The 144,179-nt window shown below is 46.5% G+C and overlaps 2 protein-coding genes across 3 annotated transcripts; one reads left to right on the top strand and one right to left on the bottom strand.

Annotated features, from left to right (window-relative positions):
* The first annotated feature begins 46,164 nt into the window (after positions 1 to 46,164).
* LOC134986561 (uncharacterized) lies at positions 46,165 to 47,949 on the top strand. Its single transcript, XM_063950457.1, has 3 exons — positions 46,165 to 46,319; positions 46,395 to 46,607; positions 47,222 to 47,949. The coding sequence occupies exon 3, from the start codon at positions 47,233 to 47,235 to the stop codon at positions 47,899 to 47,901; it is 669 nt and encodes a 222-aa protein (XP_063806527.1). The 5' UTR covers positions 46,165 to 46,319; positions 46,395 to 46,607; positions 47,222 to 47,232; the 3' UTR covers positions 47,902 to 47,949.
* Positions 47,950 to 60,629: 12,680 nt separating this feature from the next.
* NAGPA (N-acetylglucosamine-1-phosphodiester alpha-N-acetylglucosaminidase) lies at positions 60,630 to 136,409 on the bottom strand. Of its 2 annotated transcripts, none has more exons than XM_063956071.1 (11): positions 136,175 to 136,409; positions 131,933 to 132,421; positions 129,764 to 129,903; positions 126,974 to 127,040; positions 84,299 to 84,427; positions 81,679 to 81,884; positions 80,907 to 80,954; positions 70,266 to 70,394; positions 69,123 to 69,254; positions 66,776 to 66,857; positions 60,630 to 63,291 (listed from the first exon to the last, which is right to left on the bottom strand). In XM_063956071.1, exons 1-11 carry the CDS (start codon positions 136,336 to 136,338, stop codon positions 63,057 to 63,059), a joined length of 1,821 nt encoding a protein of 606 aa, XP_063812141.1. In that variant the 5' UTR covers positions 136,339 to 136,409; the 3' UTR covers positions 60,630 to 63,056. The 2 variants fall into 2 exon arrangements, with proteins under 2 accessions (XP_063812141.1, XP_063812140.1); XM_063956070.1 differs by having other exon boundaries at positions 126,974 to 127,082; positions 136,175 to 136,408.
* Positions 136,410 to 144,179: the final 7,770 nt, after the last annotated feature.

Raw genomic sequence — 144,179 nt, 5'->3', positions numbered from 1 at the left:
TGGGAGTCGTCATAATTATTGGTTCGATATTTAGGTGTGTTCAAATTCTAATGCGGTGCAAGCATGGCACAAATTTGAAGAGTCTAAGGAGCGAGGGCGCTGCTATAGCAGCAGATTTAATTTACGACCCATCCATAGAGACAGTGTTATGATAAGGATTGCAAATTAATTTCATGGCCTGTTTCTTTCACCCGTTTTTCTTTTGTCTCCCCCTCTGCCCAGATACATCCATCCGGAAAAGACATCAGCCCTACCCAAAATGTTTATGTGAATGTATTTTATATATGTGTCTTATCTTCATCTCTGCAACCTCCAGCTAATGGCACACATAGTCGACAGGTGATATCCACATATACTAGCACTCATATATGTTTCCCCATCCATGTATCATCAACTAAATGTGCACCCCATTTGTTGGAACAAGAAGCCGAAAAGAGCTCGGTAGTGTTTGTTGGCCCATTTACAGACCCTTAATACGGGATGAGAAGGATTTAATGTATACTTCGCAATACCTCGAAGCTTATGTAGAACATATACGGCACGATGATACATGCCCCTCAGACATGGATTCATACATACATGCTTTTACTATTCCACTAGGTCATACATTTCCCACCTACAACTCTCCCTCGACCATCCAAGCTTCTGTAGATATTGTATAGATATTTTTCTGTTTATTGATTAGGTAGTGGCAGTTATTGGTGACTGCCAAAGGGTGGACTGTCGAAGCCGAAAAATATTGCAGTACACACATCACGTACAAACTACACACAGATGGCCTCCGTGCGTGTACTTGTTCTGCCGTGCGTGCGCATATTCGCAGTTTGCGTATGGTCGCTCCCGCGGTCCTGCGCATTAGCGCGTGGTATGAGTATTTACGGTAGGGTTTGTGGACGCATGGAAAAGCTATCAAAACACATTACATATTTAATCCAAATAGTGCACAATGTACACATAGTCTCCCTGCATCACACCAGCAAGTTACAATAGTTTAAATGGTATCAGAACAAAGGGATTCACCTTTACAGGATAGGAGGGGACAGAACAAGGTTATAAGGTGGTGTTTGGTATCCAGCTGTAGGGTATTTTAAGGGTAATATTCCGGTGTTGGTTTGCAGAAGATCGCACGTTCCTGCGAATAGTTATGCGCAGGAGCAGAATATAGATATAAACTGTATTTACTGTACATTAGGTATGCGGCGGGAACCCAGAGGAGACCACCCACAAGTGCATCTTGAACAGACATCGCCCACCTATTCAAACCAACCTATGACCTCTCCTGTACTGTAAATGACAATCCCTGTGTCCAATGGACAAAGAGATTACAGTATCCATTGTGTTAAGTTTTGGAAGATTATATAAAAGGAGCCAGCTGCAGGCCTGCTCTCTCTCTCTCAAGACTCACAAAGTTATCTATCTAGATGACCGAGGACCAGACTGGGTAGCGCGGCGAAATTCAAACAAGTATGTACCATTGACTGTAGCCATTATTCTATTGTATTGTATTGCTTTGTGATTGTAACCCCCTTTCAGTAATAATATGCTGTGGTGTCGGAACCCAGCAGTTTAAATACAAATCTGGTGTTGTGTTTTGCTTTCCCTGCTAAGGTTTAAAGTGTATTACTATCGCATGCATATCTGTTAAGGGTTCACTGTGTAACTTTGGGTGTGCACGCGCTGTGTGTACTTTGTACAGCCAGCGCGGCGTTTGTACACAAAGTCCGTACTCGGTACGGGACTCTGTACGCTAATGGTGTAATAAGTACGTAGATTGTGGATTAAGTATAGCGGCCGCAGCGGCTTCATTTAAAGTGTATGAAATGTCTTTTTAAAGTGTTGCTTTTAGTCCTGTATGGAAATCAGCATTTACAAAGGGGCACTTCTGTGGTGTAACGTGTATAAGGGTCTCTTCTGTGGTGTAACATATATAAGGGTACTTCTGTGCGGTGTAATGTGAATCTGTACTATTATGTGGCCACGCCCCTTCCCCATGAAGCTACGCCCCTTTTTTTGTGGAGCGCCTGCGGCGCACTATCACAGCTACCCTATGCCGCCCCCAGCTGTCAGCCAGCAACTCTATGCCTCCCACAGCTGTTACACACAGTGTACTGTGCTGGGAATAAGATTGCCTGCCTCCTTGCCAGGGTTTGCTGTTAGTGACAATTCACCCCCGCCGCCAGCTCTTATCTGCACATGTGCAAAAACACCTATGGTAATTACCTACTATCATTGATCTGTGTCACCATCGCTATTGATGGAAACCATCGATGGATGCCACACTAATGGCCATCCCTAGATTGAAGGCCACTCTTGAGTCCATCCCATGGCTGTAATGTGTTAAGCCCAATGTTCAGAGGGTGAGATTGATAATGCACTGTGTGAATGTTTAGCCTGATCGCCATTCCTGGTCTCACTGCTGAGGAAAAGTGATGTGTCCCCTGCATCTAGTCTCTGATGCGCAGTGTAGAAGAAAAAATGATGAGTGGCCAAGTCAGTTGTGTTGTGTGGTAATATGCTGCACTTGGGGACTATGGCCCTCATTCCGAGTAGTTCGCTCGCTAGCTGCTTTTAACAGCATTGCATACGCTAGGCCTCCGCCCTCTGGGAGTGTATCTTAGCTTAGCAAAATAACGAACGAAAGATTAGCAGAATTGCGATTAAATAATTCTTAGCAGTTTCTGAGTAGCTCGAGACTTACTCCTACACTGCGATCAGCTCAGCCTGTTTCGTTCCTGGTTTGACGTCACAAACACGCCCTGCGTTCGGCCAGCCACTCCCCCGTTTCTCCAGACACTCCCGCGTTTTATCCTGGCACGCCTGCGTTTTTCCGCACACTCCCAGAAAACGGTCAGTTTCCGCCCAGAAACACCCACTTCCTGTCAATCACACTCCGATCACTTCAACGATGAAAATTCTTCGTTCGGACGTGAGTAAATCCACTAAGTTTTGTGCTAAAATACTTAACGCATGCACGCTGCGTACCATGCACATGCGCATTTTTGCCTTAATTGCTCCGTTGCGAAAATCGGCAACGAGCGAACAACTCGGAATGACCCCCTATGTTGTAGTTGGATTCTGATATAGAAGTTATTTTTAGTCTATTGGTGAGAAATGTATTTGCTTACTATAACATGTATTACTCTGTTTTCCATGTAAATTATTTACTGGTGACTTTAGTGCTGGCAGGAGCTGTTCCTCATTTGTATAGCTGAGCCACCTGAAATGCGGGCACATAACCAGCAGATGTGTTGGTCCTTTGACTCCTTTCCCCCCCAATATCTCTAGCTTGAACCAGTAGATGCACGACATCTAGTGGACAGAGGTAGTAGCTACAGTCCATAAAGTTATTTACTTATGCTGAAGTGGGAAAAAAGGGATGCTTCTTTTTCTTATTATCACTGGCGTATCTATAATGACTGCAGTGTGTACGGTGCACACGAGCCTCCGGGGTCCATGGGGGCCTACATTGCACACCTGCACCCATTTTTTTAATACATACCCTCCGGAGTCCTACGTTGGCAGCAGCAGTGCTGCAGAAACCAGTGGGAAAATGGCACAGTGGGCATTTTCCCTGCATTTCACGCATGCACAGTAGGAAACTCTAGAGATGAGCGCCGGAAATTTTTCGGGTTTTGTGTTTTGGTTTTGGGTTCGGTTCCGCGGCCGTGTTTTGGGTTCGACCGCGTTTTGGCAAAACCTCACCGAATTTTTTTTGTCGGATTTGGGTGTGTTTTGGATTCGGGTGTTTTTTTCAAAAAACACTAAAAAACAGCTTAAATCATAGAATTTGGGGGTCATTTTGATCCCAAAGTATTATTAACCTCAAAAACCATAATTTACACTCATTTTCAGTCTATTCTGAATACCGCACACCTCACAATATTATTTTTAGTCCTAAAATTTGCACCTAGGTCGCTGGATGACTAAGCTAAGCGACCCTAGTGGCCGACACAAACACCGGGCCCATCTAGGAGTGTCACTGCAGTGTCACGCAGGATGTCCCTTCCAAAAAACCCTCCCCAAACAGCACATGACGCAAAGAAAAAAAGAGGCGCAATGAGGTAGCTGTGTGAGTAAGATAAGCGACCCTAGTGGCCGACACAAACACCGGGCCCATCTAGGAGTGTCACTGCAGTGTCACGCAGGATGTCCCTTCCAAAAAACCCTCCCCAAACAGCACATGACGCAAAGAAAAAAAGAGGCGCAATGAGGTAGCTGTGTGAGTAAGATAAGCGACCCTAGTGGCCGACACAAACACCGGGCCCATCTAGGAGTGTCACTGCAGTGTCACGCAGGATGTCCCTTCCAAAAAACCCTCCCCAAACAGCACATGACGCAAAGAAAAAAAGAGGCGCAATGAGGTAGCTGTGTGAGTAAGATAAGCGACCCTAGTGGCCGACACAAACACCGGGCCCATCTAGGAGTGTCACTGCACTGTCACGCAGGATGTCCCTTCCAAAAAACCCTCCCCAAACAGCACATGACGCAAAGAAAAAAAGAGGCGCAATGAGGTAGCTGTGTGAGTAAGATAAGCGACCCTAGTGGCCGACACAAACACCGGGCCCATCTAGGAGTGGCACTGCAGTGTCACGCAGGATGGCCCTTCCAAAAAACACTCCCCAAACAGCACATGACGCAAAGAAAAAAAGAGGCGCAATGAGGTAGCTGTGTGAGTAAGATAAGCGACCCTAGTGGCCGACACAAACACCGGGCCCATCTAGGAGTGGCACTGCAGTGTCACGCAGGATGTCCCTTCCAAAAAACCCTCCCCAAACAGCACATGACGCAAAGAAAAATTAAAGAAAAAAGAGGTGCAAGATGAAATTGTCCTTGGGCCCTCCCACCCACCCTTATGTTGTATAAACAGGACATGCACACTTTAACCAACCCATCATTTCAGTGACAGGGTCTGCCACACGACTGTGACTGAAATGACGGGTTGGTTTGGACCCCCACCAAAAAAGAAGCAATTAATCTCTCCTTGCACAAACTGGCTCTACAGAGGCAAGATGTCCACCTCATCATCATCCTCCGATATATCACCGTGTACATCCCCCTCTTCACAGATTATCAATTCGTCCCCACTGGAATCCACCATCTCAGCTCCCTGTGTACTTTGTGGAGGCAATTGCTGCTGGTCAATGTCTCCACGGAGGAATTGATTATAATTCATTTTAATGAACATCATCTTCTCCACATTTTCTGGATGTAACCTCGTACGCCGATTGCTGACAAGGTGAGCGGCGGCACTAAACACTCTTTCGGAGTACACACTTGTGGGAGGGCAACTTGGGTAGAATAAAGCCAGTTTGTGCAAGGGCCTCCAAATTGCCTCTTTTTCCTGCCAGTATAAGTACGGACTGTGTGACGTGCCTACTTGGATGCGGTCACTCATATAATCCTCCACCATTCTTTCAATGGTGAGAGAATCATATGCAGTGACAGTAGACGACATGTCCGTAATCGTTGTCAGGTCCTTCAGTCCGGACCAGATGTCAGCATCAGCAGTCGCTCCAGACTGCCCTGCATCACCGCCAGCGGGTGGGCTCGGAATTCTGAGCCTTTTCCTCGCACCCCCAGTTGCGGGAGAATGTGAAGGAGGAGATGTTGACAGGTCGCGTTCCGCTTGACTTGACAATTTTCTCACCAGCAGGTCTTTCAACCCCAGCAGACTTGTGTCTGCCGGAAAGAGAGATCCAAGGTAGGCTTTAAATCTAGGATCGAGCACGGTGGCCAAAATGTAGTGCTCTGATTTCAACAGATTGACCACCCGTGAATCCTTGTTAAGCGAATTAAGGGCTCCATCCACAAGTCCCACATGCCTAGCGGAATCGCTCCGTGTTAGCTCCTCCTTCAATGTCTCCAGCTTCTTCTGCAAAAGCCTGATGAGGGGAATGACCTGACTCAGGCTGGCAGTGTCTGAACTGACTTCACGTGTGGCAAGTTCAAAGGGCATCAGAACCTTGCACAACGTTGAAATCATTCTCCACTGCGCTTGAGACAGGTGCATTCCACCTCCTATATCGTGCTCAATTGTATAGGCTTGAATGGCCTTTTGCTGCTCCTCCAACCTCTGAAGCATATAGAGGGTTGAATTCCACCTCGTTACCACTTCTTGCTTCAGATGATGGCAGGGCAGGTTCAGTAGTTTTTGGTGGTGCTCCAGTCTTCTGTACGTGGTGCCTGTACGCCGAAAGTGTCCTGCAATTCTTCTGGCCACCGACAGCATCTCTTGCACGCCCCTGTCGTTTTTTTTAAAATTCTGCACCACCAAATTCAAGGTATGTGCAAAACATGGGACGTGCTGGAATTTGCCCATATTTAATGCACACACAATATTGCTGGCGTTGTCCGATGCCACAAATCCACAGGAGAGTCCAATTGGGGTAAGCCATTCCGCGATGATCTTCCTCAGTTGCCGTAAGAGGTTTTCAGCTGTGTGCGTATTCTGGAAAGCGGTGATACAAAGCGTAGCCTGCCTAGGAAAGAGTTGGCGTTTGCGAGATGCTGCTACTGGTGCCGCCGCTGCTGTTCTTGCGGCGGGAGTCCATACATCTACCCAGTGGGCTGTCACAGTCATATAGTCCTGACCCTGCCCTGCTCCACTTGTCCACATGTCCGTGGTTAAGTGGACATTGGGTACAACTGCATTTTTTAGGACACTGGTGAGTCTTTTTCTGACGTCCGTGTACATTCTTGGTATCGCCTGCCTAGAGAAGTGGAACCTAGATGGTATTTGGTAACGGGGGCACACTGCCTCAATAAATTGTCTAGTTCCCTGTGAACTAACGGCGGATACCGGACGCACGTCTAACACCAACATAGTTGTCAAGGCCTCAGTTATCCGCTTTGCAGCAGGATGACTGCTGTGATATTTCATCTTCCTCGCAAAGGACTGTTGGACAGTCAATTGCTTACTGGAAGTAGTACAAGTGGGCTTACGACTTCCCCTCTGGGATGACCATCGACTCCCAGCAGCAACAACAGCAGCGCCAGCAGCAGTAGGCGTTACACGCAAGGATGCATCGGAGGAATCCCAGGCAGGAGAGGACTCGTCAGAATTGCCAGTGACATGGCCTGCAGGACTATTGGCATTCCTGGGGAAGGAGGAAATTGACACTGAGGGAGTTGGTGGGGTGGTTTGCGTGAGCTTGGTTACAAGAGGAAGGGATTTACTGGTCAGTGGACTGCTTCCGCTGTCGCCCAAAGTTTTTGAACTTGTCACTGACTTATTATGAATGCGCTGCAGGTGACGTATAAGGGAGGATGTTCCGAGGTGGTTAACGTCCTTACCCCTACTTATTACAGCTTGACAAAGGCAACACACGGCTTGACACCTGTTGTCCGCTTTTCTGTTGAAATACCTCCACACTGAAGAGCTGATTTTTTTGGTATTTTCACCAGGCATGTCAACGGCCATATTCCTCCCACGAACAACAGGTGTCTCCCCGGGTGCCTGACTTAAACAAACCACCTCACCATCAGAATCCTCCTGGTCAATTTCCTCCCCAGCGCCAGCAACACCCATATCCTCCTCATCCTGGTGTACTTCAACACTGACATCTTCAATCTGACTATCAGGAACTGGACTGCGGGTGCTCCTTCCAGCACTTGCAGGGGGCGTGCAAATGGTGGAAGGCGCATGCTCTTCACGTCCAGTTTTGGGAAGGTCAGGCATCGCAACCGACACAATTGGACTCTCCTTGTGGATTTGGGATTTCGAAGAACGCACAGTTCTTTGCGGTGCTTTTGCCAGCTTGAGTCTTTTCAGTTTTCTAGCGAGAGGCTGAGTGCTTCCATCCTCATGTGAAGCTGAACCACTAGCCATGAACATAGGCCAGGGCCTCAGCCGTTCCTTGCCACTCCGTGTGGTAAATGGCATATTGGCAAGTTTACGCTTCTCCTCCGACAATTTTATTTTAGGTTTTGGAGTCCTTTTTTTACTGATATTTGGTGTTTTGGATTTGACATGCTCTGTACTATGACATTGGGCATCGGCCTTGGCAGACGACGTTGCTGGCATTTCATCGTCTCGGCCATGACTAGTGGCAGCAGCTTCAGCACGAGGTGGAAGTGGATCTTGATCTTTCCCTAATTTTGGAACCTCAACATTTTTGTTCTCCATATTTTAATAGGCACAACTAAAAGGCACCTCAGGTAAACAATGGAGATGGATGGATACTAGTATACTTATGGATGGACTGCCGAGTGCCGACACAGAGGTAGCTACAGCCGTGGACTAACGTACTGTGTCTGCTGCTAATATAGACTGGATGATTGATAATGAGATGAAATCAATATATATATGTATGTATATATAATATCACTAGTACTGCAGCCGGACAGGTAGATAATATATTTATTAGGTAATGATGACTGATGACGGACCTGCTGGACACTGTCAGCTCAGCAGCACCGCAGACTGCTACAGTAAGCTACTATACTATAGTAGTATGTACAAAGAATAAAGAAAAAAAAAAACCACGGGTAGGTGGTATACAATTATGGATGGACTGCCGAGTGCCGACACAGAGGTAGCTACAGCCGTGGACTAACGTACTGTGTCTGCTGCTAATATAGACTGGATGATTGATAATGAGATGAAATCAATATATATATGTATGTATATATAATATCACTAGTACTGCAGCCGGACAGGTAGATAATATATTTATTAGGTAATGATGACTGATGACGGACCTGCTGGACACTGTCAGCTCAGCAGCACCGCAGACTGCTACAGTAAGCTACTATACTATAGTAGTATGTACAAAGAAGAAAGAAAGAAAAAAAACCACGGGTAGGTGGTATACAATTATGGATGGACTGCCGAGTGCCGACACAGAGGTAGCTACAGCCGTGGACTAACGTACTGTGTCTGCTGCTAATATAGACTGGATGATTGATAATGAGATGAAATCAATATATATATGTATGTATATATAATATCACTAGTACTGCAGCCGGACAGGTAGATAATATATTTATTAGGTAATGATGACTGATGACGGACCTGCTGGACACTGTCAGCTCAGCAGCACCGCAGACTGCTACAGTAAGCTACTATACTATAGTAGTATGTACAAAGAAGAAAGAAAAAAAAAAACCACGGGTAGGTGGTATACAATTATGGATGGACTGCCGAGTGCCGACACAGAGGTAGCTACAGCCGTGGACTAACGTACTGTGTCTGCTGCTAATATAGACTGGATGATTGATAATGAGATGAAATCAATATATATATGTATGTATATATAATATCACTAGTACTGCAGCCGGACAGGTAGATAATATATTTATTAGGTAATGATGACTGATGACGGACCTGCTGGACACTGTCAGCTCAGCAGCACCGCAGACTGCTACAGTAAGCTACTATACTCTATAGTAGTATGTACAAAGAAGAAAGAAAAAAAAAACCACGGGTAGGTGGTATACAATTATGGATGGACTGCCGAGTGCCGACACAGAGGTAGCTACAGCCGTGGACTAACGTACTGTGTCTGCTGCTAATATAGACTGGATGATTGATAATGAGATGAAATCAATATATATATGTATGTATATATAATATCACTAGTACTGCAGCCGGACAGGTAGATAATATATTTATTAGGTAATGATGACTGATGACGGACCTGCTGGACACTGTCAGCTCAGCAGCACCGCAGACTGCTACAGTAAGCTACTATACTATAGTAGTATGTACAAAGAAGAAAGAAAAAAAAAAAAACACGGGTAGGTGGTATACAATTATGGATGGACTGCTGAGTGCCGACACAGAGGTAGCTACAGCCGTGGACTAACGTACTGTGTCTGCTGCTAATATAGACTGGATGATTGATAATGAGATGAAATCAATATATATATGTATGTATATATAATATCACTAGTACTGCAGCCGGACAGGTAGATAATATATTTATTAGGTAATGATGACTGATGACGGACCTGCTGGACACTGTCAGCTCAGCAGCACCGCAGACTGCTACAGTAAGCTACTATACTCTATAGTAGTATGTACAAAGAAGAAAGAAAAAAAAAACCACCGGTAGGTGGTATACAATTATGGATGGACTGCCGAGTGCCGACACAGAGGTAGCTACAGCCGTGGACTAACGTACTGTGTCTGCTGCTAATATAGAGTCTAGACTGGATGATAAATTATTGATAATGAGATGAAATCAATATAATATCACTAGTACTGCAGCCGGACAGGTACTATATATATTTATTATGTAATGACTGATGACAGACCTGCTGGACACTGTCAGGTCAGCACAGCACCGCAGACTGCTACAGTAAGCTACTATAGTAGTATGTATAAAGAAGAATGAAAAAAAAAAAAACCACGGGTAGGTGGTATACAATATGATATATATATATATATTATATACAATTATATATATATATATATATATATATATATATTAAACTGGTGGTGATTGATTATTAAACTGGTGGTCACTTCAGGACAGGTCACGTTGCAACTTGCAACTAGTACTCCGAGGCCTAAGCAGACAATCACAAAATATATTATTATACTGGTGGTCAGTGTGGTCACAACAATGGCAGTGTGGCACTGACTCTGGCAGCAAAAGTGTGCACTGTACGTTATATGTACTCCTGAGTCCTGCTCTCAGACTCTAACTGCTCCCCACTGTCAGTGTCTCCCCCACAAGTCAGATAATACACTTACAGTCACACTATCTAATCTATAAATATCACTTCAGCAAGTAGTATAGTAGTATACAGTAGTACTCCTCCTAATAATGCTCCCCGAAAATACTGTGTCTCTCTCTTCTCTAAACGGAGAGGACGCCAGCCACGTCCTCTCCCTATGACTCTCAATGCACGTGTGAAAATGGCGGCGACGCGCGGCTCCTTATATAGAATCCGAGTCTCGCGATAGAATCCGAGCCTCGCGAGAATCCGACAGCGTGATGATGACGTTCGGGCGCGCTCGGGTTAGCCGAGCAAGGCGGGAAGATCCGAGCCTGCTCGGACCCGTGTAAAAAACCTGAAGTTCGGGCGGGTTCGGATTCAGAGGAACCGAACCCGCTCATCTCTAGGAAACTCACTGGGTAAATGGTCGCTGCGCCAATTTCCCATAGACCTGCTCATGCGCAATGTACTCTATGACAGTGCCAGGGTCCCCCCTATGCATATGAGTCTAGTGTCCTGCCCAGGGCCATCTTAACAGCAGTGTAGTCCTCTGGGCACAGCAATGCACTGGGCCCCCTTCCCATCCTCCAGTGGTAAGGGTTGGGGGTGCTATCAGTGGCAAGTTTGATGTCCCATGGGCGGTAGGGTGTGTTCAATCTTCCGCTCAGCATGTAGGACCTGGAGCAGTAATTTCTGCTAATTACTCCTTTACTGCACAGATGGGGCGAATCTGTAGAAAAGGGCATTGGGCTGAATGAAGAGGCTCTGGTACATGACTTCCAGTGTGGTAGGGGGTGTTTAATACGTAGGGGAGGGGTGGATAGTGGAGTGGGCTTAATATTTATAATTTTCCGGTGGTAGGTCAGCTTGCTTGACTGCAGATATCTCAAGTTCCTGAAAATATATTTCTTAGCTTTGAATGGGATAAAATACTAGAGAGTCCAACCTTTCAAGAGGTTCTGGAGACTTGTGGATCAGAGTTCAGGAGCCAGAGCAATTCACCAATGAAAAGCTAAAACTGCATATTAGGCGTGTGGAGCTGGAGCAGGGACCAGCTGCTTGAAGGCTGATATCTCTGGTTCTGGGCATGTTAGCGACAAGCTGCCAGTCTCCACCAAAAGGAGAGAGTCACAGCTTTAGGACTATACCCTCATAAAAACTCCTTAGACAGAACCCGAGATATCTGGCTGGGAAGAGCAATTAACAGGCTTGGATGGGAACCACTGCTTTCAAGTCGGATATCTCCGGTTCCCCTGGGCCGATTTTCAAAAATCTGGTACCCCTGGTAAGAGGGGACCCCCAGCTATCAGTCTAGGGCCCTTATACTCCTGGGGCCCTTGGGCAAGAGCACATTGAGCCCATACGAAAAGACGGCCCTGGTCCTGCTGGCTAGAGAGGAGGGGGCCTGGATGTAGAATGCACACAGGCCTCCTCCTTTCTTGATGCACCCCAGATTCTTTTTATCATTTATTTACAAAATACCCAACATATAGGAAAAATACATTTGTCACAAATTTGCAATGGTATGAATTTAGCTTACAACTTTTACTCATTTGCATATTTACTGTCTTGTTTTCAAGTAATCTTTTATATACAGGGTGAGGCAAACCCCCCTTGATTTTAAAGGTTAACAAAAAGGCATTATAAATGCTATTCTAACTTCTAAATACAGTCTACTTGCTTTTGAATATGATGTAGTAATTTCTTGGCATATAGCAGCCTTCAGTTCATGAATGGTTCTTGGTCAATGATTGTAGACCTCAGCTGTCAGATGGCCCCGTTGGCTGTGTAGCGGCCTTTCATGTAGCTGATGAGGATTGTTTCCCACCCAGTAACCCAATTTGTGCTTGTTAACGTAGCCAGACAAATGAAAGTGAGCTTCGTCAAGAAATTGCAGCGATAACACTGGAAATTACCCACCAAGTGATGCTAATCTTCAGATATTGATTACAAATGTCTATCATGAATGAAGGCCACCATACGGGTGATATCATATTCAAAACCAATTGGAAAAAAATTGTACTAAAATTTGGAATAGAAGTTACCATGCCTTCATTGTTTACCTTTGAAATCTGGGAGTTTGTTTGTTTTTTGCCTCGCCCTGTACAAGTGTTTACTATACCTTAATCAGTAGTTAATATCGGATAAAAAGATATCCAATAAATAACTACACTAATTGCGTCTTATTTTTTTAAAACTAAACTATCCACATGGCTATATTCATCCTGCTTTCAGCTTTAGGTGGCTGGCCCCGTATAAGAATTATCTGTATGGCATCCAGCCCACTGCTGTATCATCAGTTAGACATTGAGTGCAAGCCCCTAAACTGCAAGTAAGAGGATTTTTGGCCAGATCTCTAATAGTGGTTAGATACAATCTAGTAGTAGTTCTAAAAATCAATAGCCTATAGGATTTAATATGAGTACAAAGGTCCACAGAGGTGTCTTGATTCTTCATGATAGTACCAATTTGCCAGTGTTCACATTTAGGTGATATGCCAGTTTCACCAGGAGTAACTTTTATTTCCTAGCCCAGTGGGTGCCTCAGGGTACTTACAGGGATGACCCGGGTTGGTGGCCCAGGGCTAATTCAAATTATTTACGGTCAGTGTAATAGACAATACTAGTGATTGTGGCTTCCAATCATAAAAGATTTGGACAAACAGAAGTGACCCCTGTCCCTCACCACATAACTAAACACAATTTACTTAATTTAAATTTCTCTGACGTCCTAAGTGGATGCTGGGGACTCCGTCAGGACCATGGGGAATAGCGGCTCCGCAGGAGACAGGGCACAAAAGTAAAAGCTTTAGGATCAGGTGGTGTGCACTGGCTCCTCCCCCTATGACCCTCCTCCAAGCCTCAGTTAGGTTTTTGTGCCCGGCCGAGAAGGGTGCAATCTAGGTGGCTCTCCTAAAGAGCTGCTTAGAGTAAAAGTTTTATTAGGTTTTTTATTTTCAGTGAGTCCTGCTGGCAACAGGCTCACTGCAACGAGGGACTTAGGGGAGAAGAAGTGAACTCACCTGCGTGCAGGATGGATTGGCTTCTTAGGCTACTGGACACTAGCTCCAGAGGGACGATCACAGGTACAGCCTGGATGGGTCACCGGAGCCGCGCCGCCGACCCCCTTGCAGATGCTGAAGAGAGAAGAGGTCCAGAAATCGGCGGCTGAAGACTTCTCAGTCTTCATGAGGTAGCGCACAGCACTGCAGCTGTGCGCCATTGCTCTCAGCACACTTCACACCAACGGTCACTGAGGGTGCAGGGCGCTGGGGGGGGCGCCCTGGGCAGCAATGAAAGTACCTATACTGGCTAAAAATACATCACATATAGCCTCTGGGGCTATATGGATGTATTTAACCCCTGCCAGGTTGTCAGAAAAACGGGAGAAGAAGCCCGCCGAAAAGGGGGCGGGGCCTATTCTCCTCAGCACACAGCGCCATTTTCTCTCACAGAACTGCTGGAGGGAAGGCTCCCAGGCTCTCCCCTGCACTGCACTACAGAAACAGGGTTAAAACAGAGAGGGGGGGCACTTATTTGGCGATATGATTATATATTAAGATGCTATAAGGGAAAACACTTATATAAAGGTTGTCCCTGTATAATTATAGCGTTTTGGTGTGTGCTGGCAAACTCTCCCTCTGTCTCCCCAAAGGGCTAGTGGGGTCCTGTCCTCTATCGGAGCATTCCCTGTGTGTGTGCTGTGTGTCGGTACTTGTGTGTCGACATGTATGAGGACGATGTTGGTGAGGAGGCGGAGCAATTGCCTGTAATGGTGATGTCACTCTCTAGGGAGTCGACACCGGAATGGATGGCTTATTTAGGGAATTACGTGATAATGTCAACACGCTGCAAGGTCGGTTGACGACATGAGACGGCCGGCAAACAAATTAGTACCTGTCCAGGCGTCTCAAACACCGTCAGGGGCTTTAAAACGCCCATTTACCTCAGTCGGTCGACACAGACACAGACACGGACACTGACTCCAGTGTCGACGGTGAAGAAACAAACGTATTTTCCTTTAGGGCCACACGTTACATGTTAAGGGCAATGAAGGAGGTGTTACATATTTCTGATACTACAAGTACCACAAAAAAGGGTATTATGTGGGGTGTGAAAAAACTACCTGTAGTTTTTCCTGAATCAGATAAATTAAATGAAGGCGCTCACACGCTTATCACAAGTGGCGTTACCGTCTCCAGATACGGCCGCCATCAAGGAGCCAGCTGATAGGAGGCTGGAAAATATCCTAAAAAGTATATACACACATACTGGTGTTATACTGCGACCAGCGATCGCCTCAGCCTGGATGTGCAGCGCTGGGGTGGCTTGGTCGGATTCCCTGACTGAAAATATTGATACCCTTGACAGGGACAGTATTTTATTGACTATAGAGCATTTAAAGGATGCATTTCTATATATGCGAGATGCACAGAGGGATATTTGCACTCTGGCATCAAGAGTAAGTGCGATGTTCATATCTGCCAGAAGATGTTTATGGACACGACAGTGGTCAGGTGATGCAAATTCCAAACGGCACATGGAAGTATTGCCGTATAAAGGGGAGGAGTTATTTGGGGTCGGTCCATCGGACCTGGTGGCCACGGCAACAGCTGGAAAATCCACCTTTTTTACCCCAAGTCACATCTCAGCAGAAAAAGACACCGTCTTTTCAGCCTCAGTCCTTTCGTCCCCATAAGGGCAAGTGGGCAAAAGGCCAGTCATATCTGCCCAGGGATAGAGGAAAGGGAAGAAGACTGCAGCAGGCAGCCCATTCCCAGGAACAGAAGCCCTCCACCGCTTCTACCAAGTCCTCAGCATGACGCTGGGGCCGTACAAGCGGACTCAGGTGCGGTGGGGGGTCGTCTCAAGAGTTTCAGCACGCAGTGGGCTCACTCGCAAGTGGACCCCTGGAGCCTACAAGTAGTATCCCAGGGGTACAGATTGGAAATTCGAGACGTCTCCCCCTCACAGGTTCCTGAAGTCTGCTTTACCAACGTCTCCCTCCGACAGGGAGGCAGTATTGGAAACAATTCACAAGCTGTATTCCCAGCAGGTGATAATCAAAGTACCCCTCCTACAACAAGGAAAGGGGTATTATTCCACACTATATTGTGGTACTGAAGCCAGACGGCTCGGTGAGACCTATTCTAAATCTGAAATATTTGAACACTTACATACAAAGGTTCAAATCAAGATGGAGTCACTCAGAGCAGTGATAGCGAACCAGGAAGAAGGGGACTATATGGTGTCCCTGGACATCAGGGATGCTTACCTCCATGTCCCAATTTGCCCTTCTCACCATGGGTACCTCAGGTTCGTGGTACAGAACTGTCACTATCAGTTTAAGACGCTGCCGTTTGGATTGTCCACGGCACCCCGGGTCTTTACCAAGGTAATGACCGAAATGATGATTCTTCTTCAAAGAAAATGGACGATCTCCTGATAAGGGCAAGGTCCAGAGAACAGTTGGAGGTCGGAGTAGCACTATCTCAAGTAGTTCTACGACAGCACGGGTGGATTCTAAATATTCCAAAATCGCAGCTGTTTCCGACGACACGTCTGCTGTTCCTAGGGATGATTCTGGACACAGTCCAGAAAAGGGTGTTTCTCCCGGAGAAGAAAGCCAGGGAGTTATCCGAGCTAGTCAGGAACCTCCTAAAACCAGGAAAAGTGTCAGTGCATCATTGCACAAGGGTCCTGGGAAAAATGGTGGCTTCTTACGAAGCGATTCCATTCGGCAGATTTCACGCAAGAACTTTTCAGTGGGATCTGCTGGAAAAATGGTCCGGATCGCATCTTCAGATGCATCAGCGGATAACCCTGTCTCCAAGGACAAGGGTGTTTCTTCTGCGGTGGCTGCAGAGTGCTCATCTATTAAAGGGCCGCAGATTCGGCATTCAGGACTGGGTCCTGGTGACCACGGATGCCAGCCTGAGAGGCTGGGGAGCAGTCACACAGGGAAAAAATTTCCAGGGAGTGTGATATAGTCTGGAGACTTCTCTCCACATAAATATACTGGAGCTAAGGGCAATTTACAATGCTCTAAGCTTAGCAAGACCTCTGCTTCAAGGTCAGCCGGTATTGATCCAGTGGGACAACATCACGGCAGTCGCCCACGTAAACAGACAGGGCGGCACAAGAAGCAGGAGGGCAATGGCAGAAACTGCAAGGATTCTTCGCTGGGCGGAAAATCATGTGATAACACTGTCAGCAGTGTTCATTCCGGGAGTGGACAACTGGGAAGCAGACTTCCTCAGCAGGCACGACCTCCACCCGGGAGAGTGGGGACTTCATCGGGAAGTCTTCCACATGATTGTGAACCGTTGGGAAAGACCAAAGGTGGACATGATGGCGTCCCGCCTGAACAAAAAACTGGACAGGTATTGCGCCAGGTCAAGAGACCCTCAGGCAATAGCTGTGGACGTTCTGGTAACACCGTGGGTGTACCAGTCGGTGTATGCGTTCCCTCCTCTGCTTCTCATACCCAAGGTACTGAGAATTATAAGACGTAGAGGAGTAAGAACTATACTCGTGGCTCCGGATTGGCCAAGAAGGACTTGGTACCCGGAACTTCAAGAAATGCTCACAGAGGACTCATGGCCTCTGCCGCTAAGAAGGGACTTGCTTCAGCAAGTACCATGTCTGTTCCAAGACTTACCGCGGCTGCGTTTGACGGCATGGCGGTGGAACGCCGGATCCTAAGGGAAAAAGGCATTCCGGAAGAGGTCATTCCTACCCTGGTCAAAGCCAGGAAGGAGGTGAAGGGAGTACTGCATATACAACCCCCTTTTGTGCCTCCAGTGGCACTGTGGGATCTCAACGTAGTTCTGGGATTCCTCAAATCACATTGGTTTAAACCGCTCAAATCTGTGGATTTGAAATATCTCACATGGAAAGTGACCATGCTGTTGGCCCTGGCCTCGGCCAGGCGAGTGTCAGAATTGGCGGCTTTGTCTCACAAACCCCATATCTGATTGTCCATTCGGACAGGGCAGAGCTGCGGACTCGTCCCCAGTTTCTCCCTAAGGTGGTGTCAGCGTTTCACCTGCACCAGCTTATTGTGGTACCTGCGGCTACTAGGGACTTGGAGGACTCCAAGTTGCTGGATGTTGTCAGGGCCCTGAAAATATAGGTTCCAGGACGGCTGGAGTCAGGAAAACTGACTTGCTGTTATCCTGTAGGCACCCAAAAAACTGGGTGCTCTTGCTTCTAAGCAGACAATTGCTAGTTGGATGTGTAGTACAATTCAGCTTGCACATTCTGTGGCAGGCCTGCCACAGCCAAAATATGTAAATGCCCATTCCACAAGGAAGGTGGGCTCATCTTGGGCGGCTGCCCGAGGGGTCTCGGCTTTACAACTTTGCCGAGCTGCTACTTGGTCAGGGGCAAACCCTGGCTGAGGAGGACCTGGAGTTCTCTCTTTCGGTGCTGCAGAGTCATCCGCACTCTCCCGCCCGTTTGGGAGCTTTGGTATAATCCCCATGGTCCTGACGGAGTCCCCAGCATCCACTTAGGACGTCAGAGAAAATAAGAATTTACTTACCGATAATTCTATTTCTCGTAGTCCGTAGTGGATGCTGGGCGCCCATCCCAAGTGCGGATTGTCTGCAATACTTGTACATAGTTATTGTTACAAAAATCGGGTTATTATTGTTGTGAGCCATCTTTTCAGAGGCTCCGCTGTTATCATGCTGTTAACTGGGTTCAGATCACAGGTTGTACAGTGTGATTGGTGTGGCTGGTATGAGTCTTACCCGGGATTCAAAATCCTTCCTTATTGTGTACGCTCGTCCGGGCACAGTATCCTAACTGAGGCTTGGAGGAGGGTCATAGGGGGAGGAGCCAGTGCACACCACCTGATCCTAAAGCTTTTACTTTTGTGCCCTGTCTCCTGCGGAGCCGCTATTCCCCATGGTCCTGACGGAGTCCCCAGCATCCACTACGGACTACGAGAAATAGAATTATCGGTAAGTAAATTCTTATTTATTTTTTTTAAATTCTCAATAAGAAACTTTTTGCTTAGAGTGCGGTGACTCAATAAAGTTTGGAAATCACTGTCTTAGCCTATTCATATGAATAAAACAGCTGTGAATGTCTTGTTGGAGAGATGTAGTGGAAGGGCGGGAAGCGATGTAGGGCATGGCAGCTGGACTGGAGCCTTTTACCTGCAGAGTTTGGCAGCAGACGGCGTGCACAATGGCACCAGTTTCCCTTTATTTTACAAATGGGACCACAGAGCCATTTCTAAAAATCAAGATGGCAGTGACGAGCCAATCGCGGCTCGCCTTGTCATCACCCTGCCCCCTTGTCCCAACTAATAATAGCCAGTGTGAGGCAAAAGAGAGAAGATACTGGAGGAGGTCCTGGTGGGTGGCGGACATGCAAAAGAGCTTGAAGGCTGCCCCCCTTCAGGTGAAGACGCCAGACGTTCTGGGTGGAACGGCGACCGTGCAATAGAGCTTACAGGCTGCTCTCCCACAGATGAAGATTAAGAAAGAGGATACCGCCGTTGCTGCAAGTCCTGGGGAGCAGCTGCCCTGCAGCTGAAGATTAAAGAAGACGGCGCAAATCCTGGGGAGGACCATGTAAAAAAGCTTAAAGCCCGCTACCGCCCCCAGGGGAAATTGCTACTCAATAAATTATTACATTATTCAGTGTTTTGTTTTTATTTTAATATTTCTTTACATTCAGACTACAGGTGCCAGCGGGCCCTTGTGGTTTTCAAAGTGCCAACATACTGGGGCAGGCTTGCTGGTATCTGTAGCCCATCTGTTAACATACTGTGAACTCCGCACCCACGGCCACCAGGGGCTGGTTAATGCGATGGCAAGGGGACCCCAAGCTGAGTGTTCCCCTGCTATGGTATTATCCCCCTGGTGGGTCGAGCCTGGTGCTGGTTGTTGGAAAATAAGGGGAACCCCTCATTGGTTTCCCCCCCTAATTTCCATTACCAAATCAGGCTGAGGGGGTCCAGGGCTGGTTATTGAGTTCTTGGGGAGACTCCACAAGCGTTTTTTTTTTTTTTAATATAAGAAACATCATTCACATCAGGTCTCCTAAAAAAATTGGACAAGTGTGTAGCCATGGATTGGATATAGAATCTGCGAGCAGGTCTGCAGTAGTATTGTATAAACAATCTGATCTGGAATGTGATATCCCGAGGATGGGAGAAGTGCACACCCAGTTTAAGACTGAGAAAGATTTTTACAGTAAATGATCCCCTCTATCAATAACAATAACCATTAAAGAGATGAATATAACACAAGATGATCAAAATATTTGATTTGTTTTGTTATCACCCGTGGCCGTGTGTGAGTAAAACAACTGTCTGCCAGAATTTGATAAAATTCAATTATTCTGTGTGTTCATTTTAGTCCCCAGAACCTTTAAGCATTGGTTTGGAATCCTAACCATTAGGATCCCCCTCAGAGTTTTCCAGAATATATACACCATACTTTCTCACACTTTTTATAGACTAGGAAAAGGCCCATGGCTAAATCGTTGGCCCTTCAAATGTACAAATGTATGTTAGCCCCAGAGGATTATGGGGTAGATGTATTTACCTGTAGAAGGCATAAGGAAGTGATAAACCAGTGATAAAGGCACCAGCCAATCAGCTCCTAACTGTTAATTTACATATTGGAGCTGATTGGCTGGTGTGTTTATCACCTTGCATTTATCACTGGTTTATCACTTCCTTATGCCCTCTCCAGGTTAATACATCTGCCCCCCTGTGTGCTGAATTTTAAAAAGAAAGATGGTTTTACCATCAGCTAAGGAAGAGGTTCTTAGGGGTATATTTACTAAGGTGTGGGTTTATAGAAGTGAAGATGTTGCCCATAGCAACCATTGAGATTCTACTTATCATTTATCTAGAGCCTTTTAGAAAATAATAGCTGGAATCTGATTGGTTGCTATGGGTAACATATTCACTTCATTAAACCCGTGACTTAGTAAATATTCCTCAATACAAATACATCAGTCAGGCTTTCATTCCCAACACTCCACAGAGACAGCACTGACTAAAGTAGTAAATGATCTGGTCACTGCTAAATCTAAATGCCATTACTCACTTCTCATTCTTCTAGATCTCTCTGCTGCTTTTGACACTGTTGACCACTCTCTTCTCATAAAACACTGCAATCCCCAGGTCTTCAGGACACGGCCCTCTCTTGGGGGGTAATTCCAAGTTGATCGCAGCAGGATTTTTTTTAGCAGTTGGGCAAAACCACGGGAGTCATTCCGAGTTGTTAGCTCGTTATTTTTTTCTCGCAACGGAGCGATTAGTCGCTAATGCGCATGCGCAATGTCTGCACTGCGACTGCGCCAAGTAAATTTGCTATGCAGTTAGGAATTTTACTCACGGCATTACGAGGTTTTTTCTTCGTTCTGGTGATCGTAATGTGATTGACAGGAAGTGGGTGTTTCTGGGCGGAAACTGGCCGTTTTATGGGAGTGTGTGAAAAAACGCTACCGTTTCTGGGAAAAACGCGGGAGTGGCTGGAGAAACGGAGGAGTGTCTGGGCGAACGCTGGGTGTGTTTGTGACGTCAAACCAGGAACGAAACTGACTGAACTGATCGCAGATGCCGAGTAAGTCTGGAGTTACTCAGAAAGTGCTAAGAAGTATCTATTCGCAATTCTGCTAATCTTTCGTTCGCAATTTTAAGAAGCTAAGATTCACTCCCAGTAGGCGGCGGCTTAGCGTGTGCAAAGCTGCTAAAAGCAGCTTGCGAGCGAACAACTCGGAATGACCCCCCATGTGCACTGCAGGAGAGGCAGATATAACATGTGCAGATAGAGTAAGATTTGGGTGGGTTATACTGTTTCTGTGCAGGGTAAATACTGGCTGCTTTATTTTTACACTGCAAATTAGATTGCAGATTGAACACACCCCACCCAAATCTAACTCTCTCTGCACATGTTATATCTGCCACACCTGCAGTGTACCTGGGGGGTCATTCCGAGTTGATCGCACGTAGCAAAATTTTGCTGCCTGTGTGATCAACTAGACGCCGCCTAGGGGGGAGGTTTTTTTTGCATAGCTTGTGCAGCCGAGCTATGCAAAAACATTTTGTGCAGTTTCTGAGTAGCTCTGGAGTTACTTACCCGCTGCGATATCTTCAGCCTATCAGGTCCCGGAATTGACGTCAGACACCCGCCCTGCACGCAGGGCCGGCAACAGAAATCTTGGGGCCCGTTACACTGATATCTCTGGGGCCCCCCTCCCCTCCGTCCCACTCCCTAAATATCCCTAACCTGCATGTGCCAATACAGGCATCACCAAATACAAGGCACTAGATTTGTGCATATACTGAAACACTACAATACATAGATGGAAAACACACAACAGAAGTGCACTGTGGCCCTCATTCCGAGTTGTTCGCTCGCAAGCTGCTTTTAGCAGCATTGCACACGCTAAGCCGCCGCCTACTGGGAGTGAATCTTAGCTTCTTAAAATTGCGAACGAAAGATTCGCAATATTGCGAAAAGACATCTCTGTGCAGTTTCTGAGTAGCTCGAGACTTACTCTGCCAGTGCGATCAGTTCAGTGCTTGTCGTTCCTGGTTTGACGTCACAAACACACCCAGCGTTCACCCAGCCACTCCTCCGTTTCTCCAGCCACGCCCGCGTTTTTCCCAGAAACTGTAGCGTTTTTTCCCACACGCCCATAAAACGGGCTGTTTCCGCCCAGAAACACCCACTTCCTGTCAATCACATTACGAACACCAGAACGATGAAAAAACCGTGAGTAAAATACCTAACTGCTTAGAAAATTTACTTGGCGCAGTCGCAGTGCGGACATTGCGCATGCGCACTAAGCGGAAAATCGCTGCGATGCGAAAAAATTTACCGAGCGAACAACTCGGAATGACCACCAGTGTCCGTTACTGGAGCACAAACACACTCATACACATACCTACATACATACACATCACATATACTGTATACACACACACACATACTGTGAAGCAGACATAGACTGTCCAGGAAGGACTCACTGTCACCACAGCTAGGGTGTCTCTCTCGTGTGTAGCACTGCGGGGAAGCTGCTGCAATCTTCTCCCTCCGAGTGTCACACACCAGTGGACAGGCCGGCAGCGGGAGGTTGTGCACAGCTTCTGGACTGCTCCTCAGCGGAGGCAGGAGACAGGGAAGTGCCAGCGGGCCAGCGTCATGACGTCACGACGTTGGTGCCACGGTATGGGACCATACCAAGTGACAGGGTAAGGAGGGGGAGGCGCGGAAGGCGGTATTGCGGCTTCTGACTGGACACTTAATAAATTTTTTAGGTGACTGGCAGCTGGGCAGGCATTCACTTCAAATAGGCAGTGCGTCCTATATTTTATTTCCCTGATTCATGGGGCCCCTCCAACCCTCGGGGCCCGGTACAGGTGTCCCCTTTGACCCCCCCTGTTGCCGGGCCTGCCTGCACACGCCTGGATACGCCTGCATTCGCCGCACCACTCCCAGAAAACGGTCAGTTGATGCCCCGGAACGCCTTCCTCCTGTCAATCTTCATGCGCAGAAACGACCTGTTCGTACCGCTGCGAAAAACAGCAGCGTGCAAACGGGTTGGAATGACCCCCATGGTTTTGCCCAACTGCTAACAAATTTGCTGCTGTGATCAACCCTGAATTACCCCCATTGTGTCCAGTTGTAAAGCATAACGAAATTTGCTGCGCTATATAAGAAACTGTTAATAAATAAATAAATAATAATACAGCCTAATGTACAGGTGGTGTAGCTGTGGAATTACTAACCAGATGAGGTGTGATGGCAAATGTATTAACAGAATTGAGAAATAGATGTGATGCATTTTTCTTAGAAGAATCATCAGTAATGACAAATATTAGGGAACAGTATAATGGTGACTGATTCAGCTCATTTAGCCAATTACCTTTTTTTTAATGTCAGGGATGAATTTTATTTTAGCATACTCTGAATCCACACAATCAGAGTTCAATGTTGTTTTTTTTCTATATTCACTGCTGCTGCTGCACAGAGCTGCTAGGACGTCAGTCAGCCAGTAGCCCTGCGCCACCCTCGGCTCTTACACGCAGTGTATTGTTCTGGGAATGAGATTGCCTGCCTCCTCACAAAGACTTAGCTGTCAGTCACAGTTCAGCTCCGCCCCTGGCTCTGTGCATGCGCGAAAACACCAATGGTAATTACCTACTAACGATGCCTCATGTTTACATCTGAGAGATCTGAGTGCTGTGTCTTGAGGACACAGTATCCGATTCCCGCCATGACCATCGGTCGCGATTCACAATGTTTCCAGGCAGCGGTCAGCTGATAACGCAGACCCTGGACCTGTCACGTCTTCAAAATGGGGGCTACACAACCCCTTTTTGAAGAACGGCGCTGCCCACACTCCACCCCCTAACGATGCAGCATGTCAATCATGCTGCGGCTGACGGGGCTGCCAGAGATATTGCAGGACCTGTTGTGCATATGTGTGAGGGGACGCCAGGCTGGGGGAATGAGGGAGGTCTCTCACCTCCGTCTTCCCCGGACGGGCAGCGGCGGGACACGACAGGAGATGGCGTCGCGGCGGGTATCCGGCACGGAGGGGCTTGCATCTGCTGAGATTCAAGCCCCTCCAATCGGATCGCGGCAATTTGAATTTGACGCCGGACGGGAGCCAATCGGGGCTCACGCCCGGTCAGCCAATGGGAACGCGCCGCGACGAGCCTTGTCTTGTCATAGCGCCGCCCCCTCCCAGCGTCATATAACAGACGCTGCGGAGCGGGAGCGGCCAGTCGGCGCCGGACACGGAGCGGTGAAGAGCTCCAGAAGAAAAAAAGGAGAAGAAGAAGCTGCAGCCGGATAGAAGAAGAGGCGGCGGCGGAGAAGAAGCGGCGGCCAGAAGGAAGAAGAGGAAGCAGCGGCGGCCGGAGAAGAGAAGGGGCCCGGGACCCGACGCGGAGGTCCGGCGGAGAGTGCTGCAGTGTGTGGGTAGCAAAAGAGCTAACGAAGCTCCCCACTGCAGCCTCTCCCAACGTTCTGGTAAGCGGCCTCGGGCCGAGAGTGTTCCCCCTAGACCACCAGGGTGTCAGGCATTAGGCCTGTGGGCACGGACGGGCAATAGGCCCGAGCAACAGATAGGAGAAAAAGGCCTGCATGCATCGAGCAACCCTGGCGTTAGGCCAGGATTGCTAAGGTACCCGGGAGAGGCAGGCGCTAGGCCTGAGGCTGCAATCAGGCACTAGGCCTGCGCCACAGTAGGTAGGATAAAGGGGCTATCTCTGGAATAAGTGGTCTTGGCATTAGGCCAAGACCGCCCACCACTTGATAGGCAGGCACTAGGCCTGAGGGTGAATATCGGCTGTAGGCCGTGGGAGAGCTAGGATTAGAATCGTGACCTTTGCTGTGGGGAGTTCTACTTCGGGGAGGGCGCACTGAGGGAGGAGTCCCTGGTACGGACTGATTCCCTCTCTTTAGTTGGGTACCCCGGCGGGTGGGCTGGGCGGCAGCTCGCTTGGGGCCCGTGGTAGGTCGGGTACGGAGGGTCGGCCGACCCTCGTATCCCGGACGGCCCTTTAGGGTTCGGAGGGGCTGTGAAGAGACTGCCCGGTTTCACACGGTCTGTCCCCGGACGCCAAAGTGGGCGGCGGTCCTCGAAGGGGAGTTAGGTTGTATCAGTGGTTTTCCTCCAGGTGCGAAGCCTCCATCAGACCGGACTTGAGAGGTAACTTCCATTATGTTATATTGTCATTCTGTTATGTTGCACTTGCTTGTACTGTCCGCTGGAGCTAGATGAAGTAGCCAACCAAGTTACACTGTTTGAAGTTCATAGTAAGTAGGCTCAGTTCTGTTGTTTGCCATTTATTAGTTCGTAGGGAGGCTGCTGTCATTCTCTTTCCAGGTGCAGGGACGCGCGGCAAGCAAGCTGACAAGAGTACCAGTGTGAGTATACTCTGTGGGTGTGTGTCCTTGTCCGTGTTGAGCGCCGGTCGCGGGACCCCGCTAGGCCTAGCGGGCTCGCTCTCACCCAGGCGCGCGAGTGCTGAGTGGGTGACATTTTGGGTGGCTGAGGCCCACGGGCCAATGATGACATTCACCTAACCGGTGAACGTCGCGACCACCCCGGTGTGCCACTCTTACCCCATCGGGGAAAGGGGTGAGCACACGGTGATAGTGTCTCTTTTTCCCCTAGTTGGTCAAATAATGTGGCACTGCAGGTGGGGTAGAGTTATAATGTGCAGAGAGAGTAATGCTGGGTACACACAGAGCAATTTTTGCCTGTGTGCTAAGCTATGTAGGTTAGCACAGATCGCTCAGGACACATCGCTATACACTGCTATACACACAGCGATGTGTGCTGAGAGACCTGTGCTAACCTGTGCTCTGTATACGCATGCTAGGCGATCTGACTAGATCTTGCCTGCATGTTTGAATGATTTGAGCTGGCGATAGTGACGCGCGAGACCGGGCATCGCTATTGCTATGGGGCATATACACTGAGCGATATGTGCTTAATTTCTAAGCGATCTAGTCAGATCACTTAGAAAATAGTCAAAAATCGCCCCTTGTGTATGGGGGGTTAGATTTGGGTGGGGTGTGTCCAAAGTGAAATCTAAATTGCAGTGTTATAATAAAGCTTTACAGCATTTGTGGGCTGCATGCAAAAGCAGCTGGTATTTACCCTGTATGCAAAAAAATATAATCTATGCGAGCAGGGCCGGTTCGAATGCCCTCGGCGCCCCGGGCAGGGAACGGGGGCGTGGCTTACTACAGGGGGCGTGGTCAGTCACGCCCCCTGTACAGCAGAAGCGCCGCTTAAATGCTGAGCGGTGCGCGATGACGTCATCGCGCACCGCACAGCAAAAGGTCCTCTCCGCGAAGGGAAACTAGACGCGTAGTGTCTAGTTCCCTTCGCGGAGAGGACCTTTGCTGTGCGGTGCGTGATGACGTCATCGCGCACCGCTCAGTAACGGTCCTCTTTGCGAAGGGAAACTAGACGCTACGCGTCTAGTTCCCTTCACGGGACCAGAGCCGCAGGAGCCGGGGGGACACAGCGGGCAGCGGAGGGCACAGCAGTGGCGGATCTTGCCATGGTGCGGCGCCCTCCGGATGGCGCCAGCGCCCTCCGGAAGGCGGAGCCCCGGGCAAAAGTACTGCTTGCCCGTGGCAAGATCCGCTACTGTATGCGAGATATATGCAGGGTATACATTTATGCATGTTTCACTCCTTACAGTGCAACATGGTTTGTACAGGTACACACAGTAACAGTTACTTGCTCTTTCTTACTAAATCAGAATCAGGCCCTATGACTGATGAACTTGCTAATGTTTCACAACCAACATAGGGGGTCATTCTGACCCGTTCGTTCGCTGCTGTTTATCGCAGCCGAGCGAATGGGTCTCTACTGCGTTTGGTCGCCGTTTCGAAGGCGCTGTCCGGCCAGCGGCAAACAACTCCCGGCCAGCGAGTTACTCCTGAAATACAAAAGCATCGCCGTTGTGCGATGCTTTTGTATTTGTGCAGGGGAGGAGGGTGGGGCGGCACTGACATGCGGGGCGGACTAGCCCTGTGCTGGGCATCCCCCCGCATGTCAGGGAAGATGACTGTGGCTGTGCTAAATTTATCACAGCTACGATCAACTCGGAATGACCCCCATAATGTCAGCTTGGAGTTCTGTAAGCAAAAGGCAACAGTGGGCGATGCACATACTCCACAATTGTGCTATCCCTGCATTTTTCCACGATTTGATGAGCACGATTCTGTTGTTTATAGGTCATGTACTTCTCTGTCACCAGTTCTGAGCCCAATTGAGCATTTATGTTTGATGCCTTTCACAGAGTTCTATTCTATTCTAGAACAATGCCTGACACAGTGTCCCCCACCCCCACCAGATGTCAGCTGAGTGACTTTCTAGAGAGGAGAAAATTGCTGCATCCATCCTGCACAATTCCAGACATTGGTAACCGCAGTGCCATGGCACCCTAGGGTCTGTGCAGGCTTGCATGGTAACATTTTATGAAGAATCACTAAATGCAAAAAAAGACATGGAAAAATTGGAAGGACAAAGATTGTGGTGTTCCCCTGATTTTCCACCTACCAGCAAAATGCTAGACCAGCCAGGTTTGGTAGAACCATAAGGATGCTGTACTAGTCATCATTCCATAAACCCCTGGCCAGTTCAGACAAGGGCTGGGTTCCCTAGGAAAATTGAGCTAGCAAAATGCGCCTGGGCCATTTTTCTAGCATACCGATGCCGGGATCCCGCAGACTGACAATACCGCCAGCCACAATACCAGATAACAGGGGCTATTCCCACTTGTGCGTGTACACGACACCCACAGAGTGGGAATAGAACCTGTGGTGAGCGCAGCCCCCTCCCCCCCCTCTTACCCGCCGGCATTCTGCTGCCGGGACCCCGGCGTCGTTATGCTGAACTCCGGGACCCCGTGCACTGGCTACATAACCCCAACCCCCTCACACACCTCATTCAATAATTTGTTACTTACAAACCCCATGGCAAATGTCTTCTTCAGTTACAGAAGGCATCCTGGTACTGAGCAAAATAAAAAAAAACCCTGACAGACATCGCACTGCTTGACAAGTCCATATATATGTGTATATATATATACATATATATATATATATATATATATATACCCATATATATATATATATATATTATATACACACACATACACACATATATACATGAACCAAATCAAACAAGCAGCGGCACTCTGAGATTCAATATATCAGCAGAAGGCAAGCAAACGTGTTATTTATGCCATCTTGTGCGCCGTTTCGGGGCCAACATGCCCCTTTGTCAAGGTGATAACAAATGATACAAACATACCTTATATGTGATACAGTGAAGGGAAGACCTGCGAACAGGAAGGGTTGTGTCTATGTTACCTTCGTGATCAGGACCTCGAAGTAACATAACGAGAGGGCAGGAGAGAACTTACGCCCTTACAGCACCTAAATGCTTTGTCCGTTCTCTGTTCGTTTGAGGTTGATTTTTTTTCCTATGCACCAGTGGACCGTCACGGGCTTGCATCGCTTGCCACGCTTCGGGCTCGGTGTCTCGCTCCGCTCGTTTCTATTCCAAATAGTTTGTGACATGGACCCAGGGGCTTATGGGAAAGGTCCTCGCCACAAAGGGAAACAAGACGCTACCGAATGGGAAGGTGCACGGAGACCGGGGTTGGGAACTTCCTCCGTCCCGGCTCCCGCGTGTGTGCGATGGCGTAGCCGCCTGCGGCCACTCCTGCTGCCTCTGTTACCAGGCAATGGGACACTGGAAGCTTCTAGTCACATCGCTAAAGTGAGAACCATATACATCATAAGAAACTAGTGCTGAAATATAACATGTGTCATATATCTGGAAAGCGCTGCGGAATATGTGTACGCTATTTAAATAACTGGTAATAACTGGTAATATAAAACATTTGGGCACTATACTGAAACATATTAAAACACTTAAGTACCTCAGTGACCTATAAACATAGCAAATGATCAACTGTAATAAGGTGTTAATAAACAAATGGAGATCAAGATCGTAGGCAGGGGCGGATTGGCCCACCAGGACACCATGACAGATTCCAATAGGCTGGTCCCATATCCCCCTCAGCCAGGCCAATTCACACTCAGGCTGGGCTGGCTCACACTGCTTCCAGTACTTGCGGTTCATTGGAACGCATTTCGGAAGTTAGGCTGGAAAGGACTTCCGGGTGCCGCTAGCCGTGAAAAGTGGTGAATCTGTTCTACCAACGAGGGGACCTGGAGAAAGTTAACCAGCCCAGCAGCATCCTCTCCCTGGCCATGGCCAAAGGTCTCTTCAATGAGCCTGGCCCAGGAGCAGCAGCATAGCGATGGTCGGAGCCGGGTTTTCTATACCCGCCGCCACCTTAGCTCCCGCATGTTCACTGGACTGGCCAGAGCAGCGACTGAGCACTGAAGGGGACCCGGCAGAGAGGTGATTTTTTATTATATTATTTGCATTATCATGTTGGTGTTAGGGTTAGGGCGTCCCCGGTCACAGTGTATGGTTTGGGGACTGGAGCAGGATGTACCTTGTTCTCAGGATGCCAGCTGATCAGGCAGCACTCACAGCCAGCCCTGGGACACTCTCTAATGCAAAGTCCTTCAGCCCTATAGCTGTCCATGATGATGGGCCTATTTATGTAATGCGGTGGCTACGTATGTAATGTGGTGCTATTTGTATAATGCAGTGCTATACTGTACGTGTAATGTTGTGCTATTCGTGTTATGTGGTGTTATTTGTATAATGCGGTGCTATTCATGCTATGTGGTGTTATTTGTATAGTGTGGTGCTATACATGTAAAGATGTGCTATACATGTAATGAGGTGCTATTTGTATTATGTGGTGTTATTTGTATAATGCGATGCTATACGTGTAGTGCGGTGCTATACATGTAATGTGGTGTTATACATGTAATGTGGTGCTATATGTGTAATGTGGTGCAATTTGTATAATGCGGTGCTATTCGTGTTATGTGGTGGTATTTGTGTAGTGCTGTGCTATACGTGTAATGTGGTGCTATTTGTGTAGTAATGTGGTGGCTATGTATGTAATCAGGGGCGGATTGGTCACTGGGACAGATCCCACTGCGCTGGTCCCCTGTGTCTGTGTTTCACTACTTATGTGTGCTCCCTCCCTGTACTGTGCTGTATGTAGTATGTGCTCCCTCCCTGTACTGTGCTGTCTGTAGTGTGTGCTCCCCCTCCCTGTACTGTGCTGTATGTAGTGTGTGCTCCCCCTCCCTGTACTGTGCTGTATGTAGTGTGTGCTCCCTCCCTGTACTGTGCTGTATGTAGTGTGTGCTCCCTCCCTGTACTGTGCTGTATGTAGTGTGTGCTCCCTCCCTGTACTGTGCTGTATGTAGTGTGTGCTCCCTCCCTGTACTGTGCTGTATGTAGTGTGTGCTCCCTCCCTGTACTGTACTGTATGTAGTGTGTGCTCCCCCTCCCTGTACTGTGCTGTATGTAGTGTGTGCTCCCTCCCTGTACTGTGTTGTATTTAGTGTGTGCTCCCTCCCTGTACTGTGCTGTATGTAGTGTGTGCTCCCTCCCTGTACTGTGCTGTATGTAGTGTGTGCTCCCTACCTGTACTGTGCTGTATGTAGTGTGTGCTCCCTCTCCCTGTACTGTATGTAGTGTGTGCTTCCCCTCCCTGTACTGTGCTGTATGTAGTGTGTGCTCCCTCCCTATACTGTGCTGTATGTAGTGTGTGCTCCCTACCTGTACTGTGCTGTATGTAGTGTGTGCTCCCCCTCCCTGTACTGTATGTAGTGTGTGCTTCCCCTCCCTGTACTGTGCTGGGGTGGTCATTCCGAGTTGATTGCTAGCTGCATTCATTCACTGTGCAGCGATGAGGCAAAAAAACTGCACTTCTGCACATGCGGCGCACTGCGCACGCGTGAAGTAATATTACAACGAACGATGTAGTTTCACACAAGGTCTAGCAAAGCTCTTCAGTCACACTGCTGGCCGCAGAGTGAATGACATGAAGTGGGCGTTTCTGGGTGTCAACTGACCGTTTTCAAGGCGTGTTCGAAAAAACGCAGGCGTGGCTGGGCGAACGCGGGGCGTGTTTGTGACGTCAAAACAGGAACTGAGCAGTCTGCAGTCATCGCAAGCGCTGAGTATGTATTGAGCTACTCTAAAACTGCACAAAATAATTATGCCGCCGCTCTGCGATCCTTTTGTTCGCACTTCTGCTAAGCTAAAATACACTCCCAGTGGGTGGTGGCATAGCGTTTGCACGGCTGCTAAAAACTGCTAGCGAGCGATCAACTCGGAATGACCACCTGTATGATGTGCTCCCTCCCTGTAGTGTGCTGTATGTAGTGTGTGCTCCCTCCCTGTACTGTGCTGTATGTAGTGTGTGCTTCCCCTCCCTGTACTGTGCTGTATGTAGTGTGTGCTCCCTCCCTGTACTGTACTGTATGTAGTGTGTGCTCCCTCCCTGTACTGTACTGTATGTAGTGTGTGCTCCCTCCCTGTACTGTGCTGTATGTAGTGTGTGCTCTCTCCCTGTAGTGTGCTGTATGTAGTGTGTGCTCCCTCCCTGTACTGTACGTAGTGTGTGCTCCCTCCCTGTACTGTGCTGTATGTAGTGTGTGCTCCCTCCCTGTACTGTGCTGTATGTAGTGTGTGCTCCCTCCCTGTACTGTGCTGTATGTAGTGTGTGCTCCCTCCCTGTACTGTATGTAGTGTGTGCTCCCTCCCTGTAGTGTGCTGTATGTAGTGTGTGCTCCCTCCCTGTAGTGTGCTGTATGTAGTGTGTGCTCCCTCCCTGTACTGTACGTAGTGTGTGCTTCCCCCCTGTACTGTGCTGTATGTAGTGTGTGCTCCCTCCCTGTACTGTACTGTATGTAGTGTGTGCTCCCTCCCTGTACTGTGCTGTATGTAGTGTGTGCTTCCTCCCTGTAGTGTGCTGTATGTAGTGTGTGCTCCCTCCCTGTACTGTACGTAGTGTGTGCTCCCTCCCTGTACTGTGCTGTATGTAGTGTGTGCTCCCTCCCTGTACTTTGCTGTATGTAGTGTGTGCTCCCTCCCTGTACTGTGCTGTATGTAGTGTGTGCTCCCCCTCTTTTTACTTTGAAACATATAAGGTAAAAAAAAAAAGGGGTTTGTAGAATGAAAAATCATAAACTCAGAAGCAGATTAAAGGCATGACTTCAGTGTCAGTAGACACTGATAGTGGGCATATCAGTCCTTGTATATTCAGACGTACAGATGTACATCTGGGAAGGGCATTGTAGCAGCATATGCATAAAATCGTAAAGCAAAGGAGGCCCCAACTGTGTCTATCTCAGAATCAGGGGTTATTCTGCTATCGTGGTTAATATGTGACTTAAAAATAATGCCTCACCATTATAAGAACGGAAAACAACATACTCTATTATACAATCTATGGACCTCCGCATAACCGAATGCTATACCTTAGTTGGTCCTCATGCAATAATAAAAATTGTATAAATACAGACAGGAATGAATCTGAAGGTAGGTGGTCCATAAGATATTATACACTAACGGTAGATTATAATCATACTAAACAACTGAAGAACAATTGATAACAGTCAAAGCACAGTCCATGGAAATATCAAATGGAGTCCCTTCGGACTCATGCAGAGATATTCAATTGATTGAAAAGTTAGTTGGGTGTCTGTTTTTTCCTACCTAATAGACAGAAAAAACAGACACCCAACCGACTTATCAAACATTTGAATTCCCCCCATGGAATCCAAAAGAAAAATCCATCTCGCCTCAGACTGTAATAATTTTCCTGCACGATCACATCTTCTCAGTGTCTTGGGGACAAGATCAATCAGTTGGAAGTGTAAATCATTAATAGAGGGCTTCATCTTGGCATAGGGGGTGATTCTGAGTTGTTTGCTCGCTAGCTGCTTTTAGCAGCATTGCACGCGCTAAGCCGCCGCCTTCTGGGAGTGTATCTTAGCTTAGCAGAAGTGCGAACGAAAGATTAGCAGAATTGTGAACAGAAATTTCTTAGCAGTTTCTGAGTAGCTCCAGACTTACTCAGCCATTGCGACCAGCTCAGTCCTTTTCGTTCCTGGTTTGACGTCACAAACACACCCAGCGTTTGCCCAACCACTCCCCCGTTTCTCCAGCCACTCCTGCGTTTTGCAACTCGAACGCCTGCGTTTTTCCGCACACTCCCATAAAACGGCCAGTTTCCGCCCAGAAACACCCACTTCCTGTCAATCACACTACGATCAGCACAGCGATGAAAAAGCTTCGTTATGCCGTGAGTAAAATACCTAACTTTTGTGTAAAATAACTAAGCGCATGTGCTCTGCGAACCTTGCGCATGCGCAGTAAGCGACTAATCGCAGTATAGCGAAAATCGTCTACAAGCGAACAACTCGGAATGACCCCCATAGTGTCTAGCCACAGGTTGGTCTGAAAGTTTGCCCAATAGTGCCGCCTTGACCGCTGATCTGTGCACAGTTAGTCTCTCTCTGGCAGTGCGTATAGTCTTGCCAACATATTGGATATTGCAGGGGCAAGTGATCAGGTACACAATGAGTGTGGTTGTGCAGGTAAGGACATGTTTAATTTTGAATGATTTGCCCGTGGAGCTGGATGAGAAAGAAGAACCTGTACGCATACTGCTACAGGTTTTACACCAGAGGCGTCTATAGCACCCTGGGGATTTGCTTAAGAAAGATGACGAAGAAGAGGCATATGCTGTCGGGGGTGTCTGGTCATTAAACCATGTAATGTCCGTGTGGACAACCAAGTCCTTTATATTATATTTCTGCCCCTGGTATAGCACATCATAGGTCGTTTGTTTTTGAATACTGCCAGGTTCTTATCTGATGAAACAATAGGCCACGCTGCCTTCAGTGCCCTTGGTAACACTGGGCTGTCGGTGTTGTACTTACTGATGAAAGGAACCACAAACTTTTTGTCCCTGTTTGTCTTACTCAGTAAATTCTCTCTGGGGATAGTCAACACCTCTCTCTTGATATCTAGAAGTGTGTTTCGTTCATAGCCCCTGGCCGTGAATCGAGAAATGGTCTGAGATAGAGCCTCATCCAGCCTGTTGGTATCACTTGTAATTCTTGCTGTTCTCATCATTTGTGACCTGGGTAGGCCCCTCTTCAATGCTCTGGGATGATGACTATTAGATCGTAACAGGGTATTTTTATCAGTCGGTTTGTGGTACACCTCAGTGCTGATGATACCTTTGGAAACAATTACTTTTACATTGAGATAATTGAGTGACTCTTTGTTGCCTAATGCTGTAATCTCACATGATTTACCATGCTATCTCTCTATCCCGGGATACTCATGATCTACACAGGTTCTATGGCTGATTGATATGTATATATATATATATATACACACACACACAGAGATTAATTCAGCACTCTTTGTAGTAAAATGCTTTGTTGCCTTCCCCGGATTCATGCACAGAAGACCAAATTCTCAAAAGAAGCAGGCGGCACTCGAAGACTTTGAATAAGCAGTTTATATTCTCTACGTTTCAGGGGACGAACTCTTGAAACGTAGAGAATAAATTATTTATATTGGGTTCGGTACGAAATCTCGGCAGCCGTAATCCCGATGGTCAGCTGCATCCCGAAGATAAAAATCCCAACGGATCCCAGTAAGTACTTTAACCCTAACCCACCCCTGCAGTAAAATAACCCTAACCATCCCCTCCCACAGCCTATCCCTAACCATCCACCCCCACCCCCTAACCCTTCCTCTAGTGCACAACCCTGTACTTACCTTCAGGATACCACTGACAGTATTCTGTCAGGATCCCAACCGCATCCTTTTAACCCCTTCGGTAGTATGCCTGAAAATCTTCCGGGGGCCAGCTGCACTGCCAGTGCTGGCCTCCCCGGAAGAATTCCAGGCTATGTCATCAACTCCCAGGGGTCCACCAGGGACGGATCTAGGGGGGGGCGAAGGGGGCGACCGCCCCCCCTAACACAGTCATAGCCATGCCCACTTTTGAGCAGAAGAGAGCTCTTCGGAGAGAGCCTGAGGCAGAACGATGTGCTGCAGCTTATACCACAGCAGCACAGAGGAGCCAGGAGAGCAAGGGTTACAGAGCATTTGCCCCTCACTTGCTGGTGTGTGGGTACTATGGCTAATAAATACAATTACCCCATATCACAGTCACATGTACATAGAACAATCACAAAGCTCTATCTCAGTCTCATATGCAAGAAGAAAAATCACAAATCGGTACAGGAAGTTACCAATTGTGATAAACCGGCGCTATAGTTAATATAATATTTGTTAAAAAAGAGATTGCTTCAGCAGCTGAGTAAAGACAACTTGCCAGGTTGCAACAATTGGAAACTATAGGAAAAAAGAAAAATACTCTGCGCTTGAAACAATGTATCTAAAAGGTATATGTGCAGTCCGACACAGGAGAAAGATTGACTCAGTGAGGCTTGGATATATTATAAAACAATTTATATATTATCTCTTAAGAAAAACATTTATAACACACAATTCAACAGACAATTAATGACAATTAATACGTTCTCTCACACATACTGTAATGAATGAGAATTAAGATAGCATGCAACATGCAATAAAAATAATTAATATAAACTCTTTCAAGTGGTGATGATAAAAGTCAGAACACTGGCGTCCCAGTGTGTTATTATATACGTCTTGAGGAAGTCTCCGGTTGCTAGGAGACGAAACGCATTGACGCCCACTCTCTGCTACGCTCTCCATTTGGTGATACCCGCCGTACTGACACAGTCTACGGCTCAGCACAGCCGTGACAGCCTTAGCCGCAGCCCATTGCCGCACATCGGATCCAACATTGCCGCATGTCTCTTCAATACTGGTCGGGTGAGTTCCGTCTGACCCCCGCTGTGGGGCCTAACACCTGTTACCAGGAGCCACTCTTACTCTGGGAAAGGCGGCAGTCATCCGTTGTTACTAAAACAGTGACTGAATGATATATTTCTGCTCCACGTGTATTCTACCTTTATAAAGGACCCTGACTGCATACTAACACAGGAACCAGCACGGGAGCATTGATTACAGGTTGCATCCTTTCTTCAGTTATTCATATAAAAATTGAGACTGAAAATTTCATTGCGGGAGTTACAAATATATAATAACACACTGGGACGCCAGTGTTCTGACTTTTATCATCACCACTTGAAAGAGTTTATATTAATTATTTTTATTGCATGTTGCATGCTATCTTAATTCTCATTCATTACAGTATGTGTGAGAGAACGTATTAATTGTCATTAATTGTCTGTTGAATTGTGTGTTATAAATGTTTTTCTTAAGAGATACTATATAAATTGTTTTATAATATATCCAAGCCTCACTGAGTAAATCTTTCTCCTGTGTCGGACTGCACATATACCTTTTAGATACATTGTTTCAAGCGCAGAGTATTTTTCTTTTTTTCTATCTGTCTCACTCAAAAAGTTCAGTCAGAATTGAGAGAGGAAGAGTTAGGATTGCAGATGGGAGGGGTTGGGACTGTAGAGGGAGGAGTCAAGATTAAACAGTAAATCGCCCCCCCTAAAGAAAAGTCTAGATCTGTCTCTGGGGTCCACCAGAGCGGATTGCACGGCGCCTGGGAATCAGCATAAACTATTACAGTGTTAAGCCCGCCCACTGGACTCCTATTGGTCAGGGGGCATGCTTAACAGTGTAATGGCTTATACTGAGTCCCGGGTGCCGCTATGCGGCCGGGAATCAGCGCTGATGCTGGTGATACCCACGGGCGATTCCCGCCTACACTACTCCCTGCCTTGCGCTCACCCCTCTCTGACTAGCCGATATCCCTGCGAACTGGGCTGTTTGGCATGACAATGTATGAGGACACAGCTGTATATAAATAAAGAAACCATTATCTGCGTTATGCAAGTGTATACTAGAATTTTTTTTCCAAGTGATGTGTCATACTAGAAATGTACTTCAAATGCCCAGAAAAATCTTATATTGGAGTGTCAGTTATGTGCATAGGACAATCCACATATATGGGACGGCAAAACTCCTAATCAGAATTCACACCAAGAACTTTTACAATTTTGGGGAAAAAAAAGGTATGACAAGGGCGCCTCCTAGTGCCATAACAAGTGACAACACCAACTGTGCAAAATAGAGATAAAATGAAGCCTTACCAAAAACAGAAAAAAATGAAACTTATCTGATATCCAATAAGATTACACAAGTTGTCCCAACAACAGGAATTTCTGATTTTTTTTTCTTTATGGCTCCATAACATAAATTAAAAGAAATATACACAAGAACACATCGTGTAATCCTGTTTACAAATACATCACTAAAACCATACAATATTTAACGTATACAATAAAGACAACTAACTGGCAGACAACCCTGAGGATGTCTGAGTGACCGGATCGGATATAGGTCCATTGAGACGAAACGTGAGTGTTATCTGCTGGTTTAGGAATAAGGTGAGGTTTTTGGTAGATTCCCTTATAGCCTTCAGGGAGAACATCTGACTTTTTAATACTTTTATTTTATTTCCCCACACTAGGCTCCAGCTACCCCGAACACTCGATTGTTAATTTTCCCTAATTAACTGAGAAATTCAGAAATCTGCACTATTCAAGTGATCACCACTGGCCCTGCAATAATCTGTGTTGTTCCTCTTCCCTGTGAATCTCCATCTCAGTTTTTTCAATGACAATAGGAAAAATTGATTGCATTGTCAAAAAATGATCAGCAATATAAGATATTTATTTATTCTTTAGCAAATGACAGGCAGATATATTGACTTCATAATGTAGCATTTTTAGGCGGGTCTGACTAGCCAATATCCCTCAATCACATCAAAATATTACCTTGCACTGATGTACGTAACACTCTGCTATCACAGTTAGTTATTGTGCAAGTTTGTATAAACATGTTTTACACATTTAGGGGTATATTCAATTGAAGTTGGATCCATTCCGACATGCATTTGTCGGAATGGATGTGACAACCTCTATTCAATGTCATCTCAATTCGACTTTTAAAAAGTCGAATTGACATATACGTTACTGGGCTGCAGAAGGAGACAGAGGTGCATCACAGGAGCTCCTGCAAAACGGGGCTCCTAACTCATCAAATAGCCCACTCCAGGGCTTCATACTGACCCTTAGTGGCCCTCCTGTCCCCCTTGTCCCCCCTGCAGCACCCCTGTACGAGCCGCGGAATCGGGGAGTAGTTTTTACCACTCCCGCGGATTGCGGCCTAGGAGAAGCCCACAAGCCGGGGCCTCGATTTCCACCTCACACCGGTGGTGGCTCCGGAGACTCACAGATCCGGCCGTGAACAGCTCCCGGACGCCGGACACCCGCGCTGCCACTAGCCGCGGCTGAGGGACCTTCCTCGCCACCCGCCGCACACCCTCGCTGCACAGAGCCGCTGCACATCCCAACGCGGGACGAGGCCACAGGACGACCGGCGACGGCCCCAGCTACACGCCCACGGCTCCCAGCTGCCGCATCTCTGCTCCGCCACTCCTGCTGGGCCCTGTAAGTACATTTATACATCCCTACACTTATCTGGGGGACCCCAGCAGAGCAAGGAGAAAATAGTGCAGTATTTTTGACAAAGGGGTGTACTGGACAGTGGTGACTAGACCCTTAATTACGACCTGCACTTCATCCACCAGAGGGCCTTGCATTTTTCATATTCATATTTTTCTGCTGGTTAGCCAGACACTGAAGCACCAGCAACGGAATAAAATCTCCCTCACCTGACACCCCCCTCCCCCCCCCCCTGATATTATATATTATACATTTTCATACCTTCAAACTTCAATAAGGAGAGGGAAGGAGAGGGAAAAAGAAAAAAGGAGAGGAGTAAAGCGGAAACACATAGAAGAAACATAAGCCTGACGCCCCCTGCAGTTTGCAGGCTAGAAGTGCATATTAGAGTGAGTCTATAATTGCTATGGACAAATTCATGTCTAAATCATTACGTAACCCACGGGGTACTCAGTCGGGTAAAGGCAAAAATCGTGAAAATCCCGCTAGTAGTGCCCCTGTCTCCCCGACGTATAGTCAAGGCTCTAGCCCTCGGGGACAACCCGCACCAATTATGGATCCATCTAAATCCTTCACCACGAATGAAATCACAAATATACTATCATCCCTGCTAGATCAAAAACTGGCACCTTTGAAAACCTCTCTGGATTCAGCGCTCGCACAACTTACAGCCCATGATCAACGTATCTCGGAGGCAGAGCAACGAATCTCGGATTTAGAGGATGATCTATCAGCAGCTAAAACAACCCAGGTGGAACACGACAAGCTGATGGTATCTCTGCAAGACAAATTAGAAGATTTGGAAAATCGGAATAGAAGAAATAATGTACGCCTGGTGGGCTTACCAGAATCTGTGAAATTCTCTGAACTCATGGCTCTGGTCTCCCAGTGGTTACCCAGAGAGCTAGGATGCGTATCTGCCACAGGTTCCATCCTAGTGGAACGTGTCCATCGAATTGGTCCTGATCGTCAGTCCGGCAGAGATAGACCCAGGCCAGTCATCATGAGAATTCTCAACTACGCCGATAAGGTTCGGTTGCTGGAGGCCTATAGAAAACACACAGACCTCCGATACCAAGACTCCAGAATTCTACTATTCCAAGACTTCTCATATCTGGTTGCTGCAAGACGACGAGAATTCTCACCTATTTGCAAACGCCTCTTCGAGATGGGCCACAGGTTTGCGTTGCTGTATCCAGCCAAGCTGAGAATCACCTATGGTGGAAAAATCCACTTTTTTGAAACAGCACAAGAGGCCAGAAATTTTGTGAACTCCTTGGATGCAGCTCTTCTATCGGGTACAGATGATGCTGACTGACTCACTATATCCTTCTTAAGTGGGTTGATCACCACCATTACTTGACTCATTTATGTTTCAGTCAAATGATGCCTTTTTGTTTGATAAGCTGAATAGAAGGTATTTCTACACTGTGAAGAAGGCTTACTGTAGCGACCGGAGCTTGAAGAAGGCTACGGTGCGACAGTACCATATTGGTTGTGTTCTATTAATTTTCTCCTTGTATAACTTTTCCCCCTTACAATTGTCTCTGACACTGTTCTGTTTGTTTTCTTCCTTTCCCCTCACCCTCTTTTCTCATCTTTTGTCATATTGTTTTAGAATATGGTGCCCCTGGTTACCAGGTTGGAGAATATCCTCCTCACATGTTTTACTGCTCTCCATTTGGAGATTGCTATTGTTTAACAGGGCTCCCATTTGGGTTCGCAAAAAGTTAAAATGGTTCTATAACTTGGTTCATAATATTGACACTGTGCACACACATGGTTTACGTATAATGATAGGAATGTATCTGATGTTTTACATTTATTATTTATCATCAACGATCCACATCGGTCCGCTCGCTGGGACGGACTGGGATCGACAGTTATGGTATATAATTGGATGGCCTAGGGTTGGTATCGGCTGAATGCCGTCGACTCATGATCCTTCCACAATAATGCAAACACGATTTCGATTAGTGTCCTGGAATGTAGATGGGCTTAATACTCCCATTAAACGGAAAAAGGTCCTGGCCTGTTTGAAACGACTGAAACCAGATATAGTATTATTGCAGGAAACTCATTGACGGATGTCAGACCCGAATGTATTACGGGATACGTGGGTTGGAGAGTATAGAACAGCTTCCTTCACATCCAAACGTAGAGGCGTACTAACTATTCTCAATAGATCACTCCCTGCCACTATCTTAGATAGCTTGGTCGACCAAGAGGGTAGATTCCTGTTCTTGAAAATAAAAATACTAAATAAGCTCTATACGATAGCCAACATATATGCCCCCAATGGCCCTAACGCATCTTTCTTCTCTGATATTTACAAAAATTTGCAAGATTGGGCAGAGGGAGAAATTATCATGGGAGGAGACTTTAATTGTGTACAGTCAGCTGGTATTGACAAAACAGCTATATCCGGTACCCATACGATCACCACTCCACCCTCACTCACCTTACTTACCTCTTCTCTACGACTGTCCGACCCCTGGAGAATTCGTAACCCAGACGCTCGCGAATATACCTTCTACTCCCACCCGCACCATTCCTCCTCCAGACTAGACTATTGGTTAATCACTGATTCTCTTTTACATCATGTAGTGGATACTAAAATTGAACCAATCTCACTCTCGGACCATGCTCCGATTTGGTTATCAATCAACCTAGACACTCCCTTACCTAGGTCTTATAATTGGCGCTTCCCCGCTTATCTAGAAACTTCTGAGGACTTTAAACAATTTCTCACCAGAGCCTTCCTTAACTACACTGAGGATAATAAGGTTCATGAAAACGACATTAATTTGTTTTGGTCAGCTTCCAAACCAGTTGTCCGAGGACAAATATTAGAATACGTTTCCAGAAAACGTAAACATCTGAATACCCAGTTGAGTGACCTGAGCAAGGCTTTGACCGCAGCGTATAATACACTGACATTAAATGATTCTCCAGACAACAGACAAAATTACATCGATGCGAAACATCTTTATGACGCACTTTGCACCGAGAGAGCCAGTTTCTCCTATGATGAATAAATTCTTCCGAGGGGGTAATAAGTCGGGTAAACTATTGGCCAACTTAGTGAGATCATCTACTGCCCCCTCCTGTATAACTAGCTTACATACCGACCCGACTTCCTCAACTATGGACACACAAATTATGTCTAACACCTTCCTACAATACTATTCAAACTTATACGCGGCACCTTTAGATAGCCCCACAGAGGGTATGAAGTTTTTGGACGAAGCTAACTTACCTACATTGACAGAGGAAGAACGAGAATCACTAACGTGCCCTATAACAGACACAGAGCTGCTGTTCTTGATTAAGTCACTTCACAATGGAAAATCACCAGGCCCGGATGGGTTTGGAGCAGTATATTACAAAATGCTAGCTCCCCACATAACACCATATTTATTGACGTTGTTTAATTCATTGTTGAAAGGGTACCCTCCACCCCCGAGATTCACAGAAGCTAGAATAGTAGTATTCCCTAAACCGGGCAAAGACCCATTATATGTCCAGTCCTACCGACCCATATCTCTTCTTAACCAAGATCTAAAACTATTCACCAAACTATTGGCCACTCGTCTCCAACCGATACTAATGCGTATTTTACATCCTGCTCAAACGGGGTTTGTTAAAACTAGAACATCAGTACATAATGTACGAACCCTGATAGCAGCAATACATAGTGTCAAAGACTCCACAACATCTAAGGCACTTGTGGTCAGCTGTGACGCCGACAAAGCGTTTGACCGTGTATCATGGGCACACTTACTTAGAATCTTCCACACTCAACAATTCGGCGAGGGGTTCACTAAAATCTTCAGTATGCTTTACTCTAATCCACAAGCTCACCTAACCATTAATGGATTGAACACACCGACCTTCTCTTTACATAGAGGTACGCGCCAGGGATGCTCCCTATCTCCCTCACTTTTTAATCTAGCTCTAGACCCACTGATACGCACCTGCGTGCAAAATGTTGCCTGGGAAGGAATAAAAATTGGCACACAACCAGTGAAGGTTTCGGCCTTTGCGGATGACCTTTTATTATATTTTAGTGATCCCATAAAGGCGTTCCCTTCATTACTGACCACGCTACATGATTTCCACTTGATCTCGGGCTTCTTAATCAATTTCGATAAAACAGAGGCTTTGGCTCTTGGACCCAAGGCCGCACAAAATTTGGGCTCCAGATTTCCCTTTAAATGGGCGTCTGGATTCATAACCTACCTGGGCTTACGCTTCTCACCTACCCTAGCCGAACTATACCCACTGAACTTTTCCCGTGCCATTAACAAAATGATTGAGGATTTTACACGCTGGCAAACCTTACCAATCTCATATATAGGTAGATGCCACTTATACAAAATGATCTCCTTCCCCCGTTTATTATACCCGATCCAATTGCTCCCATATCTTCTGACCAAACGAGATGTACAAACAATTAACAAGGCCCTCAATACTTTCATATGGACAAACAAACGTCCACGTATAGCCCTTTTTAAACTGAAACAACAGACAACGCTGGGTGGCGTGAATATACCATGCCCAGAAGACTATTCTTTAGCCGCTAACTACAGATATGCCCTTGACTGGGTGAGAGGTTCCTCTAACTACACTAATATATCTCTGGAACAGAGTATGCTATCTCATGGTACTTTGTCTACCATATTATATTTTCCAGACCCCTTCACACTGACGTCCATCCGCTCGAACCCGCTGCTACTCGCTCCATACAAAGCGTGGCAACATCTTCGAAAACGCAAAGGACTGACAACTACCTGCTCCCTATTCCATCCACTCCTGCATAACCCAGACTTTCAAGGCGGAGACACAGATACTATTATCAGGACTTGGTACTCCCAAGGCTTACGTTTAGTGTATCAATTCTTAAATGTCACCTGTACCGAAGTACTTACCTTGTCACAATTAAAGATTAAATTCCCGAACTTACATATACCACTATTCGCATATTTTCAAGTACGCAGCTTTGCAACACAATTGATAACACGCTTACGGCCAGCAGATTATAACTTTCCCCTGGACACCCAACTGCGTTTAAACCCCCAGTCTTCCTATCCAACATCCTTTATTTATGCGCACACCAGACGCCAACTTGACCTAGATTGTCAAACCACAGGCCTAGCTAAATGGTCGACCACTCTACCAGACATCCCTCTACAGACCATAATACATTGGCACTTGTTACTTAATAAATATTTAGTATCCTCCTCCTATGCAGAAATGCATTTTAAAATATTGCACAGGGCGTATTATACTCCCCGTCTCAGATACCTCACGGGCATCTCTGATAATTCCAACTGCTTCAAGTGCTCCACACATGATGCTGACATCATCCACTGCCTTTGGTCATGCCCTATAATACAGCTATTTTGGAAAGACGTCTGTAATTACATTACAATGACTCTAAACATCCCTATCAAACCAACTTTACTCTGGGCTTTCTGGAACCAATATGACTCTGATAGTTGCTCATTACCTACAGGCAATAAACTGTTATTAGCTAGGATAGCGGCAGCTTCGAAAAAGACTATTCTATCCCAATGGATACACGGAACCCCTATACCCATAACCCTCTTATTCCCTAGACTGACGCATCTATACCAAATGGACTGGATTGAATGCTCTCTTAGGGGTAAATTTACTAAGATTCGTATTTTCCAGAATCATGTCCAAGTTCAATCACGAATGACATCGACAGTGTAAAATTGCAACTTTTTGAATTGATTACGACTAATTTACTAAGCTGTCGTATTCGTGTTTTTCGTTTCTTCCGATGTCGATGTCATTCGTGCTTTTCTGCTGTAGATTGCGGCCGCGTTTGCTGTTTCGCGGCCGCGTTTATGGGTTTTTTTTACGACTGCGTCACATGTCTGTTACGGCAGTGATTTAGAAATTGCTGCCGCGTTTTTAGTCCTAAGTTTCGTTTTCGTCACGCGGCCGTGATTGGTTGTATTCGTGAAGGAGGAGTGTCTGTGCATATTACTATAAAACCGCCCCAAACACACCGCACCTCGTGGGTTTAGCTAGTGGAGAGGAGAGAGGAAGGTGTATTTGGAGTTGGTGAGTTTGGTGGAGTTTTTGGTGGATTTGGAGAGGAGTTTGGTGATTGTTGAGTGCTGTACTGTGTGTGTAAGTAGTCTTGTCATATTTGTAGTATTGTTTTTTCACAGTTTGTCTACTTTTTTGTCCTTGTTTTTTTTTTACAGTCTTTTGTCATTGTTTGTGAGTGAGTGAGTGAGTGAGCGTGTGTGTTGGCTGTGTGGTGTGTAGTAGTAGGAGTAGTGGAGGAGTGTGTTTTGTGTTTTGATTTTTCAGTGTTTTTTGTCGTTTGTCATGTCAGACTCAGAGGTCAGTGTGGTGGCGGAGGTTAGTGAGGTGGAGGCTGGTAGTGAGGTGGAGGCTGGTAGTGAGGTGGAGGCTGGTAGTGAGGTGGAGGCTGTTAGTGAGGTGGAGGGGGGTAGTGAGAGGGAGGAGGTTAGTGAGGAGGAGGAGGAGGGGGTGCCTGTTGCTGTATTTTCCAGTGATAGTGATGGTGTTGTGGCTCCGCAGCCACGCACCACTACCAAGACTGGCAGGAATATTAAGTTCAGCTATGCTGAAAACATGGCTTTGGTGCGTGAGCTGATGAAGCACCATCGCCAATTGTTTGGTCAGGATGCTGGCAAGGTGTCCTCCCGCAGGAAGTCTGTCCTGTGGGGGCAAGTAATACTTGCCGTGAATAGTGAGGGTGTGGTGAGGCGGACTGAGGACACGTGCCGCAAGAGGTTTTATGATATAAAGCGGCGTGTCAAGGCCAAGATGGCCAAAGAGGCCAAATCTGCACGAAAAACCGGAGGTGGCCCCCCTTTCCGGGCCACCTATCGGGACTGGGAGGAGCCTGTGCGGGCATTGATTCCTGCAGAAGTGGTGTCTGCTACTCATGTCCGGGATTCGGACCGACCCACGCAGGATGGTAAGTTTGATTTGTTATATTTTTATTTAAAAGTCCTCTAAATGTTGTAAATGTCATTTTTAAAGGGTAAAGGATGCATAAATTGTGTTTCACATATTGCAGGCCTATGCACCCTTAAGGTGTGTTTGTGTTTAGAATTTGCTTTTTTCACCTTGCATTGGCTGTTTGGTAAATTTAATATTGCGCAAAAACATGTGCAATGGCTGCTGTTGTTTTTTTTTTTAGAAAAATTTTTTTTGGCGATATTGCTTGGACATCTGTGTTGTATGCTTATTTAAAAATGATTTTTTGATTTATTTACTTCTGTAAAACGGTGCAATTATTTCAACATTACATTTTTAAAACATTTGCAAGTAGTCAATCTCTGCAATATCTGAGGCATAATTCTCAAATGTAACAGATTTATTGTGTGCAACATCATGTACATTTGGATATACAACACAAAATAATGAAGCTTGAAGCTCTTTATCAGAAATTATTTGTTTATCCAATACCTAATAGATGGTTACAGTACACTAAGGCTTTGCAGTGGTTATTTTTACACAAAGCATGGTAATAATGTTTGGTCCACTTTTTCAACAGTCCCACAGACCAGCCGGCCAGACAGGCCTCAGACAAGTCAGGATGAGGCTGGGATTGCAGGTAAGACTTCACTGTAGTCACATATTCTGAAAACACATAGAAGTACAAAATATTAATGTTTATATTTTCACATAGGTTCTGCTTCTGGAAGCCGACCTCCTGTAAGGCGCCCATCACAGGGCTTGGGCCACTTACCCAGGAGGCCAAGTAAGACACGGCGTCTTGGCACGGAATCTGCGGCTCCATCATCCCCACCCAGGCGACGCATTTCGGCAGTGTCACCCCAGCCACCACTGGCACTATTGGCGAGTTCGCAGAGTGATGAGCCCCGATCACCTCAGTTATCTGGTGAGTAAAAACAGAAATTAAACACATAGGCAATAATATACACAGTACAGTTAATATGTTGTTAGTTGGTTTTGAGATTACATGTTTTCCAGAACAAGCAATGTGATGTTACGTCTTCAATTGCTAAAGGTGAAAAAAAATTTTTTTTAAAGGTCTTAGTGGATGATCTCGCCAACATCATTTTTTATAAATAACAGACATTTGTTTAAATTTTGGCCACACACGTGCACATTAAAATAAAATACCAATAAAATACCAAAACAAAAACAGCATCCACAACATTATAGTGTTCACACATCTCCCCTGTCCAGTATGTAGATGGCTTACTTGCTCCGCTCCTCTGGACTATCCAGGTAAGTAGTCTATATCGTGGTCAGGGGAGGTGATATAACACTGTAATGCTGTGGAGGGGAGGTAGTTAGGTGAGGATTATGCAAATCTGTCTATGTGGCCGCCTGTGTTGGTATATATGTTTTTGAACAAAAAAAACATTATAAGTTTTGAAAATCAACGCCAAAAACTATACAAAAGGAGTATTATGAATGTAGTAATGTGTAGAAGTAGCCTTTAAACAAATTGACAAATAAACATTGCATGTTGGCCACCCCATACAGAGCCCAGCTTGATGGCCGACGTGGACCAGCAGGGACAAGACCAACAGGCAACCATCACACTGCAACTTACACCTGTTGACCCAAGCCAGCCAATACAGCTGCAGGATATCCCCCAAGCCTCCATCAGTCCACAACTGGCACAAGCTCCGCCCCCAACCCAAATACCAGATGACTTTTGGGCCAGTTGGACAAGCCAACAGGCCCAAAGCAATGCCAGCCTGACCGCACATACACAACACCTTGCCAGTCTGCCCCATCATCTACCGCGCATTAGTCGCAACTCGGGCAGACTGATTGTACAAGTAGGGCGAATGGCAACCTCAATGGAGCAAATAAGGGCTGACAACAGCCAAATGCTTGCTCATTTAACGCGCATCATAGATGAGCAACAGCGCCATCAGCAGGCACTCGTTCAGCTCATTCAGCACAACCAGGTTGTGAATGAGTCGTTATCCCGGATTGTAGCCAGCCACACTGCAACCAACACTCAACTGATAGCAAGCATTAATAATTTGGGCAGCAATATTACATTGATGGGAGCTCACCAAGTAACCTCCAGCTCGGGGACCACGACCCCTATCCAAACGCCAGTAACCTCCCCTGTTCGGCGTTCCTCCAGAGCACGTGCCAGTGAGCCAGCACAAAGCACAGCACCCAGCACACACAAGCGGAAAAAATAACCCCAATGTGATTTGCTAAATAAAAATTTGTATTTGACAAACACACAACTTCCTGTGTCCGTCTCAAACATTGTCGAAGCTGCTCTGTATGTATGTATGTTTTTCATGGGTAATGACTGAAAATGTATTTTTAGCATAAACTAAGTACAATGTACACACCACTATAAACAACAAACAGTAAGTAACAAAACACACAATAGAAAGTAGTGCAAAGTGTTTAGTCAAGGATAATTACAGCCTACTAAAACTGACCTGAAAAATAGCGCAGGATCACTTCTTGCCGTACCTGCCTCCCTACATATGTACTCACACTGTCACCAGATGGGTCTAACTCCTCTGCTTGCTGACTGCTTTCTCCCTCATCATGTGCCAGATGTTGGGTTAAACACAGATTATGGAGAAAACAGCAGCAGAACACAATTCTAGTCACCTTTGAGGGACTATACAACAAAAGGCCTGCAGATTTATCCAGACACCGAAACCGTGACTTCAGCACACCAAAACATCTTTCTATCACATTCCGCGTAGCCTTATGTGCATGATTGTAACTGTGTTCAGCAGGAGAATCAGGTTGGGACAATGGAGTAAGGAGCCAAGAGTAGCAGCCGTAACCCCCATCACCTGAAAAACAGATATAGTCAACATTAGTACATATGTTAGATTATTCTTTCACCTAATCAAAACTCGAGTTTGTGGTTAAAAGACATACACACAAAACATTTTAAACATACCCAACAGCCAGCCATCAGGCATTTGTCCGTCCTCAAATTTATCGAAGAGCGATGACTGACTGAGGATGAAGGAGTCATGGCAGCCACCAGGGTAACCTGCAACAACACTCATAATTTTTATGTTTGCATCACAGACCACCTGGACATTAGTTGATTGTGCCAGATGCCTATTAGTATATATATATTGGCGGCCCTTAGGTGATCTCAGCTGAACGTGTGTGCAATCTATGGCCCCCAGCACATTGGGCATGCCAGCAAGCTCATAGAAAGCTACCCTGACAGCACTCCACTCCGACTCCTCGGTAGGGAAGCAGATTGAGGCATTAATGTGTGGCTCCAACACATCCAAAACCTGAGTGGACATTAAACAAGCTAAGGTGAGTGTCATGTTAGGTATTCTCTACAATACTGTGTTGTTTGTACTTACAGAAGCAACACTTAGACATAACCGCCTATGTATTTTTAGACTCACCTGAATCAAATATCTGGAAAAGGTGGGCTGTGAGATACCAATGACGTCGCCTGCCACAGCCTGGAAGCTCCCAGTAGCCATAAAGTGTAACACAGCCAGGAGTTTGTGTAGGCCTGAGACAGAGCGAGAGCGTGCTGTCTCAGGGTCTATGCCCAGTTTGACAAGGTCATACAGGTGGAAAATGTTGGTTCTATTTAGGCGGAACATCTGTATGACCCTATCATCGGACAATGCATTTAAGTTTAAACGCCCTCTAAAAAAACGAGGCTGGCGCAGCCTCCGCGGTACCTGGACAACCTGTTGACCATGTTCACTTACCTGGGCCTGATTCCTGGAAGCCTCATGGAGCAGTCTAAGGTATCCCACAGCAAACCAAAAATCATTGGCACACACCACAGCCGCCATTTCAGAGTGAGAGAAGTTCAAAATGTGCCTGGAACACTTTTATAGGGCCAAACATTCAGGTGTGAGTAATGGATAATTGAGTACACATGTAAACACGCTTTTCAAATGCTGGCGCGTTTTTTTTTAGGAAAAAATTACGATGTGTAATTTTTCGCGGCCGCGAATGCATTTTCACGGCAGCAATTACAATTACGAATGGTTAGTAAATGACCGAGATTCATATCTAAACAGGCGTAATTTGACCGATGGTGTATTCATTCGTAATTTTATACTTGGACTTGCAAAAAATTACGAATGCCCTCATCTCTGCCGTGATTAGTGTTTAGTAAATTACCGAGATGACACTTTGATGAAAAAACGGCATCTCGGTCAAAATCGGGAGCTTAGTAAATTTACCCCTTAGAGCGGAATCCAACTCTTCCAAGTTTTTTACAATATGGCTACCCTATGTGATAACCTTGCCACAACCAATTCGTGATAGCATGCGAAAAGTAGTTAAATATACTACATGGTACAATATAGAAACGCTTACGAGGGGATCACCACCCTTCTAACCCCAACTTTACTGTTTTCAGGAACACTATCTTAGACTAACATATACACACTGTTAATGGCATGACACCGAGAGACGACAGATCCTTGCAATGTATTTAGCAATATCCGTAACCTACTGTTATCATCACTTCCTTTACTAATGTACGTGATTGCTCTTGTGTGGAAATAATGTTATACATTCCTATACAACCTGAGATTTGATATTGCCGCTATACAGTTGTCGTGTGCAATGTATGTGTTACACTTGTATTTTTCTCTTTACCAATAAACAAATAAAAAAAAAAAAAAAAAGTCGAATTGAGATGAGGGATCCAGAGGAGGAGAGGAAGGAGGGTGCCGCGGGGAGACCAGCAGGGACAGCCGCGGGCAGACGGAGGAGAGCAGCGCTGCAGGAGGTTGTCTCACAGTCTCCAGACCTCACGGCAGTGTCCACCCGGCTCCAGCAAGCGTGACCTCACTTGCTGGAGCCGGGTGGACGCTGCCGTGAGCGGAGCGGCTATGAGACATCCTGCTGCAGCGCTGTGCTGTAGCACTGATCTCCCCTGTCTGCCCGCGGCTGTCCCCCGTCTCCCCGCGGCTCCATCCCCTCTCCTCTTCTGGGTCCCACATCTCAGTCCGACATTTTTTATGTTGGACTGAGATGGTCGGAAACGGGGCCATATCCTGTCGAATTTGGCCCCGTTTCACTCAAAAGTACGTGAATCGGCAGCTATACCGACGATTCACGTACTATTCGACAAGTCGAATTCCACGACTTGTCGAATAAAAGCTGATGGGACTGAATAGGTAGAATCACTATTCGACCTTAAAAAGTCGAAAACTGCCATCTTTTCGATAGACGGCAGCTTTCGTCACTAATTGAATATACCCCTTAAACTTAATTTAGGGAGGGATTCAATTGTTTGGGCACCCGCCACTAGATGGCGCCGGCCGGTAGCTATTCAATTATTCTGTTGTTCCGGTGCGAGTGCTGTTGGCATTTCTGCTCACAGACTCCCAAGGTGGCTAGCAGAAATGTGCGAAAAGTGTCCCGTTTGAGCGCCCAAACTTGACTTTTTTGTTGCGGCAAGCAGTGCCAGATTAAGGTCCACACTGGCCTGGAGCTGAAATTTTTGAAGGGCCTATTGTGTGCCATCAAAAGGGGTGTGACTATCACCACGTGGGGGGACGACGACGACTAATGATGTGGAGGGCATAACCAGTGCTTTGGGGAATGATCTGTACAGGAGGTATGTCTAGCAACATGATGGGCTTAGTTTTGCCTACCTTCGTTTATTTAACCATCTGTAATTCCTGCCACCACCACTTCCTTGCCATCATGCCCTGACCACACAACACACACACTGATATACCCCTCAGTCACCATCATGCCCTGACCACACAACAGCCACACAAATACCCGTCACTCGCCATCATGCCCTGACCACACAACACACACACTGATATACCCCTCAGTCACCATCATGCCCTGACCACACAACAGCCACACAAATACCCGTCACTCGCCATCATGCCCTGACCACACAACACACACACTGATATACCCCTCAGTCACCATCATGCCCTGACCACACAACAGCCACACAAATACCCGTCACTCGCCATCATGCCCTGACCACACAACACACACACTGATATACCCCTCAGTCACCATCATGCCCTGACCACACAACACACACACTGATATACCCCTCAGTCACCATCATGCCCTGACCACACAACACACACACTGATATACCCCTCAGTCACCATCATGCCCTGACCACACAACACACACACTGATATACCCCTCAGTCACCATCATGCCCTGACCACACAACACACACACTGATATACCCCTCAGTCACCATCATGCCCTGACCACACAACAGCCACACAAATACCCGTCACTCGCCATCATGCCCTGACCACACAACACACACACAAATATCCTTTTACAAGATCTGACAAAAAAATAAAACCCCCAAAGAAAATTGTATAATATTTTCATTTCTTAAATTCATTTGCCTACCTCTCAGTGTACTCTATGCTATTCATTCCTCCTCCTGACGGATGTATTACGCAGAAGCTTCTTAGTTTGAGCTGTTGTTGTTATCCAACACTGGCCTGGGACACAGTGGTATTCCATTTTAAAGGGGGTGGTTCATAAAAAGCAATCAAAAAAAAGAGGCACAAATACAGTATATAAATTAGCACACAGGTAAATAGAATATCTATTATGATTCTAAAAATAATGTTAGTATAAAGGCTACTTATCTAAATAAACTGTATTAACCTATATTTAGATAAGTAGCCTTATCTAAATATAGAGTAGGTAAATGGGGTCAAGTAATAATAACTGACTATACTGACTACAGCCGCATTTACCTTTTTGGGGCTTATACTGTATATTTGGACAGATAGCCTTTAATCTAATATTACTATTGCAATCATAATATACATTCTATTTAGATTATTTTTTCCATCTTTTATTTTTTCTTCTTTAAGTGTCCTCCGTCCTTTCACATATGATTGGACCCCTTTACGTCTGAATGTTCTGTATTGTTCTCCCCCCTCCTCCCATATCTGTATGTGTTGCACTAAGCTTCCCTCTTCATCTGTATTTTTGGTATTGTGCGCCCAACCTCATCTGTGTGTTCTGTATTGTGCTGCCCCCTCGTCTGTGTGTTCTGTATTGTGCTGCCCCCTCGTCTGTGTGTTATGTATTGTGCTGCCCCCTCGTCTGTGTGTTATGTATTGTGCTGCCCCCTCGTCTGTGTGTTGTTTTGTGCTGCCCTCTCATCTGTATGTTCTGTATTGTGCTGCCCTCTCATCTGTATGTTCTGTATTGTGCTGCCCTCTCATCTGTATGTTCTGTATTGTGCTGCCCCCTCGTCTGTGTGTTCTGTAATGTGCTGCCCCCTCGTCTCTGTGTTGTTTTGTGCTGCCCCCTAATCTATATGTTCTGTATTGTGCTGCCCTTTCATCTGTGTGTTCTGTATTGTGCTGCCCCCTCGTCTGTGTGTTCTGTAATGTGCTGCCCCCTCGTCTCTGTGTTGTTTTGTGCTGCCCCGTAATCTATATGTTCTGTATTGTGCTGCCCTTTCATCTGTGTGTTCTGTATTGTGCTGCCCCCTCATCTGTGTGTTCTGTATTGTGCTGCCCCCTCGTCTGTGTGTTCTGTATTGTGCTGCCCCCTCGTCTGTGTGTTCTGTTTTGTGCTGCCCCCTCGTCTGTGTGTTGTTTTGTGCTGCCCCCTAATCTATATGTTCTGTATTGTGCTGCCCTTTCATCTGTGTATTCTGTATTGTGCAGCCCCCTCGTCTGTGTGTTCTATATTGTGCTGCCCCCTCATCTGTGTGTTCTGTATTGTGCTGCCCCCTCGTCTGTGTGTTGTTTTGTGCTGCCCCCTAATCTGTATGTTCTGTATTGTGCTGCCCTTTCATCTGTGTGTTCTGTATTGTGCTGCCCTCTCATCTGTGTGTTTTGTATTGTGCTGCCCCCTCGTCTGTGTGTTATGTATTGTGCTGCCCCCTCGTCTGTGTGTTCTGTATTGTGCTGCCCCCTCGTATGTGTGTTCTGTATTGTGCTGCCCCCTCGTCTGTGTGTTGTTTTGTGCTGCCCCCTAATCTGTATGTTCTGTATTGTGCTGCCCTTTCATCTGTGTGTTCTGTATTGTGCTGCCCCCTCGTCTGTGTGTTTTGTATTGTGCTGCCCCCTCGTCTGTGTGTTATGTATTGTGCTGCCCCCTCGTCTGTGTGTTCTGTATTGTGCTGCCCCCTCGTCTGTATGTTCTGTATTGTGCTGCCCCCTAATCTGTATGTTCTGTATTGTGCTGCCCTTTCATCTGTATGTTCTGTATTGTGCTGCCCCCTCGTCTGTGTGTTCTGTATTGTGCTGCCCCCTCGTCTGTGTGTTCTGTATTGTGCTGCCCCCTCGTCCGAATGTTGTTTTGTGCTGCCCTCTCATCTGTGTGTTCTGTATTGTGCTGCCCTCTCATTTGTATGTTCTGTATTGTGCTGCCCCCTCATCTGTGTGTTCTGTATTGTGCTGCCCCCTCGTCTGTGTGTTCTGTATTGTGCTGCCCCCTCGTCTGTGTGTCCTGTTTTGTGCTGCCCCCTCGTCTGTGTGTTCTGTTTTGTGCTGCCCCCTCGTCTGTGTGTTGTTTTGTGCTGCCCCCTAATCTATATGTTCTGTATTAAGCTGCCCTTTCATCTGTGTGTTCTGTATTGTGCTGCCCCCTCGTCTGTGTGTTCTGTATTGTGCTGCCCCCTCGTCTGTGTGTTCTGTATTGTGCTGCCCCCTCGTATGTGTGTTCTGTATTGTGCTGCCCCCTCGTCTGTGTGTTGTTTTGTGCTGCCCCCTAATCTGTATGTTCTGTATTGTGCTGCCCTTTCATCTGTGTGTTCTGTAATGTGCTGCCCCCTCGTCTGTGTTGTTTTGTGCTGCCCCCTAATCTATATGTTCTGTATTGTGCTGCCCCCTCGTCTGTGTGTTCTGTATTGTGCTGCCCCCTCGTCTGTGTGTTCTGTATTGTGCTGCCCCCTCGTCTCTGTGTTGTTTTGTGCTGCCCCCTAATCTATATGTTCTGTATTGTGCTGCCCTTTCATCGGTGTGTACTGTATTGTGCTGCCCCCTCATCTGTGTGTTCTATATTGTGCTGCCCCCTCGTCTGTGTGTTCTGTATTGTGCTGCCCCCTCGTCTGTGTGTTCTGTATTGTGCTGCCCCCTCGTCTGTGTGTTCTGTATTGTGCTGCCCCCTAATCTGTATGTTCTGTATTGTGCTGCCCTTTCATCTGTATGTTCTGTATTGTGCTGCCCCCTCGTCTGTGTGTTCTGTATTGTGCTGCCCCCTCGTCTGTGTGTTCTGTATTGTGCTGCCCCCTCGTCTGAATGTTGTTTTGTGCTGCCCTCTCATCTGTGTGTTCTGTATTGTGCTGCCCTCTCATTTGTATGTTCTGTATTGTGCTGCCCCCTCATCTGTGTGTTCTGTATTGTGCTGCTCCCTCGTCTGTGTGTTCTGTATTGTGCTGCCCCCTCGTCTGTGTGTTCTGTTTTGTGCTGCCCCCTCGTCTGTGTGTTGTTTTGTGCTGCCCCCTCGTCTGTGTGTTGTTTTGTGCTGCCCCCTAATCTATATGTTCTGTATTAAGCTGCCCTTTCATCTGTGTGTTCTGTATTGTGCTGCCCCCTCGTCTGTGTGTTCTGTATTGTGCTGCCCCCTCGTCTGTGTGTTCTGTATTGTGCTGCCCCCTCGTATGTGTGTTCTGTATTGTGCTGCCCCCTCGTCTGTGTGTTGTTTTGTGCTGCCCCCTAATCTGTATGTTCTGTATTGTGCTGCCCTTTCATCTGTGTGTTCTGTAATGTGCTGCCCCCTCCTCTGTGTTGTTTTGTGCTGCCCCCTAATCTATATGTTCTGTATTGTGCTGCCCCCTCGTCTGTGTGTTCTGTATTGTGCTGCCCCCTCGTCTGTGTGTTCTGTATTGTGCTGCCCCCTCGTCTGTGTGTTCTGTAATGTGCTGCCCCCTCGTCTCTGTGTTGTTTTGTGCTGCCCCCTAATCTATATGTTCTGTATTGTGCTGCCCTTTCATCGGTGTGTTCTGTATTGTGCTGCCCCCTCATCTGTGTGTTCTATATTGTGCTGCCCCCTCGTCTGTGTGTTCTGTATTGTGCTGCCCCCTCGTCTGTGTGTTCTGTATTGTGCTGCCCCCTCGTCTGTGTGTTCTGTATTGTGCTGCCCCCTCGTCTGAATGTTGTTTTGTGCTGCCCTCTCATCTGTGTGTTCTGTATTGTGCTGCCCTCTCATTTGTATGTTCTGTATTGTGCTGCCCCCTCATCTGTGTGTTCTGTATTGTGCTGCCCCCTCGTCTGTGTGTTCTGTATTGTGCTGCCCCCTCGTCTGTGTGTTCTGTTTTGTGCTGCCCCCTCGTCTGTGTGTTGTTTTGTGCTGCCCCCTCGTCTGTGTGTTGTTTTGTGCTGCCCCCTAATCTATATGTTCTGTATTAAGCTGCCCTTTCATCTGTGTGTTCTGTATTGTGCTGCCCCCTCGTCTGTGTGTTCTGTATTGTGCTGCCCCCTCGTCTGTGTGTTCTGTATTGTGCTGCCCCCTCGTATGTGTGTTCTGTATTGTGCTGCCCCCTCGTCTGTGTGTTGTTTTGTGCTGCCCCCTAATCTGTATGTTCTGTATTGTGCTGCCCTTTCATCTGTGTGTTCTGTAATGTGCTGCCCCCTCCTCTGTGTTGTTTTGTGCTGCCCCCTAATCTATATGTTCTGTATTGTGCTGCCCCCTCGTCTGTGTGTTCTGTATTGTGCTGCCCCCTCGTCTGTGTGTTCTGTATTGTGCTGCCCCCTCGTCTGTGTGTTCTGTAATGTGCTGCCCCCTCGTCTCTGTGTTGTTTTGTGCTGCCCCCTAATCTATATGTTCTGTATTGTGCTGCCCTTTCATCGGTGTGTTCTGTATTGTGCTGCCCCCTCATCTGTGTGTTCTATATTGTGCTGCCCCCTCGTCTGTGTGTTCTGTATTGTGCTGCCCCCTCGTCTGTGTGTTCTGTATTGTGCTGCCCCCTTGTCTGTGTGTTCTGTATTGTGCTGCCCCCTAATCTGTATGTTCTGTATTGTGCTGCCCTTTCATCTGTATGTTCTGTATTGTGCTGCCCCCTCGTCTGTGTGTTCTGTATTGTGCTGCCCTCTCATCTGTGTGTTCTGTATTGTGCTGCCCTCTCATTTGTATGTTCTGTATTGTGCTGCCCCCTCATCTGTGTGTTCTGTATTGTGCTGCCCCCTCGTCTGTGTGTTCTGTTTTGTGCTGCCCCCTCGTCTGTGTGTTCTGTTTTGTGCTGCCCCCTCGTCTGTGTGTTGTTTTGTGCTGCCCCCTAATCTATATGTTCTGTATTAAGCTGCCCTTTCATTTGTGTGTTCTGTATTGTGCTGCCCCCTCGTCTGTGTGTTCTGTATTGTGCTGCCCCCTCGTCTGTGTGTTCTGTATTGTGCTGCCCTCTCATCTGTATGTTCTGTATTGTGCTGCCCTCTCATCTGTATGTTCTGTATTGTGCTGCCCCCTCGTCTGTGTGTTCTGTAATGTGCTGCCCCCTCGTCTGTGTTGTTTTGTGCTGCCCCCTAATCTATATGTTCTGTATTGTGCTGCCCCCTCGTCTGTGTGTTCTGTATTGTGCTGCCCCCTCGTCTGTGTGTTCTGTATTGTGCTGCCCCCTCGTCTCTGTGTTGTTTTGTGCTGCCCCCTAATCTATATGTTCTGTATTGTGCTGCCCTTTCATCGGTGTGTTCTGTATTGTGCTGCCCCCTCATCTGTGTGTTCTATATTGTGCTGCCCCCTCGTCTGTGTGTTCTGTATTGTGCTGCCCCCTCGTCTGTGTGTTCTGTATTGTGCTGCCCCCTCGTCTGTGTGTTCTGTATTGTGCTGCCCCCTCGTCTGTGTGTTCTGTATTGTGCTGCCCCCTCGTCTGTGTGTTCTGTAATGTGCTGCCCCCTCGTCTGTGTGTTTTTTTGTGCTGCCCCCTAATCTATATGTTCTGTATTGTGCTGCCCTTTCATCTGTGTGTTCTGTATTGTGCTGCCCCCTCGTCTGTGTTCTATATTGTGCTGCCCCCTCGTCTGTGTGTTCTGTATTGTGCTGCCCCCTCGTCTGTGTGTTCTGTATTGTGCTGCCCTCTCGTCTGTGTGTTCTATATTGTGCTGCCCCCTCGTCTGTGTTCTGTATTGTGCTGCCCCCTTGTCTGTGTTCTGTATTGTGCTGCCCCCTCGTCTGTGTGTTCTGTATTGTGCTGCCCCCTCGTCTGTGTGTTGTATTGTGCTGCCCCCTAATCTGTATGTTCTGTATTGTGCTGCCCTTTCATCTGTGTGTTCTGTATTGTGCTGCCCCCTCGTCTGTGTGTTCTGTATTGTGCTGCCCCCTTGTCTGTGTGTTGTTTTGTGCTGCCCCCTAATCTGTATGTTCTGTATTGTGCTGCCGTCCTCATCTGTATGTTATGTATTGTGCTGCCCTCTCATGTGTGTTCTGTATTGTGCTGCACTCATCTGTGTGTTCTGTATTGTGCTGCGCCCTCATCCGTATGTTCCGTATTGTGCTGCGCCCTCATCTGTGTCTCCTGTGATGTGCTGCCCCCTCATGTGTGTGTTCTATATTGTGCTTCCGACCCCATCTGCATGTTCTGCATTGTGCTACCCCCTCATTTGTATGCTCTGTATTGTGCTGCCCCTTCATCTCTATGTACTGCATTGTACATTATCCCCAATAAAAATAAGAAAAAACTGTGCAAAATATTGTTGGTATATACCTGCCTATTGACAAAATTGATAGGACGCTTCTCTTTGTACAAATAAAATAATATTTATTGTCCTAAACACATATAAAACCTATACAAAATCCACAGACATATACAAATACACAAATAGCAAGCCCTTTTTAACTAAATTAGCTTATTCATATAGGTTGTAAATGGGTTCACCCGTTGTAGGAAAAATATATTATAATAACAGTTCATACAAAAAATCCACTTATATATATATTGCAGATGAATAATATAAGATAAGTTACCATACCACATTTAGTTCATTAGTAGGAGACTCTTAGATGGAAATCGTGTCTTAAAGTTTGCATGTTCAGGTACCGGTCAGCCACACCGGCACCCGACACGCTTGTGGATTGTTGCCCCGCCGAGATATCGGTTAATGAGCCGGATAGTGCAGGATGAGGATATCCCCAGCGTATTGTTGTCTTGCACAAACCTCCGGCCGTAGTGGTGCCCCACTTCAAGCAGGTTTGGTAACGCTTGGGAAGCTTAAGTAGAATTAGTGATCTCCAACAGATACGTATCTGTGGGGATATCTTCATCCTCTCCGGCTCATTAACCTACAGTACCAATTTGCTCGGTGGGACAACAATCCAAAAGCATGTTGGGTGCCGGTGTGGCTGGCCGGTACCTGAACATGCAAACTTTAAGACACGATTTCCATCTAAGAGTCTCCTACTAATGAAATAAACGTGGTATGGTAACTTATTCTATATTATTCATCTGCAATATATATAAGTGGATTTTTTGTATGAACTGTTGATATATTTTTCCTACAATGGGTGAAACCATTTACACCCTATATGAATAAGCTAATTTAGTTAAAAAGGGCTTGCTATTTGTGTATTTGTATATGTCTGTGGCTTTTGTATAGGTTTTATATGTGTTTAGGACAATAAATATTATTTTATTTGTACAAAGAGAAGCGTCCTATCAATTTTATCAATAGGCAGATATATATACCAACAATATTTTGCAGTATGTCCCCCTCATGTCCATCATTATGTCGTCCCCCTGTATCCACTTTATGTGTCCCCATCTGTCCATTATTATGCCCCCGTGTCAATTATTATGTCGTCCCCTCCTATGCTCATTGTTATTTGTTCCTCCTCTGTCCATTATTATGTGCCACCCCCCTTCTGTGTCCATTATTATGTGCCGCCCCCCCCACCCCATGGTTCCATTAATATGTGTCCTCCTCTGTGTCCATTATGGTTCCCGTCCATTATGCACCCCCCTGTATCCATTATTGATCCCCTCTCTGTGTCTATTATGGTGTTCCTCCCGCTTTGTACAGTTAATGCACCCTGAAGTTTACCCTGTACTTACCTTTTCTCTTTTCTGTTCCTCTGACTCGGCTCCTCCTCCAGGCTTACACCGTCCACGGGTCTTCTCGACGCTAACAGGAAGGTCAAGTGTTGCCAGGATACAGCAACCGGCAGTCAGGAGTATGCACTGGCGGCTCTCCTCCTGTCTTCAGTCCACTGCATGCATGCATAGTTATCAGCGGCACCCGTGCAGAGCGCCTAAGTGACGTCATGCGTTGAGATGTCACATGGCGCAGAGAAGGGGAGGCACACTATGTGGCACAGGGAAGGCTTGTGAAGCCTTCCACTGTGCCCGCGCTGCCCTTTCAATGTATGTCTGGGATGTGGAGGTTGTTGAGGTGGGGTTTGAATGGGCAGAGCGGAGCCTCGGACGGCCGCTGCCAGGAAAAATATTTTTTCCTGTCTCCAGCGGATCCTCCTTGGTGCTGTGGGCCTATTTTCATGGGGAGGCCTGGAGCTGCAGCTCCACCCGCCCCATTGTTAATCCGGCCCTGGCGGCAAGGACATTAGGCGGGTTTAGCCGCTTTGAATCTGGTGCTTTTGGGCTTGTCAAAGGTAATGGGCACCAGATTGGAGCAACAATTGAATTGCTCTGATAAGCGCCCAATGAAACTACTGAATTTTTCCAGTAGAGTTAGGATCAAATCCAAATAAAGGATGGACATCTGCATCACATTCTGATACAAGGGCTGTAAATACAATTTATTCTTTACCTGAAGGGAAAATACTGCTCACTTTTCCATGTAGCACACATATAATGGGCATATTTATATTTAAACTGCGATTAACAGTTGAGCTAGGATATCCCTTCCCCAGCCTCCTCCCAACTATAAATCTGTCCGTATCTTTTCATTTGCCCTCCGAGGCGCAACATTGCATCTTCCAGCTGGAAAAGGATCTATTCACCAGTAACATAGCATAAGAACACAGCATAACAAGGACACTTCTCTTAATATTCTCTTTATTGGCTCAGTTTTAAAGTTAGATAACACAATACAGTTCAGGGTGTCTTTCAGTGTGGACCAGGCAATTTATAAAAGTTCCCAAAAACTTCAGTTCTCCATAAAAATAAGATGGTTTACCAAAAAGACGCAACCAGTTAATGTCACGTGGATTTTCAGCAGATCTTGGTGCCTAATCCTCATACAAAAGGCTGAAAATGCAGATTTCCTTTTGGCATTTTCGAGTAATGAGAGTATTTGCCACAATTCTGCTTCTCTTAAAAGTACAAAATTGAGCTGTGAAATAAGTGAGACTACATTCGTAATGGAATATCTGTTATATAAAAAGTTCAAGTTATGAAATGATATAGACTATGAAATACCCAGATTATATTTTTTACGACTTGGATCAAATATGGGTAGTGCTCAAATGAGTTGTATGAACTATATTATACTAGAAGCACCTGTGACACCAAGCCCAATTATAACGCCACCATAGAGTACCGTCATGCATGTTATTTGTACAAACGTAATTCAATAGGTGGAAATGTTCTTGTACCATATTATCCTGCATCATGATATCCACCATTGGCTGGCTCTACTTTGTACATACAGTACTGTGCAAAAGTTTTAGGCAGGTGTGGAAAAATGCTGCAAAGTAAGAATGCATTCAAAAATAGAAGTGTTAATAGTATATTTTTATCAATTAACATTATGCAAAGTTAATGAACAGAGGAGAAATCTAAATCAAATAAATATTTGCTGTGACCACCGTATACCTTCAAAACAACCTCAATTTTTCTAGGTACAATTGCACACAGTTTTTGAAGGAACTTGGCAGGAAGGTTCTTCCAAACATCTTGGAGAACTAACCACAGATCTTCCGTTGTTGTAGGCTTACTCAAATCCTTCTTTCTCTTCATGAAAAGGACCCAGGTAAGGCTCAGTGGGTCACATCCATTTACAAAACCGGGGGTGCGACCAGGCTTTTTAATCTTAAAGGGTTATAAGAAAGTATACTGTGGTAAAACCATGCTGCACTGCAGATGGGTCAGATTTATAATGTGCAGAGAGATTAATGGCCCCCATACATCTGGGATATATTGTGGCAATGCCCAGATCCCCCGATGGCCGGGTTGGCGGTTCGGGAATATTAGACGCTTTAAAAATCCCAAGCATATTTTGGTCGTGGTCGGGGTAATCTGGCATTTTTGTTAATTTCCCTGCTCCCCCGACGGTCTGGCGAACATCGATGGCCACATGGAATCGAGGCATTGTGGCCAGCGATGTATGGGGCCATCAGAGTTAAGAGTGATGCGTCTAAACGGATTTCTAGATTGCAGTATAAAAATAAATCTGTTCAGCATTTGTGTGCTACAGGCAGAAGCAGCCGGTATTTACCCCACATGCAAAAAGTATGTATTTGCACCCCTTGCAGTGCAACATGGTGTGTCCAAGTGCACAGTTACTTGCTCATTCCTACATTATTCCCAACTAAAAATCAGGCCCTTTGTTATAACATCATGGCTCAGATTCAACACTAGATTACTGATAAAAGACTAACTGATTAGCAAGATTCCAAGAGAAAAAGTATTAAGGGGGGTATTTATCAAAGCTTTAGGCATACAGCCGAATGTCTACCTATATCACTACCTTTGGTATAATGTCATCTCATTTCACTTGGCCCGTGTTTAATAACAGGATGCATAATGACGGAACACTGTACTTTTATTAGTGCAAAAGTTATAACCTCCTGTTGCAGACAAAATAATCAACTTCTAATGAAAGATTGCCAGTGGCTGTATAAGTGCATTTGTCTCTCTGGCTGGAACACTAGTCATGTTAGACCTATGGAGGTATCAGGAGGAAATAATGATTCATCTTGGAAAAAACAATCCAGAAAAAGGACGCTGTTTGCATAAAAGACAATGCCCATCTGGCACATATCACTGTCTTACTAAACCGTACTAACACAGAACAGTTGTATCCAAGTGCAGATATGAAGTTCACGTTTTACTACATCATACCTGCTGCTGGTTGTTGCTGAATATGGATCTTTCTTTTTATATTTCATAGCCCTAAAGTTTATTATTCAGTTTGTGAAGAATAAGTGGGAGTACGTGTATCCTCAATGTACTCCATCAAAGAGAAAAAAACACAAACATATTTGGCACTTGTGCAGAGGATAAAGAGAAAACAAGCAGGAGACATCCAGTGTTCGTGTAGCATAGTCCATATAATAAAACTGTATAAATTAAGCAGAAAGTTTAAGTATAGGCGTTTTCTTGTGCTCAGCGTCAGCGGCCTGATACTGTACGTATTCATGGTCTTCAAGTTTTAAGTCCTGGTCCCAGAGTGAGCTTAAGGCACTTGGTTGCTGCATAGTGCAGTGCACACAAGCAGAAAGGGAGGAGTCCTCTCTGTGCTTACAATGACATTCAGCTTCCAGCTTCAACATGCGTCACTCCCACATCATCATCATCTGGCTCACAGAAGTTGCAGGACTCATACATGTCTGGGACATCCACATTCCCATTCATTGGTTGTAGCTGCTGGTATGAATATTTCCAGTCTGGTCGTCTCTTTCTGCAAGACCACATCTGCCTGACATTAAATGCAGCACTAATCACAAGCAGTGCCCCAAAAGTGCAGCTTAATATTGCCCAGGAAGTCCTGCAAAGAACAAGTATAGTGTCAATCATTTCTAAAATGCAAGACATTAGTATGTACTCTGGGTGGATGCAGTTAATTTGCCAGCTGTCGGGATTCCGGCAGTCAGGATACTAACGCCGTAATCTCGAAAAACTGACAATAGCGACAGCCAGAATCCCGGCACACAGGGGCTTCCCACTTGTGGGCGTCCATGACACCTATAGAGTGGGGATAGAACCTGTGGCGAGCCACTGAGCCCGCAGCGTGGCACAAGGGGACTCTTTGCACTTACCCCGCTACCAGCATACTGACGGCCGGCATCCCAGATACTGGAAAATCATACTGACCCCACTCTGGGTACACACTGGCAGATGTATCGGCAGTTCAACCAATCTGCAGATATATCTGCCGATGGTGGTTGTTCATACACATAGAAAGATGCGCCACTATAGCTTAAAAATATATAGAAGAATACCAGCGCTGGCTGCATATAATTATATAAAGAACTGGACGGTTTTGTTAACAATTTACATCTGATTTATTAATGGCTTGGTTGTGCTTTTTTTTGCCATTCAGAGAGCTCCTGCCGTATTTTGGAGACTGGTTCTTCGGTCCTGTAACGTTGCTGCCAATATTGAATACCTTGGATAGAGTTGGAATGAATCCTAGTCCTATGTGGTAGCTAATAGGAGTGAAAGACTACATGAAATGATATGCATACAGGTGTATATATAAATGTGGCTTTTTCATGAATTAGAGAATGTTCTAATTGTTTTTTTTAATCTATTAATAAATCAGATGTAAATCGTTAACAAAACCATACAGTTTTTTATATAATTAGATGAGGCCGGCACTGGTATTCTTCTATATTTGTTTTCTATTTGGGATTATCCAATTAAGGGCTTGACAACCCTTTTTGCTGATCTGCAGGTGTGTACAAGCAATATGTCTGATCAACGTCTTTCACAGATATATTGCATCTGCTGTACAGCACAGCACGTGGCCAATATATCTGCAGATATATTGGTGCATCTTTCTGTGTGTAAAGGTGCGTACACACTGGCCGATATATCAGCCGTTCTATTGGACGGCTGAAATTTCGCTTATCCATCGGCCAGCATGTACCAACGATATGTCTGTGAACGCTGTCGTTCACAGACATATCGCGTCAGCCCTGAAACACACATGATGACCAGTATAGCTACAGATGTGTGTGTTCACATCGTTCTGTGTGTAGACCGCCTGTACACTTCCTGCAGAAGACAGCAGTGAATTGATGGCTCAGCTGGGCGGGCGCATGTATGCACAACACACTTCGCGATCCGCCGATAGATATATCTGCAGATCCATTGATCTGCAGATATATAGAACCCAGCATTAGTCTACCCTGTAACTTTATGACCTTTTCAGCATTTATATCATTTAGAAAAATCTATATTAATATAGATCATGTAATATCTGACAGTAGTGACAGAGTAGGTGTTATTTGCATCTTGTAACCTGTTTCAAACATGTCTGTGTAAATTGAAATGTTCCTCTTTGCCAAACGTGATTGGCTGCATGGTATAGACGTGATTATCATGGTATGGGTGTAACCAGGAACAAACACAGATAAAGCTGTATAAACCGCATGCCATTTTATACATGAAAAATAATTGAAGCAATTAATTCTAAATGGTATATTTTGGGGGGTCTTGGACTGTACAGCCTAATTCTAACCTTAATGAGAGGTGCTACCATGCTGAAACTTGTAGTTCCACACAAAAAAAAAGAGAACATGCAGGTGCACACCCTAAATATTAAACACTGCTAATCAAAATAATTGTAATAAAGTCTGCAATATAACAGAGTAAATTTGAGGCGCTTAGCATAATTTTGGCTAAAAATATGGACCTACCAACTGCAACCAGGTGACCTCATCTAGTAGGTTCCTAACACAAAGGTTCAAGTCACCTGCAGGTTCTCTTAAATCTAAATGGTAGCAATCACATGAACTCTGAAACAGCACATCTGACTTGTTAATTTAACAGGTGTGAATAAGGGTGGTAGCTTTGGGCTGGAGCTATTCAATTAGAACCCTTTTCTCGCAAGTTAAATTAACTATTTTCTGGCATTAACACATAGAATCTGGGATACCTTTCCGGACCTATGTGTTAACAGCTTTGCTGCACGCAAAAACAGGCTATTTAATGTGGATTTCCTCCTCAGGCTTGAAAAAAAAATCCCCCTTCAGGGTTAATTAAATGACCCCCGGGGATCAATTAGTGTTCAGGAAATTACCACAATTAATGGAATCCCCCCCCCTTTAATCAGTAAGGCACTGAGATAATTATCTTGATAACTTGGGAAGTCAATGAGGTGCCCTAGAACAGATTTACTCTACCGCAGAGGTTCTCAAACTCGGTCCTCGGGGGCACACACAGTGCATGTTTTCCAGGTCTCCTCACAGAATCGCAAGTGAAATAATTAGCTCCACCTGTGGACCTTTTAAAATGTGTCAGTGAGTAATTAATACACCTGTGCACCTGCTGGGTTACCTGCAAAACATGCACTGTGTGTGCCCCAGAGGACTGAGTTTGAGAACCTCTGCTCTACCGTAACCTCTTGTAAAGATTTATTACATTTGATGACACTAACTGCACTGGGTATATTTTACCTCTTCTTACCAACATTTTAGAAATCATTCTGTCTCTAAGTTATACAGTAAATACCATACTTATTGGTACTTATAGGTATCTATTCCATATGGTCTTGAAATACCATGAGATCAAAGTATTCTGGGATAGGGTAAAAGGTCCAGTTACTATCTACTTCTAGATTCCCATATATGTTATAGTTGGGTAGACAAAGCGGTGTTGACCCGAGTTCTACGTTTATAGTTTATGCTCAGAGACCAAGAGCCTTCAAATTGGAAACAAATTGGTCCCGTAGTCCTTTCTACTTAAACTTCTTGGTTAACACCAATTTCTCATTTTACGTTACCTCACTTAATCTAAAGTGATCAGACACATTTGATAAACTTTGAAAAACTTGCTGAATTTGGGATCTCTTACGCTGTTCTTCCTGGATTGACCTTTGTACTGGGAAGGATTTTGGTCAGTTGATGCTCTGTATTGAAGAAATATACTGGGCCAGATGTACTAAGCAAAACAGAGTTTTTTCGACTTGCTGGAAATCCCGCTACGTCGAAACCCATGTGGATCGGCGAATTCGCCGCCGATCCACTTGTTTTGGCGATTTGCAGGCGTTTGACATTTTTTTTGTTCCGATTTCACCCATGCCAATTCAACTTTAAAAAAGTCGTATTGGCATGTCGAAAATGAGACAAAAGTAGGCAAAAACGCCCACACATTGAATAAGGAACTGTCGGATCCTCTCTGTCGGAGAGGATCCGACAGTAATAGAATATGCATCTTAGTGGTACTTTACACTTTTCAGGGAAAAAAGTTATAACAGAAAACAAACCAAATATATTGTAAATGATCAATATCAAAGCAATACTTACTCATGGAGATAAATTATTTTGGCATCAGACGGAACAGCTTTCCACCAGGATGAGTATATTACCGATTCCATACATTGGCCAACTGAAATGAGAATATACAATAAAATGCTTGCCTTAAATGTGGGATTTGAATGTTTTTAATGTAAATGTTGTAATTGCAATATAAAGTGATACCAACTTTAGTATATTTATTATTTTAAAAAAAAAAAAGTATTTAAATAATTACTCATTCCTGGATTATATGTAACCACACAAGCAAAGATGGAGATAAATTAGCCAATATGGAACTTGTTAGATACCGTGACTTACATCTTGAATAGAAGTAGATGAAACAACACATCTGAAAGGGTTTGTACTAACAGCAGGAGATAATTGCTATACAGAATATTATGGACATTACCAAAGCCAGCTACTCATGCTATATGAACATGGGATGGGCAGAAGTCAACAAGATATATTGAAATGTATAAACTCTTATTTAATGGGGAATAGCGGGCTCCGAAGGAGGCTGGGCACTCTAGAAAGATTTATGACTACCTGGTGTGCACTGGCTCCTCCCACTATGACCCTCCTCCAAGCCTCAGTTAGGACACTGTGCCCGGACGAGCTGACATAATAAGGAAGGATTTTGAATCCCGGGTAAGACTCATACCAGCTACACCAATCACACCGTACAACTCGTGATACTATATCCAGTTTGACAGTATGAAAACAACTGAGCCTCTCAACAGATGGCTCAACGAGCTGAGAAGTCGGCTGTCCCACATTTGGCATGTCGTCAATTTTCTTATATAAGGAGTCTATACGTGCACTCATTACTTTCCATAAGCCCATCCACTCATGTGTCTGCCCCGCAGGGGGTGACATTTATTATTATTTATTTATTAGCAGTTTCTTATATAGCGCAGCATATTCCGTTGCGCTTTACAATTAGAACAACAATTATAGAACAAAACTGGGCAAAGACAGACAGACAGACAGACAGACAGAGGTAGGAAGGCCCTGCTCGCAAGCTTACAATCTATAGGGAAATAGGCATTGATACACAAGGATAGATGCGACCTGTCACATAATGGTTCCCCAGGTTGCTAGGTTCTTATATGATATGATCACCCAGCAATGTTGGAAGACAAAATGTGAGTTTATGTGGACTGTACAGAGGGGATGTAACTTGATAGGGACATCCCTTCTAAAGGCATCTGCTCCGCCTCCACATCATTATCCTCATCAAACATGTCGACACAGCCATACCGACACACCGCACACACACAAGGAATGCTCCGAATGAGGACAGGACCCACAAAAGCCCTTTGGGGGGACAGAGTGAGAGTATGCCAGCACACACCAGAGCGCTATATAATGCAGGGACTAACTGAGTTATGTCCCCTATAGCTGCTTTTTATATTATATATATATATATTGCGCCTAAATTTAGTGCCCCCCCTCTCTGTTTTTACCCTGTTCTGAAGTGTAGACTGCAGGGGAGAGCCAGGGAGCTTCCTTCCAGCGGATCTGTGAAGGAGAAATGGCGCCGGTGTGTCTGAGGGAGATAGCTCCGCCCCTTTTCCGCGGCCTATTCTCCCGCTTTTTCCTGGATTCTGGCAGGGGTATTTACCACATATATAGCCTCTGGGGCTATATATTGTGGTATTTTTGCCAGCCAAGGTGTTTTTTATTGCTGCTCAGGGCGCCCCCCCCAAGCGCCCTGCACCCTCAGTGACCGGAGTGTGAAGTGTGCATGAGGAGCAATGGCGCACAGCTGCAGTGCTGTGCGCTACCTTGGTGAAGACTGATGTCTTCTGCCGCCGTTTTTCCGGACCTCTTCTTGCTTCTGGCTCTGTAAGGGGGACGGCGGCGCGGCTCCGGGACCGAACACCAAGGACTGGGCCTGCGGTCGATCCCTCTGGAGCTAATGGTGTCCAGTAGCCTAAGAAGCCCAATCCGGCTGCAAGCAGGCGAGTTCGCTTCTTCTCCCCTTAGTCCCTCGCTGCAGTGAGCCTGTTGCCAGCAGGTCTCACTGAAAATAAAAAACCTAAACTATACTTTCTTTCTAAGGGCTCAGGAGAGCCCCTAGTGTGCATCCAACCTCGGCCGGGCACGAAATCTAACTGGGGCTTGGAGGAGGGTCATGGTGGGAGGAGCCAGTGCACACCAGGTAGTCATATATCTTTCTAGAGTGCCCAGCCTCCTTCGGAGCCCGCTATTCCCCATGGTCCTTACGGAGTTCCCAGCATCCACTAGGACGTCAGAGAAATATACAAGATGCAAAGATAACTAATAATCTGTGTAAAATCAGTCTGCAAAGTGAAATTAGTTATTGCAATCTTAATAAGGAGTATTATTATACCTTCTGACAGAAGTTCAGCCAGGCGAGGTTCATGGGTAACATTGCAGCTTCCTGTCACATGATGGCAGTAACACTGCTTTCCACAATGGCAAACCTCTTGGCATTGCAAACCATAATGGCCAAATGGACAAACTACAATAGAAACAGATAACAGTTCTGTGTAGAGAACATGTATAATGTAAGGCATAGGGCACATTTTAATATCCACTACATAACTCATTGGCTTTAAGCAACCGTTACCAATTATTAATGATTGCAAATTATTTGTTTGACAAGTGCATCTGGTTACTTCATCATATTAGGGGAGATGTATCAAACCTTGGAGAGAGAGAAAATACCAACCAATCAGCTTCTGTCAAACACAGCCTGTAAAATGACAGAAGCTGATTGGTTGGTACTTTATCTTTCTCTCCAAGCTTCGATGCATCTCCCTAATTAAATGATACAGAACAGAGATTACCAGATCTGCTATCCAGGGGGAGTTATTCTGAGCAATGAATTGCCAATACTGCTTTTATAGAGCTCCAACTGCAGTTTAAACAAAATTGTCCTCACAAAGATTTAACATATCCTGAACTCATTCATAATAATGATGTAATATAACACTATACTGTACAGCATCCTGACCGGATCCAGTCTAGTTTTAGTATGCATTCTTGTGCTACCCATATTATGCTATTCCTCACATTGTAGGCATTTCATTCAACGTCATTATTTTGAAGTGCTGATTTTATTATGAAAACGCGTATAGAAGCCAGATTACTGCAGCTTTAAATAATCTAAAAACACATTTGTACAATTTGAATGAAAAAAACACAACACTTTTTGTCATTTTCGGTCGATTTTATTTATCACCTCTACTGTTATAAACAAACCAATGTTATTTTCTGAAAATGCCATGTAATAAGGTATAATTTGTGTGGGTACTACATAAACAAATTATTGATGTATGAATGATATCAGCCCAAAGACCTAAAACAGGCTCAGCACAGGGGTGAGTAATGCCTCAGCGGTGAAGGGATTACATATTTAACTCAACAGAGATAGTACTTAGATTAATTTTAGCATTTAGTTTTTTCTTATTAAAAAAACAACAACAATCTTTTAGGGTGAAGTCCAGTACAATAGAATATATAACACTACCTTCTTCACAGTATGGCCCTGTGAATCCAGCCAGGCACTCACATCTCCCACTGACATGGTGACATGTCCCATTGTTCTGACAGTGACACTGACTGGTACATCCATCCCCATAGTAGCCTTTATGACATGCTGGAGAGAAGAATGGAGCAAAACACATTACTAGAGACTAAGGAGCGACAAAAGCACTCACAATTAACTACTCATATACAATATTACAGTTACACAACACATAATAAAATTGATATTTGAATTCAAACCACGCCATTCAACAGAAAGCAATGATGGGTTTAAAAAAATATCAATATTTGTTCCAGTGATAAATAACCGAGGCCTGGAACTTTCTAGTAAGGAACAGTTTATATTAGAGAAAACTGACATACTAGCTTAATGATAAAACCTTAGCTGAAACTAAATGGTCATTTATCTGCAATCGTTATTTCACAACCTTATGCAGACATTGGGGCAGATGTATTACCCTGGAGATGGCATAAGGAAGTGATAATAAGAATTTACTCACCGGTAATTCTATTTCTCGTAGTCCGTAGTGGATGCTGGGGACTCCGTAAGGACCATGGGAATAGACGGCTCCGCAGGAGACTGGGCACATCTAAAGAAAGATTTAGGACTATCTGGTGTGCACTGGCTCCTCCCCCTATGACCCTCCTCCAAGCCTCAGTTAGGACACTGTGCCCGGAAGAGCTGACACAATAAGGAAGGATTTTGAATCCCGGGTAAGACTCATACCAGCCACACCAATCACACCGTATAACTCGTGATAGGAAGGAACCCCGGTTAACAGTATGATAACAAAAGGAGCCTCTGAACAGATGGCTCGCAATAACAACCCGATTTGTGTAACAATAACTATTTACAAGTATTGCAGACAATCCGCACTTGGGATGGGCGCCCAGCATCCACTACGGACTACGAGAAATAGAATTACCGGTGAGTAAATTCTTATTTTCTCTGACGTCCTAGTGGATGCTGGGGACTCCGTAAGGACCATGGGGATTATACCAAAGCTCCCAAACGGGCGGGAGAGTGCGGATGACTCTGCAACACCGAATGAGAGAACTCCAGGTCCTCCTCAGCCAGGATATCAAATTTGTAGAATTTTGCAAACGTGTTTGCCCCTGACCAAGTAGCAGCTCGGCAAAGTTGTAAAGCCGAGACCCCTCGGGCAGCCGAGACCCCTCGGGCAGCCGCCCAAGATGAGTCCACCCTTCCTTGTGGAATGGGCTTTTACAGATTTAGGCTGCGGTAGTCCCACCGCAGAATGCGCCAGCTGAATAGTGCTACAAATCCAGCGCACGATAGTCTGCTTAGAAGCAGGAGCACCCAGTTTGTTGGGTGCATACAGGATAAACAGCGAGTCAGTTTTCCTGACTCCAGCCGTCCTGGAAACATAAATTTTCAGGGCCCTGACTACGTCCAGTAACTTGGAATCCTCCAAGTTCCTAGTAGCCGCAGGCACCACAATAGGCTGGTTCAAGTGAAACGCTGATACCACCTTCGGGAGAAACTGAGGACGAGTCCTCAACTCTGCCCTATCCATATGGAAAATCAGATAAGGGCTTTTATAGGACAAAGCCGCCAATTCTGACACACGCCTGGCCGAAGCCAGGGCCAACAGCATGACCACTTTCCACGTGAGATATTTCAAATCCACAGTCTTAAGTGGTTCAAACCAATGTGATTTCAGGAACTCCAAAACCACATTGAGATCCCAAGGTGCCACTGGGGGCACAAATGGAGGCTGAATATGCAGAACTCCTTTGACAAAAGTCTGAACTTCAGGCAGTGAAGCCAGTTCTTTCTGGAAGAAAATCGACAGGGCCGAAATCTGGACCTTAATGGACCCCAATTTGAGGCCCAACGTCACCCCTGCTTGCAGGAAATGCAGGAATCGACCAAGTTGAAATTCCTCCGTTGGGGCCTTCCTGGCCTCACACCAAGCAACATATTTCCGCCAAATGCGGTGATAATGTTTTGCGGTGACATCCTTCCTGGCTTTGATCAGGGTAGGGATGACTTCCTCCGGAATGCCCTTTTCCTTCAGGATCCGGTGTTCAACCGCCATGCCGTCAAACGTAGCCGCGGTAAGTCTTGGAACAGACAGGGCCCCTGCTGCAGCAGGTCCTGTCTGAGCGGCAGAGGCCAAGGGTCCTCTGAAAGCATCTCTTGAAGTTCCGGGTACCAAGCTCTTCTTGGCCAGTCCGGAACCACGAGTATAGTTTTCACTCCTCGCCTTCGTATTATTCTCAGTACCTTGGGAATGAGAGGCAGAGGAGGAAACACATAAACCGACTGGTACACCCACGGTGTTACTAGAGCGTCCACAGCGATCGCCTGAGGGTCCCTTGACCTGGCGCAATATCTTTTTAGCTTTTTGTTGAGGCGGGACGCCATCATGTCCACCTGTGGTCTTCCCAACGGTTTACCAGCATTTGGAAGACTTCTGGATGAAGTCCCCATTCTCCCGGGTGGAGGTCGTGCCTGCTGAGGAAGTCTGCTTCCCAGTTGTCCACTCCCGGAATGAACACTGCTGTCAGTGCTAACACATGATTTTCCGCCCATCGGAGAATCCTTGTGGCTTCTGCCATTGCCCTCCTGCTTCTTGTGCCGCCCTGTCTGTTTACATGGGCGACCGCCGTGATGTTGTCTGATTGGATCAGTACCGGTTGGTTCTGAAGCAGGGGCCTTGCTTGGCTTAGGGCATTGTAAATGGCCCTTAGCTCCAGAATATTTATGTGAAGCGAAATCTCCTGATTTGACCACAGTCCTTGGAAATTTCTTCCCTGTGTGACTGCACCCCAGCCCCGAAGGCTGGCATCTGTGGTCACCAGGACCCAGTCCTGTATTCCGAATCTGCGGCCCTCTAGTAGATGAGCCCTCTGCAGCCACCACAGCAGCGACACCCTGGTCCTTGCCGACAGGGTTATCCGCTGTTGCATCTGGAGATGGGACCCGGACCATTTGTCCAACAGGTCCTACTGGAAAGTCCTTGCGTGGAACCTTCCGAATGGAATTGCTTCGTACGAAGCTACCATTTTTCCCAGGACTCGTGTGCATTGATGTACCGACACCTGTCCCGGTTTTAGGAGGTCTCTGACTAGAGATGACAACTCCTCGGCTTTTTCCACTGGAAGAAACACTTTTTTCTGGTCTGTGTCCAGAATCATTCCCAGGAACAGAAGACGTGTCGTCGGGACCAGCTGTGACTTTGGAATATTGAGAATCCAGCCGTGCTGTTGTAGCACTTCCCGAGAAAGTGCTACCCCCACTACCAACTGTTCCTTGGACCTCGCCTTTATCAGGAGATCGTCCAAGTACGGGATAATTAAAACTTCCTTCTTGCGAAGGAGTATCATCATTTCGGCCATTACCTTGGTAAAGACCCTCGGTGCCGTGGATAACCCAAACGGCAGCGTCTGGAACTGATAGTGACAGTCCTGTACCACAAATCTGAGGTACTCCTGGTGAGGAGGGTAAATGGGGACATGCAGGTAGGCATCCTTGATGTCCAGAGAGACCATGTAATCCCCCTCGTCCAGGCTCGCAATAACCGCCCTGAGCGATTCCATCTTGAACTTGAACTTTCTGATATACGTGTTCAAGGATTTTAAATTTAAGATGGGTCTCACCGAACCGTCCGGTTTCGGTACCCCAAACATTGTGGAATAGTAACCCTTCCCTTGCTGAAGGAGGGGTACCTTGACAATCACTTGCTGTGAATACAGTTTTTGGATAGCCACCAACACTGCCTCCCTGGCAGAGGGAGTTGCTGGTAAGGCAGATTTTAGAAAACGGCGGGGGGGGGGGGGGGGGGGGGGAGCTCGAATTCCAGCCTGTACCCCTGAGATACTACTTGAAGGATCCAGGGATCCACCTGTGAGAGAGCCCACTGTGTGCTGAAATTTCTGAGACGGGCCCCCACCGTACCCGGGTCCGCCTGTGAAGCCCCAGCGTCATGCTGTGGACTTACCGGACGCGGGGGAGGACTTTTGCTCTTGGGAACTGGCTGTATGCTGCAGCTTTTTCCCTCTACCTTTGCCTCTCGGCAGAAAGGATGCGCCTCGAGCCCTCTTATATTTATGGGGCCGAAAGGACTGTACTTGATAATACGGTGCTTTCTTTTGCTGTGGGGTAGCCTGTGGCAAAAATGTCGATTTCCCAGCCGTAGCTTTGGAAACGAGGTCTGAAAGACCATCCCCAAACAGTTCCACCCCCTTATAAGGCAAAACTTCCATGTGCCTTTTTGAATCGGCATCACCTGACCACTGCCGAGTCCATAACCCCCTTCTGGCGGCAATGGACATTGCGCTTATTTTTGATGCCAGCCGGCAAATATCCCTCTGTGCATCGCGCATGTATAAGACAGCGTCTTTTATATGCTCTACTGTCAGCAAAATATTGTCCCTATCCAGGGTATCAATATTATCCGACAGGGAATCTGACCACGCAGCAGCAGCACTGCACATCCATGCTGATGCAATCGCTGGTCGCAATATAATGCCCGTGTGTGTATATATAGCTTTTAGGGTAGCCTCCTGCTTTCTATCAGCAGGATCCTTTAGGGCGGCCGTATCCTGAGACGGTAGTGCCACTTGTTTTGATAAACGTGTAAGCGCTTTATCTACCCTAGGGGATGTTTCCCAACGTGACCTATCCTCTGGCGGGAAAGGGTACGCTGCCAATAACCATTTAGAAATTATCAATTTCTTATCGGGGGAAGTCCAGGCTTCCTCACACACCTCATTTAATTCCTCAGATGCAGGAAAAACTACTGGTAGTTTTTTCTCACCGAACATAATACCCTTTTTTGTGGTACCTGGGGTACTATCAGAAATGTGTAATACATTTTTCATTGCCTCAATCATGTAACGGGTGGACCTATTGGAGGGTACACTAGTCTCATCGTCGTCGACACTGGAGTCGGTATCCGTGTCGACATCTGTGTCTGCCATCTGAGGTAGCGGGCGTTTTAAAGCCCCTGATGACATTTGAGACGCTGGAACAGTCACAAGCTGAGTAGCCGGCTGTCCTATGTCGTCAAACCTTTTATGTAAGGAGCTGACCCTGTCACGTAATTCCTTCCATAAGTCCATCCACACAGGTGTCGACCCCTCAGGGGGTGACAACACATTTACAGGCATTTGCTCTGCCTCCACATCATTTTCCTCATCATACATGTCGACACAGCGGTACCGACACACAGCACACACACAGGGAATGCTCTGACAGAGGACAGGACCCCACAAAGCCCTTTGGGGAGACAGAGGGAGAGTATGCCAGCACACACCAGAGCGCTATATAACAGAGGGATATCACTATACAGAGTGTTTTCCCCTATAGCTGCTTGTATTATATATATACTACGCCTAAATTTAGTGCCCCCCCTCTCTTTTTTACCCTTTCTGTAGTGCAGGACTGCAGGGGAGAGCCAGGGAGCGATCCTTCCAGCGGAGCTGTGAGGGAAAATGGCGCCAGTGTGCTGAGGGAGATGGCTCCGCCCCTTTTTCGGCTGGCTTTCTCCCGCTTTTTGTGTTATTCTGGCAGGGGTAATTTACACCTATATAGCCTCTGGGGCTATATATGGTGTCAGTTTTGCCAGCCAAGGTGTTAATATTGCTGCTCAGGGCGCCCCCCCCCCCAGCGCCCTGCACCCATCAGTGACCGAAGTGTGTGATGTGCATGAGGAGCAATGGCGCACAGCTGCAGTGCTGTGCGCTACCTTGGAGAAGACAGAAGTCTTCAGCCGCAGATTTTCCGGACCTTCTTGCTTCTGGCTCTGTAAGGGGGACGGCGCCGCGGCTCCGGGAACGGACGACGAGGTCGGGTCCTGTGTGCGATCCCTCTGGAGCTAATGGTGTCCAGTAGCCTAAGAAGCCCAAGCTACCACCACTTAGGTAGGTTCGCTTCTTCTCCCCGTAGTCCCTCGCTGCAGTGAGCCTGTTGCCAGCAGGTCTCACTGTAAAATAAAAAACCTAAACTATACTTTCTTTCTAGGAGCTCAGGAGAGCCCCTAGTGTGCATCCAGCTCGGCCGGGCACAGAAATCTAACTGGGGCTTGGAGGAGGGTCATAGGGGGAGGAGCCAGTGCACACCAGATAGTCCTAAATCTTTCTTTAGATGTGCCCAGTCTCCTGCGGAGCCGTCTATTCCCATGGTCCTTACGGAGTCCCCAGCATCCACTAGGACGTCAGAGAAAAACCAGTGATAAATGCAAGGATATAAACGCACTAACCAATCACCTCCTAACTGTTAATTTACATATTGGAGCTGATTGGCTGGTGCGTGTATCACCTTGCATTTATCACTGGTTTATCACTTCCCTATGCCTTCTCCAGGTTAATACATCTGCCCCAGTGTTCACTACAGGTTGCAGTTAAAACGCCGGCTGTCGGGATCCCAGCGTTCAGGATACGGACGACGAAATACCGACAGCCGGCATCCCGGTGCGTCAGGGCTCGTGAGTGTCCACGACACCCACCTGCAGCATGCCAGCAAAGGGACTCTTAGCGATCGCCCAGCTGCCGGTATTCTGGCGGGCAGATTGCCGCTGTCAGGATTTTGACAGCCGGCATCCCATCCGCTGGTAAATTGAATGTGAACCATTCCTTACAATTCTTAAGTGTAAGCTCATTAGGGCAGGGCCATGTTTACCTTCAATTTGATGTAATTGTATGTAATTTATTGTGAGCTCACGTATAGCGCTGCATAATATATCAGTGTTTATAAATAAAAGATAGGAACATATATTAGAAAATAGAGCCGACTTTCATCTCCCAGACAGCTTCAGCCACTGTTGACCAATTTCAATATTATTTTCTGCTAATACTTTAAAGTAAAAACTGCATACGCAGTGTGAAAACATCCCAGGTACGCAATTTTTGGAGCCAAACCTGCAATGCAGTGTGCGATTATACCTCCTGCATGTACCAAAGAGTACCCGCAGGGACAGGTGCCCCAAAAGGAGCCTGTCCCTGCTATATGCTGCGAGTGACTAACTGGACTCCTGTGTATGCGATGTCTCATGACCACACATGTGTGGCGGCCACTGCTGGGGAATTCTGAGATCTGTAACTCATAGGTTACAGCAGCTAAAGCCATTATAAGCCAAACTACGGAGCTTGGTAAATCTGACAGCAATGCATCCCCCCTATGGAGGGCTGTGGTTGCTGTTGGAAATGGAGGGCAGTCCTTCAGTCATACATAAGGGTGATACTAAATATTTGCAACTATCCCACGAAAATTAAGCCACAAATCTTTAATGATAAATAGGTAGTGTATTAAGCAGTCTGAGAGTCACTTAACAGTCAGGTGCATTCAGGTCCAGGCGGCTGCAGGACCAGAGCATTGCAAGGCCAGTGGGGGAGGCTGCAGTGGCAGGTAGTTTTTGTTACATTTACTGTGTCACACCTATGCAATTTCAGAATCAGTTTATTACCAAGTATATCAATCTAAAATAAACAATACACAAGCAATTGGTTTCCGATAGCTACAGCTCCAATACTGCATATGATATACAACAAAAAAAAAACAGAGGAAGTAGAACATGTGACGTATGACTAGAATACACAAGTAGGGATCCGAGTATGAGAGTAATGCTACGTGAGTGACGAGTTGAACAGTTTGATTGCTTGAGAAAAGAAGCTGTTCCTGTGTCTAGCAGTTCCCGCTAGTCGCGAGCAATACCGTCTGCCAGATGGTAGCAGTCAGAACATATCATGAGCAGGATGAGAATGGTCGTCAATAGTCCTTCCCGCCCTCTTCATAACCCTTGCCTGATGGATATCGTCGACTGCCGGAAGATTTGTCCCTATGATTTTTTTAGCAGACCTTATAACCCGCTGTAACCTATTTTTGTTGTGGATTGAGGCAGAGCCAAACCACACTATTATCGAGGAGCAGAGGATGGACTGAATGACTGCAGAGTAGAAGAGGATTAGAAGTTCTTGGGGCAGTTTGAACTTCCTAAGTTGGCGTAGGAAGTACAGTCTCTGCTGGGCTTTCCCCAGAATACCCTCGATGTTAGACTTCCACTTAAGATCATTGGAGATTGTGGAACCCAGGAATCGGAAGGTTTCCACCACAGTGACTACATAGTCTGCAATTGTGAGTGGGGGGAGTGTGGGGGGGGTGTTTCCTGAAGTCGACAAACATTTCAACCGTTTTTGGTGTGTTTAGCTGTAGATTGTTTGCCTTGCACCAGGTGGCCAGCCGCATAACCTCCCTCCTATAAGCCGACTCCTCGCCATCTCTGATGAGTCCAATGAGCGTTGTATCGTCGGCAAATTTCTGCCATATTCAACTAATTACATATATAACCATGAAATTAGCCATCTTGTAAAGTATTAAAGAGAGTGTGAAAAGCCTGCATGGAGGAAGGAGCATCCTCACTGTGCTCTGGAAAAAACAAACAGCCTGGCAGCACATCTGGCCCTGAGTGATCACAACAGATTAGCTTCACTACAGCTGCTGTTTAGATAAACAGGTAACACGTGAGATCGAGAGAACTGTCATTTTATAGCAGATTTTTTTAACTAGGCTGTAACACTAACATCAGTTTTTCCAAAACTGAAAGCGAAGTACACTTTAAGTTCTGCACAGGGGGCTTTGGCCTGCTCCCCGCTTTCCCCATGTGGTTAATATGCCCACTATGGCATTTAAGGGGTTAATCCCCGTGCTGCAGCGCCATCTTTAAAAGGACCACTCTGCACCGGAGCACCGATGTAAAAGTAATTACCAGTGCCATATGTTAAAAAAAAATTGTATTTGCCCTGTTGCCCAGTCCGAGCCTGCACAGAGCCAAAGGTTTATAAAGGGAAGAGAGCCACAGGCAGATTGCTGGAATGTTATCATGCAGCTGCTGCCCCTAATATAAGAGGGCCTATGCACATAACAGCCCTCCCCTCATGTGCAGCATCTGATCAGCATTCCCATAGAGCTGAGAGAATCTCCCTGCCATCCAAACAGGGATCGCTAGAGTTTTCTATGATCACCATCCTCACCCTTTTATGAAGGTCACTGGGTGGCTGTTCCCTGTATGGCGGTCACTGGCCTGCCCTGTGTCCTGTATGGAAGTCACTGGCCTGCCCTGTGTCCTGTATGGCAGTCACTGGCCTGCCTTGTGTCCTGTATGGCAGTCACTGGGCTGCTCTGTGTCCTATATGGCAATCACTGGGCTACGCTGTGTCCTGTATGGCAGTCACTGGCCTGCCCTGTGTCCCGTATGGCAGTCACTGGCCTGCCCTGTGTCCCATATGGCAGTCACTGGCCTGCCCTGTGTCCCGTATGGCAGTCACTGGACTGCTCTGTGTCCCGTATGGCAGTCACTGGGCTGCTCTGTGTCACGTATGGCAGTCACTGGGCTGCTCTGTGTCCTATATGGCAGTCACTGGACTGCTCTGTGTCCTGTATGGCAGTCACTGGGCTGCTCTGTGTCCTGTATGGCAGTCACTGGGCTGCTCTGTGTCCTGTATGGCAGTCACTGGCCTGCCCTGTGTCCTGTATGGCAGTCACTGGTCTGCCCTGTGTCCTGTATGGCAGTCACTGGTCTGCCCTGTGTCCTGTATGGCAGTCACAGGCCTGCCCTGTGTCCTGTATGGCAGTCACTGGCCTACCCTGTGTCCTGTATGGCAGTCACTGGCCTGCCCTGTGTCCTGTATGGCAGTCACTGGCCTGCCCTGTGTCCTGTATGGCAGTCACTGGCCTGCCCTGTGTCCTGTATGGCAGTCACTGGCCTGCCCTGTGTCCTGTATGGCAGTCACTGGCCTGCCCTGTGTCCTGTATGGCAGTCACTGGCCTGCCCTGTGTCCTGTATGGCAGTCACTGGCCTGCCCTGTATGGCAGTCACTGGCCTGTCCTGTATGGCAGTCACTGGCCTGCCCTGTGTCCTGTATGGCAGTCACTGGCCTGCCCTGTGTCCTGTATGGCAGTTACTGGCCTGCCCTATGTCCTGTATGGCAGTCACTGGGCTGCTCTGTGTCCTGTATGGCAGTCACTGGGCTGCTCTGTGTCCTGTATGGCGGTCACTTGCCTGCCCTGTGTCCTGTATGGCGGTCACTTGCCTGTCCTGTGTCCTGTATGGCGGTCACTTGCCTGTCCTGTGTCCTGTATGGCGGTCACTGGGCTGCCCTGTGTCCTGTATGGCAGTCACTGGACTGCTCTGTGTCCTGTATGGCAGTCACTGGACTGCTCTGTGTCCTGTATGGCAGTCACTGGACTGCTCTGTGTCCTGTATGGCAGTCACTGGACTGCTCTGTGTCCTGTATGGCAGTCACTGGGCTGCTCTGTGTCCTGTATGGCAGTCACTGGACTGCTCTGTGTCCTGTATGGCAGTCACTGGACTGCTCTGTGTCCTATATGGCAGTCACTGGACTGCTCTGTGTCCTGTATGGCAGTCACTGGGCTGCTCTGTGTCCTGTATGGCAGTCACTGGACTGCTCTGTCCTGCATGGCAGTCACTGGACTGCTCTGTGTCCTGTATGGCAGTCACTGGGCTGCTCTGTGTCTTGGTAAAGGATCTTTGAGAGAACAGAGGTGGGGGACGGAGACTGCATCACCAACATTTCCAGTATATTATTTTGACAATATTAGTTAGCGCCCCCATAAACTATAATCTGGCCCCAAAATTACCATTGCTACAGGTGCTGCCCATCCAGCCTGGATTACATAGACATCCACCTGAAAATACAGAGAGGAAATCATTTTCAAGAAGCATTCTATTTAAGTACCATTGCACATTTTCACTCAAATCACCAGGGATCAGTATAAATTACAGACGGTCGGGATGCCAGCCGTCAGTAAATAGACAGCGGGGCGAGCGCTAGAAAGCCCCTTGCGGGCTTGGTGGCTCGCTGCGCTCACCACACGTTCTATTCCCACTCTATGGGGCAGATATATTAACCTGGAGAAGGCATAAGGAAGTGATAAATCAGTGATAAATGCAAGGTGATACACGCACCAGCCAATCAGCTCCAATATGTAAATTAACAGTTAGGAGGTGATTGGCTGGTGCGTGTATCACCTTGCATTTATCACTGGTTTATCACTTCCTTATGCCATCTCCAGGTTAATACATCTGCCCCAATGGGTGTTGTAGACACCCACGACTGGAAATAGCCCCTGTGAGTCGATATTCCGGCTGGTGGCATTGTCAGCAGTCGGAATTCTGGCATCGGTATCCTGACCGCCGGGATCCCAACTGCCGGCAATGTAACTGCATCCCTATCACCAGCTACTTGTCCTGTGCATGCTAAAGCTACTACATGAAAAAGTGTCTAGTTAACAGGTATTTGCATGGCTGTGTACTTAAGAACCCATTCCCGACCTTTATAGGGATTGTGCACAGGCTGGCATTGGTATGTATTTTGCACTACATTGAGGACATGTGTTACGCCTTATATACCCTCTGTGCAGTTCCCATGAGCACTGCAGTTTGAAGGTCCACAGCGGAGGACGTCACAGGAGCTCCCTGTCCAGTAGCCGGTACAATGACACTCTCCAGAAACACACTGCCCATGGCCTCCACAGTCAGAGGGATCACAGAAGGGTTCATGGACACAGACAACAGTAGACACGCTCCTTGGGCAGCGCCACATTGGCTCAGACACACTGTGGACACATCAATTAATATTGTAACAATTTGACAAGTGATATAAACTTTTTATCTATTTTTACATTTTGCAACTCTGTGGCTTAAAGAACTCTCCGGACACACAAAAAAAAATATTTTAGATGTAGATCAATAGGTTAAAATAAAGAGCAAAATAGTTTTTACTGTGAATGCACTGTGTTATTGTATCTATCGGGTTCCCTATTGTCTGCACCTGTCTCATGCGACATGCCTCTTTCCTTTTACAGCTCTGCCTGCTGCAAGCCAGCTAACAGGTTGTCAATGCCCCTCCCAAACGGAAGTGAAACTGAGAATTGCATAGCCCGTTAGAGTCACATGGTTACAATGGTTAGCTCTACTGCCTCAAAGCACTAGGATCACAAGTCTGATTCCAACCATGACCCTATCTGTGTGGCGTGTGCATGTTCCCCCCCGTGTTTGCTTGGGTTGCGTCTAGGTATTCTGTTTTCCTGTCACAATCCCAACAAATACATAACCCCAGTGTGTCCATGTAATAGGGGATATAAGGGCAGATTTAACAACGAGTAATATTCTTGTTATTACTAGTAATGAATGTTAAATGGTGCTCCAGCCAATCAGCTCACCATAATAATTTTTCAAACACATGACACTTAGGAGCTGATTGGCTGGAGCACCATCTAACATCTGTAACGAGTGTTAAAAAGAATATCACTTGTTGTTAGATCTGCCCCAGAAATAGTAAGCTCCACCGAGGAGGGCCTGATATGAAAGACTGTGTAATATGTCTGCACCACATGAATGAAAAAAATTGTAATGTGGGAAAGCTTCGGTCATCAGCTACCAGCGAATTGTGCAATCACAGTAAGTACAATTTAATTATTTCTTTAAGTTACTGAATTTATTTATGTTACTGAAGAAAACATTCTTACTTATTGGTGGTGGAGTTATCACAGATCATCAGGGGTGGCATGCTGACAACAGGGGGACACAGATCATCGGGGGGGCATGCTGGCAATGGGGGGAGGGAGTGGGGGGAGGGATCGGTGGACACAGATCATCAGGGATGGCATGCTGACAACAGGGGGACACAGATCACATGGGGTGGCATGCTGACAACAGGGGGACACAGATCATCGGGGGGGGGGGCATGCTGACAACGGGGGGAGGGAGTGGGGGGGGGAATCGGTGGACACAGATCATCAGGGATGGCATGCTGACAACAGGGGGGGGGACACAGATCATCAGGGGTGGCATGCTGACAACAGGTGGACACAGATCATCGGGGGGGCATGCTGACAACAGGGGGGACACAGATCATCAGGGGTGGCATGCTGACAACAGGGGGACACAGATCATCGGGGGGGGCATGCTGACAACAGGGGACACACAGATCACTAGGGGTGGCATGCTGACAACAGGGGGGACACAGATCACTAGGGGTGGCATGCTGACATCAGGGGAACACAGATCACTAGGGGTGGCATGCTGACAACAGTGGGGGACACAGATCACTAGGGGTGGCATACTGACGACAGGGGCACACAGATCATCAGGGGTGGCATGCTGAAAACAGGGGGGGCACAGATCACCAAAGATGGCATGCTGACCACAGGGGGACACAGATCACCAGGGGTGGCATTCTGACAACCGGGGGACGACGACACAGATTACCAGGGGTGGCATGCTGACAACAGTGGGGGACACAGATCACTAGGGGTGGCATGCTGACAACAGGGGGGGCTCAGATCACCAAAGATGGCATGCTGACCACAGGGGGACACAGATTATCAGGGGTGGCATGCTGACAACAGGGGCACACAGATCACCAGGGGTGGCATTCTGACAACCGGGGGACGACGACACAGATCCCCAGGGGTGGCATGCTGACAACAGTGGGGGACACAGATCACTAGGGGTGGCATGCTGACAACAGTGGGGGACACAGATCACTAGGGGTGGCATGCTGACAACAGTGGGGGACACAGATCACTAGGGGTGGCATACTGACGACAGGGGCACACAGATCACCAGGGGTGGCATGCTGACAACAGGGGGGTCACAGATCACTAGGGGTGGCATTCTGGCAGCATGGGGGACACAGATCACTAGGGGTGGCATGCTGACAACAGGGGGGACACAGATCATCAGGGGGGCATGCTGACATCAGGGGGACACAGATCATCAGGGGTGGCATACTGACGACAGGGGTACACAGATCATCAGGGGTGGCATGCTGACAACAGGGGGACACAGATCATCAGGGGTGCATGCTGACGACAGGGGAACACAGATGGGACACTTTAGTCACCTGGAGTGAGTGATTGTGATATTGAGAATTAGGCATTGCATTTTACATATCCAAAATGGCATTTTATTATTTCTACAATGGAATAAAGGACACGGACAGACATAAGTATCTATCTATATGCACCAGTGATCAGACGGATAGTTGGCAAGGGTTCCATTAACAATAAGAGTAGCAGATCCTCCACCATCCAGGTTTATGGCATTATAAACTCCTTGTTCCTTTAAGAAATTTGCCACATCCCACAAGTTCAGGCTAAAGAATGAAAGGGAAAAAAAACAACTTTCATTTTACAACAAACAATCTTTCACTTTTCTATAGTGAAACTCTGCTGTAAGAACAATTTAGACTGAAGCCTCGGTGACATATAGGCGCTTTCATCACTTAAAGACAAATGAGACCATTTCAACAAACATAATAATAAGATTTTACTCACCGGTAAATCTATTTCTCGTAGTCCGTAGTGGATGCTGGGAACTCCGTAAGGACCATGGGGAATAGCGGCTCCGCAGGAGACTGGGCACAACTAAAGAAAGCTTTAGGTCACCTAGTGTGCACTGGCTCCTCCCACTATGCCCCTCCTCCAAGCCTCAGTTAGGACACTGTGCCCGGACGAGCTGACATAATAAGGAAGGATTTTGAATCCCGGGTAAGACTCTTACCAGCCACACCAATCACACCGTACAACTCGTGATACTATACCCAGTTAACAGTATGAATATAACTGAGCCTCTCAACAGATGGCTCAACAATAACCCTTTAGTTAGGCAATAACTATATACAAGTATTGCAGACAATCCGCACTTGGGATGGGCGCCCAGCATCCACTACGGACTACGAGAAATAGATTTACCGGTGAGTAAAATCTTATTTTCTCTGACGTCCTAGTGGATGCTGGGAACTCCGTAAGGACCATGGGGATTATACCAAAGCTCCCAAACGGGCGGGAGAGTGCGGATGACTCTGCAGCACCGAATGAGAGAACTCCAGGTCCTCCTCAGCCAGGGTATCAATTTTGTAGAATTTAGCAAACGTGTTTGCCCCTGACCAAGTTGCAGCTCGGCAAAGTTGGAAAGCCGAGACCCCTCGGGCAGCTGCCCAAGATGAGCCCACCTTCCTTGTGGAATGGGCTTTTACAGATTTTGGCTGCGGTAGTTCAGCCGCAGAATGCGCCAGCTGAATTGTGCTACAAATCCAGCGAGCAATAGTCTGCTTAGAAGCAGGAGCACCCAGTTTGCTGGGTACATACAGGATAAACAGCGAGTCAGTTCTCCTGACTCTAGCCGTCCTGGAAACATAATTTTTCAAGGGCCTGACTACGTCCAGTAACTTGGAATCCTCCAAGTCCCTAGTAGCCGCAGGCACTACAATAGTTGGTTCAAGTGAAAAGCTGATAACACCTTAGGGAGAAACTGGGAACGAGTCCTCAATTCTGCCCTATCCATATGGAAAATCAGATAAGGACTTTTATATGACAAAGCCGCCAATTCTGATACACGCCTGGCCGAAGCCAAGGCCAATAACATGACCACTTTCCGCGTGAGATATTTTAGATCCACGGTTTTTAGTGGCTCACACCAATGTGATTTTAAGAAACTCAACACCACGTTGAGAACCCAAGGTGCCACTGGAGGCACAACCGGGGGCTGAATATGCAGCACTCCTTTTACAATGTCTGAACTTCAGGTACTGAAGCTAGTTCTTTTTGGAAGAAAATCGACAGAGCCGAGATCTGTACCTTAATGGAGCCTAATTTTAGGCCCATAGGAAATGCAGAAATCGACCTAGTTGAAATTCCTCTGTTGGGGCCTTTTTGGCCTCACACCAAGCAACATATTTTCGCCATATGCGGTGATAATGTTTTGCAGTTACATCTTTCCTGGCTTGAATCAGCGTAAGAATGACTTCCTCCGGAATGCCCTTTTCCTTTAGGATCCGGCGTTCAACCGCCATGCCGTCAAAACGTAGCCGCGGTAAGTCTTGGAACAGACAGGGCCCCTGCTGCCGCAGGTCCTGTCTGAGCGGCAGAGGCCATGGGTCCTCTGATATAATTTCTTGAAGTTCTGGGTACCAAGCTCTTCTTGGCCAATCTGGAACCACGAGTATCGTTCTTACTCCTCGCCTTCCTATTATTCTCAGTACCTTTTGTATGAGAGGCAGAGGGAGGAACACATAAACCGACTGGTACACCCACGGTGTTACCAGAGCGTCTACAGCTATCGCCTGAGGGTCCTTTGACCTGGCGCAATATCTTTTATAGCTTTTTGTTGAGGCGGGACGCCATCATGTCCACCTGTGGCCTTTCCCAATGGTGTACAATCCTTTGGAAGACTTCTGGATGAAATCCCCACTCTCCCGGGTGGAGGTCGTGTCCGCTGAGAAGATCTGCTTCCCAGTCGTCCACTCCGGGAATGAACACTGCTGACAGTGTTAACACATGATTTTTCGCCCATCGGAGAATCCTTGTGGCTTCTGCCATCGCAATCCTGCTTCTTGTGCCGCCCCGTTGGTTTACATGGGCGACTGCCGTGATGTTGTCTGATTGGATCAGTACCGGCTGGTTTCGAAGCAGAGGCCTTGCCTGACTCAGGGCATTGTAAATGGCCCTCAGTTCCAGAATATTTATGTGTAGGGAAGTCACTTGACTTGACCAAAGTCCCTGGAAGTTTTTTCCCTGTGTGACTGCCCCCCAGCCTCAAAGGCTGGCATCCATGGTCACTAGGACCTAGTCCTGTATGCCGAACCTGCGGCCCTCTTGCATGGAACCTGCCGAATGGGATTGCTTCGTAGGAAGCTACCATTTCTTCCCAGGACTCGCGTGCAATGATGCACCGATACCTGTTTTTGCTTCAGGATGTCTCTGACTAGAGATGACAGTTCCTTGGCTTTCTCCTCCGGGAGAAACACTTATTTCTGTAATGTGTCCAGAACCATCCCCAGGAACAGTAGACGTGTCGTAGGCACCAGCTGTGACTTTGGACTGTTTAGAATCCAACCGTGCTGTTGTAGCACTTTCCAAAATAGTGCTACCCCGACTAGCAACTGCTCCTTGGACCTTGCCCTTATAAGGATATTGTCCAAGTACGGGATAATTAAAACTCCCTTTTTTTGAAGGAGTATCATCATTTTGGCCATTACCTTGGTAAACACCCTCGGTGCCATGTACAGTCCAAACGGCAGTGTCTGGACTTGGTAATGGTAATCCTGTACCACAAATCTGAGGTACTCCTGGCGAGGATGGTAAATGGGGACATGCAGGTAAGCATCCTTGATGTCCCGGGATCCCATGTAATCCCCCTCGTCCAGGCTTGCAATAACCGCCCTGAGCGATTCCATCTTGAACTTGAATTTTTTTATGTATGTGTTCAAGGATTTTAAATATAAAATGGGTCACACCGAACCATGCGGTTTCGGTACCCCAAACCGTGTGGAATAGTAACCCCGTCCTTGTTGAAGTAGGGGCACCTTGAGTATTACCTGCTGGGAATACAGCTTATTAATTGCCTCTAGCGCAGCCTCCCTGCCTGAGGGAGTTGTCGGCAAGGCATATTTGAGGAAACGGCGGGGGGGAGACATCTCGAATTCCAGCTTGTACCCCTGAAATACTACTTGAATGAAACAGGGATCCACCTGTGAGCGAGCCCACTGATCGCTGAAATTTTTGAGACGGCCCCCCACCGTACCTGGCTACACCTGTGGAGCCCCCGCGTCATGCTGTGGACTCAGAGGAAGCGAGAGAAGAATTTTGATTCTGGGAACAGGCTGACTGGTGCAGCTTTTTCCCTCTCCCCATGTCTCTGTACAGAAAGGAAGCGCCTTTGACCCGCTTGCTTTTCTGAAGCCGAAAGGACTGTACCTGATAATACAGTGCTTTCTTAGTCTGTGAGGAAACCTGAGGTAATGGATACGAGGTCCCAGAGACCATCCCCAAATAATTCCTCACCCTTATAAGGCAGAGTCTCTATGCGCCTTTTAAAGTCAGCATCACCTGTCCAGTGACAGGTCTCTAATACCCTCCTGACAGAATGGTCATTACATTCATTTTGGATGCCAGCCGGCAAAATATCCCTCTGTGCATCCCTCATATATAAGACGACGTCTTTAATATGTTCCCATGTTAGCAAACTAGTATGTTTGACAGGGTCACCGACCACGCTGCAGCAGCACGATCTGCAGGTTTCAGTCTAGTACCTCAGTGTGTAAATACAGACTTCAGGATAGCCTCCTGCTTTTTATCAACAGGTACCTTCAAAGTGGCCGTTCCTAAAACGGCAGTGCCACCTTTTTTGACAACCGTGTGAGCGCCTTATCCACCCTAGGGGATATCTCCCAGCGTAACTTATCCTCTGGCGGGAAAGGGTACGCCATCAGTAACTTTTTAGAAATTACCAGTTTCTTATCGGGGGGAACCCACGCTTTTCACACACTTCATTCATTCATCTGATGGGGGAACAAAACACTGCCTGCTTTTTCTCCCCAAACATAAAACCCTTTTTTAGTGGTACTTGGGTTAATGTCAGAAATGTGTAACACATTTTTTATTGCCGGGATTAAGTCACGGATGTTCCTAGTGGATTGTGTATATGTCTCAACCTTGTCGACACTGGAGTCAGACTCCGTGTCGACATCTGTGTCTGCCATCTGAGTGAGCGGGCGTTTTTTGAGCCCCTGATGGCCTTTGAGACGCCTGGGCAGGCGCGGACTGAGAAGCCGGCTGTCCCACAGCTGTTACGTCATCCACCCTTTTATGTAAGGAGTTGACACTGTCGGTTAATACCTTTCACCTAACCATCCACTCTGGTGTCGGCCCCACAGGGGGCGACATCACATTTATCGGCATCTGCTCCGTCACCATATAAGCCTCCTCATTAAACATGTCGACACAGCTGTACCGACACACCACACACACACAGGGAATGCTCTGACTGAGGACAGGACCCCACAAAGCCCTTTGGGGAGACAGAGAGAGAGTATGCCAGCACACACCAGAGCGCTATATAATGTGGGGATTAACACTATAACTGAGTGAAATTTCCCCAATAGCTGCTTGTATATATAATATTGCGCCTAAATTTAGTGCCCCCCTCTCTTTTTAACCCTTTGAGCCTGAAAACTACAGGGGAGAGCCTGGGGAGCTTTCTTCCAGCTGCACTGTGAAGAGAAAATGGCGCCAGTGTGTCTGAGGGAGATAGCTCCGCCCCTTTTTCGCGGACTTTTCTCACGCTTTTTTCTGGATTCTGGCAGGGGTATTTACCACATATATAGCCTCTGGGGCTATATATTGTGGTATTTTTGCCAGCCAGCGCCCTGCACCCTCAGTGACCGGAGTGTGAGGTGTACATGAGGAGCAATGGCGCACAGCTGCAGTGCTGTGCGCTACCTTGGTGAAGACTGATGTCTTCTGCCGCCGATTTTCCGGACCTCTTCTTGCTTCTGGCTCTGTAAGGGGGACGGTGGCGCGGCTCCGGGACCGAACACCAAGGACTGGGCCTGCGGTCGATCCCTCTGGAGCTAATGGTGTCCAGTAGCCTAAGAAGCCCAATCCGGCTGCAAGCAGGCGAGTTCGCTTCTTCTCCCCTTAGTCCCTCGCTGCAGTGAGCCTGTTGCCAGCAGGTCTCACTGAAAATAAAAAACCTAAATCTATACTTTCTTTCTAAGGGCTCAGGAGAGCCCCTAGTGTGCATCCAACCTCGGCCGGGCACAAAATCTAACTGAGGCTTGGAGGAGGGTCATAGTGGGAGGAGCCAGTGCACACCAGGTGACCTAAAGCTTTCTTTAGTTGTGCCCAGTCTCCTGCGGAGCCGCTATTCCCCATGGTCCTTACGGAGTTCCCAGCATCCACTAGGACGTCAGAGAAAACATATATACATAAAAACAAAACAAATGTAAGCTAATTAAATTGATGGATTACTTTTTCTATTTTTAAGTTTCAGTCTTTAGTTTAACTAAAGACTAGTGAACATTTTACGCTACCAGTCAGCTCACTTTATATGAGTAACAAGAATGTTCCATATTTAGTTTGGACGTACTACACCTGTACACTGGTTGCGTCGGAGACAATTCAGGTTTTATCTGTCCTATATACCCCTCGGGAGCACTTTGGGCTCACAGCAGCTGGGCTTGGGAGATGCTGGGAGACACCGGATGCTGCTGACAGGTAAGAGGGGGCGGGGGGAGGGCTGCAGACCTGGGGTCATCTAGCAACTCTAGCAAGCCCGGTCCCGGGAAAATAGCACCTCCACCCCCACCACGGTCATATCAACTCATATGGCACATAAAATACAGACATTACAAAGATAAGGCCTCTAAAAGTAACTGTGTATGGCACAGCTTAATAATCTATATAATAAAGATGACCACCGATTGAAATTAGGCCATCATGGTGGAGTCTGCTCTCATTGGACAGTGCACACACCTGCATCCAGTAACCAGTGGAATGCTATTGGTGGGAGGTTGCACACCTGTCCTAATGTGAACCCACCTGGTGGATGACACTCTGCTGGTGACTGGACAGAGGCATCTCATGATGATGGGCTTGCAGAGGTGGACTGGAAGTAAAGGTAAGTGGAAGGGATGCAGAGGGGATGGAGGCAGAGGCTAAGGGGGCAGGAGAGAAAGAAGCTGAGGAAGCAGAGAGCGAAAGACAAAAAGGCTGAGGGTGCAGGAGAGAGAGGATGGAGGAGTTGGAGAGAAAGACACTAAGGGAGCGAGAGAGAAAAGCTAAAGGAGCAAGAGAGAAAGAAGTTGAAGGGGTGAGAGAAAGATGCTGAGGGGTGAGAGAGAAAGAGAAAAAGGCTGAGGGTGCAGGAGAGAAAGAGGATGGAGGAGTGGGAGAGAAGGACAGTAAGGAAGTGAGAGAGAAAATCTAAGGGAGTGAGAGAGAAAGAAGCTGAGGGGGTGAGAGAAAGACGCTGAGGGGGTGAGAGAAAGACGCTGAGGGGGTGAGAGAAAGACGCTGAGGGGCAGAAGAGAGAGACGCTAAGGGGGTAGGCAAGAAAAAAAGGCAATACCTTCCCAGAATATCCCATGGTTTAATCAAATTCACATCTTCCCTTCTATTATTTACAACACGCCTACTCCAGTCCTTTAATATTTAGCATACAACCAACTGTTCTTTGTTCAATAGTTACTGTATCAAGGTTGAATGAAACCCACAATCACAAAGCAGATCCACTACATGGCCTGTATACACCCATATATGCTTGTTGAACATCTCAATCCAAAACCATGGGCATTAATTTGGTGTTTGTACCCCATTTGCTGATATAACAGCATCCAATCTTATGGCAAGGCTATATACTAGATTTTGGAGCAAGGCTGCAAGGGTTTACATGGCACAAGAGCATTAGTGAGGTTGGGCACCGATGTGGCTGCTAAGACTTGGCTCACAGTTTATATTCTGCTTCATTCCAAATGTGTTCAATGGGGTTGAGCCAGTGAAGTTCTCCATACAAATCTTCAAATGAGGCATACAATTAAAATAGATAAATAATTACCAAGTATCAATCAATCAATCAATCAATCAATCAATCAATCAATCAATTGTTTGTGCTGAGAGGGCAATGTGCACCTCTAATCTTATTTCAGATGTCAAAATATGAAAACTAAGGGTGCATACAAACGGGGCGATTTTTGCCTATTTTCTAAGATCGCTTAGAAATTAAGCACTGATCGCTCCGTGTGTACGCCCCATAGTGATGGCGATGTGCGGTCCTGCACGTCGCCATCGCCCGCTCAGATCTATAGCACATACAGGCAAGATCTAGTTAGCTCGCCTAGCATGTACATAAAGAACACTGTTTAGCACAGATCGCTCAGCACACAGGTGATCTGTCTTGTTTAGAAACAGGGTATTTATACCTGTAGTGGTACTTCATTAGTCCACACCTGTTCCATCTTAGTAACAGTCTGTATCCAAATGCCACAGTCTCGATAACATGCAGAAAAGGGGATCTGATCACTAGGTAATCTGGTGGGTGTAATCCGGAGCTATCCATAATTTGCATGTATTCATTGAAAGAAACAGTCAGAATTCAACAAAGGTAGAGTCGCAAGAAGCATTTACTCACACCACTTTTAGACACATATGAAGACAGACGTCTAAATAGACAGTAAAACTAATCAGTAAGATGCTCTGGGGCTCCTAATGCAGAGGTCTTATCTTACAATTTCTGTGGCCCCAGTAAGTTTTTCATGGCCTTTCTTATGAACGCATGTGAATGATTCAATGGGTGCATCTGCTTATTTTGTAGTCAATCCTGTCCACTTGGCAAGTTTGTATAGGTTGTTATCAGTGGGATTGACTGAGAAGTCATCCTTCAATAGGTCTTCATTTATCATCACTGTGTATGTCTCTCTGCGTATGCTAAAATAATGCAGAGACGTTTATCGGGGAGCTGCTAGAAGAATAAAAGGAGCCTGGAACAGAATGGTCGTGAAATAGTAAATGAAGGTACCGACATGTATTTAAACATGTGACTTTTTAAAATTCAATCCAAACTCAATTATTGTGATTGCCTATTGGACATTGTGAATTTTCTGGTGAATAAGCAGGATAGCAGCGCAGCGCTGTTGTTCATTATGGACATGAAGGAAAAACATTAATGAACATAGAACACAACAAGAAACATAGAAACAGTAACAACCAAGCACTTTATCCCTGTATGTGATATAATATAACATCTGGGTTTTGCGATAACCGTAATGAATAAATACACAGCAATGCACAAAGGTAACAGAAGTTGATGCTATTAAAGAGAACAGTCTGAAAGTTTAAAAACAATGTAACGTGATGGAAAGGTTAGAAAATATAACACCAATGTCCCCTTATTACTGACAACTGAGATAGCAGAAGCAGCAATACCTACATATTCGACTTAGGCACATACCGGACAGTTACCAGGATAGGTGCTCGGGCGCAAAATGGGTCACTGTTCTAATGCTGCTGCTAAAACCACAGGATTAGTCAGTCCTATGAACACCAAGAAACATAAAACCAACAAAAAATAGCAGCGCTTACGTGTACAAACTAGCAAACATAGATGGATTGAATGAAAAAAATTGACAACATTTATTAAAATACTCTAATAAAAACTAATAAATGAATTTTCACAGACAAAGTTTTTAAATTAGTGTGTCCGTTCCTATTGCTAATAACTGGACCAATATTGGTATGGAAGTTTTTTAAGGAGCTGATGGCACAGTCCCAATGGTTACTTTACCGCTCTTGCGCCGCTGGAGGAAAGAATCCCTTTGGAAAGTTCTTTAGTTAAGTGTTAGAGCCGTATTCCTATGTCCTCACCAGATTGCGGAGCTTTTCTTTGCGGAGTAAGGCTCAAATTAGCCTGAAGTTGAGTCCATTCACCAAGGTATTGTAGTGGTCCAGTATGGTCCAGGCACTCGTATATCAACACGTGGTCGGTGATAGCAGTAACACCTGACGCGTTTCGCTGCAGGTCCTGCAGCTTTTTCAAAGGTGATCTGTCTTGTGTAGAAACAGGGTATTTATACCTGTAGTGGTACATCATTAGTCCACACCTGTTCATTCAATCCATCTCAATTAACATTAATTTGCATAAAAACACATAATATATCATATATTTAAACACTTTAGTTTGAAATATTATAGACTCAGTAGGATAAAACAACCTTTTAATATTTCCTTAAGTAAAAACAAATTGTTTTATTTGACATTTCTAGATTGCTTCCGGGTTATACAGGGTAATATGACCATGTGACCATTGTTTATATGGGGTATCTAAGCAACTGAATAGTTGCTTCCGGGTCAAGAGGAGGTCGCAAAGTCCGATTTTTATATATATATATATATATATATATATATATATATATATACATACACACACACACACACACACACACACACACACTGGAGGGTGATACTGAATAGTATCTAAATAATAGTTTCTCTCCTTCCCTAGCATTGCTGATACCTTCCCATTGTATAAGAACGCTATGTATCCTAAATTTAAATGGGACACATAGCGACGTTGCTAGGTAACCAGATGCGGTCACGTGACACTCACATCGTGACACGCTTCCGGACCCGCTTCTTCCCCTCATCGCGTATGTCATTACTAATAAGGGCCAAGTTCCCTGAGATGCGGTCACGTGATCTTCGTGACAAGCATCTTCAGTTAGTTTCCGCCCGTTGGAGCGCAACATGGACCTCCTTTTCCCGGAACTTCCTCTTCATATAGTCACATGATCAAATTTAACATCAACTTCATCGGTGGAATTTATCAGCATAATGTTGCCTAGCAACAGAGTGTCATGAAGATATCTTCCAGCCATATTATTAAACTTCATACGTTTTGTACAGAACACAGATTACTCCCAATACTTAACAGAAAAATAAGGGTTTCGTAGTAAAACTAGTTCTTTTCAGTTATTTCAACTTATTCTGATATGAGATCATAGTTCATAGTTATAAAATCTTTACTGTCGAAGCTACATAGAAATATAGTAGAAATTACAGACAAAGACCAATGTAATGCATATTTAGATATCCTTAAATATATAAACCTCATAGGAAATACCTATAAGACATCCATGACAGACACAGCATCCATAGTTCTACCAATGATAAAAGTACCTAATGTGTTTAATAATAAAATGCATTTCTTTTGTGCTAAACAAGCCCATATATATTTGGTTATGTATACATCCCAAGTTCGAACTTGAAATTCATCTGCAATTTATGAAAGATATGGGGAGATAGAGAAAAACCCCCAACAACTTGTGCGCTCCTATACCTCCCAACTTTAATGGAGTGAATTGAGTAACAAAGGTATCTCAAATAACTGTGTTTAGTTCTACTGACTCATTGAGTACCTCGGGAAAGATGCTATTCATTCTAAACATCCAGAGGACTTCCTGCTTGCATTACTTTCGAAACCTATCCCCCCCACGGAGAGTTCTAGGAATAAATTCCAAACCCACCAGTTTGAGACAAGTTGGGTCCCCCTGATGGCACTCACTGTAGTGTTTTGACACACTATGTGTTTGAATTTTGTTGAGGATGTTCCTACGATGCTCTAAAAATCTTATCTTTAGAGTTCTAGTAGTTCGACCTACATACTTTTTTGTGCATCCACATGTCAATAGATATATTACATAGGACGTCTCACAGTTTATAAAACTTTGAATTTCATAAAGCTTTTCACCCAAATCATTTATCAGAATTCTTTGAGTCTTATTCTGAATGTGATTACACGTAATGCATCTATTCTTGCCACATCTTTGGCGAGGACCTGGTTCTCTATGGCCGTTATATAGATGACTTATTTATTATTTGGAATGGGGACAGCACTTCAGCACAATTATTTGTTAACCATCTTAATTCAAACACGTTTAATCTGGTACTATTTACTCACACATATCACCCTAAGAAAACCACTTTTCTTGATATATCCTTGGAGATTAATGACAATAAGATCTGTACCTCAAATTTTTCTAAGGAGGTTGGCACTGATGCCTATTTACATTTCAGAAGTGCCCACCACATGCCCTGGAAAAAAAGTATCCCGAAGAGCCAATTTTTACGTATTCGAATAAATTGTTCGGATTTGTGTTCCTTTGAGAACCAAGCTGAAAATGTTTTCAATTCCTTCATTATCAGAGGGTATCCTGAACCCCTTGTCAGAACTGCTTTGGAAGAAGTTAGAAAAATAGATAGAAATCAACTTTTGACATCAAATTAGAAGAAAGAGAAAGTGAGGTTTAATCAAGAGGAGGAGATTGCCTTTATTTTGACATTTAACAATTGCCACAGTGAAATAAAGAACATTATTTCCAAAAATTACAATATTTTAAAACAAGATACCTATCTTTCCGCATGCTTGCCACAGAATCCACGATTTATTTTTCGAAAAAATAAATCCTTAAAAAATCTTTTGGCACCAAGTCATTTAAAAATTTCGGTGGAGCCTGTGATTAGTGCCATGGGGGGCTGTGATTGGTTAAAGACACAAAATAAGAACAAAGGGTGCTATAGATGTGGCAGGAATAGATGCATTACGTGTAATCACATTCAGAATAAGACTCAAAGAATTCTGATAAATGATTTGGGTGAAAAGCTTTATGAAATTCAAAGTTTTATAAACTGAGACGTCCTATGTAATATATCTATTGACATGTGGATGCACAAAAAAGTATGTAGGTCGAACTACTAGAACTCTAAAGATAAGATTTTTAGAGCATCGTAGGAACATCCAGAACAAAGTTCAAACACATAGTGTGTCAAAACACTACAGTGAGTGCCATCAGGGGGACCCAACTTGTCTCAAACTGGTGGGTTTGGAATTTATTCCTAGAACTCTTCGTGGGGGGGATAGGTTTCGAAAGTTATGCAAGCAGGAAGTCCTCTGGATGTTTAGAATGAATAGCATCTTTCCCGAGTGACTCAATGAGTCAGTAGAACTAAACACAGTTATTTGAGATACCTTTGTTACTCAATTCACTCCATTAAAGTTGGGAGGTATAGCAGCACACAAGTTGTAGGGGGGTTTTCTCTATCTCCCCTTATCTTTCATAAATTGCAGATGAATTTCAAGTTCGAACTTGGCATGTATACATAACCAAATATATGTGGGCTTGTTTAGCACAAAAGAAATACATTTTATTATTAAACACATTAGGTACTTTTATCATTGGTAGAACTATGGATGCTGTGTCTGTCATGGATGTCTTATAGGTATTTCCTATGAGGTGTATATATTTAAGGATATCTAAATATAAATTACATTGGTCTTTGTCTGTAATTTTCTACTATATTTTCTATGTAGCTTCAACAGTAAAGATTTTATAACTATGAACTATGATCTCATATCAGAATAAGTTGAAATAACTGAAAAGAACTAGTTTTACTATGAAACCCTTATTTTTCTGTTAAGTATTGGGAGTAATCTGTGTTCTGTATAAAAACGTATGAAGTTCAATAATATGTCTGGAAGATATCTTCATGACGCTCTGTTGCTAGGCAACATTATGCTGATAAATACAACCGATGAAGTTGATGTTAAATTTGATCATGTGACTATATGAAGAGGAAGTTCCGGGAAAAGGAGGTCCATGTTGCGCTCCAACAGGCGGAAACGAACTGAAGATGCGTGTCACGAAGATCACGTGACCACGTGTCACGTGACCGCATCTCAGGGAACTGAGCCCTTATTAGTAACGACATACGCGATGAGGGGAAGAAGCGGGTCCGGAAGCGTGTCACGATGTGAGTGTCACGTGACCGCTTCTGGTTACTTAGCAACGTCGCTATGTGTCCCATTTAAATTTAGGACACATAGCGTTCTTATACAATGGGAAGAGATCAGCAATGCTATGGAAGGAGAGAAACTATTATTTAGATACTATTCAGTATCACCCTCCAGTATATATATATATATATATATATATATATATAAAAATCGGACATTGCGACCTCCTTTTGACCCGGAAGCAACTATTCAGTTGCTTAGATACCCCATATAAACAATGGTCACATGGTCATATTACCCTGTATAACCCGGAAGCAATCTAGAAATGTCAAATAAAACAATTTGTTTTTTAACTTAAGGAAATATTAAAAGGTTGTTTTATCCTACTGAGTCTATAATATATCAAACCAAAGTGTTAAATATATGAAATATTATGTGTTTTTATGCAAATTAAAGTTAATTGAGATGGATTGAATGAACAGGTGTGGACTAATGAAGTACCACTACAGGTATAAATACCCTGTTTCTACACAAGACAGATCACCTTTGAAAAAGCTGCAGGACCTGCAGCGAAACGCGTCAGCTGTTACTGCTATCACCGACCACGTGTTGATATACGAGTGCCCGGACCATACTGGACCACTACAATACCTTGGTGAATGGACTCAACTTCAGGCTAATTTGAGCCTTATTCCGCAAAGAAAAGCTCCGCAATCTGGTGAGGACATAGGAATTTTGGCTCTAACCCTTAACTAAAGGACTCTCCAAAGGGATTCTTTCCTCCAGCGGCGCAAGAGCGGTAAAGTTACCATTGGGACTGTGCCATCAGCTCCTTAAAAAACTTCCATACCAATATTGGTCCAGTTATTATCAACAGGAACGGACACACTAATTTAAAAACTTTGTCGGTGAAAATTCATTAGTTTTTATTAGAGTATTTTAATAAATGTTGTCAATTTTTTTCATTCAATCCATCTATGTTTGCTAGTTTGTACACTTAAGCGCTGCTATTTTTTGTTGGTTTTACATCCCGGACAGTGTACAGAGATGCAAAAAAAGCGGTATCCCGGACAGCGTACAAAGACTCAAGAAAGCTGCATCATAGACAGCGTACAGAGACACAAGAAAGCTGCATCCTGGACAACATACAGAGACACAAGAAAGCTGCATCCTGTACAGTGTACAGAGAAACTAAACAGAGGCATCCTGGACAGTGTACAGAGATGCAAAACAGTGGCATCCTGGACTAGGGATGGCCATCGACCATCGATGATTCAAAATAATTGATGGTTTATGACCGATGTCGAATACTTTAGCCATCGATGGTGGAGAACCACATGGGTTCCTGCCATCAATGGTAAAGGACAACCAAATCGTTTTTTGTTCTCCTTTAAAATGTGTCTGGACATGGAGCATAGCTCCGCTCCCTGACACCCACGAAGTCCTGCCCCTGGTCACTGACTGGCCCACAGTCCACTACATAGGAAAATAGGATTTTAATTACCTACCGGTAAATCCTTTTCTCGTAGTCCGTAGAGGATGATGGGGGCCACATTAGTACCATGGGGTATAGACAGGTCCCTTGGGAGCCCTGTGCACTTTATGAGTTTACTAGTGTGGGCTGGCTCCTCCCTCTAAGCCCCTCCTACCAGACTCAGTCTAGAAACTGTGCCCAAGGTGACGGACATACTTCGAGAGAAGGAAATACACAGATAGTGGTGAGATTCACACCAGCTCACACTTAACAAGGCAAACCAAGCTAACTAGCTTGAACAATTCAGCACCAGCTGAACAACAGTACTTAATCAAGTAACAATGCAGTACTTAACCAAGTAACACGGTAGTATCGAACCACATAACAACTGCAGGAGAGCAAAGTGCTAGGCGGGCGCCCAGCATCCTCTACGGACTACGAGAAAAGGATTTACCGGTAGGTAATTAAAATCCTATTTTCTCTTTCGTCCTAGAGGATGCTGGGGTCCACATTAGTACCATGGGGATGTACTAAAGCTGCCAGTACAGAGTGCGGAGGCTCCTGCAGAACTGATTGACCAAACTGTAGGTCCTCAGAGGCCAAAGTATCGAACTTGTAGGACTTAGCAAACGTGTTCGACAGTGACCAAGTAGCCGCTCGGCAAAGCTGTAAAGCCGAGACACCCCGGGCAGCCGCCCAGGAAGAACCCACTTTACGAGTAGAGTGGGCCTTAACAGATTTTGGACACGGCAATCCTGCTGTAGAATAAGCATGCTGGATAGTGAACCTGATCTAGCGAGAAATCGTCTGCTTAGAAGCAGGACACCCAATCTTGTTGGGATCATAAAGGACACACAGAGAGTCCGACTTCCTGTGACGTGAGGTCCTCTTCACAGAGATCTTCAAAGCCCTCACAACATCTAAGGACTATGAGGTAATTAGGAGTCAGTCGCCACTGGCACCACAATAGGTTGGTTGATATGAAAAGTTGACACAACCTTTGGAAGAAACTGCTGACGCGTCCTGAGCTCAGCTCTATCTTCTTGGAAAATCAAGTAGGGGCTCTTGCAGGACAATACCCCCAATTCAGACACACGCCTAGCCGAAGCTAATGCCAACAGCGTGACCGCTTTCCAAGTGAGAAACTTGACCTCAACCTCCTGTAGAGGCTCGAACCAATCCGATTGCAGGAACTGCAACACCACGTTAAGATCCCAAGGTGCCGTAGGAGGCACAAAGGTAGGCTGGATGTGCAACACACCTTTCAAGAAAGTCTGAACCTCAGGAAGGGAAGCCAATTGTTTCTGGAAGAAAATGGACAAGGCCAAAATCTGGACTTTTATGGGGCCCAAACGTAGGCCCACATCCACACCTGCCTGCAGGAAGAGGAGAAACCGCCCAAGTTGATTCTGATTCTTCAAATCAGGCTTACCAGCTTTGCTGACAGAAAGGGCTATCCTGCAGGAAGCCATTCAAAAATTGGAAAAGGCAAATGTCATTGTTCCAGTTCCACCTCTTCTGGTAAACAAGGGTTACTACTCAAACCTATTTGTGGTGACGAAACTGGACGGTTCGGTCAGATCAATATTGAACCTCAAATCGTTAAATCCATATTTGAGGGAATTCAAGTTCAAGATGGAATCTCTGAGAGCGGTAATCTCAGGTCTGGAGGAGGGGGAATTACTGGTATCCCTAGACATTGGTGAACACCCTCGGTGCCGTGGATAGGCCGAATGGCAGCGCCTGGAACTGATAGTGACAGTCCAACAGTGCAAATCTGAGATAAGCCTAGTGCGGCGGCCAAATTGGAATGTGAAGTTACGCATCCTTGATATCTAGGGATACCAGGAATTCCCCATCCTCCAGACCCTTGTTTACCAGAAGAGGTGGAACTGGAACAATGACATTTGCCTTTTCCAATTTTTGAATGGCTTCCTGCAGGATAGCACTTTCTGTCAGCAAAGCTGGTAAGCCTGATTTGAAGAATCTGTGAGGTGGAAGTTCTTGAAACTCCAGTCTGTACCTCTGGGATACAATATCTTTCGCCCAGGGATCCAGGCCTGAGGACACCCAGACCTGACTGAAATTCCGGAGATGAGCTCCCACCTGCCCGATCTCCAGGATGGGAGGGCCACAATCATGTTGAGGATTTTCAGTAAACAGAACCCGGCTTCTGTTCCTGGGAACCTGTCGGTGCAGGTTTTCTGGATTTTCCCCGACCACCTCTGAAGAAGGTGGAAGAGGGTTTGGACTTCTTAACCTTTGCGGTCTGAAAGGACTGCATTGTAGACAAAGAAATATACGTTGTGGTAAGAACTTACCGTTGATAACGTGATTTCTCTTATGTCCACAGGATAACATTGGGATATGGTTGAGCGACAGCGGAAATGGCACCAACGCGGTCACAAGCTTTCTGGCCTCCCAGGATGCATCGGGGCCTTCACCATATAGTCCCGCCCACTGACTCAGTCAAATCATTTCTTTCCACAGCGATTTAGGCAGGAACATCAGGTAGAGACCTGTTTAGGTGATAAGAACACACATGCACACCCTTCCATACAAGAAGGAAGAGGTTTTAGTGATTGTCAAGATCCTCAAATCAGATGCGTCAGGGTGGGATCCCTGTGGACATAAGAGAAATCACGTTATCAACGGTAAGTTCTTACCATAACGTATATTTCTCTGGCTGGGTCCACAGGATTATCCACAGGATAACATTGGGATTCCCAAAGCCATTTTAGTGGTGGAGACGCTCCTGATTGCACAGGAGGACCTTTCGCCCGAGGTCTGCGTCATGAGAGGCAAAAGTATCCAAGGCATGATGTCTAATGAATGTGTTTATGGAAGACCATGTGGCTGCCTTACATATCTGTTCTGCTGAAGCACCTTGTTGTGCTGCCCAAGAAGGACCTACCTTACGTGTAGAGTGTGCAGAGACATTAGCCGGAGTAGGGAGATCTGCATGAGAATAAGCTTCTGATATTACCACTCGGAGCCATCTCGCCAGCGTCTGTTTACTAGCAGGCCATCCTCTTCTATGGAATCCGTAGAGGATGAAGAGAGAATCTGTTTTCCTGATGGCACTAGTACGATCTATGTAGATTCTTAAAGCTCGGACCACGTCCAGCGACGCTTCTCCCGCAGATAGTCCTGATACCTGAAAAGCTGGGACTACAATCTATTCATTCAGGTGAAACTTTGATACCACCTTTGGAAGATAACTAAATCTCGTTCTGAGAACTGCTCTGTCTGGAAAAAAAACTTAGGAAAGGAGACTTACATAATAATGCTCCTAAATCTGACACTCTTCTGGCTGACGCCATTGCCAGTAAAAAAAAGCACTTTAGACGTTAACCATTTAAGATCTGCTCTCTTAAGTGGTTCAAACAGAGGACCCTGGAGAAATTTAAGAACTAAATTCAAGTCCCAGGGAGCTGCAGGAGGAACAAATGAAGGTTGAATATGTACTACTCCCTGAAAAAAAGTACGTACATCCTGTAAATCAGCAATCTTTCGCTGAAACCATACGGTTAACGCTGATACTTGAACTCTCAAGGAAGCAACTTTCAAACCTTTATCCAATCCTGCTTGAAGGAAATCCCAAATCCTGGACACTTTAAAGGATCTTGGATTCAAATTTTTTCCAGAACACCAATGAATATAGGCTTGCCAAATTCTATGATATACACGGGCCGAAGAAGGCTTTCTTGCTCTAAGCATAGTTTGGATTACTTGATTCGAAAACCCTTTCACCTCTAAGATAGAGGTTTCAAGAGCCACGCCGTCAAAGACAGCCGATTACTGTGACAATAAGGACCCTGCATTAGCAGATCTGGACACTGAGGGAGCAGTATCGGTGCTTCCACAGACATTCTCAACAGATCTGTGTACCAATGCCTTCTTGGCCAAGCTGGAGCTATTAGAATTATGGCTCCCTTTGCTTGCTTTATTTTTCTCACTATTCTGGGTAACAGAGATATTAGGGGGAACAGATACACCAGATGAAATCTCCATTCTACGGACAGTGCGTCTACAAGGACCGCTCCGGGATCCTTCGTTCTCGATCCGTACCTTGGAACTTTGTTGTTTAGACGAGACTCCATAAGGTCTATCTCTGGTAGACCCCATCTGTTCACCAGTGTCTGAAACACTTTTGGGTGTAGTGCCCATTTGGTTTCCTGAATGGTGTGTCGACTGAGAAAATCCGCTTCCCAGTTTAGTACACCCGGGACAAATACTGCTGACAATGCTGGGAGATGGAGTTCTGCCCATCTTAGAATGGGAGTTACTTCCTCCATCAGTCTCTTGCTGTGAGTTCCTCCTTGATGATTGAGGTATGCTACTGCTGTCGCATTGTCTGAGCGAATCTGGACCGGTCTTCCTTGCAGACTGTCCTTTGCCTGAACTAGAGCCATGTAAATGGCCCTTATTTCCAACAGATTTATTGGCAGGCGACTTTCCCTTGCGGTCCATTTTCCCTGGAACCACAGGCTTCCGAGTACCGCACCCTAGCCTTGCAGGCTGGCATCTGTTGTCAGGACTTGACACTCTTTTATCCAAAAGGGTCTCCCCTTGTTTAAATGGTCTGTCTGTAGCCACCACGCTGGAGACCTTTTTACGTTTACTGGAAACTTTATCATCTGCTTTTTTATCGTCTGATGATTTCCGTTCCATTTGGTCAGAATAAGGTGCTGTAATGGTCTGGAGTGGAATTGCGCATATTCCACCATGTCGAAGGTTGATACCATAAGGCGCAACAGTCGCATTGCTGCATGGACTGACATTGTCTGGGCGTGCAACGCTTCCTGAGCCATGACCTGCACCTTGACTATCTTTTTCTCCGGTAAGAGAACTTTCTGTAGGTCTGAATCCAATATGGCCCCCAAATGAACCATCCGCTGTGACGGATTCAGAGATGACTTTTCCCAATTTATGAGCCACCCGTGTCTCTGTAAACAAACTATTGTCTGTTGAAGATGGCTCAAAAGTACATCCTGCGACTGTGCTAGGATTAACAGGTCGTCGAGGTATGGGAATATTCTTATCCCCTGTTTGCGCAGACAAGCTGCCATAACTACCATGATCTTGGCAAACCCCCTGGGTGCTGTAGCTAGCCCGAAGGGCAGAGCTAGGAACTGAAAATGTTCCTGGAGGATGGCAAACCTGAGGTAACACTGATGCGACAGTGCTATAGGCACATGTAGGTAAGCATCCCGTACATCCAGAGATACCATGTAATCTCCCGATTCCATAGCCAACACTATGGAGCGTAACGTCTACATGTGGAACTTCGGGATCCATATGTATTTGTTCAACATTTTCAGATTGAGAATTGGTCGATATGACCCATTTGGCTTCTGGATTAGAAATAGATTGGAGTAAAACCCCTGTCCCCTTTGTGATGGAGGTACTGGGACAATCACACCTGACTGCAGTAATTTTTGGACTGCTTCTTGCAGGGCATTGGCCTTCGACTCTATACGAGATGGGCTGGTGCAAACAAATCTTTGAGGAAGCTGTCTCCTGAATGGGAACCCATACCCCTGAGATACTACCTTCTGTACCCAAGCACCTGCTGTTGACTGTTGCCATATGTGTGCAAAATGAAGGAGTCGGGCCCCAACCCTGGAATCCTCCAGGCGGAGGCCCGTCTCTTCAGGCTGACGGTTTCTGTTCAGGCTTGGAAGCTGGCTTTTTGCTAGCCCACTGCTTCCTACCCCTGGATTTAAACTGGGGTTGCTTAGGCTCCTCTTTAGCTTTCGCTTTGTTTTGCCAACGAAAAGAGCGAAATTTTAAACCCTTGGACTTAGGGTTATAGGTAGCCAGAAATCTGATCTTCTTCGATTCAGCCTCTAATTCTAGGATATCCGATAAAGGTTTTCCAAATAATATATTACCAACGAAAGGCAATGCTTCCAATTCTTTCTTGGATTCCGCATCTGCCTTCCAGGTACGTAGCCAAACTGCTCTGCGAGCGACTACTGTCAAGGCTGAAGCTTTAGAAGCAACTGTACCTACATCAATTGCTGCTTCTTCCAAATACTGGGCAGATTGTCTTAAACAGCAAAAACGATCCTCTTGCTCCCTAGTAGGAGAAGGGATGTCATTCTCTAGTTCCTCTATCCATTCGCCCATTGCCTTTGCTACCCAGGCCGAAGCCATTGCAGGTCTTACCACTGCTCCTACTAGAGAAAATATATTTTTCAAAAGGCTATCTACCCTTCTGTCTGTTACATCATTTAGTGAGGTAGATGACAGTGGTAAAGCAGATTTATGCATGAGTCGCAGTACATGTGCATCTACTTTTGGAGGAACTTTTCTTTTCGAACAATCCACAGCTGGAAATGGATAATAAGAATCCCATCTTTTAGAAATCTTATACATTTTACTGGGCTCCGCCCAAGACTCATCCATCATTTCCGTCAGCTCATCTGACGCTGGGAATTCAGCTTTCACTGATTTTGTTCGTTTAAATACAGGTACTTTGCGAACATATTCCATGGTAGCTCTGTTGGTGGTTGAACCAACTCCTGTTTTTTACTTTGCTGAAAAGCGAAATAGTTTGCACACAAACCCTCATAAGTGACCAACTGATTCATATCAATTACCCCTGACTTACAAAATAAGCATGTTAGGGCTGTAGGAGTGCTTGATAAATTCTCCACGTCACTTTTGCCGCTCACAGACATTGTAATAATCTGTTATTGACTACACAATTTGTGACTGAAAATCACCTATATGTAAGTATATAGAGGTGAGATCAATCTGACCACAGTGCACCTGATTTGAGGGTCAGAAAAGGACTGACATTACACAGAAAAGTCAGCACACATACTAGCAGTCAGTCACATGTTAAAGCATTAGACATTGTCATATGAGAATACAACCTCCATAACAACTTATACATAAGTAGGAAAATTGTACTTCTGTTTTTAACTGGTTCTTTTTTCAACATAACATGCAGAAAACACAGTAATATACAGGTCTCATATGCAATAGGTACTAAAAATTAACAATTCATACTAAGAAGTAGAGAGAATTTTTAGTACTGTAAACCCTGCCTCCAGAGAGCGGGATACAGGGAGACTCACCACACTTCCATATCCAAGCAAATACGCTCGTAAGACGCTGAGTGGATTCAGATGCTACTGATGTACACTACCGCTCTTGATAACTGATAACGGACACGGTCGCTCACTGACGGACACGGACGCTGAGCGACTTACACATGTAGCTGTGCCCTGACCCCTCTAGTAAGAGGAAGTCCATAGACTCACCGTCTCCTCATGCTTCGGCCACAGCCTGGTTACATCTGCTGGACCTGCTAGAACATCCGACACAGACGCCCGTCGAGTCAGCACTAATACCCGAAGGTAAGCGTTGTTGCGACCCGGTGAGGTTTTTCATGTTCTACTCCCACTACCTCATCAAAATCCCCTAGTATATTCCCACAAAAGCGTGCTCTTGCCCAGATAATGCAGGGGGACACGGATACCGACTCTGACAATGGGAGATGGTGATGGAGATATACTGAGGGGGGAGGCATCCCTTGCAAAGGGGGTGCAGCTCATGATTGAGGCCATTCGGAACGTTTTACACATTACTGAGAAAAGACCTGAGCAGGAAGAGGAGGCTTACTTTACAGACAATAAGAAAGCCTCCCTTCCCTGCGTCTAAGGAATGAAACGCATTATTTGAAATATCCTGGCAGCACCTTGCCCTTATCAGGAGATTGTCCAAGTAAGGGATAATTAAGACGCCTTTTCTTCGAAGAAGAATCATCATTTCGGCCATTACCTTGGTAAAGACCCGGGGTGCCGTGGACAATCCAAACGGCAGCGTCTGAAACTGATAATGACAGTTCTGTACCACAAACCTGAGGTACCCTTGGTGAGAAGGGCAAATTGGGACATGGAGGTAAGCATCCTTGATGTCCAGAGACACCATATAGTCCCCTTCTTCCAGGTTCGCTATCACTGCTGTGAGTGACTCCATCTTGAACTTGAACCTTCTTATGTAAGTGTTCAAGGATTTCAGATTTAAAATGGGTCTCACCGAGCCGTCCGGCTTCGGTACCACAAACAGTGTGGAATAATACCCCTTTCCCTGTTGTAGGAGGGGTACCTTGATTATCACCTGCTGGGAATACAGCTTGTGAATGGCTTCCAATATCGCCTCCCTGTCGGGGGGAGACGTTGGTAAAGCAGACTTCAGGAACCGGCGAGGGGGAGACGTCTCGAATTCCAATTTGTACCCCTGAGATACTACCTGCAGGATCCAGGGGTCCACTTGCGAGTGAGCCCACTGCGCGCTGAACATCTTGAGACGGGCCCCCACCGTGCCTGAGTCCGCTTGTAAGGCCCCAGCGTCATGCTGAGGACTTGGCAGAAGCGGGGGAGGGCTTCTGTTCGTGGGAAGAGGCTGTCTGCTGCAGTCTTTTTCCCCTTCCTCTGCCCCGGGGCAGATATGAGTGGCCTTTTGCCCGCTTGCCCTTATGGGGACGAAAGGACTGAGCCTGAAAAGACGGTATCTTTTTCTGCTGCGAGGTGACTTGGGGTAGAAAGGTGGATTTCCCGGCCGTTGCCGTGGTCACCAAGTCCGATAGACCGACCCCAAATAACTCCTCCCCTTTATACGGCAATACTTCCATATGCCGTTTGGAATCCGCATCCCCTGACCACTGTCGCGTCCATAATCCTCTTCTGGCAGAAATGGACATCGCACTTACTCTTGATGCCAGAGTGCAAATATCCCTCTGTGCATCTCGCATATATAGAAACGCAACTTTTAAACGCTCTATAGTCAATAATATATTGTCCCTGTCCAGGGTATCAATATTTTCAGTCAGGGAATCCGACCAAGCCACCCCAGCACTGCACATCCAGGCTGAGGCGATTGCTGGTCGCAGTATAATACCAGTATGTGTGTATATACTTTTTAGGACATTTTCCAGCTTCCTATCAGCTGGTTCCTTGAGGGCGGCCGTATCAGGAGACGGTAACGCCACTTGTTTTGATAAGCGTGTGAGCGCCTTATCCACCCCAGGGGGTGTTTCCCAGCGCGCCCTAACCTCTGGCGGGAAAGGGTATAATGCCAATAATTTTTTAGAAATTAGCAGTTTTTTATCGGGGGAAACCCACGCTTCATCACACACCTCATTTAATTCATCTGATTCAGGAAAAACTACGGGTAGTTTTTTCACACCCCACATAATACCCTTTTTTGTGGTACTTGTAGTATCAGAAATGTTCAAAACCTCCTTCATTGCCGTGATCATGTAACGTGTAGCCCTACTGGAAAATACGTTTGTTTCTTCACCGTCGACACTGGAGTCAGTGTCCGTGTCTGTATCGACCTGATGTAACGGGCGCTTTAGAGCCCCTGACGGTGTTTGAGACGCCTGTATTAACTGATTATCCGGCTGTCTCATGTCGTCAACAGACTTTTGTAAAGTGCTGACACTATCACGTAATTCTTCCATAAGATCATCCAGTCAGGTGTCGACTCCCTAGAGGGTGACATCACTAACACAGGCAATTGCTCCGCCTCCACACCATTTTCCTCCTCATACATGTCGACACAACGTACCGACACACCGCACACACACAGGGAATGCTCTGATAGAGGACAGGACCCCACTAGCCCTTTGGGTAGACAGAGGGAGAGTTTGCCAGCACACACCAGAGCGCTATATATATATACAGGGATAACCTTATATAAGTGTTTTTCCCTAATATAGCTGCTGTATATCTTTATATGCCAATTTTATGCCCCCCCCTCTCTTGTTTTACCCTGTTTCTGTAGTGCAGGACTGCAGGGGAGAGTCAGGGAGCCTTCCTCCAACGGAGCTGTGAGGAAAAAATGGCGCCAGTGTGCTGAGGAGATAGGCTCCGCCCCCTTTTCGGCGGCCTTTCTCCCGCTTTTTTATTGTAATTTAGGCAGGGGTTAAATACATCCATATAGCCCAGGAGCTATATGTGATGTATTTTTAGCCAAAAAAAGGTATTTCTATTGCGTCTCAGGGCGCCCCCCCCAGCGCCCTGCACCCTCAGTGACCGGAGTGTGAAGTGTGCTGAGAGCAATGGCGCACAGCTGCGGTGCTGTGCGCTACCTTAATGAAGACAGGACGTCTTCTGCCGCCGATTTTCCGGGCTCTTCAGTCTTCTGGCTCTGTAAGGGGGACGGCGGCGCGGCTCCGGGACCCATCCATGGCTGGGCCTGTGATCGTCCCTCTGGAGCTAATGTCCAGTAGCCTAAGAAGCCCAATCCACTCTGCACGCAGGTGAGTTCGCTTCTTCTCCCCTTAGTCCCTCGATGCAGTGAGCCTGTTGCCAGCAGGTCTCACTGAAAGTAAAAAACCTACTTTAAACTTTTTCTCTAAGCAGCTCAGGAGAGCCACCTAGATTGCACCCTTCTCGTTCGGGCACAAAATCTTAACTGAGGCTTGGAGGAGGGTCATAGGGGGAGGAGCCAGTGCACACCAGGTAGTCCTAAAGCTTTTTACTTTGTGCCCAGTCTCCTGCGGAGCCGCTATTCCCCATGGTCCTTACGGAGTCCCCAGCATCCACTTAGGACGTTAGAGAAACACAGGCGCGTCAAAGCATTTGCAGGGCGGGTGTCTGGCGTCAATTCCGGGCTCGAATAGGCTGAAGTGATCGCAACGGCTGAGTAAGGTCAGAACTACTCAGAAACTGCACAAGCTGTTTTTGTACAGGGCGGCTGCACTTGCAAAGCTTAAATACACTCCCCTATAGGCAGCGTCTATCTGTTCACAGCGCTAGTGAGCGAACAGATCTGAATTAGGCCCAGAGTCCCTAGACATGGTAATGTGAGATATATAACATACAAACACGCAGGAAAATGTCAGACACAGTTTCCCCCAAGTACCTTCAGAGAGACACAGAGTTCGGGAGCCAGCACACACTGCGCCCCAGTAGGCAGTTATATAATAAAAGCCTGGTGCTGACTGAGTAAACTTAATAGACTACCCAATTTTTAATGTGTTAAAAACACTCACCCCCCCTTCTATAACCCCCTGGTATCGCACAGGATAGCTGGAGTTATGTGGAGGGTCAGCGCTCCCTGTCAGCGTCCCTGTGTGTGATCTGCAGGGAGAAAATGGCGCTGGTGAGTGCTGGGTACGCTCTGAGAAGCTCCGCCCCCTGTAATGGCGCGACTTCCCACTCTGTTGAGATTTTACTGGCCTGAGGTAAAATACTTGCTAGCAGCAGTACACAGTCCCTGATAGCTAAATTGACCAGATTTGAGGGTATCGCGCTGGCCCAGGGCACCTCTCACAGCAACGCACATCTGTACCTGAGCCCTCCGGAGCACAGCTTCAGAGCTTCGCTCTCCAGCCTTATGCCGCCATTCTCGCTGGCTCCCCGCTTACCGGGGCGCCGGCGTCCTACTCACCACCGCGATCTTCTGGCTCTGTTAGGGGGTGGCGGCATGCTGCGGGAGTGAGCGGTCGCCTCAGGGGCTTGCGATCATCACCCTCAGGAGCTCAGTGTCCTGTCAGCGGAGATAGTGGCCATTATCCTCAAGGGTTGGATAATACTCCCCCCCCCCCTAAGTCCCATGAAGCAGGGAGGCTGTTGCCAGCAGCCTCCCTGTGCCTAACAACTTAAAATAGGATTTTAATACCTACCGGTAAATCCTTTTCTCTTAGTCCGTAGAGGATGCTGGAGATGCTTCAAGAACCATGGGGTATAGACGGGATCCGCAGGAGACATGGGCACACTATAAGACTTTGAATGGGTGTGAACTGGCTCCTCTCTCTATGCCCCTCCTCCAGACTCCAGATATAGGAACTGTGCCCAGGGAGACGGACATTTTGAGGAAAAGGATTTATTTAATGTTTTTTTAAACTAAGGTGAGACACATACCAGCTCACACCTCAAACACGCCGTACAACATGGCATTCAACAACAACGCATGCAACGGCATGACCAACATCAGTCACAGACTAAATGAACTTAACTCAACATGAGCGTAACCATAACCAAACTGCAGATACATCCCGCACTGGGACGGGCGCCCAGCATCCTCTACGGACTAAGAGAAAATAAGATTTTACTTACCGATAAATCTATTTCTCGTAGTCCGTAGTGGATGCTGGGGACTCCGCCAGGACCATGGGGAATAGCGGCTCCGCAGGAGACAGGGCACAAAAGCAAGCTTTTAGGATCACATGGTGTGTACTGGCTCCTCCCCCTATGACCCTCCTCCAAGCCTCAGTTAGGTACTGTGCCCGGACGAGCGTACACAATAAGGAAGGATCTTGAATCCCGGGTAAGACCCAAACCAGCCACACCAATCACACCGTACAACTTGTGATCTGAACCCAGTTAACAGTATGATAACAATGAAGTAGCCTCTAAAAAAGATGGCTCACAACAATAATAACCCGATTTTTGTAACAATAACTATGTACAAGTAATGCAGACAATCCGCACTTGGGATGGGCGCCCAGCATCCACTACGGACTACGAGAAATAGATTTATCGGTAAGTAAAATCTTATTTTCTCTAACGTCCTAGTGGATGCTGGGGACTCCGTCAGGACCATGGGGATTATACCAAAGCTCCCAAACGGGCGGGAGAGTGCGGGTGACTCTGCAGCACCGAATGAGAGAACTCCAGGTCCTCCTCAGCCAGGGTATCAAATTTGTAGAATTTTACAAACGTGTTCCCCCCTGACCACGTAGCTGCTCGGCAAAATTTTAAAGCCGAGACCCCCTCGGGCATCCGCCCAAGATGAGCCCACCTTCCTTGTGGAATGGGCATTGACAGATTTTGGCTGTGGCAGGCCTGCCACAGACTGTGCAAGCTGAATTGTACTACAAATCCAACGAGCAATAGTCTGCTTAGAAGCAGGAGCACCCATCTTTTGGGGTGCATACAATATAAACAGCAAGTCCTCCAGCCGTCCTGGAAATATATATATATATATATATATATATATATATATATTTTTAGGACCCCGACAACGTCTAGCAACTTGGAGGCCTCCAAGTCCCTAGTAGCCGCAGGCACCACAATATGTTGTTTCAGGCGAAACGCTGACACCACCTTAGGAAGAAACTGGGGACGAGTCCGCAGTTCTGCCCTGTCTGAATGGAAAAACAAATATGAGCTTTTTTTAAGACAAAGCCCCCAATTCTGACAATCGCCTGGCCGAGGCCAGGGCCACAACATGGTCCCTTTCCATGTGAGATATTTCAAATCCACAGATTTGATCGGTTCAAACCAATATGATTTGAGGAATCCCAACACTACGTTGAGATCCCACGGTGCCACTGGAGGCACACAAGGGGCTGTATATGCAATACTCCCTTGACAAACGTCTGGACTTCAGGAATTGAAGCCAATTTTTTCTGGAAGAAAATCTACAGGGCCGAAACTTGAACCTTAATGGACCCCAATTTGAGGCTCATAGACACTCCTGTTCTCAGGAAGTGCAGAAATCGACCTAGTTGAAATTTTTTCGTGGGGCCTTCCTGGCCTCACCCACGCAACATATTTTCACCACATGTGGTGATAACGTTGTGCGGTCACCTCCTTCCTGGCTTTGACCAGGGTAGGTATGACCTCTTCCGGAATGCCTTTTCCCTTAGGATCCGGCATTCAACCGCCATGCCGTCAAACGCAGTCGCGGTAAGTCTTGGAACAGACAAGGTCCCTGCTGGAGCAGGTCCTTTCTTAGAGGCAGATGCCACGGTTCCTCTTGGAACAGACATGGTTCTTGCTGAAAGCAAATCCCATCTTAGCTCCCGAGGCCATTAGTCCTCTGTGAGCATCTCTTGAAGTTCCGGGTACCAAGTCCCTCTTGGCCAATCCGGAGCCACGAGTATAGTTCTTACTCCTCTACGTCTTATAATTCTCAATACCTTGGTTATGAGAAGCAGAAGAGGGAACACATACACCGACTGTTACACCCACGGTGTTACCAGGACGTCCACAGCTATCGCCTGAAGGTCTCGTGACCTGGCGCAATACCTGTCCCGTTTTTGTTCGGGCGGGACGCCATCATTTCCACCTTTGGTCTTTCCCAACGGTTCACAATCATGCGGAAAACTTCCCGATGAAGTTCCCACTCTCCCGGGTGGAGGTCGTGCCTGCTGAGGAAGTCTGCTTCCCAGTCGTCCACTCCCGGAATGAACACTGCTGACAGTGCTATCACATGATTTTCCGTCTAGCGAAAAATCCTTGCAGTTTTGACCACTGCCCTCCTGCTTCTTGTGCCGCCCTATCTGTTTACGTGGGCGACTGCCGTGATGTTATCCCACTGGATCAATACCGGCTGACCTTGAAGCAGAGGCCTTGCTAAGCTTATAGCATTACAAATTTGCTCTTAGCTCCAGTATATTTATGTGGAGAGAATTCTCCAGACTTGATCACACTCCCTGGAAATTTTTTCCCTGTGTGACTGCTCCCCAGCCTCTCAGGCTGGCCTCCGTGGATACCAGCATCCAATCCTGAATGCCGAATCTGCGGCCCTCTAGAAGATGAGCACTCTGTAATCACCACAGGAGAGACACCCTTGTCCTTGGATATAGGGTTATCCGCTGATGCATCTGAAGATGCGATCCGGACCATTTGTCCAGCAGATCCCACTGAAGAGTTCTTGCGTGAAATCTGCCGAATGGAAGCGCTTCGTAATAAGCCACCATTTTTTACCAGGACTCTTGTGCAATGATGCACTGACACTTTTCCTGGTTTTAGGAGGATCCCGATTAGCTCGGATAACTCCCTGGCTTTCTCCTCTGGAAGAAACACCCTTTTCCTGGACTGTGTCCAGAATCATCCCTAGGACCAGCAGACGTGTCGTCGGAACAACTGCGGTTTTGGAATATTTAGAATCCACCCGTGCTGTCGTAGAACTACTTGAGATAGTGCTACTCCGACCTCCAACTGTTCTCTGGACCTTGTTCTTATCAGGAGGTCGTCCATTTTCTTTGAAGACGAATCCTCATTTCGGTCATTACCTTGGTAAAGACCCGGGGTGCCTTGGACACTCCAACGGCATCGTCTGAAACTGATAGTGACAGTTCTGTACCACGAACCTGAGGTACCCTTGGTGAGAAAGGCAAATTTTGGGACATGGAGGTAAGCATCCCTGATGTCCCGGGACACCATATAGTCCCCTTGTTCCCAGTTCGCTATCACTGCTCTGAGTGACTCCATCTGGATTTGAACCCTTGTAAGTGTTCAAATTTTTCAGATTTAGAATCGGTCTCACCTAGCCTTCTGGCTTCAGTACCACCCTATAGTGTGGAACAATACCCCTTTCCTTGTTGTAGGAGGGGTAATTTTATTATCACCTGCTGGGAATACAGCTTGTGAATTGTTTTCAATACTGCCTCCCTGTCGGAGGGGGACATTGGTACAGCAGACTACAGGAACCTGCGAGGGGGGAAACGCCTCGACATTCCAATCTGTGCCCCTTTGATACTACTTGTAGGATCCAGGGGTCCTGTACGGTCCCAGCGTCATGCTGAGAACTTAGTAGAAGCGGTGGAGGGCTTCTGTTACTGGGAATGGGCTGCCTGCTGCAGTCTTCTTCCCTTTCCTCTATCCCTGGGCAGATATCTTATAGGGACGAAAAGACTGAGGCTGAAAAGACGGTGTCTTTTTCTGCAGAGATGTGACTTAGGGTAAAAAACGGTGGATCTTCCAGCAGTTGCCGTGGCCACCAGGTCCCATGGACCGACCCCAAATAACTCCTCCCCTTTTATACGGCAATACATCTTTGTGCCGTTTGGAATCTGCATCCCCTGACCACTGTCGTGTCCATAAACATCTTCTTGCAGATATGGACATCGCATTTACTCTTGATGCCAGAGTGCAAATATCCCTCTGCGCATCTCGTATATATAGAAATGCATCCTTTAAATGCTCTATAGTCAATAAAATACTGTCCCTGTCAAGGGTATCAATATTTTTAGTCAGGGAATCCGACCAAGCCACCTCAGCTCTGCACATCCAGGCTGAGGCGATCGCTGGTCACAGTATAACACCAGCATGTGTGTGTATACTTTTTAGGATATTTTTCTGATAAGCATGTGAGCGCCTTATCCACCCTGAGGGGTGTTTCCCAATGCGCCTTAACTTCTGGCGGGAAAGGGTATACCGCCAATAATTTTCTATCATCACACACTTCATTTAATTTATCTGATTCAGGAAAAACTACAGGTAGTTTTTTCACCTCACACGTAATACCCTTCTTTGTGGTACTTGGAGTATCAGAAATATGTAACACCTCCTTCATTGCCCTTAACGTGTGGCCCTAAAGGAAAATACGTTTGTTTCTTCACCGTCGACACTGAAATCAGTGTCCGTGTCTGGGTCTATGTCGACCGACTGAGGTAAATGGGCGTTTTTACAAGCCCCTGACGGTGTCTGAGACGCCTGGACCGGTACTAATTTGTTCGCCGGCCGTCTCATGTCGTCAACCCACTTGCAGCGTGTTGACATTATCACGTAATTCCATAAGTAAGCCATCCATTCCGGTGTCGACTCCCTAGAGAGTGACATCACCATTACAGGCAATTTGCTCCGCCTCCTCACCAACATTTTCCTCATACATGTCGACACACACGTACCGACATACAGCACACACATAGGGAATGCTCTGATAGAGGACAGGACCCACTAGCCCTTTGGGGAGACAGAGGGAGAGTTTGCCAGCACACACCAAAATGCTATAATTATACAGGGACAACCCTTATATAAGTGTTCCTCCCATATAGCATTTAATATATATGTATATCGCCAAATCAGTGCCCCCCCTCTCTGTTTTAACCCTGTTTCTGTAGTGCAGTGCAGGGGAGAGCCTGGGAGCCTTCCCCTCAGCCTTTCTGTGAGGGAAAATGGCGCTGTGTGCTGAGGAGAATAGGCCCCGCCCCCTTTTCGGCGGGCTTCTTCTCCGGAGATTGTGAAGTCTGGCAGGGGTTAAATACATCCATATAGCCTCAAGGGCTATATGTGATGTATTTTTCGCCATACAGGTATTCTACATTGCTGCCAGGGCGCCCCCCCCCCCGCGCCCTGCACCCTCCGTGATCGCTGTGGGAAGTGTGCTGACAGACAATGGCGCACAGCTGCAGTGCTGTGCGCTACCTGAGGAAGACTGAAAAGTCTTCTGCCGCCTGGTTCCGGACCTCTTCAATCTTCAGCATCTGCAAGGGGGTCGGCGGCGCGGCTCCGGGACGAACCCCAGGGCGAGACCTGTGTTCCGACTCCCTCTGAAGCTAATGGTGTCCAGTAGCCTAAGAATCCAATCCATCCTGCACGCAGGTGAGTTGAAATTCTCTCCCCTAAGTCCCTCGATGCAGTGAGCCTGTTGCCAGCAGGACTCACTGAAAATAAAGAACCTAAAAACTTTTTCTAAGCAACTCTTTAAGAGAGCCACCTAGATTGCACCCTTCTCGGACGGGCACAAAAACCTAACTGAGGCTTGGAGGAGGGTCATAGGGGGAGGAGCCAGTACACACCATGTGATCCTAAAAGCTTGCTTTTGTGCCCTGTCTCCTGCGGAGCCGCTATTCCCCATGGTCCTGACGGAGTCCCCAGCATCCACTAGGACGTTAGAGAAAAGGATTTACCGGTAGGTATTAAAATCCTATTTTCTCATACGTCCTAGAGGATGCTGGGGATGCTTCAAGAACCATGGAGTTTATACCAAAGCTCTAGAACACCGATTGACCAAACAAGAGGTCCAGGGTATCAAACCTGTAAAACTTCGCAAAGGTGTTTGATCCCGACCAAGTAGCAGCTCGGCAAAGTTGTAACGCAAAGACTCCACGGGCAACCGCCCAGGATGAGCCCACCTTTCTGGTAGAATGAGCTTTCACCGATTTTGGTAACAGCAATCCTGCCGTAGAATGAGCCTGCTGAATCGTATTACAGATCCAGCGCGCAATAGTCTGCTTAGAAGCAGGAGCCCCAATCTTGTTGGAAGCCTACATGACAAACAGAGCCTATGTTTTCCTAATCCGCGCCGTTCTGGCGACATAGATTTTTAAAGCTCTGACCACATCTAGAGACTATTTGACTCCGCCAAGTCCTCAGTAGCCACTGGCACCATAATAGGCTGGTTTACGTGAAAAGATGAAACCACTTTTGGCAGAAATTGTTGACGAGTTCTCAACTCTGCTCATCCGCATGGAAAATCAAATAGGGGCTTTTGTGAGACAAAGCCGCCAATTCAGACATGAGCCTTGCTGACGCCAAGGACAACAACATGACCACTTTTCAAGTAAGGAATTTTAACTCTACCTTACGCAAAGGTTCAAACCAGTGTGATTGCAAAAAGTGCAACACCACATTAAGATCCCACAGTGCCACAGGAGGCACATATGGAGGTTGGATGTGCAGCACGCCTTTTACAAAGGTTTGAACTTCTGGAAGAGAAGCCAATTCTTTCTGAAAAAAGATCGACAAGGCCAAAATCTGTACTTTAATAGAGCCTAACTTTAGGCCAGCATCCACACCTGCTTGTAGGAAATGGAGCAGACGCCCCAGGTGAAATTCTTCCGTAGGAGCCCTCTTGGATTCACACCAAGACACATATTTTCTCCAAATACGGTGGTAATGCTTTGCCGTTACTTCTTTTCTAGCCTGAAGAAGTGTGGGAATGCCTTCACTGGGAATACCCTTTCAGGCTAGAATTTGACGTTCAACCGCCATGCCGTCAAACGCAGCCGCGGTAAGTCCTGATACATGCACGGCCCCTGTTGTAACAGGTCCTCCCGAAGAGGAAGAGGCCAGGGATCTTCTATGAGCAACTCCTGAAGATCTGGATACCAGGCCCTTTTTGGCCAATCCGGAACAATGAGGATCGCTTCAACCCTTGTTCTTCTTATAAGTTTTATCACCTTTGGAATGAGTGGAAGTGGAGGGAACACATATCCCGACAGAAACACCCACGGTGTCACTAGGGCGTCCACCGCTATCGCTTGAGGGTCCCTTGACCTGGAACAATATCTCTGAAGTTTCTTGTTGAGGCGGGACGCCATCATGTCTACTTGAGGAACTCTCCAACGACTTGTCACTTCTGCAAAGACCTCTTGATGAAGACCCCACACCCCTGGATGGAGATCGGGTCTGCTGAGGAAGTCTGCTTCCCAGTTGTCCACTCCTGGAATGAAGACCGCTGACAGAGCGCTGGCATGTCTTTCCGCCCAGCAAAGAATCTTCGTGGCCTCGGCCATCGCCACTCTGCTCCTTGTTCCGCATTGGCGGTTTATGTACGCCACTGCTGTCACATTGTCTGACTGAATCAAGACAGGCAGACCTCGAAGAAGATGTTCTGCTTGCAGTATGCCGTTGTAAATGGCTCTTAATTCCAGAAAGTTTATGTGTAGACAAGCTTCCTGGCTCGACCACTTTCCCTGAAAGTTTCTTCCCTGTGTGACTGCTCCCCAGCCTCGGAGGCTTGCATCTGTGGTCACCAGGATCCAATCCTGATTCCCGAACCTGCGTCCCTCCCAAAGGTGAGAACTGTGCAGCCACCACAGAAGGGAGATTCTGGTCCTGGGAGATAGAATTATCTTACGATGCATGTCCAGGTGAGACCCCGACCACTGGTCCAACAGGTTCCACTGAAACATCCTGGCATGGAACCTGCCATACGGAATGGCCTCGTAGGCCGCCGCCACCACCTTCCCCAGCAACCACGTGCATTGAAGAACTGACACTTTTACTGGTTTCAGAATCTGTTTTACCATGTTCTGTATTTCCAGAGCTTTTTCCACTGGAAGAAAAACTCTCTGCAATTCTGTATCCAGAATCATACCCAGGAACGACAGCCGTGTCGTTGGATTCAACTGTGATTTTGGGAAATTTAGGAGCCAACCGTGTTGTTGCAGAATCGTCAGTGAAAGGGCAACATTCTTCAACAATTGCTCCTTGGACCTCGCCTTTATGAGGAGATTGTCCAAGTACGGGATAATTGTGATTCCCTGCTTGTGCAGGAGAACCATCATTTCCGCCATTACTTTGGTGAAAATCCTCGGAGCCGTGGACAGACAAACGGCAACGTCTGAAATTGGTAATGACAATCCTGTACAGCAAATCTCAGGTAAGCCTGATGCGGAGGATATATGGGGACATGTAAGTAGGCATCCTTTATGTCGACCAGTTACAAGTTATGTTACAAGTTAGAGTTTCAAGACGTGCCCCCTCACCGATCTTTCAAATCGGCCTTGCCAGCTTCTCTTCCAGAAAGGGAGATAGCAAGCGCTGCGATACTAAAGTTGTGTAAAAATCAAGTGATTGTCACGGTACCCCTGTCTCAATAGGGGGAAGGTTTTTATTCAAGCCTGTTTGTGGTCCCGAAGCCGGATGGCTCAGTCAGACCGATTCTAAACCTCACATCCCCCTCCTCCAGACTGGAGATCCCTGCTCGTAGAGACTCCACCTAGAACTTGAATCTTTTCAGAAAGAAATTGAGGGATTTGAGGTGTAGAATCGGTCTGACTGAGCCATCCGGCTTCGGGACCACAAACAGGCTTGAATAAAAACCTTCCCCCTGTTGAGACAGGGGTACCGTGACAATCACTTGATTTTTACACAACTTTAGTATCGCAGCGCTTACTATCTCCCTTTCTGGAAGAGAAGCTGGCAAGGCCGATTTGAAAGATCGGTGAGGGGGCACGTCTTGAAACTCTAACTTGTAACCCTGGGTTACTATATCTACTATCCAAGGATCCAGGTCCGAGTGCACCCAGACCTGACTGAAGAGTTTGAGACGTGCCCCCACTGGTGCGGACTCCCGCATCGGAGCCCCAGCGTCATGCGGTGGATTTGGTAGAAGCCGGAGAGGACTTCTGCTCTTGGGAACTTGCCACAGCCTGTGACCTTTTTCCCCTTTCTCTCCCCCTCGCAGCAAGGAAGGAGGACCCACGTCCTTTTTTGAATTTGTTGGGCCGAAAGGACTGCATCTGAAAGTGAGGCAATTTCTTCTGCTGTGCAGGAACATAAGGTAAAAAAGAAGACTTTTTGTGTTCCCTAATGCACACTGAGTGAAAAAATAATAATACTAAATAATAATCAGATAATACGGAGATCTTAGTTGCGTATATCTGCAGATATAGGGTTAAGCCCCCCAGGCCGATCGACAAGGCTTCTCCGTCACTAGGGGTCCCTAATACTAGGTATGGGTCCGGGGTGCAGGACCCCATCACGTCAGCACAGGTCGGCTACCCCAGGTCAGCACACAGGTGAAAATTAATAAGGGTTAATAAGAAGCACAGAAGAACCTGTGCCAATGTGATGGGGTCCTGCACCCCGGACCCATACCTAGTATTAGGGACCCCCAGTGACGGAGAAATTTTGTCGATCGGCCTGGGGGCTTAACCCTATATCTGCAGATATACGCAACTAAGATCTCTGCATTATCTGATTATTATGTAGTATTTTTATTTTTTCACTCAGTGTGCATTAGGGAACACAAATAGTTTTTTCTTCCACAGAATTACCCCTCCCTTTTAGCACCTGAGTGAAATTACAATCTGATTGAGGAGCTCACCATCATATGTGCAAAAAAGAAGACTTACCCGCGGTAGCCGTAGAGACTAGGTCAGTGAGGCCATCACCAAACAAGACCTTACCATAAAACGGTAAAGACTCCATCGCCTTCTTAGAGTCAGCATCAGCATTCCATTGATGAATCCACAATGCTCTCCTAGCTGAGACTGCCATGGCATTGGCCCTTGATCCTAAAAGGCCAATATCCCTTACAGCTTCTTTTAAATATGCTGCAGCGTCCTTGATGTGACCCAAAGTCAAAAGCACACTATCCCTGTCTAAGGTATCTACCTCACAGGACAAGTTATCCGCCCACTTTTCTATAGCGCTACTCACCCATGCCGCAGCAACAGCGGGCCTGGGTAGCGACCCTGTAGTGACATAAATGGATTTCAGGGTATTTTCCTGCTTACGATCCGCAGGATCCTTTAGGGCTGCCGTGTCAGGGGACGGAAGCGACACCTTTTTGGATAGACGCGATAAAGCTTTGTCTACCGTGGGGACTGACTCCCAGCAGTCCCTGTCCCCAGAGGGGAACGGATACGCCATTGGAATTCTTTTGGGAACATGTATCTTTTTGTCAGGATTTTCCCAAGCTTTTTCAAAAAGTGCGTTCAGTTCATGAGAGGGAGGAAACGTTACCTCAGGTTTCTTTCCTTTAAACATACAGACCCTCGTATCAGGAACAGCAGGGTCCTCAGTCATATGCAACACTTCTTTTATCGCCACAATCATGTACTGAATACTCTTAGCCAGTTTTGGATGTAATCTGGCATCACTATAGTCGACACTGGAATCAGAATCCGTGTCGGTATCTGTATCTACTATCTGGGCAAATGCACGTTTCTGCGACCCCGAAGGGGTCTGGACCTGTGACAAAGCATCTTCCATGGATTTCCTCCATGTCTGGTTCTTAGACTCAGATTTATCAAATCTCTTAGCCAACTTAGTCACATTCGTATTTAAAACACTCAACATATTGACCCAATCATCTGTCGGCGGTGCCGACACTGTCACTCTCACAGAACTATCTGTCCCCACGCCAGCCTCCTCCTGGGAAGAGCATTCCGCCTCAGACATGTCGACACACACACGTACCGACAGCCACAACCACACTGGGGCTATAGGAGACAGACCCACAGCAGAGCCTGTTAGAGAGACACTGAGAGAGTTCTGCCAGCTCACACCCAGCTCCTATCCCGGTTCTGAAGTCAGTAACAAGACTGCCCAGACCTGCTAGCTCTTATATATATATATATATATATATATATATATATATATATATATATAAGCACAGCAGTGTGGAGGTCAGGGCCAGCGTCTCTGCAGCCTTTTGTGAAGAGAAAAATGGCGCTGGTGAGAGCTATGCGGCTAAGCCCCGCCCACTACATGGCGCGCTTCAGTCCTGCTCAAAAATTCTTTATACTGGCGGGGGTCCCTTAACAAGTGCCTGGGCACTGTTATACTTTATGCCAGTGCTGATTGAGGCCCCCCATGCTGCCAGTGCTGATTGAGGCCCTTATGCTGCCCACCGTGATCAGTGTGGGAGCATTGCGCGCAGCGCGACCGATGCGCTGTACCTCAAACGCCGTCTTCTGCCGTCACTGAAGTCTTCTGATCTTCTCATACTCACCCGGCTTCAATCTTCTGGCTCTGTGAGGCGCGGCTCCGGGAACAAGCAGCTAGGCGTACCGTAGTGATCGAACCCTCTGGAGCTAATGGTGTCCAGTAGCCTAAGAAGCAGAGCCCTTGAACTCTTAAGAAGTAGGTCTGCTTCTCTCCCCTCACTCCCACGATGCAGTGAGCCTGTAGCCAGCAGGTCTCCCTGAAAATAATAAACCTAAATAACGAGTTTTATGGTAAGAACTTACCTTTGTTAAAACTCTTTCTGCGAGGTACACTGGGCTCCACAAGGAATGGACAATGGGGTGTAGAGTAGGATCTTAATCCGAAGCACCAACAGGCTCAAAAGCTTTGACCTTCTTCCCAAGATGCATAGCGCCGCCTCCTATATCTCCTCTGTGCACAGGAGCTCAGTTCTGTTAACCAGCCCAATGCAGTAGCAAGTAAAAGAGACGACAACTGCCAGTTGCCACAAACACCACACTCTACCGACAGGAGAAGTGTCAGCGGCTAATGCCATACCAACCCAAAGAAGCTAAGTGCGTCAGGGTGGGCGCCTTGTGGAGCCCAGTGTACCTCGCAGAAAGAGTTTTAACAAAGGTAAGTTTTCTGCTGCGGGGTACACTGGGCTCCACAAGGAATGGACAATGGGGATGTCCTAAAGCAGTTCCTCATGGGAGGGGACGCACTATAGCGGGCACAAGAACCCGGCGTCCAAAGGAAGCATCCTGGGAAGCGGCGGTATCGAAGGCATAGAACCTAATGAACGTGTTCACTGAGGACCACGTAGCCGCCATGCACAATTGTTCAAGAGTCGCACCACGGCGGACCGCCCAAGAAGGTCCAACAGACCGAGTAGAATGGGCCGTAATGTGAGCAGGAACTGACAGACCAGCCCTCACATAAGCATGTGCAATCACCATTCTAATCCATCTGGCCAAAGCTGCTTGTGAGCAGGCCAGCCCCGTTTGTGAAATCCAAACAGAATAAAGAGAGAATCAGATTTCCTAACAGAAGCAGTTCTCTTCACATAGATACGGAGAGCCCGTACCACATTTAAAGACCGCTCTTTGGGAGACAGATCAGGAGAAATAAGTGCCGGAACCACAATCTCTTGGGTAAGGTGGAACGAAGAGACCACCTTAGGCAAATAAACGGGACGAGTCCTAAGAACCGCCCGGTCACGGTGAAATATCAGATATGGGGAACTACAAGACAAGGCACCCAAATCCGACACTCTTCTAGCTGAAGCAATAGCCAGCAGAAACACCACCTTAAGGGAAAGCCACTTAAGATCAGCTGAACCAAGAGTTTCAAACGGAGACTCTTGAAACGCCTCCAAAACCACCTACAAGTCCCAAGGAGCCACAGGCAGGACATAGGGAGGTTGGATACGCAACACACACTGAATAAAGGTATGCACATCAGGTAAGGTCGCAATTTTTCTCTGAAACCACACCGACAAGGCAGATATTTGAACCTTGAGGGAGGCCAGACGCAGGCCTAAGTCCAGGCCCTGCTGAAGAAAAGCCAACAACTTGGCTATACTAAACTTGGAAGCGTCATAATCGTTAGATGCGCACCAAACAAAGTAAGAATGCCAGACCCTATAGTAAATCCGAGCCGAAGCCGGTTTCCGGGCCCGCAACATAGTTTGAATGACCGCCTCAGAAAACACTTTAGCCCTTAAGACGGAAGCTTCAAGAGCCACGCCGTTAAAGACAGCCGGGCTGCTAGGTCCTGGTAGACACAGGGGCCCTGAACGAGGAGGTCTGGGCGTTGTGGACCTATTACATGCTTGCACTGCAAGCACCAACTACAAACAGAGCTCCTGTGCACGGAGGCGGGGTGATATAGGAGGCGGCGCTATGCATCTTGGGAAGAAGGTCAAAGCTTTTGAGCCTGTTGGTGCTTCGGATCAAGATCCTACTCTACACCCCATTGTCCATTCCTTGTGGAGCCCAGTGTACCCCGCAGCAGAAAAAGTATTTTTCAGAGAAACTCAGGAGAGCTCCTCAGTGTGCATCCAGTCTTGCTAGGCACAGAATCTAACTGGAGTCTGGAGGAAGGGCATAGAGGGAGGAGCCAGTTCACACCCATTCAAAGTCTTATAGTGTGCCCATGTCTCCTGCGGATCCCGTTTATACCCCATGGTTCTTGAAGCATCCCCAGCATCCTCTAGGACGTATGAGAAAATAATAAAACCAGAAAAGCTCTAGGAGCTCTCCTAGCTGTGACCAGCTCCACCAGGCACATTTTCTAAACTGAGTTTGGAAGGAGGGGCATAGAGCGAGGAGCCAACCCACACTATTAAACTCTTAAAGTGCCCATGGCTCCCAAGGGACCCGTCTATACCCCATGGTACTAATGTGGACCCCAGCATCCTCTAGGTCTAGGACGTAAGAGAAAGCAGGTATAACCATCGATGGGTGAAACCATCAATGGATCCCTAGCAGATAGTTTTATACCATTGATGGTTGCAATCAATGGTACCATCGATGCCAACCATCGTAGGATAACCCATCGATGGCCATCCCTATCCTGGACACAGCCAGGGCTGGGTCTTGGCAGACTTCATCATATGACAGTCCACAGTATGGGGTAGTAACATCTGGCCAGTGCCATGGCTCTTAGCAGCTCTCAGTGTTTATTTTCCCCAGCCGAGGCTTCGTTGAGTCAGCACCACTTGTTCCACATCATTTAATCCTACATGGTCAAATCACATTCTTATAACCACCAGCTAATAGCCAGAGTAACCTGCGTGTGCAGCACGCATAGCATCAAGACAGGCTGCCTATGTCAAATTCAGGAGGTGGTCATAATAATGTGACTCGACCATGTATTTTTGAGCATTTTACAGAAGTTCACATGGAAAACTGACAAGTCTTTATTACCACATTATTCCATTTAAACTCCACCAAGTGCATGATGATTCATTGGCAGGGGTGCACCAGAGATTCTGCACTATGGGGGTCATTCCAAATTGTTGTTCGCTCGCTAGCTGCTTTTAGCAGCATTGCACACACTAGGCCGCCGCCCTCTGGGAGTGTATCTTAGCTTAGCAGAATAGCGAACAAAAGATTAGCAGAATTGCGAATAGAAAATTCTTAGCAGTTTCTGAGTAGCTCCAGTCCTACTCACAGATTGCGATCAGCTCAGCCCGTTTCGTTCCTGGTTTGACGTCACAAACACGCCCTGCGTTCGGCCAGCCACTCCCTCGTTTCTCCAGACACTCCCGCGTTTTTTCCTCGCACGCCTGCGTTTTTCCGCACACTCCCAGAAAACGGCCAGTTTCCGCCCAGAAACACCCACTTCCTGTCAATCACACTCCGATCACTTCAACGATGAAAATTCTTCGTTTGGACGTGAGTAAATCTACTAAGTTTTGTGCTAAAATACTTAGCGCATGCGCACTGCGTACCATGCGCATTTTTGCCTTAATCGCTCCGTTGCGAAAATCGGCAACGAGCGAACAACTCGGAATGACCCCCTATGTCCGACATTTTTACGTTAAAATAACGATTTTCCCCTGCTCATGGGGTTACGCACAAAAAACACAATTCACTGTAAAAAAGAGATGCAAGCTTGGAATAGAATTACAAACAACACTCGCAGTACAAGTTCACCATGAGAAAGGCTTGCAGGACCAAACTCGCACCTACTTGAATTGACCCCCAAAGTCTTTAAACTCGAGAATGAGACAACAAAAACTTACGGAACAATCCACAAAATAAATCAGTGAAAACTGCAACCAACTAAATTGAGTGTGATGATTCTACATACTCAGTACTACTATAAACATACCGGGGAAGCCACTTCATCAGGGGAAAGAAAGCAGATGCAGAGTATTGGTAGCCAATGTTCCAAAATAGAATTCTTTTCAACCTTTGCTAAGATTTTGGGCAGGTGGTGAAGATTTACTTTTCCAATGCTGAGCAATGACAACTCTGGCAGCAATAAGGATGTAATATACTGACTAGTACATGTACCCGGCATATGCCGGCTCATCTCAGTCTGCCTCTTGCTCCATTCAGGCCTTGCCCCCTCTATCTGCTGCTCTGCTCCCCTCTCTGCAGCTCTGTACAGCGCCCCTTTCCCCTGATCACTCCCTCCACGCTTGGTCCTGCTCCCATACTAACCCTGTGCCCGGCAGCTGGTCCTCCTCCAAGCCTAGACTTGTCCCATCTCTCTAGCAGTGGGAGTCAGTGGGGCGTGCTCCAGCTCCCACTGTACATGCATGTAGTAGATGGGACAGACCTCATAGATTATGGGGGTCATTCCGAGTTGATCGTAGCTGTGCACAGGGCTAGTCTGCCCCGCATGTCAGGCCCTGCCCCCCCCCCGCACAAATACAAAAGCATTGCACAGCGGCGATGCTCTTGTATTTGTGGAAAACTCCCGGCCAGTGCAGCTCCTGCGGCTGGCCGGGAGTTGTATGTCGCTGCTGCTGGCCGCAGTGGCTGCGTGAAACGTCACGCAGCCGCCACGGCACGCCCCCCCCCCCAACGCCGCCGTTCAGCCCCCTCCCGCCCAGCGACCGCCTCTGTCTCAGAGGCGATATCGCTAGACAGCAACGACTGCCATGCGCAGCTCCGACCCGATCGCTGCGCTGCGACAAACTGCAGCGAGCGATCGGGTCGAAATGACCCCCTATATACGTTATGAGGTTGAAGGTGAGGAGTATGATGAAGAAGCAATACAATTCTGTCAGTATCGGAAAGGAGAAAATGTATACCAGAGGTAACAGCACTCGTCCTCAGTAATGTGGGTAGATCTAGAAACATTTATGGTAGCGACAGTGGGTTGGAACGTCCCTGTGTGAGGTGAGCAGTCACGCAGTTTAAATAAAGGATTCCTGCAATATTTTACGGATTTTCAGATCTGCTTTGTTTCAGAGAAATCAATGTGTGACGAGAATGTGCGATCATTACCAGCAACGACTTACCCTCTATCGTTAGTCTGGCCATCTACATGGAACAGAACAAGTCTGCCTTCTTTATCATGTCCCACAGCTGTCCTAGCCGAGATCACATTAATAAAATAATCAAAAGAACCTGGTCAAGAATATGGAAGCAAAATAAATGGATGTGAAGGGGGGGGAATGAAATTATATACTAAAATGTTAAATAAACCCTTTCAGATTTTTTGCTACATAATAACACAGGAGTAACACCTATAGTTTTTAACGAAGTCCGAAAATTTGATCAATCTAATCTCATGTGACAAATCACTCATTACAGGTCTTACTTCATCATTGTTTATGAGACAAAAAAATAATCCAATGTGAAGCAGATATGTACAAAAGCTTCATTACGCTGCTCATGCTTCTACTGTATATCCATAAAATAGGTAAATTAATCCAGGTGCTGGTAAACAAGTGGGTTTCATTCTATGATCATTAGGAATTGCTGACTTGGGGCACTCAAAAGGGATTCTTGTTCACTTCTCTTCAAACACACTGCATTATGGTTCTGGTTTGCAAAGCTGCATCTGAACAACACAAAGGGCTTTTGTAGCAATGATGACACCAAAGAGGAATTGTTTGGTCCTAATGCACAAAGGGCCTCATTCCGATATGTACGGTATTGCACAGCTGCAGGCAAGCGACTGTGCAATACCATATAAATAAAAGGCAAATTCAGCAGGAGGCGCCAGCAGGAAAAAAAGAGAGACAGCTCCTGGATGCATCTGTGATCTGCGTTCTGCATCCGAAGACACAGCATTTGATCACCATCGGTCATGATGGTCGCAGCCCTTGGCCAGTCTGCATAAGCCAAAGCTTACTCAGACTGGTCATCAGTGCTGATCAGTATGATCCGAGAAGCCTGCTTATCAGACTCTGGGCCCGGCTACAAAATGTGGTTCCAGTCGCAGCTCCGCCTCCCAAACACCGCAGGACCAGTTCTGCACATGTACAGTTCCCCAAACATCAGATTCATACGTAAATCATTGGGTTTGCATACAAATCCGAAACAGGCCCAAAGCTGTGTTTGGTGAAAACAAAACACAGTGTATCACCATAAGACCCTCACAGCAACCATCAAGCTTGGTGGCGGAGAGTTGTGATGATTTGCAATTGTTCTGTAGCCAGAAGACCTCTGACCCTTGCAGCTACTGAGCTTATCGTGGACTCCTCTTTATACCAAAGTATTGCAGAGAAAAATGTTTGGCCAACTGTTGATAGACTAAAACTTGACAGAAATTGGATCATGCAACAGGGTAATGATACGAAGCATAAAGTCCTTTACACATGGGGGAGATGTGTGCTGAGCGACCTAGCACAGACCGCTCATCACACAGCGCAATGTGTGCTGAGCGAGGGGGGATGGGACGGTAGGGAGGAGGTGGCGCTCATTTCACCCAGCTGTGAAATGAGCGATCTCACTAGAATTGGCATGCATGCATGCCAAATCTACAGTCAGAGATAGTGATGTGCAGGACCGCGCATCGCTATGGGCATACACACGGAGAGATCCGTGCTTAATTTCTAAGCAATCGAGTCACATTGCTTAAGGGTCCCATACACTACAACGATATGTCTGAGCCTGAAGTCGGTTGCAATTTCCCTTGAACTCCCCCGGGACCTTCCCGGGAGTGATTCCATACGATTTTGTACTTTTGTGCTATTTTCGCATAAGATATATCGCATGCGATTGATCAAGCCGCGATAAATCGCATGTGATTTATCGTATGGCATACAATTGTACCGTAAAATATATCTGATGGGCTGGATTAGAGAGCTACGGGGCTGGGAGTGTCCTGGAGAATGCCAGTCAAACTTGTTTGATATATTACATGCACATAAAACACACTTTTTTCCATCCATTCCATCTGATTCCGATTTATCATGAGTGCAGCTCCAACGACCTAGGGGCTCCGATCCAATGCTCACAGGACCGCGCATCGGATCAGACGTAAAACACCTCCAATTTGTCACTTTTCATTCGATATATCGGCGCGAAAGGTCGGAATCGGATTAAATCGGGCATTATCGTTCTAGTGTATGAGGCCCTTTAGAATTTAAGCACGGATCTCTCCGTGTGTACCCCCCTTAACAGTATCTACAAATAAATAACTAAAAAAGAAAATAATCAATATTTTGGAATAACAGAGTCCAGTCCTCAACCCCATTGATATGCCTTGTCCGTCAAACATCATATAGGTGAAGCAGTGTAGTAAGAAGAAACAGGACAAAAAGACAGGAGTGGTAATAAATGATTAATTATTGCTGCTAACCTTGATTTTTGTTGAAAAAGTAATGAAAAGTAAAATATATTCTGTCATTTGTCACACGAAATTAGATGTAATAAATAATAGGACTTGTTAGGGATTAGATGATTGGTAGTCCTGTCCTGAAACTTCAAAACACACGGGATGCATTTTTTGTTTGGTGTAAAATTGGTTTCAATGAACTCCTATAAAATTCAGCATTACTTATGTATTTAAAACATGCAAGGTCTCTTAACTGGTTTTTATAAAAAATAAAATAAAATAAACCCCCCCCGCCCATAAAGTAACATCTGTTCGTATGAAGCTTTAAAGCTGTAGGAAAGCGGAAAGCTCACATGCTGTATTTTACCCACATGTCGTATTATCACCAATAAGGGGAAGGTTTGATTGGCTACAAATTTCCCTAACCCCGCCCACTTCAAGCTAGAGATACAGTCACACAGATGAGCAAGAGATACAGATGAATAACAAAAAGGTGCATGGACACACATCCTGCTAAACCTACCTGTATCCTGGCTTTTGTCACATTCTACACTCTTGCTCTGCTCAATATAAACCTCCCCATTCCGCAGCAGCCACACCACTCCACTCACTAGCTGCACAAAGGGGTTTTCTGTATCCAGGACCTCCTCTTCTGACAAGTACCTGGAACACACAGAAACAAGACAGCAAAGACACCAATAAAGCTGTTGGTTCCTGCACTCACAACATATACATACATGAATAAAAGAGCTTGCACATGTGTAAAACATAAGCATGATGTACAGATGTTGATAATGAAGGTAGTTAAAGATCTAACTATTAAAAGCAATTATGGGCCTTATTCAGGTTTGTTAGCAAACCAAACATGTTAGCCATTGGGCAAAACCATGTTGAACTGCAGGTGGAGCAGATGTAACATGTGCAGAGAAAGAGTTAAACTGGGCACACACTATACAATTATATATATGGATGGTTGAAATGAAAATCTGGTAATGGATGACAGCAAATAACAATCGACCATTTGCTCCCAAACATTAGAAACAGACAAAAACTGTTGTGCATACTAATTGGTTACACTCTCCTGGATTTTTGTCTGTTTTCCAGTGTTTGGGAACAAATGGTTGATTGTCATATGCTCTCATCCATTACCAGATTTTTATTCCAACCGGCCAGATCTGGCAAATAACTGTATAGTGTATGCCCAGCTTTAGATTTGAGTGCGATGTGTTCAAACTGTAATCTAAATTGCAGTGTAGAAATAAAGCAGCCAGTATTTATCCTGCACAGAAACAGTATACCCCACCTCTCTCTGCACATGTTACATCTGGCCCACCTGCAGTGCAACATGGTTTTGCCCAATTGCAAACATTTTTGGTTTGCTAACAAACATGTATAACCCTGTATATATGGTAATATATTATCTACTCATACTGTACATACCTTTAAAACTGGTAAGCGTGTGCATTCTATAGAGCACATCCACCACAATATTGCTCCACAAGTCAAAGTTTTCAGCTAGTTTGGCTTCTGTGAAATTTGTATCAGCCTGGATCAGTAATCTGATACCGATATATTGTTCCATTAGTCTGTTCTCTAATACCCAGATTGTTATTGCTCTGGTGCTTCTAGCACACTATGGTCTATATTTCAGCAGAGAGTGACACCACAGGCAGGAAAGACAAACGTGTGTGGTATGGAAGGTAGATAGTAACTAGGTTGACCACTATTGGTCGACAGTAACTAGGTCGACATGGTCTCTAGGTCGACAGGTTCTTTAGGTCGACATGGTCTAGGTCGACCGGTCAAAAGGTCGAGTTTTTTATGGGGGGTTTTGAGTCGTTTTCTTCGTAGTGACCGGGAACCCCAATTAGTGCACCGTGTCCCCTCGCATGGCTCGCTTCGCTCACCATGCTTCGGGCAAGGGTTACCATTCCCAATTGTAGTCCACGTGGACCGTTAAGTATGAAAAAGTTAAAAAAAAAAGAAAAAGAAAAATTAAAAACTCATGTCGACCTTTTGACCCGTCGACCTAAGAACATGTCGACCTAGAGACCCTGTCGACCTAGAAACTGTCGACCAATAGTGGTCGATCTAGATAGTGTCGACCCAGAGACCGGATCCCAGAAAAACTGCACGGGTTGTGACAGGTGCAGGGTGCTAGAAAGAACACTAATAATCTAAAATGTTTTAAATCTCCTAGATGATTTACTTTATTCCTCCTTCTATACTGTAATAGGTAAACCTATACAGATGGTGCTATGACACATATTAACCAGATACTGTCATTTTTCTAGTACAACTTACAAAATGAAATCAGCCGACTGGTAGTTCAGGGTTACAAAATCTTTTTTCATCCAAGGAACAATGCACCAGATTTCCCATGATATATTATTTGTTTTTCTTTAATCAGTAATTGTTATTGACATATATCAGGGGTAGGTAACACATTCCACAGTTTTAGCATGATCTAACAGCAAAACTGTAACAGGGCATGCTGGGATGCCACAGGTTGCCTACTCCAGTGATATAAAATGCAGGTCAGTCCATGATGATTTGTAAGTCATATCTGCAGATTTATTTATTTTTACATTACAATGATTGAATAGAATCATCATGAAAGAATACCAGTACATATGACTCATTCAATCATGTAGTATTGCAATGACAGATTGTGCTAATATAAATTACTTACCCAAAAACCATGGAACCATCTGCCCTGATGCCAAATTGAGCATTTTGGATGCCTTTCGAGTTCTGCACCAATTTCCCATTACTCACAACGTTCCCAAGACATTCATTAGTAGTAGTATTAAAAAATCCTCCGTTCTGGGCCACAATGCACTTCCCATATTTTACAGTTTTTCCGACGGTTGCAGTAAAGTTTCTGCTACAACTCCCCAGTCCACCAGGCTCCAGCACAGACACAGTCCTCAAGGGATTATTTATAAAAGTAAAGTGACCATAAACAGTCTTTTTTAGATTATCTTTATCAGGAAAGATTGATTCATATGTTCTGAGGGTGGCCACTGGAAGTGCTGTGTAATTATTACTAGGCCACGTTTCATGTGTGGTATTACCGCTAGCAACAGGAAGACAGTCTCTGGTCTCACGATGGCTGCGGGTTGGACCATGCTTAGAAAAGACGTTATAAGGCAACAGCAAGTCATCTAGCAGTGAGTTCCTAAAACAAAACAAACAGAAAACTGCATTTTATTTTTTTTTGTTGAATGGGATACAAATGTAAAGAAATGTGAAAAAAATAAAAAATTGAATAATAAAGTTTAGATGAATAAAATGATTGCACATTGTGGACGTTGTGGAAAACAGATTAATATTCTCCTTGTTGCCCTTATGTTGGAATTATCAGCTGTGAATATTTTTTCTGGCTCCAGTTTGTATTTGCAACTAGGCCAGGCCAGGCCAAACTGTGGCTCTCCAGCTGTTGTGAAACTACAAGTCCCACCCATCAGCTGGTAAAGCATGCTGGGACTTATGGTTTCACAAAAGCTGGAGAGCCACAGCTTGGCCAGGGCTGATTTACATTATAATAGGTACAAAGAATACACTGCTTACAAGGCATAAATGCGTATTTCTAACTGACATATCCTATTATACAGTCTCTGTCTAGACGGCTTTCTGCATAGCATGCCGGGCTTTGACTACTGGAGGAATTAAAGGAGCGATTGCCGGCTGCAAATAGTCACATCCCGGCGCATCATGCAGAAAGCTGTGCTGCAGCATACTGCAGCGTAGCAAAGATGAGCATGGCTACATCTGTACAAATTCCCTTCCATTAATTATTATATCTGTGGTTAGGGAGAGTATCAGAATTAGAGATGAGCGGGTTCGGATTTACTCGGTTCTTTACGCCAGAATTATCACCATTTCTTATTTTCTGGATTTTTCTTATTGGCTAACCAAAACACGTGACGTCCGATAGCCAATAAGGAGATTCGGGTAAATCCGAGTAAAACCGAACCCGCTCATCTCTAATCAGAATGATCGCTACAACACATGCATCTTAGTCTGATTTTTGAAGATTACATAGAAATGAGGAGCAAACAAACGGAATGTCAGTCTTGAATTGAATTCTCACTAGTTCATCTATTGACAGACATATCTAGGGGATCCGGTCTGAAGATCGACAGTATCTAGGTCGACAATGTTTAGGTCGACCACTATAGGTCGACAGTCACTAGGTCGACATGGATGGAAGGTCGACAGAGTTTCTAGGTAGACATGTGCTAGGTCGACAGGTCGACATGAGTTTTTCACATTTTTTTTCTTTTTTTGAATTTTTTCATACTTAACGATCCACGTGGACTACGATTGGAACGGTAAAGTGTGCCGAGCAAAGCGAAGGCACCATGCCCGAAGCATGGCGAGCGAAGCGAGCCATGCGAGGGGACGCGGTGCACTAATTTGGGTCACTCTACGAAGAAAACGACACCAAAAAAAAAAATGTTTTCCTCATGTCGACCTTTAGACCTGTCGACCTAGCACATGTCGACCTAGAAACCCTGTCGACCTTCCATCCATGTCGACCTAGTGACTGTCGACCTATAGTGGTCGACCTAGATACTGTCGATTTGATGAACCACACCCATATCTAGATCTTGGGCAGTAATTAGCTTGTGGAGATCACTGATCCCTAAATATTTTTATTACTGCTATATACGCCTCTATGTTTTTAGACATTTTGCTATATTAAACAACATATGATCTATGTTTTAAACAAATTTGATATGCATTTGTGCACCTTTACAGCTATCTTCTCCTCCTCCTTTTTGTTGGTAGTGAGTTGCACCTTCCATTGGCAACGAGTAGAATATGTGTTCATTTAGCAGGGTTGGAAATGTATACATGACCCCGACATTATGCCGTGCGGCTGACTCTCCCTGGTCTTTGATCAATTCACATTTTTTATGGTCAATGTAATAGGCAAAATCAATAAAATATGATAAGATATGTGAACAAACAGAAGTGAATCCTGTCCCTCACCACATAACTGACCCTACACATTAGGTGATTTCACTGAACGATATGAACGTTCTCAATCATTAATGAATGAGAACTCGTTCATATCATTCAGTGTGTAGGCACCACTGATGAACGATGCGCGGCCCCATGCTCTTTCATCGTTGGTGCCGGTTCGCTTATGCATGCAGGCCAATATGGAAAATCTCGTCCATATTAGCATGTACTGCTATGGAGCCGGGTGACCTACCCCCCCCCCCTCCCCCCGTAGCTCCACGGCAGGTCGCTGAGTGTGTAGGACCCATTAGAATGACATGTAAACACATATTACTTAATTTAATATTTTCTTCTGAATTACTTATTAAAGAAGCTTTTGGCATAGTGGTGCCAAGAAATTTTTTTTAAAACTGTAGAGCGCAGTAATTCAAAGAAGTTTGGGAACCACTGGAGTGTAATGTCATTTCACATACTTTATGTTGCGCATAGTGCTCTACCAAAGTTTGGGAATCACTGGAGTGTAATGTCATTTCACATTCTTTATGTTGCGCATAGTGCTCTACCAAAGTTTGGGAACCACTGGAGTGTAATGTAATTTCACATACTTTATGTTGCGCATAGTGCTCTACCAAAGTTTGGGCCAGATTTGCAAAGCCAGTTAAGACATGTAGCCAGCGATAGATTAAAGGCCACATGGGCCTGGGTCTGAAAATGTTCAACAGCCTATACTGCGAAGGGGTAGAACTGTGGACATGTACACCTCCTACACCGTGGGTCTTCAACCTGCGGCTCTCCCCTGTCACAGTTTTGCTATTAAGGCATGCTAAAACAGAGGCAGGACATGCTGAGATGTGTAATTCCACAGCAGCTGGAGGGCCGCAGGTTGAAGACCTGTGCCCTACACCACAGATTCTCAAACTCGGTCCTCAGGACCCCACACAGTGCATGTTTTGCAGGTAACCCAGCAAGTGCACAGGTGTATTAATTACTCACTGACACATTTTAAAAGGTGGAGCTAATTCTTTCACTTGAGATTCTGTGAGGAGACCTGGAAAACATGCATTGTGTGGGGTCCTGAGGACCGAGTTTGAGAACCTGTGCCCTACACTATCAGCTTCAATGCCTTATTATACATATAACAGAAGAAAAATTGCAAGAATTTGTGTGGGAATTAGAAATGTAGTCTTAACACCTATGATTTATGGCTAAATGTGTAGCCAGCTAGGCAGAGGATCATCATCATGCTGCAATGATAATGGGTCTATTTTATGTGATGGCCTGGAGCTAGAGCTCCATCTGCCTTTGGATATAGCATAAGGGGAGCCAAGAGCTAAGCCAGGGGTTCCCAAACTGTCCTGGGGTGCTACAAGGCTCTTGCAGGGATACTTATCGCTGGTCAAAGTGGTAGGCAAAACCAGTGTTAGTAGCTCCTATTATAAAACACAGACAAATCAGAAGCAAAACTGTACACCATCATATAACTGAACATGAGGATGACAGGTAGGTACACCTTATTTAATGTCGTATTTTTTTTCAAAATAGATCAGTAAAAAAACTTTATCCTAAGGGTTCCATGTAAAAAATGCTGATATTCTAGGGAACTGGCAGTCAAGAAACCACAGAGCTAAGCTAGCTCTTTAGCACAGTATGTCTTTACTGTTAAAAGTATCTACTACAGGATACTGTACTTTTAATATTATTAAAACACAGTCGAAACAAATGTGTTTTGCCCATACCCTTAACAAAATCTATTTCACATGTCGATCAACCTGGAAATATATTATTATAGCTCTACATTCATATGTCAGTAAAACACAAATGTCAGGCCAGGCAGTGGTTGGAGAAATAAGCAAAACAATTACTTTAAATATAGATATCTTTAATACAAAAGAGCACAGTTACGCGAGGTTAGTGATACGTCACTTATGCAAACTATTCCCCAGCTTCCTCTTCAGTTTACCTGGCGCTAACATAAAGCCAGCAATGCACAAAAAATGCGATCCTCAGTGTGTCCTTATAGCATGCCCTGTACTGAGCACCATTCCGCTGACACGCTGCCGGGACATAACGAAGAAACACGTCTAACAAAAACAGTGATCTCCCTCTCCTGCTGGGCGCAGCCATGTTGAGTACTGAGTCCGGTCACATGACTGCGTGACGTCACTCTGCACGCTAGTAGAAGGAGGCCGTGGGAACTTGCAACAGGCCTGTCAGTCACACACTAATCCCGTCATTACAAACTCGTGTACTTTATTAGGAACGGCAAATTGGCCAAGAGGTGGCACAATGCAAATATGACATTACATCCCTCCATTATCACATAGGGGCTCCTGCTCCTAGATTTGCAGCAAAGTTATGGCTAACACAGTTGTTATGTTAGCATTGCTGCAACTCATATTTTTAAGTGTATTGTATGCTTTCTGGCAATGGTGGGAGACTCTATTAGGGATGGCCATCTGCACATCGATGGTTGCCATCGATGGCACTAAAACCATCTATGGTGAACCATCGATGGTTTGCACCACTCGATGGCCACCGCTGGGAGGTGGGGCCAATAAAAAATGGGAGGCGGGGCTTAATGAAACCCAGGGGTGGGGCTAAGCTCTGTGCCAGTAAAAAAAAAATTACAAATATTTGGTTATACCCAGCTATCGATGGCAGGGAAGCATTAGCTTTCTGTACCCTCGCGGGCTCGCTTTGTTCGCCACGCTTCGGGCTCGGTGGCTCGCTCCGCTTCGCTCGCCACCTGATTACTAAAGGTAATAGTTGGTGGGGTGGATAGTAGAGGAACTATCCAGCTGGCCTAGCTCCACCCCCTTGTGTCGTGGCTCCTCCCCAGAGGCGTAACTAGGGATTTTGGAGCCCAGGGCAAGATTAATAACGGCGCCCCCCCTCCAAAAAAAAAAAAAACCTACAAAGGAAAGTATGTGCGCACGCCACGAGCGCGCACTGGAAAAAATGACCATGGCCACACACCAGAAAGGGGGCGTGGACACTGAAAATGGGATCTGTCACCATGACACGCCAGCTGTTTCATGTCATACTGGGAACATTCTTTTCAATTCTACATACACCTTACCATCATCATCTCCTGCACAAGTAGGTGTAATTTTTGAAGGGGGGTATGGAAAAGTGAAGGGTGAAATGCTCCGGAAAAGGGGGTGTGGCCACTCAACAGGGGGCATGTCCTTCAGTGTAGTATGACCCCTTATACTATCTAGTACTGGTGCCCCTTTCAAATTTTAGCACACGGTATGAGCCGAAATTCACATTCTAGCACACGGTATGAGCAAAAATTTACATTCTAGCACACGGTATGAGCCGAAAATGCACATTATAGCACACGGCACTTATGGCATGCTTGTAGCTCCCTGTGGACACCCAGGCTCCTGTGCAGATTCAGTCATTGTTCCTGGGGGAACGTCCGGGATTGTCACAAGGGGGTGTGGCTTAACGCTGTTTCAGCAGCTCAATGGATCCACACTGGCTGCGGCTGCAGGCGGCCCGTGCAGCTGCACGGCTCGCACTGCCCTAGAAACGGCCCAGACTCTGTGATGCTGTCACTGCGGTCACGCTCCCGGCTCCCAGCATCAGCACGTAGGAGGGAGGCAGAGAGTGCATAGTGCAGTGTGGCGCATGATGCCCTGGCCGGCAGCGCCCCCCTCTGCTGGGCCTGCTGCGGCGCCCAGGGCACATGCTCTGCTCAACCCCCCTTAGTTACGCATCTGCTCCTCCCCCTGACATAAAAGGTCCCTTAGGCCACTTGGATCTAGCACTTACCCTATCTCTGCCTTCTCGTTATGTCACTTACTGGTCCTGATCGCGAAGAGAAAATCTTGTATTTTTTTCAGAATACTTACTAAAAGTCAGAACATCCCGAGCAAGCAATTTAACATACAAGGCACATGGAAGCCTTTTGAGATTCTGCTTTTTTTTTTTTTAAATACATTTTTATTGGGTCACACATAGCACACACGCACTAACAAAAGCTGTTATCTTTTTCAAGGATATTGACTTAATCTATGGACGGAAAAATAAGATTTTAAACCTACAGGTAAATCTTTTTCTCCTAGTCCGTAGAGGATGCTGGGGACTCCGTAAGGACCATGGGGTATAGACGGGCTCCGCAGGAGACATGGGCACTCTAAGACTTTAGATGGGTGTGAACTGGCTCCTCCCTCTATGCCCCTCCTCCAGACCTCAGTTATAGAACTGTGCCCAGAGGAGATGGACAGTACGAGGAAAGGATTTTTGTTAATCTAAGGGCGAGATACATACCAGCCCACACCATACACACCGTACAACCTGGTATATACTAAATCAGTTAACAGTATGAACAAAGCAGCATCAGCCAGAGACTAATCTCAATTGTAACATATTAACCCTTATGTAAGCAACAACTATATACAAGCCTTGCAGAATTTGTCCGCACTGGGACGGGCGCCCAGCATCCTCTACGGACTAGGAGAAAAAGATTTACCGGTAGGTTTAAAATCTTATTTTCTCTTACGTCCTAGAGGATGCTGGGGACTCCGTAAGGACCATGGGATTTATACCAAAGCTCCAGACCGGGCGGGAGAGTGCGGATGACTCTGCAGCACCGATTGAGCAAACATGAGGTCCTCATCAGCCAGGGTATCAAACTTGTAGAATTTTGCAAAAGTGTTTGAACCCGACCAAGTAGCTGCTCGGCAAAGCTGTAATGCCGAGACGCCTCGGGCAGCCGCCCAAGAAGAGCCCACCTTCCTAGTGGAATGGGCCTTTACCGAATTTGGTAACGGCAATCCAGCCGTAGAATGAGCCTGCTGAATCGTGTTACAGATCCAGCGAGCAATAGTCTGCTTAGAAGCAGGAGCGCCAACCTTGTTGGCTGCATACAGGACAAACAGTGCCTCTGTTTTCCTAACCCGAGCCGTCTAGGCTACATAAATTTTTAAGGCCCTGACTACATCAAGGGACTTGGAATCCTCCAAGTCACCCGTAGCCACAGGAACCACAATAGGTTGGCTCATATGAAACGACGAAACCACTTTAGGCAGAAATTGAGGACGAGTCCTCAACTCTGCTCGATCCACATGGAAAATCAGATAGGGGCTTATCACTGACCTGGTTTGGGAGTGTTGTGGACTCGGGGTTTCTTCCGGTGACCGGGAAGAGGAACCGCAACTGGACCGCAGTAGAGATGGCCGAATGTAAGTTTTCCTCATGCAGGATTAGGTCGGCAAACAGGAGGCACGCGTGGACGCTGAAGGTCTCCTGAAAGACAGAACTTGAAAGGCGCTGATGAATCAGTGAAGAATACCAGGTGCTGGAGACACAAACTGCGCTAAAGTGCACTGGGGGCTTGGAGACACTGAGGTGCTTGTAGGCGCTGAAGTGCTTGGAGGCACTGAGGTGCGGGGAGGCGCTGAAGTGCTTGGAGATGCTGAGGCGCTTGGAGGCACTGAGGTGCTTGGAGGCGCTGAGGTGCTTGGAGACGCTGAGGTGCTTGGAGGCACTGAGGCGCTTGGAGGCACTGAGGTGCTTGGAGGCGCTGAGGCGCTTGGAGGCACTGAGGTGCTTGGAGGCACTGAGGTGCTTGGAGGCACTTAGAGGCACTGAGGTGCTTGGAGACACTGAGGTGCTTGGAGGCGCTGAGGCGCTTGGAGGCACTGAGGAGTTTGGAGGCACTGAGGTGCTTGGAGGTGCGGAGGCGCTTGGAGGCACTGAGGTGCTTGGAGGCACTGAGGTGCTTGAAGACATTGAGGTGCTTGGAGACGCTGAGGTGCGTGGAGGCACTGATGTGCTTGGAGGCGCAGAGGCGCTTGGAGGCATTGAGGTGCTTGGAGGCATTGAGGTGCTTGAAGACACTGAGGTGCTTGGAGACGCTGAGGTGCTTGGAGGCACTGAGGTGCTTGGAGGCGCTGAGGCGCTTGGAGGCACTGAGGTGCTTGGAGGCGCTGAGGTGCTTGGAGGCGCTTGGAGGCACTGAGGTGCTTGAAGACACTGAGGTGCTTGGAGACGCTGAGGTGCTTGGAGGCACTGAGGTGCTTGGAGGCGCGGAGGCGCTTGGAGGCACTGAGGTGCTTGGAGGCGCGGAGGTGCTTGAAGACACTGAGGCGCATGGAGTCCGTCTGGGAGGGCTGGAAACCACAGGAATGCGGGAGCACTGGAGATCACAACTTCTGTAGGCAGAATAGATGATACTCAGGTGCCGGAGCTCTGCCCGGCGTCTGAATTTGAACTTCCCGCCAGCGTCTGATTGGGGAGCGCTTTATGACGTCACCCGCATCCGCGACGTCCACACCACGAGCGCTGGATGGAGCGCCGGGAGCCGGAGACCGCCAGCGAAGACAGCCGCCCGGAGATCCAGCACCCCCGGAGAGGCAAGTACGGGGGCCGCGGCGGCTGTATGACAGTACCCCCTCCTCTAGGAGTGGCCTCTGGACACTTTCCTGGTTTCGTAGGATGTCTAGAATGGAAAATCCGGATTAGTCGAGGAGCTGAGACCTCAGAAGCCTTTATCCAACTTCTCTCCTCAGGACCATAACCTTTCCATTCCACCAGATATTGCAGATTCTTGTGATGGTAACGAGAGTCCAGAATAGTTTTGATCTCGAAGTCTGTTCCGGTTTCAATTTCTACTGAGGTGGGGCTAGAAGACTTTGAATAAAAATGATTAAGGACGAGAGGACGAAGAAGAGAAACATGGAAGGCATTTGGTATACGTAGGTGAGAAGGTAAACCCAACTTGCAGACCACAGGATTCAGGACTTGTAGCACAGGATAAGGACCGATGAATCTTGGAGCAAACTTCATAGTGGGCACCTTTAACCGGAGATTGCGTGTGGAAAGCCATACCCTATCACCAACCTTGTATTGAGCAGCGGCTCGCCGTTTCTTATCCGCGAAGAACTTGTATCGGACAGAAACCTTTTTAAGACTAGCATGAATCTTACTCCAAATTTGCCTGAAGTGTAGTAGAGTGGAAGTCACAGCTGGTACCTCTTCTGTCGGAAAAATTGGTAATTCCGGAACTTGTGGGTGGAACCCATAGTTGATGAAGAATGGAGACTCGCCAGTGGAAGAATGAAATGAATGGTTATGGGCAAACTCCGCCCAAAGTAACAACTCCACCCAGTTGTTCTGTGAAGGGGAGAGATAAAGGCGGAGGAAAGTCTCTAGATCTTGGTTGACTCGTTCCGTTTGTCCATTCGTTTGGGGATGATAGGCAGACGAAAATTTAAGTGTAATTTGTAAGGCTGAGCAGAGGGCTCTCCAAAACCTTGCGGTGAACTGTACCCCTCGATCAGAGACTATTTCTTGAGGTAAACCATGCAACCGAAAGTGTTCCCGGATGAACAATAAAGCCAACTTGGGAGCTGTCGGCAGACCTGTCAATGGAACGAAGTGCGCCATCTTTGAAAAGCGGTCAACAATCATCCAGATGGTATTGTAACCTTTGAACAGGGCAATTCGGTAATGAAGTCCATGGAAATATGAGCCCAGGGTTTCATAGGAATGGACAGAGGGTGAAGCAACCCGGCAGGAGGTAGACGAGGAGATTTATGCTGGGTACACTGTGGACAAGAATTAACGTAATCCTGTACATCCTTCCTCATGGTGTCCCACCAGTAAGATCTTTGTAGAAACTTCAGCATCTTCTAAACGCCGGGATGACCAGAGAACTTGGAGATGTGAGCCCACTGCAGTATTTTCGGTCGGAATTTAGTTGGTACAGACATTCTCCCAGGGGGAGGGCCCGGAGTAGTGGAAGCAGCGGAAACAGAAATTGGATTCAGAATTAAATTCCGTTCAGAAGAATCCTCTTCATCTGTGGGAGTTTGTGAATGAGAGAGAGTGCATCAGCTTTAATATTGAAAGTCCCGGCCCAGTACTTGATAACAAAAGAAAATCGAGTGAAGAAAAGCGCCCATCTAGCTTGACGAGGATTCAAACACTGTGCGGTTTTAATGTACAACAAATTTTTGTGATCGGTGTAAATAGTAATCACATGTTTGGCCCCTCCTAAAAGATACCTCCACTCCTCCAAAGCGGATTTTATGGCTAAGAGCTCTTGATCACCAATAGTATAATTCCGTTCGGCCGGGGAGAACTTTCGAGAGTGGAAGCCACATGGATGCAATTTCTTATCCGAGGAGTACTGGGAGAGAACAGCTCCGACTCCGACCGAGGATGCATCAACTTCCAGGAAAAAAAGTTCTTCGAAATTTGGTTGTTGAAGTACCGGGGCTGACATAAAAGCTGATTTCAAGTAGGTGAAAGCTTCCATGGCTTTGGGAGACCACAAACCCGGGTTTGAGCCCTTTCTGGTCAAGGCGGTAATGGGTGCAACTATAGTAGAGAAACCCCTAATTAATTTCCTGTAATAATTCGCAAAGCCCAGGAATCTTTGTATCGCTTTCAAAGAGAGAGGCTGATTCCAGTCACGAATGGCAGAAAGTTTCTCCGGGTCCATGCGAAGTTCCGTCCCCGAGATGATATAACCGAGGAACGGAATTGATGTTACTTCGAAGGTACATTTGGAGATCTTAGCATAGAGATGATTCTTTCGTAAACGGTGGAGCACCTCTTTGACCTGTGTCCTGTGTTCAGCAAGATCTTTGGAAAAAAATCAGTATGTCGTCTAAATATACCACAACACTTCGATATAACATGTCTCGGAAGATTTCGTTGACGAATCCCTGGAAGACGGCAGGGGCATTACTAAGGCCAAACGGCATCACCAGATATTCATAATGCCCATCCCTGGTATTGAAGGCGGTCTTCCATTCATCCCCTTCTCGGATGCGTATAAGATTATAGGCCCCCCTCAAATCGAGCTTGGAGAAAACGCGGGCGCCACGAACCCTATCAAATAACTCTGTGATTAGTGGCAAGGGGTATTTATTCTTGATGGTGATATCGTTTAAGCCGCAGTAGTCGATACATGGTCTCAACCCCCCGTCCTTCTTCTTCACGAAAAAGAAGCCCGCTCCAGCCGGGGAGATAGAGGGGCGAATGAATCCTTTGAGCAGATTGGTCTTAATATAGTCCGACATAGCTTGGGTCTCAGGAAGTGACAGAGGATATGTGCGGCCACGGGGCGGCATCTTCCCTAGGATAAGGTCAATGGGGCAGTCCCAAGGCCTATGGGGTGGTAACTGGTCAGCCGCCTGTTCCGAAAACACATCCTTGAACTCTTGATACGCCTCCGGAATATGCTCTTCATCCGACTTAGAAGAGACAAGGAGCGGACAGACGGGAGTGAGACAGTTAGCGTGACAAAAAGAACTCCAAGATAGAATTTGAGAAGACTTCCAATCAATGTGGGGATTATGAACTTTGAGCCAAGGCATTCCGAGGACCAGATCATGATGCATTTCCGGAATCACCAAGAATTCCAGACATTCTTGATGTAGAGCTCCGACCTGCAGCTTAACTGGCTCCGTGCGCCACATTATGAGACCCTTGGATATTCTAGTACCATTGATAGCCGTCAACGAAATAGGCCGCTCGATAGGCTGTACCTTTAAATCCATGCTTTGGACACAGGAAGAAGAAACAAAGTTCCACGCAGCTCCGGAATCCAACAGGGCCTCACAAGACTTGGAGACTGACTTGGTGATTAAGGACACAGGAAGCAAACAATCCAAAGTCGGAGAAGATTTAGTCGTGACCCCCAACTTGACTCCTCCGGAACAAGCTAGGCCTGCCCGTTTCCCGGACGGGACTTGCAGGATTTGATAAAGTGATCTGCGGCCCCGCAGTATAGACAGAGCTTGCCCTCACGACAACGCTGTCGTTCTCCTGGAGACAATCGGGACCGGTTAAACTGCATGGGTTCGTCCGGACTTGGTACCACTGCTTGCCTAGAGGAAGGAAGCCGGAACCTGGAACACTCCGATCGACTATGCTCACCTCCACGTTCCTGCATCCGGAGATCCACCTTGACGCAGAGAGAAGTCAGTTCCTCTAACGAATCC

This window comes from Pseudophryne corroboree, chromosome 2, assembly GCF_028390025.1.
Source record: "Pseudophryne corroboree isolate aPseCor3 chromosome 2, aPseCor3.hap2, whole genome shotgun sequence".
Taxonomy (NCBI): domain Eukaryota; kingdom Metazoa; phylum Chordata; class Amphibia; order Anura; family Myobatrachidae; genus Pseudophryne; species Pseudophryne corroboree.
Note: the sequence above shows the minus strand (reverse complement) of the source record. Positions and strands in the feature narration are given on the sequence as shown.

What these genes read in the sequence shown, in the direction of transcription:
- LOC134986561 (XM_063950457.1), top strand. Translation starts at nt 47,233, where the DNA reads ATGGCCGACGTGGACCAGCAGGGACAAGACCAACAGGCAACCATCACA.
- NAGPA (XM_063956070.1), bottom strand. Translation starts at nt 136,338, where the DNA reads ATGGCTGCGCCCAGCAGGAGAGGGAGATCACTGTTTTTGTTAGACGTG. An exon ending in TGGCTTTATGTTAGCGCCAG is followed by an intron (nt 132,422 to 136,174) that starts GTAAACTGAAGA and finishes GTTTTGTTTTAG; the next exon opens with GAACTCACTGCTAGATGACT. An exon ending in TGACAAAAGCCAGGATACAG is followed by an intron (nt 127,083 to 129,763) that starts GTAGGTTTAGCA and finishes ATTCTTGACCAG; the next exon opens with GTTCTTTTGATTATTTTATT.